We start from the raw sequence: 116,115 nt of genomic DNA on the forward strand, positions 1-116,115 counted from the left end.
TTAAAACCTTGAATTACGTGCAGTCGATAACCTGGTGTAATTATTAAACAAAGTTTTAAAACCTTGTTACAGTTCGAATCCCTAATTAGTTGGATTATTTGACTTCGGGAATAAGGTTAACTTGACGAGCATTTTATAATTATGACTGATGGACGATTATGGACAAAACCAGATAGGTATCAAATAAATCCAGGACAAAGGACAATTAACCCAGATAAATAAATTAAGATCAAAACGTCAAACATCATGGTTACGAAAGTTTAAATAAGCATAATTGTTTTATTTCATATTTCATCGTACTTTTATTTACTGTCATTTTATTTACTGCAATTTACTTTATCGCAATTTATTTATTTTTACGCTTTATTTGCATTTTTGTACGCACTTTAATTATTGTCATTTATTTTTACGCTTAAAATATAAAATCGACAAACCGGTCATTAAACGGTAAAAACCCCCTTTTATAATAATGTTACTATATATAATTATATATATTTTATATAAATATAGTTGTTAAAAATATAGCGTTAAACTTGGCTAGCTCCCTGTGGAACGAACCGGACTTACTAAAAACTACACTACTCTACGATTAGGTACACTGCCTATAAGTGTTGTAGCAAGGTTTAAGTATAGCCCATCTATATAAATAAATAAAACTTGTGAAAATTGTATCGTATTTCGTAATAAAAATAATAGTATTTCGTATACACCTCTACGCACATCAAGTTTTTGGCACCGCTGCCGGGGACTTCATCAACGCCGAAAGCGAAACGCTATTAATATATATATATATATATATATATATATATATATATATATATATATATATATATATATATATATATATATATATATATATATATATATATATATATATATATATATATATATATATATATATATATATATATATATATATATATATATATATATTAGTTTTTAAGCTATTTTTGTAAAAATATAATTTTATATAAGTTTTAAAATACAAAAATTTAAAAGAAAAATATATTTCTATTTAAATTAAAAAGTTTATATTTTTGTTTTTCTTTTGTTAAAAATTAAAACTAATAAGTATTTTTTTAAAAATATAAGTTTTTATTTATTTTATATACATACTTTATATAATATAAAACAGAAAAATAAATTAAAAGTGTAATTGGGTCGAAACCGTCGAAGCCCAACATTCTGGCCTGGTTTTTGGATCCATGCGATCGCATGGATAGAAGCACTACAACTCATGCGGTCGCATGAGCTGCTCTGACAGGCCAAACCCTAGCATTAATTACGGAATTAGGGTAATTTATTTAATTATTATTAAATCAATTAGGTTTAGATTTAATTATTATTATTATTATTATTAGTTTTAATTAGTTTATTCTTTTAGTTTTTAAGTTTTAATTAAATTTGTTTTATAAAATAATAATATAAAAATAATATTTTTATAAAAATTGTATTTTTATAACATTAAGCTTATTTTTATTTTTATATCTTTTTATTAGTTTAATTTGTAATTTGTATTTATCGTTTGTAATTAGTTTTAAGTCTAGTTTTTGCCGTAGTTATTTTTATTTCTAGATTTTTAGGCTTTGTCGTAAAATCCCTTAAGTGCTTTTTCTTTAGATTAAGACTTAGGCGCTTTAGAATTTTACGACATCGCTTATTGCTTTAGTATTTAAAATTTTAGTACCTTTTTAAGTTATTACCGTTTTGGATATAGAATTCCTTTTAAGTTTTAATACCTTTAGACGTAAGTTTTAATATTTAGTTTTTAGACTTTTAAGTTTCGACACTTTACTTTCTTTTTATTATTTTTCGACGCTTATTTTTCGACCTTTTATTTTTCGACATTTTTCGACGCGCTCTTTTTTCTTTCTTATTTCTCGACGCTCTAGTTTTTAGGACATAGAATTTTCTATTTCTTCTCTAAAATTTCTTTAAACTTCGACGAAAAATTATTTTAAGTGGTTAAATTGATAGACATCCAAAATTTTCTGGTTCGTAGTAATAGTTGGATTTGTTAGTGGTGAGTTGTGGGCTTTCGATTTAAAGGGTCCTGGCTACCTGCTACATCTATTGGCTATTCGAAACGTGGGCAAAATCAGAAAAGTCTATTAATTTGATAACTTATATAATTTTTTTATTTTTATAACTAATAGGATATTCTGTGAATACACCGAGCAAAACGTTCACCACCTTTCATACGTTCACCACCTGTAACTCGATCAAGACATCTAGCCAATATTGTCGCCGTTGATTTTTCTTTAGAATCATCATCTAGTCGACCGAGTACTCCAACTCAAAATCCCGATAATCTATTTTTTGAACCCGACTTCAAAATTGAAAACCCGGAGGATATTCAAGGACAATTCCAAGATCCTTAACCACTAATCATTCCTCCTGAACCACAAACAGTTAAATTAGAATCCTCCAGTGATTCGTATTCAAAAAATTCAATTATGGAAGTAACTGAACCACTAAGTATGGAAGAACGAATGAGAGCCACACGCACGGGCCAAGGTCACGCCATTATTAAGCCAGATATTAATGCGCCAGATTATGAAATCAAAGGACAAATCCTACACATGGTAACTAATCAATGCCAATATAGTGGTACGCCAAAAGAAGATCCAAACGAACATCTTCGAACCTTTAATAGGATCTGTACTCTATTCAAAATTAGAGAAGTTGAGGATGAACAGATCTATCTCATGTTATTTCCCTGGACTTTAAAGGGAGAAGCCAAAGATTGGTTAGAATAGTTACCTGAAGGGGCGATTAACACATGGGATGTCTTAGTTGAAAATTTTCTTAAACAATTCTTTCCGGCATCTAAAGCCGTAAGACTTCAAGGAGAAATTGTTACGTTCACACAAAAGTCAAATGAAACTCTATATGAAGCGTGGACAAGATTTGGAAAGTTGTTGAGAGGATGTCCTCAGCACGGTTTAGATACTTATCAAATAGTACAAATATTCTACCAAGGTATCAATATTGCTACACGAAAAGATATCGACATAGCAGCTGGTGGTTCCATTATGAAGAAAACCTCAACTGAAGCTCACAAAATTATTGATAACACAGCCTCCCACTCGCATGAGTGGCACCAGGAAAAAGATATCTTTCATTCATCTAAAGCGGCTAGAGCCGATTCTAGCCATGACTATGATTCCGTTTCTGCAGAAATAGATGCTTTCGAGAGACGAATGGAAAAGATGAATAAAGATATTCACGCAATACGAATCAGTTGTGAGCAATGCGGTGGACCACACTTAACGAAAGATTGTCACATCGAGCAAACTATGGAACAACGTGAGAATGTTTCCTACATGAACCAAAGGCCAGGAAATAATTATCAAAATAATTATCAACCGCCAAGGCCGAACATTAATCGAAATCAAAACATTCTTTACAATCCAAATGGACCCAACAATAACTCGTATAACCAACAAGGTCTGAATAACCAACCAACTCAAAACAACACTTTCAATCAACAAAGACCTAGCTTGTATAAACCACCTCAACAAACCGAAGAGAAAAAGCCAAATCTAGAAGAAATGATGGCAAAGCTAATGGAATCTCAAACACAATTTATTACAACTCAAACCCAAACAAATGAGAGGTTTGATCAGTCATTAAGAACTCAACAAGCTTCCATTTTGAATCTAGAAAAACACGTAGGTACTCTTACTAGCTTGATGAGTAAGAGGGAACAAGGAAAGCTACCGAGTGATACTGAAGTAAATCCTCGGAATGAGAATGTTAATATGGTTTCACCGAATTCTGAAAAACCAACATTAGATGATGGGAAGGTTTTAGATGTGAGTAACAATAAAGAAGTTACAACACCACCACCACCCGAGTATGTAAAGCCAGTGGTGGCACCATACAGACCACCCATCCCGTTTCCAAGAAAAGGAGTTGAGTATGAGCAAGTAATAGGCAATAAAGTTTGTGATACCTCTGGAAAGAAGAAGAAGAATAAGAAAGTACAAGAAATAAAAACCATAAATATAAACCCGGTGAAGACAGTTCCACCAAAACCTCTACCCAGGTTGGGTGATCCGGGTGAATTTATTGTTCCTTGTCTACTTAGTAATTGTGTCATGTATGATGCACTAGCAGATTTAGGTGCGAGTGTGCGTGTTATGCCTCTTTCATTATATAAGAGATTAGGAGTAGGTGAGTTAAGTCCAACAGAGATGAGTGTTCGACTCTTTGATCAAACCATTAAGCGCCCAGTTGGAATTGCTGACAACCTACCTGTTCAAGTGGGTAATTTAACATTTCTAGTCGAATTTAGTGTCATTGACATAGAAGAGGACTCAAACATTCCTCTAATTTTAGGTCGACCATTCTTAGCATCCATCGGGGCGTTATTTGATGTAAGAGAGGGTAGAATGACACTTAGTGATGGTGACAAATCAGTCACCTTTGTGATTCGAAAGGCTAAATCTCCACCAATCAAAACCGTTGAACCAACAAAAATGATTGGTAAGGACCATGTTATTTTACCAACTCCAACGGTAGTGCTTAGCAATAATAAAACGCCTAAGTGTGGGGAAGATGAAGTAACACCTAATGATGACCTGATAACAAAGAACCCCGTTGTTGATACAAAACTAAATGACTCCGTTATTAACAGTTCAATGAAGAAACTTATTAAACGGATTCGCGATGCTAGAACCAAGGAGAACTTTAAGTTATGTAACCGGTTGGTATCCAATATATCGCCTAAAGAAAAGGTGAAACTAGTTGAATTTTTGGATATTACACAGGAATCCGACCAATGGCTTAAAGCAAAAGTCACAGATAAGCAACCAAAGCAGAGCCCTTATAGTCCCCAATAATGTGTGGGGAGATTCAAATGTTCTAAAAAGAAAACGTTGTCTAGAGTTAGTTGTTCTATTCTCGTGTAGTTCCGAGAATGGAATCCGATTGGTCTTTTCCACTAGCAGACACTAAAGAACTAGTTTTCTCCCCCCATTCTGAATTTTTGTTTTATAGGTTTTATATGAAATTAATATGCTTTTTAAATTTAAGTTTTGTGTGAATTTAAAAACAAAATTTACTTTATTTCATTAAGTTTAAAAAATGATTTCTAAAATTCATCGTAAGTTGAAGACTATGTCATGGAACCGAAATTGCTTTACCCGAGGGCGGGGCGAAAAATTTTGTTATCATTATTTTTAATTTTATTGATCTAAAGTATACCAAAAAAAATTAAAAAAACCCAAAAATCTTTGCTTTTAAAACAATCGCTTTAAAAACGACAAATTTTAAATTTTGTCGAGGGACGGACTAGGTAAACATACCGAAACTACCTAAAGTAAAAGGAAACAAAATTTTAAAAAATTTATTCATTAAAATTGTTTTAATAAATAAAGGTTTATATATATATATATATATATATATATATATATATATATATATATATATATATATATATATATATATATATATATATATGTTTGTAGTTTATCTTATGTACAAAACAGGGTAAAATAGCGCATTTTCAAAGACTGGCATTAAGTTCAGCAAAAGCTACTAATTTTGACCACAAGACGCAAAATATCAAATGTGATATAAAATAATATGTTTGCAAAATCGGTATTTTTAATCACTTGTCAACACTAATCACCCTCGTGAATTTATAATTATAGTCTGATTTCATGCAAATGAGGGCATTGCATGATCTCAAGTGTGGGGAAGGGTTATAAATTCTCTCGGGTTTACACTTAGTTTAATTGCCAAATTTTGTGAAAATTTGAAAAATTTTCAACTAAATGAATTTAAAATCATGTTTATACATATTTATGAACGATAAAACTAGGTGTTAATGCCGAAATTATTGTTATCTCGGAGAGAACATAAATTGAGAAACAACCCAAAACGTTAGAATTCATTTAAAATGGAATAGAGGAGAATAAAAAGGCAAATAAAAGAATAAATAAAAGCTAAGTATTGGAAGAATTTACTAATTTCTTTAAAACACATATCACATATTTGGAACAGATTATTGCAGGTACTTTTGCTTTGGACTAAACTAATCAGTTTTACCCGATTTATTGTAATATATTTGAATAAAAAGATGGATCTACACGATGAATCAATTCCATCATTAAAAGGAAGTAAAGTCTTCTGAAAAAGACACGCGCTTCTTGATTTAGGTCAGGAAGTTGTCGTCCAGACCAGCTGTAGGTTGACGAAAAATCTAGAAAAGTCATCTCTAAAATCAGCAGGAAATCCACGAACCTCAGCATCAAACAGGGCCGCCAAGTGGTCAGATTTATCCTAACCATGAGAAGGATTTATCTCGTAAAATGGGGAGGGCGCCGTGCAAATTAGCTTGATAAGACTAATGAATCAGACCCCCAGAAAAGGATAATCTCCTTAAAAGATTAAAAATCAGCTTTTAAGCCTGATATTACTCAATCCTTGAGATTGACCTTAAAGATTGAGAATTCAACCTCATGGAATTCAATGATATCTAAACTCGAGCTTGAACGAGAAAATATTTTGATTAAATTAAAACCGATTTGTTTTCTGAAAACCCATTTTCAATGCGTTCATTACCATTGAACGTAAAATCCTAGGAATTCACCTGGAATTCATTAGGTCACCTGAACCAAATCGGGTGTCAACCGTAAGAACGGTGGTTGCATAGCATGGTCGAAGACAGGACCTTGTGCCAGATCAAAAAACTATAGGGTGATCTTTACTATTGCTCCTACAAAGAATAGTAATTGCATCCGACACGTTTTTAACCATAATTATATGCATGTCACGGGACATTGCCTTAACAGTTGCTTGTTCAACGCTTTCCTTTAAAATCGGACGGTAGTTTACCGAAAGGTAATATATGGAGCAAGTATACTGGACGTGTTGCTTTCCCAATACAAGGTTAGCAAGTGGGTGACACAAAACCATAAGTTTTGAGCTAACATTTTCAAATCTGAAACCCACCGAACCCACAAAAACAATTTGCAAACACCGGTGAAGGGTTATTCTGGAAAACTTATCTAAGATAAAATCTAGAATGTATTTTCAAAAGATCAAATGTTTTCATAAAGATCCAATTTCCTTAAAGGATCTAAATTTTAATAGTCATGTGGGACTGTAAACCACATCGTTACTATCATTGTTCATACCACCGTATCAAAATCACTGATGTATAAAAGTGTGAGAATAAAAAAAAGTGATTCGAGTGAAGTGTGATTTAATTTCAAGTTCTGTATTGCTTGAGCACAAGCAACGCTCAAGTGTGAGAATATTTGATAGTGCTCCAAATGAACATATATTTAGGCACAATATCCTTCCAATATGAAAAGCTTTTAGTTGTAATTGTTCTATTTTTATGTAATATTCGTTTAAATAAATAAGTGCGAAGACAAAAGAAGAAAACGACGATTTGAAGACGCAAATGACCAAAAAGCTAAAAAGTACAAAATACAATCCAAGTGGTTCGAAATATTGATGAGAAACGTCTCAAAATTACAAAAGTACAAGTCGTAAAACGCAAAGTACAAGATATTAAATTATACGAAAGGACGTTCGAAAATCCGGAACCGGGACCAGAGTCACCTCTCAACGCGCGACGCAACGGAGCTAAAATTACAAGTCAACTATGCACATAAATATAATATAATATATAAATAATTCTTAAAATTATATATATATATATATATATATATATATATATATATATATATATATATATATATATATATATATATATATATTATATATAAAACATCGGCAAACTAGAAAACAAAAACATGTAAGTTGATCCAGCGGGCCATGCGATCGCATGGCCAGGATGCCCATATTTCATGCGATCGTATGAGCCCAAATGGCTGGCCACATCTATAAATTGCAACGTTTTTCAGCGAATTATACATATCTTTTTCTCTTCTCTTCATCTGTAACATAAATATATATATTTATAATTTTAATTTTAATTTAAGTTTAATAATAAGTGAGTTATTGTAAGAAATGTTTTACGGGTTTTAAGTCGGAACTCTGTCCGGGTAACGCTACGCGATAAATAATCACTTTAAGCTATGTTCTTCCTTTTTAAATTAATGTCTCGTAACTAAGTTATTATTATACTTATTTGAGCTAAAGTAACCATGATGTTAGACTAAATATTAAGACGGGGTTATTAGATTTTGTACCATAGTTAAGGTTTGGACAAAAGTCTGACACTTGTGGACATTGGACTATTGACTATTAATAGATAGGGGGTATTGTCTAATCGAATGACAACTCATTAGAATCTGTCGAATCTATCTTCAAATTAGTTAATCTAATAATTATTAAAATGATTATGTATGTTCTATTTAGTGACGTTTATACGACATCTTTTATGATCATTAATTAATTATCCGGGTTGGGTAATTGATTATTCATTCTGATCAAGTGGGTAAATTAATATTCTTATCTCATTAAAACATGGGTGAATTACATACAAGGATAATTGGTGTAATTGTTAACAAAATATGAAAACCTTGAATTACGCGCAGTCGATAACCTGGTGTAATTATTAAACAAAGTTTTAAAACCTTGTTACAGTTCGAATCTCTAATTAGTTGGATTATTTGACTTCGGGAATAAGGTTAACTTGACGAGCATTTTATAATTATGACCGATGGACTATTATGGACAAAAACCAGATAGGTATCAAATAAATCCAGGACAAAGGACAATTAACCCAGATAAATAAATTAAGATCAAAACGTCAAACATCATGGTTACGGAAGTTTAAATCAGCATAATTGTTTTATTTCATATTTCATCGTACTTTTATTTACTGTCATTTTATTTACTGCAATTTACTTTATCGCAATTTATTTATTTTTACGCTTTATTTGTATTTTTGTACGCACTTTAATTATTGTCATTTAGTTTTACGCTTAAAATATAAAATCGACAAACCGGTCATTAAACGGTAAAAACCCCTTTTATAATAATATTACTATATATAATTATATATATTTTATATAAATATAGTTGTTAAAAATATAGCGTTAAACTTGGCTAGCTCCCTGTGGAACGAACCGGACTTACTAAAAACTACACTACTCTACGATTAGGTACACTGCCTATAAGTGTTGTAGCAAGGTTTAAGTATATCTCATCTATATAAATAAATAAAACTTGTGTAAATTGTATCGTATTTCGTAATAAAAATAATAGTATTTCGTATACACCTCTACGCACATCACCGAGCTTTTGCGATTTCGTCGCTCGAACTGCGGGGGAGTGTTAGAAGATAATAAAGCCCGAGCCAGTATGTGGGCTTAGGGTCCATTATAGTAATTAGGGTTTTAGAGTATTCAATGTAATCTATAAATACATGACAAATAATCATAATACACACAGGGGTTTCATTGTGTAACATTCCCGGCTCCACTCCAGTAAGCAGACCAGAAGGTTATTTATACACACCCGGGAAGACATGTCCCGGACAAAGGCTGACCAAGACGTCACATAAAGCTCATCCTACACGGACAAGTGTGCAGGCTACCGGCACCACTTATCCGGGTACAAAACATTGGGAAACTTTGAACCATATTACCACATAAAGGCCAACTAAACCAAGTACGTCAGGCACCCAACAATCTCCACACAATCACTTAGAAACCAGTTGCAATCTTACCCGGTCAAGAGAATACCATGAAGAAGCACTTGAAACAAACATCAGGTAAAATCCTTTTACCTAAACAAGAGCAAGGCATTCATCCGTCACACTATCAACTGATTCATCACACTTTCTCGAAGTAACCGTGTCTCTCCAAAATAAGTGCCAAGTCTCGGAACAAGCATACAGTCCCGGAACAGGCACATGATCCCGATACAAACAAAAGGGTTGCACGCCACGTGAGCCCACGAATCTTGGAAAGTTTGTTAGGATCTATTCGTTATTCCAATAAAAGAGACAAGTGCCACGTTAACCCTTTAAATTAGTGAAGTTTGTTATAACCATGAAAGGGACATATGTCACGCCTTCATTCCCTCATAACACCTATAAATACATACACAAAATCATTCATCACACGACACTGGATGCATTAATGTTACTCTACCCAAATTCCTTACTATAAATTTCTCCAGCTGAAAGTACAACTTCGATTGAGATCTCAATCGATATCGGAGTTAATCTTCATTCTTAGATATTAACTTATTCGACCCTAATCGAATAAGGTTAATTTCATCGATTATTTTACGCCCTATATTCCAAATCTAGATTTGCACAGTTATTGGAGATAAAACATTTGATCCACACTTTTCCACTAATCGAGCACTCAAATCCAAAATCTATCTCATCAATCACGATTTTTGGTTTATTTAAATGGCACCACTTAAAGGTATGAACAATCAAATAAACCAGGCAGCGAAACGGCAAATAAAAAAGGAACGTCTGACGTCGTTCCACAAACTTTGAACAAAGAAAATTCACCAGTAGTGGAACCACCCTAATCCCAGAAGCAATCAATCGCTCACATCCACTCCGGTGAAACTTCAGATGATGAGATTAACGTTTCTGACGGTGGCGAGGGTACACGAGAGAAACCCCCAACTTGTGGCAAAAGATTGAACCTCGGCATCTCCGGTCCCAAAACCAGTGGTTCAAACGGAACCGGATCATCCCATGATAACACCTAAATGATCACTAAGATGATCTCAGCTGACGTCAAAAAGCAAGTGATCGAGAAGATTAAAGCCATGTTGGGTGACAGTTCCAATTTGGCAGGTAGACAACATCTGCAGAGCTCCGACATCTTGAAGAGTAGTTCCTTACCAAACATCGGTGCAGGGAGCGATGGTGTTGCAAAGGATAATGCCAAAAAATACATGCTGGAGTGCCAAAAAATTCCAGGGCTCCCGGAGACACAGCAGATCTCGGGGTTCATCCCATGCCTGGATAAAGAAGCACACCCATCACTCGTTGCCGAACTTCGGTGGAACATCCCAAATACTTTCGCGGACGTCGTGACGGTAACAAGGTAATATCAGCATTCTGGATGAGAAAGGCAAGCCGGATATCACCAGGAATAGAAAAAATGAGATGATGAAAGGTGGAGCGAAAGCAGCGACAGCCATCACAAAAGCCATAACAACTACGGCAAAAGCCATGACAGTCATAAGCATGACAAAGGCAGCCGAAGGCCATATGATAAGGGATCTTTAATCGATAGTCTGACCAAAACACCAAGAGGGATACTACTAACGGAGCCGGTTAAAGCAAAACTCACCCCTCCGGCACCAATGGAAAAAGAGATGGCCAAAAGTTAGACAAATATCTTGAATTCCACGAAGACAACGACCATGACACTGACGAATGCAAAGCGTTAATGGGTGAGATCATTGCAAAAATCAAAACAGGTGAGCTCAATCATTTGCTACAGGGTCAAAAATTCGAAAAAGCTGATCTAAATAAAACGTTTAGCTCTCAAAAAGAAGACAGGAGGAAGCGCGAAAAGGCAAAGGAAAAGGTGGTAATCAACATGATCAGCGTTGAGGAAAACGAGTACTTCGCACGAAGTCCCTGGAAAGATGTTGCAATCACTTTCCCAAAGCTACCGGCACGAGACTCTTGGGAAGAACTGGTAGTGATAGACGGACTAATAGACATTTTCGCGTCACAGACATGTACACCGACACAGGGAGTGAATTCGATGTTCTGCATGCTCATTGCCTTTCCCAACTCCCAAAAAGTCATGGAAGAAAAATGAGGCAATCCAACGCTATCATCTTTGGTTTCACGGGGTCTACCAAGCAACCCATGGGTAAGCTCAAGGCAACAGTCACGGTAGGAACTCAGCCTTACCTACGCAGTGAGGTCATCGACTTTTACGTCGTTAAATCCATCACCGCCACGAACGTGATTTTGGGAAGAAATATTTTTAGGAAGTTCAGCGCAATAGCCTCTACCGCTCACGGTCTGATTAAATTTCCAACCTGACAGGGTGTGGCGACAGTCAAATCTACCTGACAACTCTTCTCAGAAGCAGAGAATACACAAGCAAGGCAGTACACCGAAACAAAGGGCAAATCACACATCCTGGAAGAAGAACGTGTGTCAGTTCTTAAAAGACTAACTTACTTCTCACCTCCGACACACTCAACCAGAAAAAATTATGTCATCACCAATGAAATCGGGTAGGGAAGTGTCGATCAGTCTTACCGGCCAGAATGGGAAGAACAATTTGTCACTACGCACGAAATGAACGAACCTTTGAGCCCGGCACTCAAGTGTTCCAGGACAGAAAGTTGTGAAAGCTCTAACCGAGATGGGATGTCGGCTGAGGGAAACAAAAGTGGCGAGATGTCACGCTGAAGTTTAGATGGATACCCTGGTTGAAACCGATCACTTCGACCAAGGTTATCATGATGTTTATGTTTTTCTTTTCAAATAAGAAACTCTATATGTTTTCTATTTTAAAATGAATAAAATGTCTCTCCATTTACAATAACTTAGTTATGTTATTTACAACGTTGTTCATATATAAGTAACCGCCTAGCGGCAGACGGATTCACACATCCAAGTAAGTCCCATGCGAGTTAATTTTACCCCCTTAAGGGGTGATTTTTTAGCCCTCGTCAGTACAAGTTTATACTGATAAATGACCAAAGAATAGATGGCATACACACATGTGACTGCACAGTGTACACGCCAAAACTAATACAAATGTAGTCTATACCTACATACGAAGACACGAACTACTTCTACTAAAAGACAACCATAACACAACAAAATAAATTGAAATCGAAACTTCATTAATCACGTAAGTTTTCATTACAGAATATATCATTGATTACAAAAATGTGTGCAACACTTGCTGAACGGTTGTGCCCTCGGAAGCACAAAGTTCCTCAAAACTAGCAATTTGGATCTCCGACAATGTCTTCTCGACGGCCTGCAACTCCTGCACAGCACCCGGGACCACCTTCCCGGCAATCCGGGTGAAGGGTAACCCCCCCCCCCCAACATGATGCCTATGCATAAACCGCACCGCCTGAAGGAAATTCGCTGCCCCAAAACTCTTCAAATATGCATCAAAAGACACCTCTACAGTGTCAGAGTTAATGGCCTTCTTCAGCACAGAAGGCATGGCAACCTGCAAACGTTTACACTCTGCCATAGCGGCATCCTTCAACAGGGAGGCGGAGGATATCTCCTTATCTTTCTCCACCAGCTTCTCCTCGGCAGCCTTCAGCCATTTCTCCAAATCCTCAGTAGCAACATCTCGTGCCTTACCCGCCTCATCCTCCCGGGCAAAGCTATCTAAAACGAAGGCATTTAAAGTCACAAATGCCCGAGCACGGGCAACCTTCGCCTCATCCTGGGATAGGGCAGTAACAGTTTGTAGCACGGTGGAGGAGGATCCCTTCTCTAGGGCATCCTTGCAACCGTCATTGTGACAACCCGGAAATTTCCAACCAAATTTAAACTTTAATCTTTATATATTTCCGACACGATAAGCAATATTTGTTAAGTTAAATTTCAAGAATTTTAAACTATGTTCATACATTCATTCAACCTCGACCAAGTTCCAACGATTCACGAACCATTAAACGAATATGATTATATATGTATATGTGTATATATATTATAACTTGAAACGTAAACAAAATATTAGATTAAATACTTTATATGATTGTATCTGTTTCAAAATGTTTATCAATGGAATTAGAAGATAAGATCAAATGATTGAATTATCAGATATATTGAATTATGATTACAAGTCTCTGTTGAAAGGCCCACGTTGATTTGAGAAATCTTTTCATTTTAACAATATTCGGAAAATGGTAAAGTGATTTATAAATATGAACAAATTGTCAATCATTGAGAACTAGACAAAGGATAGTGGAAGATTTAATCTCATAAAGACTCGATTGATCTATTTAGTTTCAAACGTACAAAAACGTTTTCAGTTTAAAAAGAACTTTATTATTAAAACGTATATAACTTTTATAAATATCTAGAATCACTTTTGACAACTCATTACTTAACTAGTATGATAAAGATAACGATATTTATATTTTATTTTATTAAATATATATAACGATTTAAATTAATATTATATATATTTATACGCGTATTATACGTACATAGTTTTATACTTTTACTATACTTAAACTTTACCTTTATTTTTACTTTACTTTAACTTTAATAATTCATACTTTAATAATTCACTTTAATAATTCATACTTTAATAATTCACTTTAATAATTCATACTTTAATAATTCACTTTAATAATTCATACTTTAATAATTCACTTTAATAATTCATACTTTAATAATTCACTTTAATAATTCAAAAATCTATTATAAATAGAATTAAATAGGTTTCATTATTTCATAGAAACGTGAAAATAGTTTTCTCTAAACTCTCTCAATCGATTTACATATATATATTTACTCCGTATTATCTCAAGATATTATTAGTATACATAAAATACTACGGCGGAGTGCTATCCGAGTGATTTCGAAGTTGTTTTTTCGAGTGGAATAGGATTAAGGAAATTATGGGTTATAGCTATGGAGGTGATTGAGTATGGTTCATGGGTATGCTCGTAAGGTCAATATAGTGTTTATCATCTCCGTTGCATTTACGTACCTTTCCTGCAATATTGAATCTCAATACTGATATATGAGTACTCATAATTTAATTTTTACATACTAATAGTGTATCCCTGACTAGTGCTCGAGTATATAGGATTATGTATGCTTGTACTTTTGATATTGCCATTAGATAGGTTATGTTGATTCCTGAATTAGTTACATATACGATTGAGATAAGGTATAAGATATGCATGTCATTGGAAAGCTAGCGAAAAATAGTTGAATTTTGGTTTAAGAATCACTTGAATCCAAGTAACAGTTAGAAAGTTATGAAATAAACAAATTGCATAATTAATTTCGTAATTAAAATTGCTGATGATAATTAGTGAACTAATTTTCTGGGTTATAAAAAGTGGTTATTTGGATTCTACTCGTCTAGTAGATGAATTTTCATATAAAGCACGTCTCGTTTCGTTGAACGGTTGTCAAGTTATGGACAAAAGAAGTTTTGCAAATTTTGATGAAATGTCGAAACGGGAACTAAAATTCTCGCTGATTTGCGTTGTTACATATATAAAAAAAAATACCACTGAATTCTTTGCTGTAAGGTCTAACAAACAACTCTGGACGTTTGTCAATTCGAGTCTCGACGATTTTTCTAAAAATCATCAAAGTTGACGGTTTGGTCACATTTTAAAATTCTAAAAAGAGCTGAAACTTTTTTTTATTTAAAAATGTCAGTTTTGTATCAGTTGTCATGGTCGGTCTGATATGTGTTTACTCTTGCTAAAAATCATGTTATATCTTTGTGGTAACGAGAATTTGCAGGCTTTGACCGTTTGTCAATACGAGTTTTGAGGAATTTTCTAAAAATCTCCAAAGTAGGCTACTCGGTCACTTTTGTAAATTTATTAAAGCTGAAAAATTAACTTTGAAATGCCGAAAACGCGTTGGCAACTACGAGTTGTCTAGGTTTAGTTTACTTCTGTAATATTTATGCTTAATCTTTTTGGTAATGTGTAACTTTTATCTTTGGCCGTTTATCAATCGGAGTTCCGATAATTTTTCTAAAAATAGCTGAAGTGGCCCGTTTAGTCATGTTTGATCGAAAATCATTTTTGTATAAGTTATTATATATTTGCATGCGACCTCATTTTTACTTTGACCTTTGACTTTTGACTTTAACCTTTGACTTTTGACTTTGAACTTTAACTTTTCCTGTTAACTTTTCAGTTAACTTTTTGTGTTGATTTTCTCTATATAAAAAAAAAATTACTATTTTATGATTATGAAACCATTTGTGTTACGTTGTTTCACACGTCACCTTTTACTAGAATCTTAATTGAGCATGGGTAATATAACATGTTACTATACTGTAGAGTCAGACTCGAGCTATAGGATAGGATTACACTATGACCTGACCTAAATTGCTATACAAATATTGACCAACATATAAATATATACAATTAATATAGGTTCGTGAATCCGAGGCCAACCTTGCACTTGTTCAATGACGTTATATGTATTTTTACTACGAAATACAGTATGGTGAGTTTCATTTGTCTTTTTACCCTTTATATTTTTGGGACTAAGAATACATGCGCTTTTATAAATGTTTGACGAAATAGACACAAGTAATTGAAACTACATTCTATGGTTGAATTATCGAAATCGAATATGCCCCTTTTTATTAAAGTCTGGTAATCTAAGAATTAGGGAACAGACACCCTAATTGACGCGAATCCTAAAGATAGATCTATTGGGCCTAACAAACCCCATCCAAAGTACCGGATGCTTTAGTACTTCGAAATTTATATCATGTCCGAAGGAGGATCCCGGAATGATAGGGGATATTCTTATATGTATCTAGTTAATGTCGGTTACCAGGTGTTCACCATATGAATGATTATTTTTGTCTCTATGCATGGGACGTATATTTATGAGAACTGGAAATGAAATTCTTGTGGTCTATTAAAATGATGGAAATAAATGATTATGATAAACTAATAAACTCACCAACCTTTTGGTTGACACTTTAAAGCATATTTATTCTCAGGTGTTAAAGAAATCTTTCGCTGTGCATTTGCTCATTTTAAAGATATTACTTGGAGTCTTTCATAGCATATTTCGAAGAACGTTGCATTCGAGTCATTGAGTTCATCAAAGATTATTATTAAATCAATTTATAGTTGGATAGTGGATATTATGAAATGGTATGCATGCCTGTCAATTTTCGATGTAAAGAAAGATTGTCTTCTAAAAACGAATGCAATGTTTGTATAATGTATCATATAGAGGTCAAATACCTCGCAATGTAATCAACTATTGTGAATCGTTTATAATGTATATGAATGGGTCCTTTCAGTTGGTATCAGAGCGGTGGTCTTAGCTAACCAGGTTGTAGTGACCCGAACTTTTCCATGTTTATATATATTAATTGAGATTGATATTTACATGATTAAATGTTTCCAACATGTTAAGCAATCAAACTTGTTAAGACTTGATTAATTGAAATAGGTTTCATATAGACAGTTGACCACCCAAGTTGACCGGTGATTCACGAACGTTAAAACTTGTAAAAAACTATATGATGACATATATATGGTTATATGTATAGTTAACATGATATTATGATAAGTAAACATATCATTAATTATATTAACAATGAACTACATATGTAAAAACAAGACTACTAACTTAATGATTTTGAAACGAGACATATATGTAACGTTTATCGTTGTAACGACATTTAATGTATATATATCATATTAAGAGATATTCGTACATCATAATATCATGATAATATAATAATTTAAAATCTCTTTTGATATTATAAACATTGGGTTAACAACATTTAACAAGATCGTTAACCTAAAGGTTTCAAAACAACACTTACATGTAACGACTAACGATGACTTAACGACTCAGTTAAAATGTATATACATGTAGTGTTTTAATATGTATTTATACACTTTTGAAAGACTTAAATACACTTATCAAAATACTTCTACTTAACAAAAATGCTTACAATTACATTCTCGTTCAGTTTCATCAACAATTCTACTCGTATGCACCCGTATTCGTACTCGTACAATACACAGCTTTTAGATGTATGTACTATTGGTATATACACTCCAATGATCAGCTCTTAGCAGCCCATGTGAGTCACCTAACACATGTGGGAACCATCATTTGGCAACTAGCATGAAATATCTCATAAGATTACAAAAATATGAGTAATCATTCATGACTTATTTACATGAAAACAAAATTACATATCCTTTATATCTAATCCATACACCAACGACCAAAAACACCTACAAACACTTTCATTCTTCAATTTTCTTCATCTAATTGAACTCTCTCAAGTTCTATCTTCAAGTTCTAAGTGTTCTTCATAAATTCCAAAAGTTCTAGTTTCATAAAATCAAGAATACTTTCAAGTTTGCTAGCTCACTTCCAATCTTGTAAGGTGATCATCCAACCTCAAGAAATCTTTGTTTCTTACAGTAGGTTATCATTCTAATACAAGGTAAAAATCATATTCAAACTTTGGTTCAATTTCTATAACTATAACAATCTTATTTCAAGTGATGATCTTACTTGAACTTGTTTTCGTGTCATGATTTTGCTTCAAGAACTTTGAGCCATCCAAGGATCCATTGAAGCTAGATCCATTTTTCTCTTTTCCAGTAGGTTCATCCAAGGAACTTAAGGTAGTAATGATGTTCATAACATCATTCGATTCATACATATAAAGCTATCTTATTCGAAGGTTTAAACTTGTAATCACTAGAACATAGTTTAGTTAATTCTAAACTTGTTCGCAAACAAAAAGTTAATCCTTCTAACTTGACTTTTAAAATCAACTAAACACATGTTCTATATCTATATGATATGCTAACTTAATGATTTAAAACCTGGAAACACGAAAAACACCGTAAAACCGGATTTACGCCGTCGTAGTAACACCGCGGGCTGTTTTGGGTTAGTTAATTAAAAACTATGATAAACTTTGATTTAAAAGTTGTTATTCTGAGAAAATGATTTTTATTATGAACATGAAACTATATCCAAAAATTATGGTTAAACTCAAAGTGGAAGTATGTTTTCTAAAATGGTCATCTAGACGTCGTTCTTTCGACTGAAATGACTACCTTTACAAAAACGACTTGTAACTTATTTTTCCGACTAGAAACCTATATTTTTTTGTTTAGATTCATAAAATAGAGTTCAATATGAAACCATAGCAATTTGATTCACTCAAAACGGATTTAAAATGAAGAAGTTATGGGTAAAACAAGATTGGATAATTTTTCTCATTTTAGCTACGTGAAAATTGGTAACAAATCTATTCCAACCATAACTTAATCAACTTGTATTATATATTATGTAATCTTGAGATACCATAGACACGTATACAATGTTTCGACCTATCATGTCGACACATCTATATATATTTCGGAACAACCATAGACACTCTATATGTGAATGTTGGAGTTAGCTATACAGGGTTGAGGTTGATTCCAAAATATATATAGTTTGAGTTGTGATCAATACTGAGATACGTATACACTGGGTCGTGGATTGATTCAAGATAATATTTATCGATTTATTTCTGTACATCTAACTGTGGACAACTAGTTGTAGGTTACTAACGAGGACAGCTGACTTAATAAACTTAAAACATCAAAATATATTAAAAGTGTTGTAAATATATTTTGAACATACTTTGATATATATGTATATATTGTTATAGGTTCGTGAATCAACCAGTGGCCAAGTCTTACTTCCCGACGAAGTAAAAATCTGTGAAAGTGAGTTATAGTCCCACTTTTAAAATCTAATATTTTTGGGATGAGAATACATGCAGGTTTTATAAATGATTTACAAAATAGACACAAGTACGTGAAACTACATTCTATGGTTGAATTATCGAAATCGAATATGCCCCTTTTTATTAAGTCTGGTAATCTAAGAATTAGGGAACAGACACCCTAATTGACGCGAATCCTAAAGATAGATCTATTGGGCCTAACAAACCCCATCCAAAGTACCGGATGCTTTAGTACTTCGAAATTTATATCATATCCGAAGGGTGTCCCGGAATGATGGGGATATTCTTATATATGCATCTTGTTATTGTCGGTTACCAGGTGTTCACCATATGAATGATTTTTATCTCTATGTATGGGATGTGTATTGAAATATGAAATCTTGTGGTCTATTGTTACGATTTGATATATATAGGTTAAACCTATAACTCACCAACATTTTTGTTGACGTTTTAAGCATGTTTATTCTCAGGTGATTATTAAGAGCTTCCGCTGTCGCATACTTAAATAAGGACAAGATTTGGAGTCCATGCTTGTATGATATTGTGTAAAAACTGCATTCAAGGAACTTATTTTGTTGTAACATATTTGTATTGTAAACCATTATGTAATGGTCGTGTGTAAACAGGATATTTTAGATTATCATTATTTGATAATCTACGTAAAGCTTTTTAAACCTTTATTGATGAAATAAAGGTTATGGTTTGTTTAAAAATGAATGCAGTCTTTGAAAAACGTCTCATATAGAGGTCAAAACCTCGCAACGAAATCAATTAATATGGAACGTTTTTAACCAATAAGAACGGGACATTTCAGTTGGTATCCGAGCGTTGGTCTTAGAGAACCAGAAAATTTGCATTAGTGTGTCTTATCGAGTTTGTTAGGATGCATTAGTGAGTCTGGACTTCGACCGTGTTTTCTTTAAAAATGATTGCTTAACATTTTTGTTGGAAACTATATATTTTTAACATATGAATATTATGTGATATATTAATCTCTTAACGTGTTTGATATTATGTGATAGATGTCTACCTCTAGAACAAGTCCCATTGACTCACCTAATAATAATGAAGAGTCAAATGTAAATTGGAATGATTTGTGGACTGATTCACAAGTTCCCGAAGAGGAACCGGAAGAAGAGTCGGAACCGGAAGAAGAATCGGAACCAGAAGAAGAATCGGAACCGGATAAAGAAATAGAACCGGTGGGGGAAATAATAAAACGGTTAAGTAAAAGTAAATCCTCAACCAACCGACCAAAGTTAATTATGGTCAATGGTGTTTCCGCCAAGGAAGCAAAATATTGGGAGGATTACCAATTCTCCGATGAATCGGATTCCGACGAGAATTCCGATGATGTTATAGAAATTACCCCAACTGAATTTAAAAAGGCAAAAGAAAATAATAAGGGAAAGGGCATAAAAATAGAGAAATCTAATTCCAACCCCGATGAACTTTATATGTATCATCAACCCCCGAAGTCCTTAAGTTGTAACAATGACCCGGGAACCTCTAAACCACCAGGTTTTTCTAAACCAATGTGGACAACGACGGCTCGTATTAGGGGAACATCATATATCCCTAGAAACTTGGCAAAACGAACCAAAACCGAAGAAGAAGAAACGAGCGAGTCGGAATAAGATAGTTGTATTCGTGTGGTGTAATATATGGAATATAGTGTTCTTATGCTTTATGATATATGTAAAAATTGCTTGTATTAATAAGTATTTTTTTATGAATCTAACTCTTGTCTATTTTACAGTTTAAAAACACAAAATGGATAGACAACCCAATATTTTAAGAGACCTACCCGGAGACATGATTGATGAAATCTTGTCTAGAGTCGGCCAGAATTCTTCGGCACAACTATTTAAGGCGAGATCAGTTTGTAAGACATTCGAAGAACGTTCCAAGAATGTCTTGGTTTATAAGAGACTTTCGTTTGAAAGATGGGGGATATCACATTGGGAAACCCATAAGTTACGATGTGTTTACTTTGACGCATATATTGCGGGGAACCCAAATGCTATTTTACGCAACGGGTTAAGAAATTATTTTGACTCAATATATCCGAATATTGGACTTCGTGATTTAGAAAAAGCGGCTAACATGCAACATAAAGAAGCATGTTATGCTTACGGATTAGTAATGTTCGCTTCTCACCAAAGTGAGAACAAGAACATCGGGCTACAACTATTAAACAAAACGTTTCCACAAGTGACGGAGTCGGTAATTGGGGTAAGAAATGAGGTTTTTAGATTATTACGGGACTGTTGGACATTACGTAACCCTCGTCCCTTTGATGACGTTACAACACGCTGTCTTATCAACGGCCATAACGGTTATGTTGCACAAGACCAAGGATGGGAAGTAGTCCTAGTAAAACCAGAATGCATGACTTGTTTCTGGACGTATGAATTACGTGTCTTTATTGCCTTTGCTGAACGACTTGTGTACTAGCTAGAATTGTCTTCACAACTATCTTGTATCAAAGTTATTGTGTGCTATATTTCATGCTTTATGTAAAATAAGCGGTATTGTAAGTTTGTAAAATATTGTATAAAAGTTTGAACGCGAGATATTATTATAATCAGTTTTTCATATAGAATTGTAGTAGTTGAATTGTATATTAGCTACTAAGTATGAACTTAACGGGTAGGTACTACCCGAATTTAAACTTATAAAACGCTAATATGAAGAAAAAGCTTTTATAAATGAGTTCATATTATGCTACGAAATACTATTAACTACTCTTAATATTCTGTATGATTAACTTGTTCCATTTAACTATTTTGAAGGAAATGGCACCGACTACTCGACACACCGTGAATATGAATGAAGAGGAATTCCGTACTTTTCTAGCTTCAAACATAGCCGCAGTACAGGCTGCGCTACATACCAACAATAACCTTGGATCTAGCAGTACAGGAAATCGTGTAGGATGCACCTACAAAGAATTCACTGCCTGCAAACCTTTGGAATTTGATGGAACCGAAGGACCGATCGGATTGAAACGGTGGACCGAGAAGGTTGAATCGGTGTTTGCCATAAGTAAGTGTACTGAAGAGGACAAAGTGAAGTACGCTACGCATACCTTCACAGGTTCTGCGTTAACATGGTGGAATACCTATCTAGAGCAAGTGGGACAAGATGATGCGTACGCACTACCGTGGTCAGCATTCAAGCACTTGATGAACGAAAAGTACCGTCCCAGAACCGAGGTCAATAAGCTCAAGACAGAACTTAGAGGGTTACGAACCCAAGGATTTGATATTACCACGTACGAAAGACGATTCACAGAATTGTGCCTATTGTGTCCGGGAGCATTCGAAGATGAGGAAGAGAAGATCGACGCGTTTGTGAAAGGATTACCGAAAAGAATCCAAGAAGATATAAGTTCACACGAGCCCGCCTCCATACAACAGGCATGTAGAATGGCTCACAAACTAGTGAACCAGATTGAAGAAAGAATTAAAGAACAGACTGCTGAAGAGGCCAATGTGAAGCAAGTCAAAAGAAAGTGGGAGGAAAACGGTGATAAGAATCACCAATACAACAACAACAGCAATTACAACAATAATCGCAACAATTATCCCAACAATCGCAACATCAATCGCAACTACAACAAACGGCCCAACAACAACAACAACAACAACAACAACAACAGCAACTACAACAATCATCCCAATAACAATAATAACCGCAACAACAACAACAATCAGAAGCAACTATGCCAAAGGTGTGAAAAGAATCACTCGGGGTTCTGCACCAAATTTTGCAACAAGTGTAAAAGAAATGGTCATAGCGCGGCGAAGTGTGAGGTCTACGGACCAGGGGTTAATAGAACGAAAGGAACAAATGGTGTCGGAACGAGTAATGGCGGAGCAAGTAGTGTCGGAGCAAGTTATGCCAATGTAGTTTGTTATAAATGTGGAAAACCAGGCCACATTATTAGAAATTGCCCGAACCAGGAGAACACGAATGGACAAGGCCGTGGAAGAGTTTTCAATATTAATGCGGTAGAGGCACAGGAAGACCCGGAGCTTGTTACGGGTACGTTTCTTATTGACAATAAATCTGCTTACGTTTTATTTGATTCGGGTGCGGATAGAAGCTATATGAGTAGAGATTTTTGTGCTAAATTAAGTTGTCCATTGACGCCTTTGGATAGTAAATTTTTACTCGAATTAGCAAATGGTAAATTAATTTCAGCAGATAATATATGTCGGAATCGAGAAATTAAACTGGTTAGCGAAACATTTAAGATTGATTTGATACCAGTAGAGTTAGGGAGTTTTGATGTGATAATCGGTATGGACTGGTTGAAAGAAGTGAAAGCGGAGATCGTTTGTTACAAAAATGCAATTCGCATTATACGAGAAAAAGGAAAACCCTTAATGGTGTACGGAGAAAAGGGCAACACGAAGCTACATCTTATTAGTAATTTGAAGGCACAAAAACTAATAAGAAAAGGTTGCTATGCTGTTCTAGCACACGTTGAGAAAGTACAAACTGAAGAAAAGAGCATCAATGATGTTCCCATTGCAAAAGAATTTCCCGATGTATTTCCGAAAGAATTACCGGGATTACCCCCACATCGATCCGTTGAATTTCAAATAGATCTTGTACCAGGAGCTGCACCAATAGCTCGTGCTCCTTACAGACTCGCACCCAGCGAGATGAAAGAACTGCAAAGCCAATTACAAGAACTTTTAGAGCGTGGTTTCATTCGACCAAGCACATCACCGTGGGGAGCTCCTGTTTTGTTTGTCAAGAAGAAAGATGGTACATTCAGGTTGTGTATCGACTACCGGGAGTTGAACAAACTTACCATCAAGAACCGCTACCCACTACCGAGAATCGACGACTTATTTGATCAACTACAAGGCTCGTCTGTTTATTCAAAGATTGACTTACGTTCCGGGTATCATCAAATACGGGTGAAAGAAGATGATATTCCAAAGACTGCTTTCAGAACACGTTACGGTCATTACGAGTTTATGGTCATGCCGTTTGGTTTAACTAATGCACCAGCTGTGTTCATGGACCTTATGAACCGAGTGTGTGGACCATACCTTGACAAGTTTGTCATTGTTTTCATTGATGACATACTTATTTACTCAAAGAATGACCAAGAACACGGTGAACATTTGAGAAAGGTGTTAGAAGTATTGAGGAAGGAAGAATTGTACGCTAAGTTTTCAAAGTGTGCATTTTGGTTGGAAGAAGTTCAATTCCTCGGTCACATAGTGAACAAAGAAGGTATTAAGGTGGATCCGGCAAAGATAGAAACTGTTGAAAAGTGGGAAACCCCGAAAACTCCGAAACACATACGCCAGTTTTTAGGACTAGCTGGTTACTACAGAAGGTTCATCCAAGACTTTTCCAGAATAGCAAAACCATTGACTGCATTAACACATAAAGGGAAGAAATTTGAATGGAATGATGAACAAGAGAAAGCGTTTCAGTTATTGAAGAAAAAGCTAACTACGGCACCTATATTGTCATTGCCTGAAGGGAATGATGATTTTGTGATTTATTGTGACGCATCAAAGCAAGGTCTCGGTTGTGTATTAATGCAACGAACGAAGGTGATTGCTTATGCGTCTAGACAATTGAAGATTCACGAACAAAATTATACGACGCATGATTTGGAATTAGGCGCGGTTGTTTTTGCATTAAAGACTTGGAGGCACTACTTATATGGGGTCAAAAGTGTTATATATACCGACCACAAAAGTCTTCAACACATATTTAATCAGAAACAACTGAATATGAGGCAGCGTAGGTGGATTGAATTATTGAATGATTACGATTTTGAGATTCGTTACCACCCGGGGAAGGCAAATGTGGTAGCCGATGCCTTGAGCAGGAAGGATAGAGAACCCATTCGAGTAAAATCTATGAATATAATGATTCATAATAACATTACTACTCAAATAAAGGAGGCGCAACAAGGAGTTTTAAAAGAGGGAAATTTAAAGGATGAAATACCCAAAGGATCGGAGAAGCATCTTAATATTCGGGAAGACAGAACCCGGTATAGGGCTGAAAGGATTTGGGTACCAAAATTTGGAGATATGAGAGAAATGGTACTTAGAGAAGCTCATAAAACCAGATACTCAATACATCCTGGAACGGGGAAGATGTACAAGGATCTCAAGAAACATTTTTGGTGGCCGGGTATGAAAGCCGATGTTGCTAAATACGTAGGAGAATGTTTGACGTGTTCTAAGGTCAAAGCTGAGCATCAGAAACCATCAGGTCTACTTCAACAACCCGAAATCCCGGAATGGAAATGGGAAAACATTACCATGGATTTCATCACTAAATTGCCAAGGACTGCAAGTGGTTTTGATACTATTTGGGTAATAGTTGATCGTCTCACCAAATCAGCACACTTCCTACCAATAAGAGAAGATGACAAGATGGAGAAGTTAGCACGACTGTATTTGAAGGAAGTCGTCTCCAGACATGGAATACCAATCTCTATTATCTCTGATAGGGATGGCAGATTTATTTCAAGATTCTGGCAGACATTACAGCAAGCATTAGGAACTCGTCTAGACATGAGTACTGCCTATCATCCACAAACTGATGGGCAGAGCGAAAGGACGATACAAACGCTTGAAGACATGCTACGAGCATGTGTTATTGATTTCGGAAACAGTTGGGATCGACATCTACCGTTAGCAGAATTTTCCTACAACAACAGCTACCATTCAAGCATTGAGATGGCGCCGTTTGAAGCACTTTATGGTAGAAAGTGCAGGTCTCCGATTTGTTGGAGTGAGGTGGGGGATAGACAGATTACGGGTCCGGAGATTATACAAGAAACTACCGAGAAGATCATCCAAATTCAACAACGGTTGAAAACCGCCCAAAGTCGACAAAAGAGCTACGCTGACATTAAAAGAAAAGATATAGAATTTGAAATTGGAGAGATGGTCATGCTTAAAGTTTCACCTTGGAAAGGCGTTGTTCGATTTGGTAAACGAGGGAAATTAAATCCAAGGTATATTGGACCATTCAAGATTATTGATCGTGTCGGACCAGTAGCTTACCGACTTGAGTTACCTCAACAACTCGCGGCTGTACATAACACTTTCCACGTCTCAAATTTGAAGAAATGTTTTACTAAAGAAGATCTCACTATTCCGTTAGATGAAATCCAAATCAACGAAAAACTCCAATTCATCGAAGAACCCGTCGAAATAATGGATCGTGAGGTTAAAAGACTTAAGCAAAACAAGATACCAATTGTTAAGGTTCGATGGAATGCTCGTAGAGGACCCGAGTTCACCTGGGAGCGTGAAGATCAGATGAAGAAGAAATACCCGCATCTATTTCCAGAAGATTCGTCAACACCTTCAACAGCTTAAAATTTCGGGACGAAATTTATTTAACGGGTAGGTACTGTAGTGACCCGAACTTTTCCATGTTTATATATATTAATTGAGATTGATATTTACATGATTAAATGTTTCCAACATGTTAAGCAATCAAACTTGTTAAGACTTGATTAATTGAAATAGGTTTCATATAGACAGTTGACCACCCAAGTTGACCGGTGATTCACGAACGTTAAAACTTGTAAAAAACTATATGATGACATATATATGGTTATATGTATAGTTAACATGATATTATGATAAGTAAACATATCATTAATTATATTAACAATGAACTACATATGTAAAAACAAGACTACTAACTTAATGATTTTGAAACGAGACATATATGTAACGTTTATCGTTGTAACGACATTTAATGTATATATATCATATTAAGAGATATTCGTACATCATAATATCATGATAATATAATAATTTAAAATCTCTTTTGATATTATAAACATTGGGTTAACAACATTTAACAAGATCGTTAACCTAAAGGTTTCAAAACAACACTTACATGTAACGACTAACGATGACTTAACGACTCAGTTAAAATGTATATACATGTAGTGTTTTAATATGTATTTATACACTTTTGAAAGACTTAAATACACTTATCAAAATACTTCTACTTAACAAAAATGCTTACAATTACATTCTCGTTCAGTTTCATCAACAATTCTACTCGTATGCACCCGTATTCGTACTCGTACAATACACAGCTTTTAGATGTATGTACTATTGGTATATACACTCCAATGATCAGCTCTTAGCAGCCCATGTGAGTCACCTAACACATGTGGGAACCATCATTTGGTAACTAGCATGAAATATCTCATAAGATTACAAAAATATGAGTAATCATTCATGACTTATTTACATGAAAACAAAATTACATATCCTTTATATCTAATCCATACACCAACGACCAAAAACACCTACAAACACTTTCATTCTTCAATTTTCTTCATCTAATTGAACTCTCTCAAGTTCTATCTTCAAGTTCTAAGTGTTCTTCATAAATTCCAAAAGTTCTAGTTTCATAAAATCAAGAATACTTTCAAGTTTGCTAGCTCACTTCCAATCTTGTAAGGTGATCATCCAACCTCAAGAAATCTTTGTTTCTTACAGTAGGTTATCATTCTAATACAAGGTAAAAATCATATTCAAACTTTGGTTCAATTTCTATAACTATAACAATCTTATTTCAAGTGATGATCTTACTTGAACTTGTTTTCGTGTCATGATTTTGCTTCAAGAACTTTGAGCCATCCAAGGATCCATTGAAGCTAGATCCATTTTTCTCTTTTCCAGTAGGTTCATCCAAGGAACTTAAGGTAGTAATGATGTTCATAACATCATTCGATTCATACATATAAAGCTATCTTATTCGAAGGTTTAAACTTGTAATCACTAGAACATAGTTTAGTTAATTCTAAACTTGTTCGCAAACAAAAAGTTAATCCTTCTAACTTGACTTTTAAAATCAACTAAACACATGTTCTATATCTATATGATATGCTAACTTAATGATTTAAAACCTGGAAACACGAAAAACACCGTAAAACCGGATTTACGCCGTCGTAGTAACACCGCGGGCTGTTTTGGGTTAGTTAATTAAAAACTATGATAAACTTTGATTTAAAATTTGTTATTCTGAGAAAATGATTTTTATTATGAACATGAAACTATATCCAAAAATTATGGTTAAACTCAAAGTGGAAGTATGTTTTCTAAAATGGTCATCTAGACGTCGTTCTTTCGACTGAAATGACTACCTTTACAAAAACGACTTGTAACTTATTTTTCCGACTAGAAACCTATATTTTTTTGTTTAGATTCATAAAATAGAGTTCAATATGAAACCATAGCAATTTGATTCACTCAAAACGGATTTAAAATGAAGAAGTTATGGGTAAAACAAGATTGGATAATTTTTCTCATTTTAGCTACGTGAAAATTGGTAACAAATCTATTCCAACCATAACTTAATCAACTTGTATTATATATTATGTAATCTTGAGATACCATAGACACGTATACAATGTTTCGACCTATCATGTCGACACATCTATATATATTTCGGAACAACCATAGACACTCTATATGTGAATGTTGGAGTTAGCTATACAGGGTTGAGGTTGATTCCAAAATATATATAGTTTGAGTTGTGATCAATACTGAGATACGTATACACTGGGTCGTGGATTGATTCAAGATAATATTTATCGATTTATTTCTGTACATCTAACTGTGGACAACTAGTTGTAGGTTACTAACGAGGACAGCTGACTTAATAAACTTAAAACATCAAAATATATTAAAAGTGTTGTAAATATATTTTGAACATACTTTGATATATATGTATATATTGTTATAGGTTCGTGAATCAACCAGTGGCCAAGTCTTACTTCCCGACGAAGTAAAAATCTGTGAAAGTGAGTTATAGTCCCACTTTTAAAATCTAATATTTTTGGGATGAGAATACATGCAGGTTTTATAAATGATTTACAAAATAGACACAAGTACGTGAAACTACATTCTATGGTTGAATTATCGAAATCGAATATGCCCCTTTTTATTAAGTCTGGTAATCTAAGAATTAGGGAACAGACACCCTAATTGACGCGAATCCTAAAGATAGATCTATTGGGCCTAACAAACCCCATCCAAAGTACCGGATGCTTTAGTACTTCGAAATTTATATCATATCCGAAGGGTGTCCCGGAATGATGGGGATATTCTTATATATGCATCTTGTTATTGTCGGTTACCAGGTGTTCACCATATGAATGATTTTTATCTCTATGTATGGGATGTGTATTGAAATATGAAATCTTGTGGTCTATTGTTACGATTTGATATATATAGGTTAAACCTATAACTCACCAACATTTTTGTTGACGTTTTAAGCATGTTTATTCTCAGGTGATTATTAAGAGCTTCCGCTGTCGCATACTTAAATAAGGACAAGATTTGGAGTCCATGCTTGTATGATATTGTGTAAAAACTGCATTCAAGGAACTTATTTTGTTGTAACATATTTGTATTGTAAACCATTATGTAATGGTCGTGTGTAAACAGGATATTTTAGATTATCATTATTTGATAATCTACGTAAAGCTTTTTAAACCTTTATTGATGAAATAAAGGTTATGGTTTGTTTAAAAATGAATGCAGTCTTTGAAAAACGTCTCATATAGAGGTCAAAACCTCGCAACGAAATCAATTAATATGGAACGTTTTTAACCAATAAGAACGGGACATTTCACAGGTCTGCATTAGTGTGTCTAACTGATAAGTCGATAGGATGCATTAGTGAGTCTGGACTTCGACCGTGTCTGCATGTCAAAAGTTTTGCTTATCATTTTGTGTAGAAAATTAACTACTTATCATCCTCAGGAAATTACCTGCTTATCATTTTTAGTCTAAGACACGTCTTGCTGCATTGATTTCATGAATAGTGTATAGATAAAAATTCATATCTTAGCATACCTGCTTAATCATATCTTATCGTATATGTTACTTTAAACTTTGCCTGACAAATCCCGCAAAGTCCTCCGTAATCTACGAAATCTTTTGATCTATATATATATATATATATATATATATATATATATATATATATATTCTATGTAATTAGAATACCATCCGTTAGCCAAAATCATTTCATATCGAAAAAAAAAAATCCTTTATCCAATCGTACGAAATGGAATTCGTCATCAGTTCAAGTCACTCAGATTCCGAAATGGAATCCCATTCAAGTTCCGAAAGCAGTGTGACCGGAATAGACCAACCAATCAGTCATCACCTATTATGGATGAATTGGGGATGGGTTCGTAGCCTCCTCAATCATTGGAGACAAGAAGAAGGTGATCCCTTCCATCCACCACATTTCCCTCTTGACGAAGAACCTGAAGCACTTATCGGTGAACCTGTCCGAAATACCATGTTCTCGCTCATTTCTAGAGTATCTCGTCACGATTATATATTACATCAAATTTTAGATTTTATTTATCCGCTCGTCCGAACCGACAATCACCCCGGTGTAATAGAAGAAGTCAACGAGCTTCGCGCTCGGGTAGTTGCTTTGGAGAATATGGTGCAGAGATTACAAACACCAGCAGCAGCATCAGCAGCATAACCAGTACCACCATCATCAACGCCAATAGTACCATTACCACCTCCAACTACAACGGCGTCGTAAACCTCAACTTCACAATCTGTCCCACGAGCATCAACGTCATACGCACCATAGATACCAAGGAGTACTAACAACAATAACTGACGAAGTATTAATTCATAACTTCATTGGAGAAACATTCTGCGGCGATTATGTAATCTCTAAAGTCTTAGAGATTATCTAATCTAGCCCTAACCATAAATCAGTTAAGCGAACCAAAATGATAGAAGGAAGAGTAGAAACCCTGACAAAAATGGTGTGTGATTAACAAGCTAAACTTGCTTTACCAACAGCATCAACAGTACCGTCAGCGTTACCAGCATCGTCAGTACAGTCAACATCCGAATCAACAACACTGATAACATCACAAACTCCATCAGTTCAAGAATCACTGTGGACATCATTACGAATCAATAACGTGTATATTGTATCAACGAGTTATGAAGAATTAACTCATTCCCTCTGAAGAAATTATATGTATATTATATATATATATATATATATATATATATATATATATATATATATATATATATATATATATATATATATATATATATATATATATATATATATATATATATATTGTATCAACGAGTTATGAAGAATTAACTCATTCCCTCTAAAGAAATTATATGTATATTATATATATATATATATATATATATATATATATATATATATATATATATATACATATATATACATATATATATATATATATATATATATATATATATATATATATATATATATATATATATATATATATATATATATATATATATATATTGAAATAAATCTTTCCGTGCTAAGCTATTGTGTGTGAATCTTAACTACTCGGTTAATTCATATTACAAATATGCAATAATGTACGTCCTTCGGTCGTAACTTAACCAGCGTTAACTACAATCTCTGTCGCAATTCAACAAATTCCAATTCATAATAAATCAAGTATATATTTGATTTTACACTTTCATCATCGATGTACCCGAAACTTTTCAGATAACATCATTCGTACTTTGCGAAATTCACAAGAATTCCACGAACCGAACATCATACATCAACAAATAACGAAGTATTGATTCATAATTTCAATGTCATTAAAGAAATACTGCGTAAAAGTTATGTACTTTTTAAACCCTTTAGGGATTATTCAATTCTAGTTTCAACCATAAATCAAATGAGTTTAATTTAACATTAACTCATTAAATCTATGTTACATCTGAAGAAAATATACATATATATATATATATTTTTATAAAGACTGTAATAAAATTCTTTTGTACAAAATATTAATTGTGAAATTTTTTTAACGGGTAGGTAATACCCGAGAGATATATAAATTCACAAATAATATGTTACATTCTTCGAATCTGATTTAGCAAATCATCCATTATACTCCCTACTTTCACAACAACATACATTCTTTTATAGAAATCAAAACAACCATACTCATTCAAAATCATCCATTATACTCCCTACTTTCACAACAATATACATCCTCCGCTGTGCATTTGCTCATTTTAAAGATATTACTTGGAGTCTTTCATAGCATATTTCGAAGAACGTTGCATTCGAGTCATTGAGTTCATCAAAGATTATTATTAAATCAATTTATAGTTGGTTAGTGGATATTATGAAATGGTATGCATGCCTGTCAATTTTCGATGTAAAGAAAGATTGTCTTCTAAAAACGAATGCAATGTTTGTATAATGTATCATATAGAGGTCAAATACCTCGCAATGTAATCAACTATTGTGAATCGTTTATAATGTATATGCACGGGTCCTTTCAGTCATAGTCAATGTCCAGCTGGGAGAAAGCTCGGATGATGTCATCCCCGATAGGGACGTCATAAGTAGCATCATCAAAGCTCTCCAGCATATACTGCCCACCCTCCTCCTCATCCTCCACAAGGATGGACTCTGTCGAGGGAGCACCACCGTCAGTAGAGGTGCCCACAAGGCCTGAAAACATTGCAAAATTATTAGTACACAATACATGTCATAATAAGATCAAGATAAATATGCCAGAATGTGTAAATTACCTTTGGCCTTCTTAGATCGTAGCTGAGGAAGCTCCTTGATCTTCCTCTTGATAACCGGCTGCTCTTCAGTGGCAGTCAGTGGAGGGAGGACCAAGTCGGTCCCATCTCCGGTATTTTTCTCTATGTCTTGGGGAGCGACATCCGGCTCACCTTCCGAATTCACAGGAACATTCTTAAACTGCAAGTCGTCGAGATCGCCAAAATCCATAACATTCCTGAACTCCATCACAGTCACAAACAAATAGACATGGTTAGCACAACAACAACAAACAAAGAGGCATAAACATTGGCTAGGATCAATCTCCACATTCTCCATCATAACGGATGACAGGCTTGACACTTACATCCGTCCACTGATGGCTCACTCCTCCAAACACAAGTATGGCCTCCGAGTACGGTCGTTGGGGAAATCTGAAACCTTGAATGGCTGAGATGCACGCTTTCTCGGCATCTTTCAGCTTGGGGCCTTATTAGCCCCCCTTCTTTACCTTGACCGCCCACTCACACAGGCCAACAAATCATTCTGGTAACTCTTAGCGACCAATAAAAAAGAATGACTCTCGCCATTCCTTCAAAGAAGTATCCATGTCACCGGTAAAGTTAAAAAATCCCTTCGCTTGATGGAAAACTAACCTACCTCAGACCTTGATACGGTAAAACAATACCGGAACATATGAACGATTGGGAGAATTTGGTAATAATTCAGATCCATCTCCCACATTACCAATTTCTGGTATGCATGAGGATGCAGTTGGGCAGGTGCTATTTTGTAGTAAGTAAAGAATTGAAACATAAATTCGGAATAGGGCAACTGGAAGTTGCCCACCATAATGGTTGCACTATACATGGTAAATATGTCTGGTGGAGGTTTATGTGCACGATGGTTGGCATCAGGAACCGCCAAGATATAATTGGCTAAAAAAGGGTACTTATCTACTAATTCATTGAGGTACTCATCGCACACTCGACTCATGATATCGTCAATATTTACAAAAGCCCTAGAAGACGATTCAGCGACGTTTACGCTAGTAGACGTGGAAGACTGATCCGCCATATAAATACACAAATACAACAATACACGCTAACACGGAAAAAGAAGAAGAAGAAAAGGAAAAAGAGTTACCTTTTTTCATAAAAAACTGTTTGTTAATAGAAGCAGAAGCGTTTGTGAAAGGACCCTTTCTAATCCGTTCATCGAAACTATTCGACATCTAAAGGAAAAGTTCTTAATTTTCCGCTAGCTTTCCAATGATATGCATATCTTATACCTTATCTCAACCGTATGTGTAACTAATTCGAGATTCAATATAACCTAACTAAGGGTAATATCAAAAGTACAAGCATGCATAATCCTAAATACTCGAGCACTAGTTAGGGATACACTATTAATATATATAAGTTAAGTTATGAGTGCTCACGTATCAATATTGAGATTCAATATTGCAGGAAAGGTACGTAGACGCGACGAAGATGATAAATACTAGATTGACCTCATGAGCATACCCATGATCCATAATAACCTCCATAGCTATAACCCATAATTTCCTTAGCTCTATCCCGCTCATAAAAACCGTTTTAGAAAACACGCGAGCAGAACCTCGTCGTAGTATTTTATGTATAACACTAAGAATAATAACCTTAATATTACTAGTTAAGATTAATAACAATCTTAATATTAATATTAATATTACTATTAATAATAATAATATAAATATAAATGTATACGGAGTAATAAGATATATGTGTGTGTAATCCGAGTGAAATGAATTGGATTTTATAGATTGGTCGTGTCCCAAATAGTCATGCGATTGCATGAGTTAGTAATACAGCTCATATGCACTTCTTTTCTCTTTTCTCCTGCCGACACTCACGTTTATATTACACATACATAACTTTTATATGTTATTTAATATTTATTATATTTAATCTTTAGAATTAATTAAATATTATATTATATTTACGATCATGGTAAAAATATAATTTTTACAAAAATGACGCGGTCGTGGTCTCATGACTCATGTACCACTTTCGGTTTTTCGAGCGCACTTTCGTACGTTTAGAAAACTAGCCTTTTAAGTTACGCGACGTGTACCTTTTACAAAAATTAGACTTAAATGTCAATGAATCATATTATAAGAAATGTAACTTATATTTTTGAGTGTTGTGGTCATTTGCTTCTATAAATCAGGGGTTCGTTGTTTATCAAAATATATTATTTTAATTCGAGATGTTTTATGACTAAGTTAAAATATATATATATATATATATATATATATATATATATATATATATATATATATATATATATATATATATATATATATATATATATATATATATATATATATATATATATTTAGAATTTTTAATATATATGTTTGAAACATTTATTTAATAATATAATATTTAGTCTTTAAAAATCAATTATATTTCAAAGTGCGTTTTAAATTTTATTTAGAAAATAAAATAGTACTTGTCGTTTATACTTTAAAACTTGTTTTGGCGTACTCCATCTATGTGCCTACGTTTATCAAACGTCCTAGATGAAATATCTAATTATCAATCAAGTGTTACTTAATTTGAATCTATATATGTATCTTCAATATTTGTAAACACGTTTTAAATACACGTTGTAAGTTATCTACAACCAATATTCCATCTTACGTTATTTAATCAAAGACATCTTAAATAATCGAATTCTATTATATCGTAAAGCACTTTGAACTAAATCAATTATTATGTAATTTAGTCTTCCACTAACTTTTGTCTAATTTTCGATAATAGACACCTTTGTTCTTACATACAAATTACTTTATCATTTTCCGAATATCATTAAAATGGAAAGATTTCTCAAATCAATGTGGGCCTCATAACAGGGACTCGTAATCATAATTCAATGTATCTGATTAATCAATCATTTGATATTATCTTTTAATCTTGTTGATAACTATAATAACTTGTATTGAAACAAAGTACGTTCATGTAAAGTATTATTCGTTTAACTATTTTGTTGACATTTTCAAGTTATAATATATATACACATATACATACTTAATCATATATGTTCATTTAATGGTTCGTGAATCATCAAGAATTGGTCGAGGTTAAATGGATGTATGAACATAGTTTAAAATTCTTAAGATTTAACTTAACAAACTTTGCTTATCGTGTCGGAAACATATAAAGATCAAAGTTTAAATTTGGTCAGAAATTTCCGGGTCGTCACAGTACCTACCCGTTAAAGAAATTTCATCCCCGAAATTTGATAGAGGTCGTCATGGTTAACAATGAGAATGTTATTATGACGATTATAAGCTGATACATAGAGTTTTATTCATGATTTAGAAATACGGATAGAATAATTTAATTTCTTGAAGCGTATGAATGAAGCTATCGTAAAAGAATGAAATGAGATAATAGAGATTTGCCTTATCTTTTGACGTCATCCCGATTGATCTTTGAATTAAAGAAAATCTTTGTAATCTACACAAGATTTGATTTTTCGGCGATTACAGAAATTAGGATCCGCTTCAATTTAATGCGATAATACATCTTGATTTCTTCGTCGGGTATGTTACCATAAATCTACCTCCTTCGTTTCCTTTTAACTTACACCTTCCATTATTTTTATCATTCCTATACTCAATTCCTAAATTCAAAAGATTATGAAAATGCTTAATCCAGTTCTAATCCTTGTCCTTATCCTTACTATCGCAACAATTGTTCTCCTTTTCCAACTTCCATCAGAGGAATCTGCTTACTTCTACTTTGCCTTTGGAGTTATAGTACTTATAATTCTCCCGTGTCTTTATGTTGCGATAAACATTGATATACACGGTTTGTAATTTATGTGTTGTTATCGGGCTTTATATTCTCCCTTATATTTCAATGTCCCTATTCCTGTCTCCTATAATCACTGTCATCCACAGTTAACACTCCCCCCTATTTGCTGCGATTTATACTCTAATTTCTGTTTCGGAACCTTGTCCCTCCGTTTCTTCTTCTTACGATTAAGTATCTCTTGTAATGGTCCAGAATTCTCAGATATAAGTTTCAGAATGAACATTTGTTAATGTTCTAAGAAGGGAATGGTAATGGCACGATCTCGATTTGTTAAATTACCAGAATACCCTGGAAAAGACCGAATCATCAAGAAAATATTTTTTTTTCTTGATATGATAGAGGTTAAATAGAATATAAGAGTCGTGTTACATGGCACCTGATGACGTTAGGATATGTGAATCATCACATTCCATTTAGAAACTCAGCATGAATTACTGTAATATAATGACGTTGATCAAGTGTCATTATATTATACTAACTCATGCATCAGCTTCCAACACTACTTCAAAAATATTCCTATTTTAAACTCGAAAGTTTCAGGATTTAGAAACTAAAATAGTTTCTTTTATAATGTAACACAGATAACGCGAAGAGATAAATGATTTCAGATAAGAATGGCTATGAAAATATCTTCAGAAATATGGAGGATATTTATAATGAAAGATATGATGATATCTTACAATATCTAAGATCAGAGGATGATGAAGAATATCATCCACAAGGGTATAGAGTCAGGGGCAAGGTATTCGATCATAACTTCAGCAAACACTGAATCATTTGGATTCTTTGAAGGTAGGTTCCGTCTTTGTGATTTGTCTACAGCCTTCTTCATACTTGGCTCAATTCGTTTTCCAGTTCCAATTCTTCTCTTTTTCTGAGCTCTACCAACACACTATTCTTTATCATCAAACTTTTTACTGTTACTATTGTCAACAGTTTCTGCTGTTTCATTCAGCTTTTCCAAAATTCGGAGATCTGATTCGTAGATTTGGGGTGTTTTTCAGAAACTTCACATTCGCAATCTGCAAGTCTTGAAGGTAGACGTTATATGTGTATATATAACTGTTGAAGTAGAACGCTGCGAGATTTCAAAATACTGATTGTTGATTCCCGGTAATTGGTGTGGCAATTCTTGTTACAAGACGTGGATGAGTATATGATAGGGTTTTAATAAATAAATATAATGACTTTTCGGAGAGACTGAAGTTAGAGGATAATGAAGTTGTTGGTACATTTGCTGATAATGTGGTGGAACATAAATGGTTCCCCGGTAACGATAACGTATATCACAAGGTTATAATAAGGTTAGTCTGACCGAAAAATTGAAGTTGACTTGTTGGAGCTGTGACAAAATTTGCTATTTTGAAAAGAAATCATAAGGTTATTTTTGCTAATAAATGCCAAAGGATATGCCGTGGGTACATGTTAAACTATGACTTTGGTTTCGAGAGTTTTTCAGGTATATAACTGTGGGTAATATGTGGTTGGATCATCATCTCAATTGCTCATTATTTGAAGTATCTTCAGGAATTTCAGAGGGTTTGAACACAGTTTGTAATCGTTGATATACATATGATGTTCTAGCACAGTTTTGAAGTCAAATTATAGCTTTGAAAGATATAGGAATCTAAGAATGATGATATCAGTTATATCTCGACTTGGATTTTGATTTGTTAAAATCAAAATATGTAATCTAATTTGGATGCGAATGGTTGCTTTGATCCTTACGAAAGAATGCATATCGTTGTGAAAATAGGGAGTATAATGGATAATTTGCTGAATCAGATTCGAAAGAATGTAACATTTTAATTGTGAATTCATATATATATCTCTCGGGTATTACCTACCCGTTAAAAAAATTTCACAATTAATATTTTGTACACAAGAATTTTATTACAATCTTTATGAAAATATTTATGTGTATATTTTCTTCAGATGTAATATAGATTTTAATGAGTTAATACTAAAATAAACTCATTCGATTTTTGGTTGAATTTAGATTTGAATAATCCCTACCAATTTAGTATTTCTTCAATGTAATTGAAATTATGAATCAATACTTTGCATGATATTGGCGTTCGTGAAATTCTTGTGAATTTCACAAGGTACGAATGATGTTATCGGAAAAATTTCAAGTACATCGATGATGAAAGTGCAAAATCAAATATATATTTGAATAATACACTTGATATATTATGAACTGGAATTCATTGAATTAAAACAGAGATTGTAACTAACGATGGTTAAGTCGTGAAGGATGCACATCATTGCATATTAGTAATATGAATTAACCGAGTAGTTAAGATTCACACACGATAGCTTAGTATGGAAAGATTTGTTTTGATTTAAAGATTTATATATATATAAGATATAAGTTATACATATAAATCCTTCAGTGGAAAGGAGTTAATTCTTCATAACTCGTTGATATAACATACTCGTTGTTGATTCATAACAATGTCCACAGTGATTCTTGAACTAGCTGAGCTTGTGATGTCATAGGTGCTGCTGATTCTGACGATGCTGATGGCACTGACTGTGCCGGTACTGTTGATGTTGTTGGTAAAGCAAATCTAGCTTGAAAATCATGCATCCTTCTTGTCAGGGTTTCTACTCTTCCTTCTATCATTTTGGTTCACTCATTTGATTTATGGTTAGGGCTAGAATGGATAATCTCTAAGACTTTAGAGATCATATAATCGCTGCAGAATGCTTTTCCAATTAAGTTATGAATCAAAACTTCGTCGTTTGTTGCTGTTGGTCTTCCTTGTTATCTATAGATCTTATGACGTTGATGCTCGTGGAACAGATTGTGAAGTTCAGGTTTATGACGCGGTTGTGGTTGGGGGTGGTAATGGTACTGTTGGTGTTGATGATGGTGGTACTGGTTATGCTGCTGATGCTGTTGCTGGTGTTTGTAACCTTTGCACCATGTTCTCTAAAGCCACTACCCGAGCGCGAAGCTCGTTGACTTCTTCTATTACACCGAGATGATTGTTGGTTCGAACGAATGGATAAATAAAATCTAAAATTTGATGTAGTATATAATCGTGACGAGATACTCTGGAAATGAGAGAGAAAATGGTGTTTCGGACTGGTTCGCCGGTAAGTGCTTCAGGTTCTTCTCCAAGAGGGCAATGTGGTGAATGGAAAGGATCGCCTTCCTCTTGTCTCCAATGATTGAGGAGGCTACGAATCCATCCCCAATTCATCCAGAATAGGTGATGACTGATTGGTTTATCCATTCCGGTCACGCTACTTTCAGAGCTTGAGTGGGATTCCATTTCGGAATCTGAGGAACTTGAACTAATGACGAATTCCATTTCGTACGATTGAATAAAGGATTTTTCGATATGAATTGATTTTCGAATATTGAATGGTATTCTAATTACATAGAATATCCATATATATAGAACAGAAGATTTCGTAAATCACGGAGGAATTTACGGAGTACTTCAGGCAAAGTATACAGTAACAGATACGCTAAGATATGAATTTTGTCTATACACTAGTCATGCAATTAATGCAGCAAGACGTGTCTAGACTAAGAATGATAAGCAGATAGTTTCCTAAGGATGGTAAGTAGATGATTTTCGACACAAAATGATAAGCAAAACATTTGACATGCAGACACGGTCGAATTCCAGACTCACTAATGCATCCTAACGACTTATCAGTTAGACACACTAATGTAGACCTGGTTCGCTAAGACCACCGCTCTGATACCAACTGAAAGGACCCTTTCTAATCCATCCGGACGAAGTCCATATCGAATACAAATGAATCGCAATAGTTGGTTACATTGCGAGGTATTTGACCTCTATATGATACATTTTACAAACATTGCATTCGTTTTTAAAATACAAACTTTCATTTCATCGAAGGTTGACAGGTGTGCATACCATTTCATAATATCCAAACTATAAATGACCTAAACTGTCATTTACTTATTAATAATCTCTAATGAACTTCAAGGACTCGAATGTAACGTCTTTTGAAATATGTCATGAAGGACTCCAAGTAATATCCTTAATATGAGTTAATGCACAATGGAAGATTTCTTTCAAACCTGAGAATAAACATGCTTAAAAGTGTCAACCAAAAGGTTGGTGAGTTCATTAGTTTATCTAAATCATTCATTTCCATCATTTTAATAGACCACAAGATTTTAAATATTATAATACAATGTACAGAAGTCCCATTCCAACTGTACAAAAATATCATTCATATGAAGAACACCTGGTGGAGATTCAAAATATAATAGTAACCATCTGTGCCGGTCTTACACCCCACGGTTGAATACATGTGCCTTCAAAATATAGAACCTCTGTGCCGGTCTTTACTCCCCCACGACTGAACACATGTATATAAAATATAGGACAACCGGTGCCAAAATATCATAAGTAATAAACCATCCATCCGGCTCGGGAGCTCATTCGCTCTAACCAAATAAACCGGTGATAATACGTGTCATAATAACCAATCCCAATCCCAGATAATTCTATCATAGAATGCAGTTTCGATTACTTGTGTCTATTTCGTAAAGCAGTTATAAAAATTGCGCATGTATTCTCAGCCCAAAAATATAAAGGGTAAAAAGGCAAATGAAACTCACCATACTGTATTTTGTAGTAAAAATACATATAACATCATTGAACAAGTGTAGGATTGGCCTTGGATTCACGAACCTATATTAATTATATATATTTATATGTTGGTTAAAATTTGTCTAACAATTTAGGTTATGTCATAGTGTACCACAATCCTAATGCTCGAGTCTAATATGCAAAAGTCACTAAAAGTCAATTTAACTCAAATGATTTCCAAAATTTATACATGATTATTATATAGTTTAAATATTGTCGTTTTATATTTTTAAATATTTTTAAAAGATTTATTAGAGTAAATAATATAATTGATTTATTAATAAATAAAATTTTATATAATAATATACTTTTATATATCTTAAATAATAAAATTTATAAAGTTCATTTAATATCATAAAAATATTATGATAGGTTTTAATAAGGTAATTATATTATACGTAATAAAATATCTTTGTGTTACATATTTATTTGGTAAAATATCATTGATAATAATATTAAGTAAAAATTGTATTTATTTTGTAATAATAATTCTTATTATTCTATTAATAAAGATATCAATATTTTTATTTACTAAACGTGATATTATGATAAAACGATAATTCTGATTATGATAACTTTAATATTTATGATACTTTTTAATATTAACTTTAAAATAATAATTTTATTTAAAAATGGTAATATTAATGATATTTTATAATAATAATGACATTTCTATTATAAATGATATTTTTAGTAAAAATATTAATAATACTTTTAATAATAATAAAATGATAAAAATAATAAGAACGCTAATTTTTATCTAAATCAATATCTTACAATATTTTAATTTCATCATGATACTTATACTCATTATTTCCTAATTAATTCGTTTAATAGTTTTTAATCGTCTTTTATATCATGTTCATATTAATGATAATAATAGTAATCATAATAATTAGGTGTTACTATTATTAGTTTTTAATTGTAATAATCCTAATGATAATAAATATTATAATAATATTAGTGATAATACTTAATTATAACTTTAACGATAATAACGTTAGTAATAATAATAAAAATAACAATTTTTTTTAATGATAATACTTTTTATTGATAATGGTACTAATAATAATAATAATAATAATAATAATAATAATAATAATAATAATAATAATAATAATAATAATAATAATAATAATAATAATAATAATAATAATAATAATAATAATCATAATAATAATCATAATAATAGTAATTTGATAAAAACAAGAACGACGATAATAACGACGATAATAATAATCATTTTTAATAATAATATCAAAAATTCAATTGGCTATAACTTCTAATCCGTTCATCGAAACTATTCGACATCTAAAGGAAAAGTTCTTAATTTTCCGCTAGCTTTCCAATGATATGCATATCTTATACCTTATCTCAACCGTAGGTGTAACTAATTCGAGATTCAATATAACCTAACTAAGGGTAATATCAAAAGTACAAGCATGCATAATCCTAAATACTCGAGCACTAGTTAGGGATACACTATTAATATATATAAGTTAAGTTATGAGTGCTCACGTATCAATATTGAGATTCAATATTGCAGGAAAGGTACGTAGACGCGACGAAGATGATAAATACTAGATTGACCTCATGAGCATACCCATGATCCATAATAACCTCAATAGCTATAACCCATAATTTCCTTAGCTCTATCCCGCTCATAAAAACCGTTTTAGAAAACACGCGAGCAGAACCTCGTCGTAGTATTTTATGTATAACACTAAGAATAATAACCTTAATATTACTAGTTAAGATTAATAACAATCTTAATATTAATATTAATATTAATAATAATAATATAAATATAAATGTATACGGAGTAATAAGATATATGTGTGTGTAATCCGAGTGAAATGAATTGGATTTTATAGATTGGTCGTGTCCCAAATAGTCATGCGATTGCATGAGTTAGTAATACAGCTCATATGCACTTCTTTTCTCTTTTCTCCTGCCGACACTCACGTTTATATTACACATACATAACTTTTATATGTTATTTAATATTTATTATATTTAATCTTTAGAATTAATTAAATATTATATTATATTTACGATCATGGTAAAAATATAATTTTTACAAAAATGACGCGGTCGTGGTCTCACGACTCATGTACCACTTTCGGTTTTTCAAGCGCACTTTCGTACGTTTAGAAAACTAGCCTTTTACGTTACGCGACGTGTACCTTTTACAAAAATTAGACTTAAATGTCAATGAATCATATTATAAGAAATGTAACTTATATTTTTGAGTGTTGTGGTCATTTGCTTCTATAAATCAGGGGTTCGTTGTTTATCAAAATATATTATTTTAATTCGAGACGTTTTATGACTAAGTTAAAATATATATATATATATATATATATATATATATATATATATATATATATATATATATATATATATATATATATATATATATATATATATATATATATATATATATATATATATATATATATATATATATAGAGAGAGAGAGAGAGAATTTTTAATATATATGTTTGAAACATTTATTTAATAATATAATATTTAGTCTTTAAAAATCAATTATATTTCAAAGTGCGTTTTAAATTTTATTTAGAAAATAAAATAATACTTGTCGTTTATACTTTAAAACTTGTTTTGGCGTACTCCATCTATGCGCCTACGTTTATCAAACGTCCTAGATGACATATCTAATTATCAATCAAGTGTTACTTAATTTGAATCTATATATGTATCTTCAATATTTGTAAACACGTTTTAAATACACGTTGTAAGTTATCTACAACCAATATTCCATCTTACGTTATTTAATCAAAGACATCTTAAATAATCGAATTCTATTATATCGTAAAGCATTTTGAACTAAATCAATTATTATGTAATTTAGTCTTCCACTAACTTTTGTCTAATTTTCGATAATAGACACCTTTGTTCTTACATACAAATTACTTTATCATTTTCCGAATATCGTTAAAATGGAAAGATTTCTCAAATCAATGTGGACCTCATAACATGGACTCGTAATCATAATTCAATGTATCTGATTAATCAATCATTTGATATTATCTTTTAATCTTGTTGATAACTATAATAACTTGTATTGAAACAAAGTACGTTCATGTAAAGTATTATTCGTTTAACTATTTTGTTGACATTTTCAAGTTATAATATATATACACATATACATACTTAATCATATATGTTCATTTAATGGTTCGTGAATCATCGAGAATTGGTCGAGGTTAAATGGATGTATGACATAGTTTAAAATTCTTAAGATTTAACTTAACAAACTTTGCTTATCGTGTCTGAAACATATAAAGATCAAAGTTTAAATTTGGTCGGAAATTTCTGGGTCGTCACAGTTTGCAGATACGAAAGTTGTAAAAATTGAGAAGAACGAGAAAGATGGCTATTTATAGGTTTAAAGGAATTCGATCCAGCGGTCAAGATTAGAGATGGATCCTTAAAACAGTAATGATTAAAATTGTAAAAAGTTGTTCCTCGAACACCGTTTTAAAAAGTTAAAAAATGGAAAAAAACACAAAAGGGGGGCGTGTCTACAGAAACTGTCTTTTCAAACTGCCAAGCATTTAATACACATCCAATCAGCAACGTGGGTTCATTTTTGAAGTTTGATAAAGGCATCCGTTCTGGTTACCATCACCAAACTAGGGGGACTTGATGATACGTATAAAGGTCCGTATCAAAAAGGCACATTATTAACAACATTCCGCCTAGAACATAACCGGCGTGAACCGTCCCGGTCAAAGAACCTCTTCCCGGCTCCACTCCAGTAAGCAGACCAGGAGGTTATTTATACACACCCAGGAAGACGGGTCCCGGACAAAGCCTGACAGTGACGTCACATAAAGCCCATCCTACTCGGACCTAAACCACTTATCCGGGTACAAAACATTGGGAAACTATGAACCATATTACCAAATAAAGGCCTACTGAACCAAGTACATTGGGCACCCGATAATCTCCACACAATCACTTATGAACCAGTGCAATCTTACATGGTCAAGAGAATACCGTGAAGAAGCACTTGAAACAAACATCAGGTAAAATCCTTTTACCTAAACAAGAGTAATATTCATCCGTCACACTATAGAAGGATTCATCACACTCTCTCGAAGTAACTGTATCTCTTCAAAATAAGTGCCAAGTCCCGGAACAAACACTTAGTCCCGGAACAAACATACAGTCCCGTAACAGCCACATGATCCTGAAACAAACAAAAGGGTTGCACGCAACGTCAGCCCACGAATCTAGGAAAGTTTGTTAGGATCTGTTCCTTATTCCAATGAAAGGGACAGGTGCCACGTTAACCCTCGAAATTAGTGAAGTTTGTTATAACCATGAAAGGGACATATGCCACGTCATCATTCCATCATAACACCTATAAATACATACAAAAGATCATTCATCACAAAATACTGGATGCATTAATGTTACTCTACCCAAATTCCTTACTGTAACATTCTCCAGCTGAAAATACAACTCCGATTGAGATTCTGATCGATATCGGAGTTAATCTTCATTCTTAGATATAAACTTATTTGACCTAAATCGAATAAGGTTAATTTCATCGATTGTTTTACGCCCTTGGAATCCATATTCCAAATCAGGGTTGGCATAGTTATTGGAGATAAAACATTCGATCCACTCTTTTCCACTAATCGAGCACTCAAATCCAAAATCTATCTCATCAATCACGATTTTGGTTTAATCATCGACCTTTTTTGTACTGGTGGACTCATCATGTGTCTTTGACATAATTATGCGAACGGTCCATGTGGGTTGTTCAAATTTTTAGTTCAGTCTCTAAATTTTCTTTCTTACTAGAACGGCCCTCGTGATTTGTAAATCATGCATGGACAATCCGAGACACTGACGATCATCAACTATTCTATTAAAATTGGTCTCATGTCTGGCACATGAGGATAAATCAATGTTTTTTTCTTTCTATTCTCTTTATATAAATAAATAAAAACTTACACTACATGTTATAGTAATGAGTGGTGGGGCTTGCACGCGTTGCTGAGAGAAATAATTTTGATCTATAATTTAAATATTTTTCAGAAGTAGAGATGACTTGCACATCGTGGTGAAAATTGTTAGTGCTAAATATACTTCATATATCGAGAATTAATACAAACCTTCTATCAAATGAAAACGAACAATATTTAAGAATATATAATCTAAAATTTTTTTTAAAAGAAATATAGGAAAGTAATGGCATATTAAGTGGTCTGAGAAATTAAAGGGTGGGCTAATCAGTCTGAAGACCATCACGTAGCATTAAACTAAGTGGAGAAAAAATTATATGGTGCCGAGAATCGAACTTTGGTTGCTCCGTAAAACAACACGATATACATGAATAAAATATTAAATAAATTATTTAACCCATACAAAATAACATGAATAATTAAAACGACAAAAATCAATGCATGTATTATTAGTATATATTACAGTGTTACATATAATTGTCAGGCTGTAGCACTTGGAATTGATCACTCCGCTCTTTTAAGCATTTGCAGTTTTTACTTTACTTATAATATCGCTTTATTTACTTGTAAGATAATTCGTATTTCTTTTATGGTTGCAATAAGTAGTCATTTGAATATGACTTATGAATTTAATTTATTTTGCAATTAAAAAATTTAATTTTTTGAATAGATGTGTTTGGTTACATTTTGACGCACAATATGATAGCAATTACGTGCATCCTGCCTCCTTAAGGGATGATCTCTAGCTCCCGCGTGGCAGAAGCCTGTTTGGTTACAAGGCTAGATTTTAGGGTGGGTAACAGACATTGGTTTGTCTAGACCAACACACTCTCGCAGACTAGAAGACTGCAAGTCATGACTATAAACAAAAAACATTGGGGTTGCTTGCCTACTAACCTAAGTGTTGGTTCATATGGAAGACTCTAAATATTTTACTTGGTAATGCAATGAAAAGCGTTGACTATGTGCACAATAGTTTGGCGTCAGTTAGCATTATTAAATTTGGAGTATAAACGAGTATACATTAGCTTGTATGCAAATAATAATTTAAGTTTTGAGAACTTAAAACGCCTATTGACGCGAACAATACAATAAGTAAAGATATTGAGTTACTTTACTTATAAACTAATTGCATAAACCAAAGATATAATGCATAATATTGACGAGATTGTACGATTAAAAAATAAGTACACATAGCACAAATATTCATTGGCACACAGGCCATTACAATAAAAGAAACTTAAACTACGAACAAGAAAATAAAGGGGTGGCTAATCGGGAACGGAGCCCTACACTAATGGTAACAATCATTCGAACACTCGCACGCATTGATCAGGCGGATTTCCCCATGTAAACATAAAAAATACTAAAAGGTGGGGAGCTTACCCTTACCGTTAAAAGTACCTCACCAAGCGCACTAATAATGAGTGCACCCCCTGGAGTAGTGAGCACAAGGGGCCAAAAGCATCTAAAGAAGCCTGCTCATGGCGCACCCAGGATCCCCACGCTTCAAGCAAAAAAACCTCACACGATGCCTCACCAAGCGCATCCCATGATCCCACACCGCGAGCAACAGCTCGCACATCTAAAGCTTCATTCCAATGAGATCCTGCACAGAAATTGCAGGATTAGAGGTTGCATCGATAAGGGATTGAATGGCGATGTTCTCCAGCACCTTGCTAGACTTGACTACTTTCCAGTGCCTTGCTAGACTCAACTACTTTTTTGAAAGCGTCATCTTCAAGTTGGTCAGTAATGATTTGAGGAACTGATGGGGGAACTTCAATATTTTTCGAGATCAAATCCCAAAATCTCACCCTTTCTAGTGCTTTGGCTCCTTAGAGAGCATAAGTGTAAAGCTCAGTAACGATAAAAGCACCAAGAACATGGGTTGTAATCGTTGGAATCGCAGTCCTGAGATCGGTATAATTCTTTCTCATGGCATCACGGCCTGCTGTAGCAGTTAACCTGTGCAGTGAGATCATTCTTCTCAAAAGTAAGCAAGTCAAGATTGGAGTTGGCAACAGTGAGCTCCTCCCTAAGTACCATGTTCTCCTCCTCATAATCAACTTGTGAAGATAACAAATCGACTTTCTCTTTCTTTAACATTTCAAGAGTGGCTTCAACTGTTTTCAGCGCTTCATTGGACACTTTCAGCTAGGTCTCCAAAAGTTGCACCCTTATCTACAATTGTTCGGTCATGTGAAGACTGGTTCGATGCGTGCACTCAGTATTCAACATGTCGCAGTCCCTGGCCCAAGTCAAGAATGATAGCTGCGTATCAAAATATAACTTCTGCTCTGGAGTCATCTTTTCTAAATCCTGCCTGATACCAGCAGGAGCGCACCCTTGCATATACAAATTTTGCTCATGTGTGGTGCGCCTCAAGGCATTTAGCATCAAAGCTAAGTTGTCCATATGAATATCAACATAAAGGTTGATGTTCAGTATTGGAGCTCGTGTTTTGCGCCCGGTTTCAACTCAGCCAGTAGAAGGGGTTAGCAGTAATGGAGCGATGACAACAAGAGGAGTTGGAGTTACAGGTTGTGCAATAACAGATGGGGGCGCAGGAATAACAGGGTGCGCAGAGGTAACAGAGGGAGTAGCAGCAGCAGAGGGATCTACATCTTCGTCAAATTGAACAACTGGCAACATGGAAATCATAATCAGGCGCACAAGACGTGTAAAGGTAAACTTTAGTGATTAAAACAAAGTGCAATAGTAATATTATACCTTCAGACGAGCGCGCGGTCTTGTTTTTCTTAATCAGAGTATTAAGGCGCACGGATGATCAGCACCTGAAAGAAGCTTCATCCACCTCCACACCACCTTGCAGAGCTTCAGAAGCATTTACACAGACATCTTGATCGACAGCTTCTTTTTTGATCGTGTAACCCTTGAAATCATCCTCAACAAGAATCCCTCAAACATTCATCTCCGCAAAAATGACACAAATAGGTTAGCATGCATTACAGTAAATCATTTATTTCAAATGATTTAAGCAATAAAAATTATACCTTTTCCCCTAAAAAGGATGACTGGGCTAATAATAGCAAATGGCCAAAAGGCTAAAATTCCAGTGAGATTCAAAACTTAATTGAGATAAACGCATAATTTGAGCTTTTGGTCGGAGCACTGGTTGAACAAATCCTATTCAGCCTGATTCATGGGAGGGGGTCTGTTTAAAGAGGTGTTCGAACCAGTATGCCATTGGAGGATATTTGCAAATTCATGAGGAATGAACTTGTTGCTGACGAAATAGAAAGTGTCTTTCCAGGAATTTTGTAAACCTTTTCTGACCGGCTGATATCGGCTAAAAAGTCATGTTTTTACCCCCCGTTATTGAGTCCCAAAAGCTTAAAGTTCAAAACTTTGTCAGAAAAATAATTGTTTTTCACTTAAATTTGTAGATAAAGTAATTACGAAGATGATGTAAAAAGAATCAAGAGAAACGGAGCTAAAACGAAGATTCTAGAGCAAAAATGGTGCAAGACAAGAAATCAAGTTACGATCCAGTAAAATCAGCTGACCAGGCAAGCCAAATGGCTTGCCAAACGGCCAGGTTAAATGGCCCCTGCAAACGGCATGGTCTGGCAAACGGCCCCTGCAAACGGTCTGCCAGCCATTTGCAGGGAAATTCTAAGTCTATTTAAAGGCTTTTTGTCATCTAATTTCAACACACCTCTCCTCATTCTCTCACTACAATACACTTTCTCTCACTAGAGCCTTCAAGGCCTTCTCACCTCCAAGCGGGAAATTAAGTACCCGGAGGCGAACACTAAAGATTGTAATAGGTGAGACGACCCGTCCTAATTCATAAGGACGAATACAATAACATATGATTACATTGCGAGGTATTTGACCTCTAAATGATACATTTTACAAACATTGCATTCGTTTTTAAAAGTCAAACTTACATTACATCGAAAGTTAACAGGCATGCATACCATTTCATATTATATTAACTATCAATGACTTAATAATAATCTTGTTGAACTCAATGACTCGAATGCAACGTCTTTTGAAATATGTCATGAATGACTCCAAGTAATATCTTTAAAATGCGCAAATGCACAGCGAACGATTTCTTTAATACCTGAGAATAAACATATTCTAAAAGTGCCAACCAAAAGGTTGGTGAGTTCATTAGTTTTTCATAATCAATCATTTTCAATAATATAATAGACCACAAGATACTCATATTTTGAAAACAATCTGTGCAGGTCTGCTCACTGCTGTAAAAATCATTCATATGAAGAACACCGAAAAATGCAAAACAATCTCACCAACGGTAGCTAATGCATCGTGCAATGCAAAAATTTCTCACCGAGGGAAATACAATACAATCACGCCAACGGTAGCTAATGCATCGTGCAATGCAAAAATTTCTCACCGAGGGAAATACAATACAATCTCACCAACGGTAGCTAATGCATCGTGCAATGCAAAAATTTCTCACAGAGGGAAATACAATACAATCTCACCAATGGTAGCTAATGCATCGTGCAATGCAAAAATTTCTCACCGAGGGAAATACAATACAATCTCACCAACGGAAGCTAATGCATCGTGCAATGCAAAAATTTCTCACCGAGGAAAATACAATACAATCTCACCAACGGTAGCTAATGCATCGTGCAATGCAAAAATTTCTCACCGGGGGTAGCTAATGCAAAACAATCTCACCAACGGTAGCTAATGCATCGTGCAAAGCAAAAATTCCAAAATATCATCATAAATATCATCGATATTTCTAAGGATATTTTCATAAATAATCTTGCCCGATATTAATTATCTCTCTGCTCTATCTGTGTTATATTATAAAAGAAACTGTTTTAGTTTCTAAAATTCTGAAAAATTCGAATTTGAATTATGAATGATTTTGAAGTAGTGTTGGAAATTGATGCATGAGTTAGTATAATATAATGATACTTGATCAACATGATTATATTACAGTAAGTCATGCTGAGTTTCTAATGGAACGTGATGATTCACAGATTATAAAGTCATCATGTGTCATGTTACACGACTCTTACATTCTATCTAATATATAAACGTATCAAGAACATAAATTCCTTATAGTCCTATCTTTTCTCCTGAAATCTGGTGACTTAACCAATCAAGATCGTGCTATTACAATCTCTCTCTTAGAACATTTGCTATGTTCATCCGAAATTACATACCTAAGAATTCTGGACCATTACTCGCTTGACTTAAAAGTCGGGAAGAGAAGACAAGAGCATGAAACTCCGATATATAAGGGATAATATATAGCCCAATGACAACACTGAAATTACAAACCGTGTATATTAATATGAATAGCAATACAAAGACACGGTAGAATTAAGAATAGTATCACCCCAAGGTAATAGTAGAAGTAAACAGATTTTTCTGGTGGGAGATTGAAAAGAAGGATGACAGAAATGATAATTAGGAAAATATCAAGGATTAGAACTGGATTAAGCTTTTTCACAATCTTTTGAATGTATGAACTAAGAAAGAAAGTATAGGAATGGTGAGAATAATGGAATGGAAGAGTTTAATTTATAATGGAAAAATCAGACAGAGTAATCGAGGCAGATCACCATATATGATTATAGAGATCTTAATTTCCTTACTCACCGAAGACTCAAATCTTTTAGATTTCGAAGATTTTCTTTAAATCCCTTGAATTCTGGAATTCAACCATGACTACGTCAAAAGTTATGACGAAACTTATTTTCCTCATTCTACTATTTTATGATAGCTTCACCCGTACTCTTCACATAAGCAAATGGTTTTATCCATATTACTCTATGGTAATAAAACTCTATCTATCAATTCATAATTGTCATGAAAACATTCTTATTGTTAGCCATGACAACCTCGATCAAATTTCGGGGACGAAATTTCTTTAACGGGTAGGTACTGTGACGACCCGGAGATTTTCGACCAAATTTAAACTTAATCTTTATATGTTTCCGACACGATAAGCAAAGTCCGTTATGTTACGTCTTAAAATTTTTGAACTGTTTCATGTAATCAATTACCCTTTGACTATTCCCGACGATTCACGAACAATTATATGCAAATAAATATGTGAATAAATATATATATGTAAATATAAATATAAGTATATATATTAATTTTAATTAATATAATACCATTTAATCATTTAAATTAAACACGTAGAGAAATATATATATGAATTCGGTATACAATTAATGTATGTTGTAATATTCATATTATATATACATAATAAATATTCAAATATGTTATTATATAATATAAGTATTGCATAATTAATGATATGTAACATTATTGTAATAAACTTAATTACAAGTTAAAATATAACTATTATTATTACTCTCATTATTATTATTAATATTGATATTAATATTATTATTTGTAGTATTAGTATTATTATAATATATTATATATTTTAGATAGATATAAAAATGGAAACATGTAACTTGATATTAATAGTATTATTATTATCCATTATCATTAAGAATCATTATTATTGTTATATATTATCCTTACTATTAATATTATAGAAATAATACAATTTATTAATATTATAATTAATAATATCATTATAAACATTATTATAATTATAATTATTAGTATTATTATTCTTATTAATATCATTATTATTTCTATTATCATTATTATTAATTGTATTATTATTTATATAATTATTATTAGTATTAATATTATTATTAATACACTTATATATATTTACAGATACATATACATATACATATACATTTACGAAATACATTTATACATATATAAATATTAATACTTAAATACTGATATATATAGATAAGAATTACGAATACAGTTTTATATATAAAAACAGATTTTTACGTGAAATATTCCTATCACTATCTGTTTTCACTTATTTTTCCTGGCTTCCTGTTCTGCTTGTGTTCTTATGTTGAGCTTTACACCACTACAGATCAATCGATCTCTATTATTTACAACATTTATATAATGATTAGTATCACTATAAATCGGATAAAAGGAAATTCAAATTGAATTGAAGAACACGGTTAGTATTTTTTTTCTCTCTTTCTTTGTACGCTTCATTTTTTTTTCTCTTAATTCAATTTCGAATCATTTAGCAAAATCTATAAATGCTATTCTATTAGGAATCTTTAGTTTAATCTATCTGCAAGTTTTCAATCGTTAATTTATCATATTGACTTCGAATTTTCGAGTCAAAGTTTTAAACTCAAAAAGTCAAACGAGTGTTCTTGGATCAAATTCGTGATACCTGTTGAAATTATGGTTCGATTGATGATTTTAAAAGTTTCTAGGAGTGTTTTAAAACATAATTCGTGTTATAACATTTGGGCATAGAGTTCGAAAAATCAAAATCACAATTTTATTTTTTTGTGTTCTTCAGCGGCTGCAGAAGCAGCAGTTATTTTTTTATATTTTTTTTACGTTTTCAAATAATGCAAAGAGCTATATAGCTTGATAACATTGTGTTAAAAAGTCTTAAACCAAATTAATATACGCTGTTATGAGTAAAAAAAATTTTAATCGATCGTTTGAATAAGATGAAGAAGAAGCAGTTTTTTTTCTTTCTTTTATTCATTTTTTTTTCTTTTCTCCTGTTAATACAAATCAATCACAAACAAGTTGGTTCTGTTTAGTTATGAAATCAAAAACCAACTCAGTAAGTTATGTTCATTCTGGGTTCTGATCGATTGAAGTTCTAAGAAGAAGGAGATCACAAAGTTATTGGTTATATAGATATTAAGTTCACACATTAACAGAAAAAGAAGACAGATCAGATGGTTGAATGTTGTGTTGGTGAGCGTGAGGTCTCGGGTTCGAGCCCGGTCTAGTGCCTTTCTTTTTACAAAAATCTTTTAAAAGGGGTATACACTCTTATCTTATTTCTATTATTGTTATTAGTATGTTTATTATTGTTATTATCATTAGTTATTATTACTATTTAGTATTATAATTATTACTAGTATTATAATTTTTATTATTATCATCATAATTATAGGTATCATAAACATTATTAGTATTATTATTGATATTATGATCACTATTAATTATTGTTATGCTAAAATTAACAATATGACTTTTATTATCATTATAGTAGTATCATAAAGTATTAATAATAATATTATTATTATTATTATGAATATGAATATGATTATTATTATTATTACAAAAATAACACAAACTATTATCACTATCATTAATATTAGTATTAGTATCAAGTTATAAATATAATTATTATTATTATTATTATTATTATTATTATTATTATTATTATTATTATTAACATAAGTATTATTATTAATATTATCATTATTATTATTAATATGATCATTACTAAAACTTTTATTAAAACTATCTTTCTATCAAAAAAAACTTAACATTTGTTTTTATGTTATTTTAGTATTTTATACTTATTAAAATTTCATTTAGGTTAGTATTATTATCATGAACATTATTTATATAAATACTTACATATAACGAACTATAGGTTTTTAAATATAATACTAAACATATAATTATATATATATATATATATATATATATATATATATATATTAATATAATTAAATAAATAAATATTAATTATTTCATATGTTTATATACAAAATAGATAAATAACATATAATTTAAAATATAATACATATAAATAAAGTATATGTATTAAATAAAATTTAGTATAGAATTTATATAACTACAAACACATATATATTATATAATTAATAAACGAAATTATGAGACTTCCATTATATGTTTTAATAGATATACAAATGATATAGGTTAGTGAATCCAAGGCCAACCCTGCATTGTTCAATGTCGACATATGTAGTTTTACTACAAAATACAGTATTGTGAGTTTCATTTGCGCTCTTTTTAAATGCTTTTGCAATATATATTTTTGGGACTGAGAATACATGCACTTTTATAAATGTTTTACGAAATAGACACAAGTAATCGAAACTACATTCTATGGTTGAATTGTTATACCGGATATCGCCCTTGTTGAACTTGGTAGCCTAAGAATTGGTGTTTATTATAATTGCCACCAATTGACGCGAATCCTAAAGATAGATCTATGGGCTTTGACACGCCCCAGTCAGAGAATTTGAATTGCTTTAGTACTTCGATGTTTATATGTTTGGGGATATTCTAGATGCATTTTGTTAATGTCGGTTACCAGGTGTTCAATCCATATGAATGAATTTTAAACACTTACGAGTGTATGATTATTGATTAAATGAAATCTTGTGGTATATTAAAATTATGGAAATGATTGATTATGATAAACTAATGAACTCACCAACCTTTTGGTTGACACTTGAAAGCATGTTTATTCTCAGGTATTAAAGAAATCTTTCGCTGTGCATTTGCTCATTTTAGAGATACTACTTGGAGTCATTCATGACATATTTCAAAATACGTTACATTCGAGTCGTTGAGTTCATCAAGATTATTATTAAATCAATTATAATTGGATATATTATGAAATGTTATGCATGCTGTCAACTTTCAATGTAATGAAAGTTTATCTTTCAAAAACGAATGCAATGTTTGTAAAATGTATCATATAGAGGTCAAGTACCTCGCGATGTAACCAAATGTAATGTATTCGTCCAGATGGATTAGGACGGGTCCTTTCAGTTGGTATCAGAGTGGTGGTCTTAGCGAACCAGGTCTTGCATTAGTGTGTCTAACTGATAGTTGTTTAGATGCATTAGTGGGTCTGGACTTCGACCGTGTCTGCATGTCAAAAGTTTTGCATATCATTTAGTGTCGAAAATTATTTGCTTATCATCCTTAAGGTCTAGACACGTCTTACTACCTCTATTGCATAGACAATGTATAGATAAATTCATATCTTAGCGTATCTGTTATTGTTACCATTACCTGACAGCTTCTGTAGAGTCCTCCGTAACTTATGGGATTTTAGTATTATATATGCATATGTAAGTTATGTATTGCAGGGTACTAATCTACATCCTATAATCTATTTCTTATCGAAAATCCTTCATCTGATTGTACGAGATGAATCCTTCAACCAGTTCGAGTCCCTCAGATTTCGATAGCTATTCCGACATGGATGTTCACCTAAGCTCCGGAGGCAGTGTTACCAGAATGAATCAACCAATCAACCATCATCAATTCATCTGATGGGTTCGTATTTGACTTAATCAATGGATACAAAAAGAAGGTGATCCTTTCCATCAACCGAAATCACCTCTTGGCGAAAAACCTGATGCACTTACCGGCAAACCAGTCCGAAACACCATTTTCACCTCATTTCCTGAATATCTCGCCATGATTATATAATTTCACAAATTCTAAACCTTATTCATCTGCTCGTTCCGACCGACAATCATCCTGGAGTAATGGAAGAAGTCAACAAGCTTCATGCTCGAGTAATCAATTTGGAAAACATGGTGCAAAATTTACCAGCTTCAGCAACACTGGAACCAACAGTACCATCAGTAACAGCACCAGTACCATCAACAATCCATACCTCAACATCTCATTCTGTACCTCGATTATAATCATCATACTACTTATCGTTCTACATCAATTATATTCATTAGACATGGCAATTATGTAATCTCTAATGTTTTAGAGATTATATATTCTTGTTCTAACGGTAAATCAAATGAGTTTAATATCATATTGACTCATTAAATCCATGATTACATCTGAAGAAAATATATATGTATATATATTTTTCATAAAGACTGTAATTAAAAATTCTTTTGTACAAACTGTTAATGGTGAAAATATTTTAACGGGTAGGTAATACCCGAGGAATAATTAGATTTCACATTAATAAATTACACTGTACATTATTCGAAGCTGATTCAACAGTCATTCACTATCCTATTTACAACCACCGATATACGTATCCATTCACCGCAGAATAACTCTTTTCATTCAATTTCATATTTGGATTTTGATCTATCAGAATCCAACAAGTGGCATAATGAAGAAAACATTGGACAAAAATAAAATTTGTTAGAAACAAACAAATTAACCATGAGAACATTTTGTTAAGAATCCACGCTAACAAAATCCTAGCTAACTGTTCCTAGCTAACTGTTAATTCCTTATTACATTTTATTATCGCAACTTATTTATCGCAGTTTATTTATCGCAATTTATATTCTCCTAATTTTATTTATCGTCATTTAATTTCTGTTATTTATTTTAAGCACTTTATTTATCGTCATTTAAATACTGTTATTTACGCATTTAAATATCAGGACACGTATACAAGGTTTTGACATATCATATCGACGCATCTATATATATTATTTGGAATAACCATAGACACTCTATATACAGTAATGCTGGAGTTAGCTATACAGGGTTAAGGTTGATTCTACAATAATATATATACTTTGAGTTGTGATCGAGTCTGAGATATATACACGGGTCACGACACGTATTAATTAATTTGAATATTATATATTAAACTATATATGAATTATTGGACTGTTAACTGTGGACTATCGACTGTGGACTAATAACATTGGACAATTAAAAGAATTAAAATATTGATTATAACATATGAAACTAAACATTTTTTCAAGTTTGCCACTTGATTTCATCTTAAACCTCAATTGTATCTTGACGATTACAATCTGCGTTCAAACCTTTCATGATTCATGAAAACACCTCAATCGAGAGGATGAACCAACCGCACTTCATCTACGGGAGAAAAGAGTGATGCATATAGCTATGCACCTAAAAACACTCGAAACCTGAGTAAACGTTTAACACGTATTTGTGCTAGCTCCTTTGGCGTTGTTATTACCGAAATTAACTTTGCAGTTTCTTTTTCAAATTAGCCAATTATGTCACAGCTCCAGCAGGTCAACTTCGAATTTTCATTCAGATTATCCTTATTATAACCTTGCAATATAAGTATTCGTCATCGTTACCAGGGAACTTTTTATATACCACCATATTACCATTTGCGTTTAATCATCTAAAAACACAATTCTCTTAAAACCACCTCGGATTGATGATCGATGATTCATATATGGTAGCATTAAATGCAGAGGAAACAACAAAATTGTAGATGGTCTAAACGACCAAAAGTTTGATAATAAAGAATGGAATGTTGGGAACGCTCGATAGAAAATTTGGTACTGAAAAACGGATTGAGCTAACTCTGAAGGAGACCAAGGATAAATACAAGGACCATACCCTATATTCAAAGAATCCAGGTAATTCTGGATTCGTTGAGATCTTTAGAGAATATCTTGCTCCGAAGTCATGTTAAAATCTTGCGAAAAATTTTTCTTCATCAACCTTCGAACTTGGAAATTCCAAAATATCATCATAAATATCATCGATATTTCTAAGGATATTTTCATAAATAATCTTGTCCGATATTAATTATCTCTCTGCTCTATCTGTGTTATATCATAAAAGAAACTGATTTAGTTTCTAAAATTCTGAAAAATTTGAATTTGAATTATGAATGATTTTGAAGTAGTGTTGGAAATTGATGCATGAGTTAGTATAATATAATGACACTTGATCAACGTGATTATATTACAGTAAGTCATGCTGAGTTTCTAATGGAATGTGATGATTCACAGATTATAAAGTCATCATGTGTCATGTTACACGGTTCTTACATTCTATCTAATATATAAACATATCAAGAACATAAATTCCTGATAGTCCTATCTTTTCTCCTAAAATCTGGTGACTTAACCAATCAAGATCGTGCTATTACAATCTCTCTCTTAGAACATTTTTTATGTTCATCCGAAATTACATACCTAAGAATTCTGGACCATTACTCGCTTGACTTAAAAGTCGGGAAGAGAAGACTAGAGCATGAAACTCCGATATATAAGGGAAAATATAAAGCCCAATGACAACACCGAAATTACAAACCGTGTATATTAATATGAATAGCAATACAAAGACACGGTAGAATTAAGAATAGTATCACCCCAAGGTAATAGTAGAAGTAAACAGATTTTTCTGGTGGGAGATTGAAAAGAAGGATGACAGAAATGATAATTAGGAAAATATCAAGGATTAGAACGAGATTAAGCTTTTTCACAATCTTTTGGATGTATGAACTAAGAAATAAAGTATAGGAATGGTGAGAATAACCGAACAGTTTGATTTATAATGGAAATATCAGACAGAGTAATAGAAGCAGATCACCGTATTTGATTATTGAGATCTTAATTTCCTTACTCGTCGAAGAATCAAATCTTTTAGATTTCGAAGATTTTCTTTAAATCCCTTGAATTCAGGAATTCAACCATGACTACATCAAAAGTTATGACGAAACTTATTTTCCTCATTCCACTATTTTATGATAGCTTCACCCGTACTCTTCACATAAGCGAATGGTTTTATCCATATTACTCTATGGTAATAAAACTCTATCTATCAATTCATAATTGTCATGAAAACATTCTTATTGTTAGCCATGACAACCTCGATCAAATTTCGGGGACGAAATTTCTTTAACGGGTAGGTACTGTGATGACCCGGAGATTTTCGACCAAATTTAAACGTAATCTTTATATGTTTCCGACACGATAAGCAAAGTCCATTATGTTACGTCTTAAAATTTTTGAACTGTTTCATGTAATCAATTACCCTTTGACTATTTTCGACGATTCACGAACAATTGTGTGCAAATAAATATGTGAATAAATATATATATATATGTAAATATAAATATAAGTATATATATTAATTTGAATTAATATAATACCATTTAATCATTTAAATTAAACACGTAGAGAAATATATATATATGAATTCGGTATACAATTAATGTATGTTGTAATATTCATAATATATATACATAATAAATATTCAAATATGTTATTATATAATATAAGTATTGCATAATTAATGATACGTAACATTATTGTAATAAACTTAATTACAAGTTAAAATATAACTATTATTATTACTCTTATTATTATTATTATTATTATTGATATTAATATTATTATTTGTAGTATTAGTATTATTATAATATATTATATATTTTAGATAGATATAAAAATGGAAACATGTAACTTGATATTACTAGTATTATTATTATGCATTATCATTAAGAATCATTATTATTGTTATATATTATCCTTACTATTAATATTATAGAAATAATACAATTTATTAATATTATCATTAATAATATCATTATAAATATTATTATAATTATAATTATTAGTATTATTATTCTTATTAATATCATTATTATTTCTATTATCATTATTATTAATTGTATTATTATTTATATAACTATTATTAGTATTAATATTATTATTAATACACTTATATATATTTACAGATACATATACATATACATTTACGAAATACATTTATACATATATAAATATTAATACTTAAATACTGATATATATAGATAAGAATTACGGATACAGTTTTATATATAAAAACAGATTTTTAAATGAAATATTCCTATCACTATCTGTTTTCTCTTATTTTTCCTGGCTTCCTGTTCTGCTTGTGTTCTTATGTCGAGCTTTACACCACTATAGATCAATCGATCTCTATTATTTACAACATTTATATAATGATTAGTATCACTGCAAATCGGATAAAAGGAAATTCAAATTGAATTGAAGAACACAGTTAGTATTTTTTTTTTCTCTTTCTTTGTACGCTTCATTTTTTTTTTCTCTTAATTCAATTTCGAATCATTTAGCAAAATCTATAAATGCTCTTCTGTTAGGAATCTTTAGCTTAATCTATCTGCAGGTTTTCAATCGTTAATTTGTCATATTGACTTCGAATTTTCGAGTCAAAGTTTTAAACTCAAAAAGTCAAACGAGTGTTCTTGGATCAAATTCGTGATACCTGTTGAAATTATGGTTCGATTGATGATTTTAAAAGTTTATAGGAGTGTTTTGAAACATAATTCGTGTTATAACATTTGGGCATAGAGTTCGAAAAATCAAAATCACAATTTTATTTTTTTGTGTTCTTCAGCGGCTGCAGAAGCAGCAGTTATTTTTTTTATATTTTTTTACGTTTTCAAATAATGCAAAGAGCTATATAGCTTGATAACATTGTGTTAAAAAGTCTTAAACCAAATTAATATACGCTGTTATGAGTAAAAAAAAATTTAATCGATCGTTTGAATAAGATGTAGAAGAAGCAGTTTTTTTTTCTTTTATTCATTTTTTTCTTTTCTCCTGTTAATACAAATCAATCACAAACAAGTTGGTTCTGTTTAGTTATGAAATCAAAAACCAACTCAGTAAGTTATGTTCATTCTGGGTTCTGATCGATTGAAGTTCTAAGAAGAAGGGGATCACAAAGTTATTGGTTATATAGATATTAAGTTCACATATTAACAGAAAAAGAAGACAGATCAGATGGTTGAATGTTGTATTGGTGAGCGTGAGGTCATTGTGACGACCCAGAAATTTCTGACTAAATTTAAACTTAATCTTATATGGTTTTGACACGATAAGCAAAGTATGTAAAGTTGAATCTCAAAATTTTTGAACTGTTTTGTATATTCAATTAACCTTTGACTATCTCCGATGATTCACGAACCACTAATTATAAATAAATGTGTATACATATAAATACAAATATAAATATAAATATATGTATATATATATATATATATAATAATAATAATAATATACGATTTAATTGTTAGAACTGAAAATATAAAATAATATACGATATAACTAAAGTGTTATTAAAATAAATCTATATATATAGAGAGAAAGAGTATATCAAATATAATTATTTAATAATTGTAATACTTGTTGGACGTCTCGATTATTATTTAGAGAAGTTTAATTTGAACTTATATGATTTTAAAATAAACGGTGATCCGAAAAAGATTTCTATAAATTTTAGGCTTACTAAAAATATATTTAGGATTTAGTTATTAAATTTTAGTACTTTTTATATTTTACCCATAAATGAGAGGGACAGTTGATATAATTTTTATTTAACAAATTAACGATCGAATTTTATACCATAATGACCAAAATAAAAAAATATAGTTAATCTAAAAATTTGAGATTTTTCTGAAAGACTTTTATCCGCCACTAATTATCAACGGGATACGAAATAGTAGTCCGTGAAAACTGTCGGCAGAATAGGAGGTAGATATTTCTCTCCACGTTCTCTTGATTGGAATGCAATTATGTGTATTATTTAATTATTCATATTATATTATTATTTGTAACTGCATTTGTAAGTTCATGTATGTTATTATTGATGGAATTCAACATTATAACATGTTCTTGATGTAAACATAATCACAAACCAATTTTTGAAAGTTAATGAAAGCGGAAGCATGATTATCAAGAAAATAAGTTTATGTGCATAACCATTTTTAATTGAATTCCATGTAATATCAAGTCTTGAAAATAGGCTTACATATAATTAGCAAGGAAGTAAGAATATATTACCTCCTCAAGTAAATTGAGGGCTGAATATGATGAGCAAAGTGATGAAAAAGAGTGTAAAACCCCAAGCTTTTGATGCACCAACACCACCCTTAAATTAGTTAGGATTAAGACACCCAAACACTAGTAAGACCAAGCTTTAAACCTCTTTTATATGCTGGAAAATTTTGGACAGCAGCAACTCAAGAGATGATGATGAATGTGAGCTCCAAAACTATGAAACCTCAAGGGATAATACCCCAAGCCAACCTCCAACACCTAGTACTTTAGTTAGGATTTAATTAGAACACTTAATCACTTAATTTAGCAAGCAAAATACTCACTATTTTGCCTAAAATAAATCGGCCAGCAGCACTCTTTTCAGCAGAAATATTTCACACACTTTTTATGAGTATTTTGCTAGTATTTGTCTTAATGTTGAGTCAAGGAAATCCTTGGTCAAAGAGAAAACCATGCACCTAAGAAAGAGTGTCCTTGAAAGTAACAAAGCATGGGTGTGGTCTTGTGGGAGACCCAAAAACCGTCCACCACCTAGGGTGGTTGTATTTGTTTTATAAACTTTGTAATAAATAAAACTTTGTTATATAATTCCATGCTCTTACTAAGTTACTTGCATTTTATAAACTAGTTTATAAAATATAACTCAACATAATTATTTAAACCTATAAATAATTAAATATAAATTATCCAAATAATTTATCTCAAGTGATAATATTTTAGAAAACCGATTTTCTAAATTTTAAGTGTTGCGTATTTATTTAACGATCCAACCGTTAAGATTAAATACTTGTAAAGTGTCGGTAAGCTTGTTATTGGGTATGACCCGACTTGGATCATAACATATTAGCCACATTAATTAAATATGTCTCTCGGGCATACGAAAAACCTTCAATCTCCCACTTGCACGAGAAACATAAGAAATTAATGCAAGTGATGGATACCACCTAACGACTGTCCATCACCCCCAATATGTTATGACTTTGTGCCATTCAATAACATCATTCCTTTCGAGTTCCCATCTCGAAAATGAATAGGTGAATCTTTTCATTATATCCTTTCATCCTAGATGTCATGTTAAATCCAAGAGACACGGAGTGATCACTCTCTTCTAGATTTAACTTTATCAGGCCTTAAACATCTGACTCTCAACGAATAAGAGGGACAAATTCCATCTTGACTACATATGTCCTAAATACATACCTTGCATTATACCTGAGCTCTTCCTTATGAACTACCATATTTCAGAATAGCAAAGGAAAGAATCAAGGCATAATACCTGGTAAATATCCGAACCCAATACGTATCTCAGGTCAGAGGATACAATGATATTCGCCTTTACTCAAGATTACATGTGATCAACCACAAAGGCTCCATTTAGTAAATCTTGAGAGCGGGTCTTCCAATATTTGTATCCTACAAATATCTATGAACCTTGGTTGCAACCTTGCCCCACATTCATCCCGTGAATGTATACCAATCCAAGTTCATAATAGTTTAAACCTCACATTTGCTCCCACAAATGTGATCGACTACGGAATTTAGAATAATTACTTATTCATGGATAAAATATGCAAAATAGGAACATAACTCAAAATAAATTAATACCATAATTATATTAATGAGTTTGAACAATTTTGTTCCGTTACAATACTTAAAACAGATCATGACCAATCACTAGAATATCGAAGCCCTAATGCACAAACATGTCCTGCATGTTTTGATCCATGTAAGAGCTTCGTGAGAGGATCCGCTATATTAAGGTCTGTGTGAACTTTGCGAATACATATCTTTCCCTTTTCAACTTCATCCCTTATGTAGTTGAATCTCCGCTCAATGTGACGGGTCTTTTGGTGAGCACGAGGTTCTTTGATTTGAGCGATCGCACCCTCGTTGTCACAAAAGATCTCAAGAGGGTCCTGAATGGAAGGGACTACTCCTAAGTCGTCGATGAATTTCTTCATCCATGCAGCTTCCTGAGCTGCCAATGATGCGGCGATGTACTCCGACTCTGTAGTGGATAAAGCAACAACATCCTGTTTTGAACTCTTCCAAGAGACTGCACCTCCATTTAACGTGAAGACATAACCGGATTGTGATCGAGAATCATCTCGATCAGTTTGGAAACTCGCATCCACGTAACCTTTTACAGCGAGTTCCTCCTCACCAGACCCGTATATAAGAAACATATCCTTAGTCCTCCTAAGGTATTTCAATATACTTTTAACAGCAATCCAATGACTGTTTCCTGGGTTATTCTGGTATCTACTTGTCAGGCTAAGAGCGCATGACACATCCGGTCTAGTGCATATCATTGCATACATGATTGACCCAATAGCAGATGCATAAGGGACCTTTTTCATTCTCTCCTGTTCATCTTTCGTGGTGGGGCACTGAGATGAACTAAGGAGCGTTCCTCTTTGAATAGGTACCAAACCTTTCTTAGAGTTCTCCATCTTGAACCTTTTCAAGACCTTTTCAATGTATGCACTTTGATTCAAACCTATCAGTTTCTTGGATCTATCCCTGTAGATCCCAATCCCCAAAACGTATTGTGCTTCTCCAAGATCCTTAATGGAGAAGCATTTACTTAGCCAAGTTTTAACACCTTGCATTGCCGGAATATCATTTCCAAATAACAATATATCATCCACATATAGTACAAGGAACATGATAGTACTCCCACTAGCTTTCTTGTATACACAAGCTTCATCACCATTTTTAATGAAGCCAAATTTCTTGGCCTCCTCATTAAATCGATGATTCCACATTCTAGATGCTTGTTTCAATTCATAGATTGACTTCTTTAACTTGCATACCTTTTTAGGATATTTCGGATCAACAAAACCTTCAGGCTGAACCATATAGACATCTTCCTCAAAATGTCCATTTAGGAAAGCGGTCTTGACATCCATTTGCCATATTTCATAATCATAATGAGCAGCAATGGCAAGTAATATCCTAATAGACTTTAGCATTGCCACAGGCGAAAAAGTTTCATCATAGTCAACCCCTTGAGTTTGAGTGAAACCTTTTGCTACAAATCTAGCTTTATATGTATCCAAGTTTCCATGTATGTCGGTTTTCATTTTGAAAAGCCATTTACAATCAACTAGCCTTGAGCCAGTAGGTTGTACAACCAGTTCTCAAACTTGGTTGTCATACATGGATTGCATCTCAGCGTTCATGGCTTCCTGCCATTTATCCTTATCAGTCCTCGACAAAGCATCTTGGTAGTTTGTTGGTTCATCCAAATCAACCACATAGCAACCATCCATGAGAAACCCATATCTCTCAGGAGGATTACTAATCCTACTAGATTTGCGAACGTCTTGTGTATTTTGATCATCCATCTGATCACTCTCAACATTTTCATGTTGAGTGCTAGTGTCAGCCAATTGTGTATCATCTACTTGATCTTGAACCTCTTCAAGATCTATCTTCCTTTCACTATTTCCTTCCATTAGGAACTTAGTTTCAATGAATTCAGCCTTTCGAGCAACAAATACATTTTGCTCGGTTGGATCATAGAAATAGTATCCCATATCATCCTTGGGATATCCTATGAAGATACACTTCGTGGATCGAGCATTCAAATTATTAGGGACGTAACGCTTAGGATAAGCTTCACATCCCCATACCTTTAAGTATGATAGAGATGGAGGTTTTCCAAACCACATCTCATGAGGTGTTCGTTCCACTTTCTTGGTTGGGGCCATATTTAAAATACGAGCCGCGGAGCATAGACAATAACCCCAAAATGATAGAGGTAACGAGCTTCTAGCCATCATAGATCGAACCATATCCATTAGGGTTCGGTTCCTCCTTTCGGAAACTCCGTTAAGTTGTGGTGTCCCGGGTGGAGTAAGTTGCGAGATAATCCCACAACTTCTAAGATGATATTGGAAAGCATCACTTAGGTATTCACCTCCTCTATCGGTACGAAGTACCTTGATTGTCTTATTGAGTTGATTTTGTACTTCGTTTTGATATTCCTTGAATGCCTCAAAAGTTTCGTCCTTATGTCTTAATAAGCAGACATATTCGAAACGACTGAAGTCATCAATGAAAGTAACGAAGTATCTTTCACCATTCCTAGTTATGGGCTTAAAGGGTCCACATACATCCGAGTGTATTAATCCCAATAAGTCCTTAGCCCTTTCATAGGTCCCTTTGAAAGGTGCTTTAGTCATTTTGCCTTGTAAGCAAGACTCACATACATCAAACGAGTCTAGTTCATTTGATTTCAAAAGTCCATTCTTTTGAAGTGTATGCATTCGGTTCTTGTTTATGTGACCAAGGCGACAATGCCATAAGTAGGAATCACTCAAATCCCTTTTGAGTTTCTTGGTGTTCGTATGGAACATTGAGCTACTGCTTGAAGTGTCATTATGAACCAATTCATAAATACCATTCGAAGGCGAAGCCTTAAAATAGAACACATTATCTAAAGAAACATGGATATCATCATTAATGAAATTAAGATTAAAACCACATTGTTTCAAACGGGATACAGAAATAATGTTTCGAGATAAATCGGGTGCATACAAAACATTTTTCAAAATAAGCTCCAAACCACTTGGTAGCTTTAAAACAAAGTCCCCTTGAGGTTTCACTTGCACCCTTGCTCCATTTCCCATGAAGAGACTTGTCGTTCCCGCTTCTCGATCACTTCTTTTGAACCCCTGCAAAGAATTGCAAATATGAGTTCCACATCCTGTGTCTAATACCCATGTATTAGAAGAAGTAATACTAAGCTCAATGTATACCATATATACATTACCTGAGGTTTGCCCTGCATCCCTCTTTTCCTTCAACTCCTTAAGGTAGACCGGGCAGTTTCGTTTCCAGTGACCCATTTCACCGCAACCGAAGCACGGATCTTCCTTGGGGTTAGCTTTACCGGCAACCTTTTACTTCTTGTTGTTGGTTGGGGTAACCATCTTCCCCTTTCCCTTGCCCTTGCCTTGGTAGGCGGGTCCTTTCCTCTTAGCCGCCTTTGGCTTAGAAGTGTTATGGTTTTTGGACCCGCCTTCATTGATCGTAAACACGGGTGAAGCCCTTTTTCCCATGCTTGCTTCTGCCGTCTTAAGCATGGCATGTAATTCGCCAATGCTTTTATCCCAACCATTCATGTTATAGTTTAACACGAATGTGTCAAACCTCTTTGATAATGAGTTAAGGATAAGGTTCGTGGCTAATTCATTAGACACGTTGCAATTTAGATGGTTTGCTCGATCAATGAGGCTTTTCATCTTAAGGACATAAGATGAAACGGATTGGGTGTCGTCCATCCGACATGCATGAAGCGCTCGGACCGTTTCAAAGCGCTCGACACGAGCTTGTTGAAGAAACATCTCCTTCAATTGTGTGATCATGTCATATGCACTATGATGCTCGAAATCCTTTTGGAGTTCGGGTATCATAGTCCCAAGCATGAGGCAAGAAACTTGCAATGAATCGGTGCAATATTTCTCCCAATAAGCCATGGCTTCCGTATCATCCTCGTCCGGTTGATCAGGAATGGGGTCTTCCAACACATACGCCCTGTCCTCAAGTTTGAGGACTATTCTTAGATTGCGGAACCATTCCATGAAGTTTGTATGGTTGAGTTTTTCCTTTTCGAGGATTGACCTCAACGATAGGTTGTTAAAGTTGATAGGTGCGTTTGGAATGTTGTTGTTGTTATTGGCGGCCATCTACAAAATTTAACAAAGTTGTTTAAGTATTAATTTTAATTTAACAATCAATACCCTTTAAATCCAATTGATATTTATTAAATTTTAGAATCCAACGGTAAACCAAATTTTGGTTAGGTGACCTTTATCCCATCATTTGATTTAGCTAGGTAGTCATTATATGACAATTGCAATCCTTTTGCAACTTCTAAGTTATGGGATCATGCAATCCTTTTGCATGGCATATTATCCCATCAACGCCTATTTGTTCATCATGCTTCGGTGACCCTAAGTTCATGATTCCCAAATCAAGTCATCCTACTTGTGCTAACGTGTAAATTCAACATACTAGTGGTTAGGTGACCTTTATCCCAAAAGTGTGCGAAATTCACCTCAATCATATTAGTTTGCTCATAACGGTTATGTGGCCTTTATCCCATTAAGAGTTCCCTAATATTTTTAAGTGTTTGCACAAAAGGATGGCATTTAACTTGTTTGTCTTGTTGTTAAAAGGGATTTTAAGTTTTCGTTATTTCTAGTTTGAGAAAACATTTATGCCATACACCAACATGCATTTAGTGTATGGTACTTATGAAAATCCATTTTCATGTCATGTAATAATGCCAATTTTATTACTATGATATAAACCATTTTATATGTGCAATCCATTTCTAGTTCTTAATAACCATTTATTAACGTCTTTTGCCATTTCAATTTAACCAATTAAATTGTAGTTTTGTTCATTGCATATAGTTAATAATTTAACCAATTAAACTGTAGTTTTGCTTGTTGATAACTTGTGTGATAACTTGTTGTAGTAACATACACAATCCACAATCATACAAGAAAATAAAACAACCACACATGCAAAATAATTTTGTTCACAATCAAGCCTTTTGGTAAGCATTTTGTTTAGCCGAAAACAAAATGCCACCGGGTAATGGGTCGTAACACAAAGTAGAAGGTTTTAACCTCCCACTTAAACTTGCATCCAAATGCATCTTCATGTGTCCATCAAGTCTTCATCATCTTCATCATTTTACAAAATATATCCTAATACATTTTGTCTAAAATGAAATACAACCTAATCTATTTTACATACCAAATATAAAATAAATTACATAACCAAAATTAATAATATTACAAACCAAATTGAATAAATATTATTACAAACCAAATGAATGAATAATCAACCAAACAAACATGCAACCATACACAAGGTCAAGGCTATGATTGTGAACATCAATATATCAACAAATATAAACCAAATGGCAAACCCAAAACCACTTTTGGAGCCCTCCCAAATTCGGCCTAAATCATATGCCCAAACACTAGTAAGACCAAGCTTTAAACCTCTTTTATATGCTGGAAAATTTTGGACAGTAGCAACTCAAGAGATGATGATGAATGTGAGCTCCAAAACTATGAAACCTCAAGGGATAATACCCCAAGCCAACCTCCAACACCTAGTACTTTAGTTAGGATTTAATTAGAACACTTAATCACTTAATTTAGCAAGCAAAATACTCACTATTTTGCCTAAAATAAATCGGCCAGCAGCACTCTTTTCAGCAGAAATATTTCACACACTTTTTATGAGTATTTTGCTAGTATTTGTCTTAGTGTTGAGTCAAGGAAATCCTTGGTCAAAGAGAAAACCATGCACCTAAGAAAGAGTGTCCTTGAAAGTAACAAAGCATGGGTGTGGTCTTGTGGGAGACCCAAAAACCGTCCACCACCTAGGGTGGTTGTATTTGTTTTATAAACTTTGTAATAAATAAAACTTTGTTATATAATTCCATGCTCTTACTAAGTTACTTGCATTTTATAAACTAGTTTATAAAATATAACTCAACATAATTATTTAAACCTATAAATAATTAAATATAAATTATCCAAATAATTTATCTCAAGTGATAATATTTTAGAAAACCGATTTTCTAAATTTTAAGTGTTGCGTATTTATTTAACGATCCAACCGTTAAGATTAAATACTTGTAAAGTGTCGGTAAGCTTGTTATTGGGTATGACCCGACTTGGATCATAACATATTAGCCACATTAATTAAATATGTCTCTCGGCATACGAAAAACCTTCAATTATATGCATGGATAGTATCAATCACAAAACTAGCACCCACTTGTGTTCATATCCGTCAATTTAGGGATTGACACATTTTATGATTATTCCATTCTCACTAACTATATCTATCTATCTATCTAAAATTATAGATATACAATACACATATACTGATAGAAGAGAAATCCATCATCATTTTCTCTCTTCTTGTTCCTTACATGAACCACCAACATCAACAACTTTTAACTCGATCTTTCTTTCTGTTGCAACTACTTAATAGAACACCATCAAAACCTTTCTGTCTTCGACAACCTTCACGACACCACACCATATTGAAACCCATTTGTTTTGCTTTATTTACGACCACAAACTGCTAAACTTCTATTAATCACCAATCACCATATACTACAACTTATATGTTTCTAATTACAATCAATATCAGGAACTACCATGATCAACTCCCATCATCGATCACTTACATGTTTCTGCTACTGTCCCGTTTGAATAATCGTGAAAACCATCATCATTCAACACCCACTTATAAGACCGCCACCATCTTTGTTTTACTATCATCACCATCGAGCTCTGATGTGTGCAGCGGTGTATACGAAAGAGTTATATTTTTATTACGAAATACTATTAAATATGATACAATTTGACACAAGTTATTTATTTATTTATAGAATGGATATACCTAAACCTTGCTACAACACTTATAGGCAGTGTAACTAATCATAGAGTAGTGTAGTTTTTAGTAAGTCCGGTTCGTTCCACAGGGAGCTAGCAAAGTTTAACGCTATATTTTTAACAACTATATTTATATAAAATATATATAATTATATATAGTAATATTATTATAAAAGGGGGTTTTTTATCGTTTAATGACCGGTTTGTCGATTTTATATTTTAAACGTAAAGATAAATGACGATAATATAAATGACAGAATTTAAATTGCGATAAAGTAAATTGCAGTAATTAAAATGACAGTAAATAAAGGAACGATGAAATATGAAATAAAAGTATTATGCTTATTTAAACTTCCGTAATCATGATGTTCGACGTGTTGATTTTAATTTATTACCCGGGTTAATTGTCCTTTGTCCTGGTTTATTTGATACCTATCTGGTTTTTGTCCATAATAGTCCATCGATCATAATTATAAAATGCTCGTCAAATTAACTTTATTCCCGAAGTCAAATATTCCAACTAATTAGGGATTCAAACTGTAACAAGTTTTAATACTTTGTTAATAATTACACCAGGTTATCGACTGCGTATAATCCAAGGTTTTAATACTTTGTTAACAATTACACCAATTATCCTTGTATGCAATCCACCCCTGTTTTAATGAGATATGAATATTAATTTATCCACTTGATCAGAATGAATAACCAATTACCCAACCTGAATAATTAATTAAATGATCGTAAAAGATCTCATATAAACGTCACTAAATAGAACATACATAATCATTTTAATAATTATTATATTAACTAATTTGAAGATAGGTTCGATAGATTCCAATAAGTTGTCGCTCAATTAGACAATACCCCCTATCTATTAATAGTCAATAGTCCAATGTCCACAAGTTTAGGTCTTTTGTCCAAACCTTAATTATGGTACAAAATCTAATAACCCAATCTTAATGTTTAGTCTAACATCACGATCACTTTGGCTCAAATAAGCATAATAATAACTTAGTTACGAGACATTAATTTAAAAAGGAAGAACATAGCTTACAGTGGTGATTAATCGCGTAGCGTTGCACGGACAGAATTTCGACTTAAAACCCGTAAAACATTTCTTACAATAACCCAACTAAACTATAATTTATTATTAATCTTAAATTAAAATTATAATTATAATATAAATATATTACATAGAGAAGAGAGATTGATTTTTGTGTACATAACTCGTCCAAAAAACTGACTTTTTATAGAATGTGGCCTGCTACAGTAACTCATACGATCGCATGGGGTTTTAGTGCAAATCTCATGCACTCGCATGGGCTCATGAACTCGCATGGGTTTTATGCCTATTTCTCATGCGATCGTATGGTCGTCAGATCCAGCTCACATATTTTTTGTTTTCTAGCTTGTCGACATATTTATTAAATATATATATATAATATATATAATTTATATTAATTATATATATATAATATTATATTCTTGTGCATAGTTGACTCGTAATTTTAGGTCCGTTGCGTCGCGCGTTGATAGTTGGTTCATGTCTCGGTTCCGGATTTTTGAACGTCCTTGCGTACTATTTAATATCTTGTACTTTGTGTTTTGCAGCTTGTACTCTTATCATTTTTGGACGTTTCTCATCAATAAATTGAACCACTTGAATTATATCTTGTACATTTGAGCTTTTTGATCATTTGCGTCTTCAAATCGTCGTTTTCTTCTTTTGTATTCGCACTTATTTATTTAAACGAATATTACATAAAAATAGAACAATTACAACTAAAAGCTTTACATATTGGAAGGATATTGTGCCTAAATATATGTTCATTTGGATCACTATCAAGCTCCACGACATAACCACCTCTTCCTCTCTTCATTCTTGAACTATTGTTGTTGATAACTTTGAACGAAAACCATTAAACGTCACCAAATTTTTTTTCTTATAGTACAACGATTTTTTTTTTGTTCGATTCATTTCACCTCCACTAATCACTATCTCATCATCTCCTCCGTTTCTTTCCTTGCTACTGTTTCTACACCATCATCAAACCCTTCCATGCAAAGCACCATCTTTGAACCCTCACATGTTATTATTATTATTTTTTTTTTTAAACCGACAAGTACACAAGTGATACATTTTATATTGTTCCTCTCTTGTGACCAACTTTTGTAAAGTGGATAACCCCACATTAATCCCACTAGCTAGCTTTAAAAAAAAAAAAGAAACCGAAGCTTTATGTTGTTGTACAGCTGGTCGAGTATTGATTAAATGGGACCAAAATTTTGGAATCAAAATAAAAGGTGTTTGCATTTATGGTCGGTACATTCAACTTAGACAATTTTTATGATGATGTAAGTGTTATTTGGGTTTTGAGTTTGAAAGAAGAAAAGGAAAAAGACACAAAATGGGTTAAATGGATTCAGATAGCAAATTAAAACAGAAATACGTGATAGCTCGATGGTTTAGGAGGTGGGATGATGAGCGAGAGGTCCTAGGATCGAACCTAGTATGTTGCACATATTTTTTTATTCTAAATAGAAGCTGTTGGGATTGTGTTTTCTGTTGGTCCGAGAGCAATATAAACTCTGTTGGGCTTCGTTTACCTCTTGGGCCTGACTTGTAGTTGGACTATATAAATTGGGCTCAACATTACAAACAGAAACAAGGGTTAAAAATAATTGTTACGGATATTATTACAGAAAAATGAGATGGAGCAGAGGGTTTAAGGGTGGTGTCGGGTAGCGAAAGGTTGTGGGTTCGAGTCCTTAATGGAGAATTCTTTTTTTTGCCTTTATCATTAAAAGGTAGTTTTAAATTTTTAACTAATCTTATTATTATTAGTATTATTATTATTATTATTATTATTATTATTATTATTATTATTATTATTATTATTATTATTGTTATTATTTATTAATGTTATTATCACTAATCATAATTATTATTATAATTATCATTATTAATACCATGATTAAAAGTAATATAACCATTATTATAGTTATTATCATTATTAATGTAATTATTATAAATTTTGCCATTTATGTATTAGTTATCATTATTATTATTATGATATTAGTTAACTAAGAATATTGTTACAATTATTATTAATATATTTATTACCAACATATATATGTATTATTATTATTATTATTATTATTATTATTATTATTATTATTATGTAAACATAAATACTATGATTATTATTATTATTATTATCATTTTGCTATTAAGTAACATCATTAAATATTATTAATGTTAGTATTAGTATCATATAAACTTATCATTATTATTATTAACAAAAGTAGTATTATTAAGATTACCATTATTAAAAAGATTGTTATAATTAAGTACTAAGTATTATTATCATTATTTTAGTATTATTATAATTAGTATTTTTACAAACGAAAGATATCTATATAAAAATATATTTAACACATATATCATAAGTATACGAATATTACATAATATTATGTTTTTAATATATTGACTAATATAATATTATAGATATAACATTAATCAAATTATATATCATATAAGTATTATAACAAATTATAAGTATTAATATAATTATATATAAAGATATTAACCTTATTACATTATAAAATATATATAAACTAAATTGATTTCATAAATATGTATTAATATATATACCTGATATAGGTTCGTGAATTCGATGCCAACCCTACATTGTTCAGTATAGTCATATGTATTTTTACTACAAAATACATTAGGTGAGTTTCATTACTCCCTTTTTAAATGCTTTTGCAATATATATTTTTGGGACTGAGAATACATGCGCTTTTATAAATGTTTTACGAAATAGACACAAGTAATCGAAACTATATTATATGGTTGAATGATCGAAGCCGAATATGCCCCTTTTGCTTGGTAGCCTAAGAACTAGTAAACCAGTCTACTAATTGACGCGAATCCTAAAGATAGATCTATTGGGCCTAACGAACCCCATCCGTTGGAGCGGATGCTTTAGTACTTCGATGTTGTTTTATCATGTCCGAATGATTTCCCGGAATGAAAGGGGATATTCTTATATGCATCTTGTTAATGTCGGTTACCAGGTGTTCAATCCATATGAATGATTTTTATCTTTATGCATGGGACGTATTTTTATGAGAAATGGAAATGAAATCTTGTGGTCTATTAAAATGATGGAAATGAATGTTTATGATAAACTAATGAACTCACCGACCTTTTGGTTGACACTTGAAAGCATGTTTATTCTCAGGTATGAAAGAAATCTTCCGCGGTGCATTTGCTCATTTTAGAGATATTACTTGGAGTCATTCATGACATATTTCAAAAGACGTTGCATTCAAGTCGTTGTGTTCATCAAGATTATTATTAAGTCAATTATAGTTGGGACATATTATGAAATGGTATGCATGTCGTCAACTTTCAATGTAAAGAAAGTTGTCTTTTAAGAACGAATGCAATGTTTGTAAAATGTATCATATAGAGGTCAAGTACCTCGCGATGTAACCAAATGTAATGTATTCATCCAGATGGATTAGGACGGGTCACTTCAGTTGGTATCAGAGCGGTGGTCTTAGCGAATCAGGTCTTGCATTAGTGTGTCTAACTAATAGCTATTTAGATGCATTAGTGAGTCTAGACTTCGACCGTGTCTGCATGTCAAAAGTTTTGCTTATCATTTCTAGTCGGAAATTATCTGTTTATTATCCTTAGGAAATTACCTGCTTATCATTTTTAGTCTAGACACATCATACTGCAATGATTGCATGAATAGTGTATAGACAAAATTCATATCTTAGCGTATTTGTTACTGCTACCTTTGCCTGACAGCTTTCAAAATTTTCTCCGTAATCTATGAAATCTTTTGCTATATATATATATATATATATATATATATATATATATATATATATATATATATATATATATATATATATATATATATATATATATATATATTCTATGTAATTAGAATACCATCCAATAGCCGAAAATTATTTTCTATCGAAAAATCCTTTACTCAATCGTACGAAATGGAACTCGCCACTAGTTCAAGTTCTTCAGAATCCGACAGCTATTCCGACATGGATGTTCACCTAAGCTCTGAAGGCAGCATTACCAGAATGAATCAACCAATTAGCCATCCCCAATTCATCTGGTGGGTTCGTAGCCTACTTAATCATTGGAGACAAGAAGAAGGCGATCCCTTTTATCCACCACAGTTCCCTCTTGGTGAAGAATCTGAAGTACTTACCGGCGAACCTATCCGAAACACCATTTTCAGTCTCATTCTAGAGTAGCTCGACATGATTATATTCTATCCACAATTCTAAACCTTATTCATCCGCTCGTTCCGACCGACAATCCTCCCGGAATAATAGAAGAAGTCAAAGAACTTCGCGCTCGAGTAATCAATCTGGAGAATATGGTGCAAAATTTACCAGCTTCAACAACATCATCAGCACCAACAGTACCATCAGTAATAGCACCAGAACCATCAACAATCCATGCCTCAACATCTCATTCTATACCTCGAGTATAATCATCGCTCTACGTATCGTTCTACATCAATTATTTTCGTTCTTCATGACGATTATGTAATCTCTAATGTTTTAGAGATTATGTATTCTAGTTTTGACGATAAATCAAATGAGATTAATATCATATTAACTCATTAAATCCATGAATACATCTGAAGAAAATATATATGTAACTATATTTTCATAAAGATTGTAATTAAAAATTCTTTTATACAAACTGTTAATGGTGAAAATATTTTAACGGGTAGGTAATACCCGAGGAATATTTAGATTTCACATTAATAAGTTACACTGTACATTCTTCGAATCTGATTCGACAGTCATTTACTATCATACTCTCATCTACAGATATACGAATCTGTTCACCACAGAATAACCATTTTCATTCAATTTCATATTTGGATTTTGACCTATCAGAATCCAACAAGTGGCATAATGAAGAAAACATTGGACAAAATAAAATTTGTTAGAAACAAACAATTTAACTATGAGAAATTTTGTTAAGAATCCACGCTAACTGTTCCTAGCTAACTGTTCATAGCTAACTGATTACATTTTATTTATCGCAATTTAATTATCGCAATTTATATTCTCGCGATTTTATTTATCATCATTTAATTTCTGTTATTTATTTTACGCACTTTAAATATCTGGACACGTATACAAGGTTTTGACATATCATATCGACACATCTATATATATTATTTGGAATAACCATAGACACTCTATATGCAGTAATGATCGAGTTAGCTATACAGGGTTGAGGTTTATTCTATAATAATATATATACTTTGAGTTGTGATCGAGTCTGAGACAGGTACACGGGTCACGATACGTATTAATTAATTAGAATATTATATATTAAACTATATATGAATGATTGGACTGCTAACTGTGGACTATCAACTAAGGACTACCAACATTGGACAAATTAAAATGAATTAAAATATTGATTATAACATATGAAACTAAACAATCCTTCAAGTTTGCCACTTGATTTCATCTTAAACCTCATTTGTATCTTGATGATTACAATCTGCGTTCAAACCTTTCATGATTCTTGAAAACACTTCAATCTAGAGGATGAACCAACCGCACTTCATCTGTGGAAGAAAAGATTGATGCATATAGTTATGCACCTGAAAACACTCGGAACCTGAGTAAACATTTAACACGTATCTGTGCTAATTCCTTTAGTGTTATTATTACCGAAAATAACTTGGTGATTCCTTTCAAAGTAGCAAATTTTGTCACAGCTCCAGCAAGTCAACTTCGAATTTTCGTCCGAAACAACCTTATTATAGCCTTGATAAATATGCATGCTCTTTTATTATTACCGGAGAACCATTTATATCCCACCACATTAGCAGTAAACTTACCAGCAACTTCATTGATCTTTGACTTTCTGAAAGATCACTATATTCATTGAAAGCCTATCATATATTCATCCGCATTTTGTAACAAGAATTGCCATATCAATTATTGGAAGTCAGCAATCAGTATTTTGAATCTCGCGACATTTCTACATCAACAGTTATATGTATACATATAACATTTATCTCTTATAATTATGATCTTTTATTATGAAATTCTAAAAAGCAACCAGTCTGTGGATCAATACTCTGAATGTTGAAAAAAGCTGAATGAAGCAGCAGAAATCATAGACAACCGTAAACGACCTTAATAATCGGAAGTTTGATGATAAAGAATAGTATGTTGGAAAAGCTCAGAAAAGTTGGAACTGAAAAACGGATTGAGCTAACCACAAAGGAGACCAAGGACAAATACAAGGACCATACCCTATATTCAAAGAATCCAGGTAATTCTGGATCCGTTGAAATCTTTAGAGAATATCTTGCTCCTATGTCATGTTAAAATCTTGCGGAAAAAATTTTTGTTCATCAACCTTCGAAGTTGGAAATTCCAAAATATCATCATAAATATCTTCGATATTTCTGAGGATATTTTCATAAATATTCTCGTCCGAAATTATATACCTCTTCGTGCTTCCTGTGTTTCATTATATTGGAAACTTCTGTAAAATCTAAGTTTAATTTATGAATGAATTCTGAAGAAATGTAAAGAAATTGATGCATGAGTTAGTATAATATAATGACACTTGATCAACGTGATTATATTACAATAAGACATGCTGAGTTTCTAATGGAACATGATGATTCACAGATTATAACGTCATCATGTGCCATATTATATAACTCTTTCATTCTGCTTAACTTCTGAACACATCACGATAGTATATTCTTGATAGTTCTATTCTCAGTGATTCTGGTAATTTGATAAATCAAATCGTGCCATTACGTTCTTTCTTGTTTATAACATTAAGTTCATTCAAAGTTCCATACTTACGAATTCTGGATCATTACTCGCTTTACTAGAGGTCGAAAAGAGAATAAAAAGGCAAAGAGCTACAAAATATAAGAGAAAATATAAAGCCCAATAATAACACGGAGGTTACAAACTGTGGATATTAATACGAATAGTAACATAAAGACACGATAGAATTAAGAATAGTATCACCCCAAGGTAATAGTAGGAGTAAACAGATTTTTCTGGTGGAAGATTGAAAAGAAGGATGACAGAAATGTTAATTAGGAAAATATCAAGGATTAGAACGGGATTAAGCATTTTCACAATCTTTTGGATGTATGAACTAAGAAAGAAAGTATAGGAATGGTGAAAGTTATGGAACGGAAAAAGTTTAATGGAAATATCAGACATAGTAATCGAGGCAGATCATCGTATTTAATTATAGAGATCTTAATTTCCTTATTCGCCAAAGAATCAAACCTTTTAGATTTCGAAGATTTTCTTTAAAATTCCTTGAATTCCGGGATTTAATAGTGACTCTGTCAAAAGTTAAGACGAATCTTTACTTTTCCTATTTCAATCTTTTGCGATAGCTTCACTCATATGCTTCAAGTAACCGAATCATTTAATCTATATTACCCGGTAATGATAAAACTCTATTTATCACTCATATTCGCCAGGAAAACATTTTTATTGTTAGCCATGACGACCTCACTCAAATTTCGGGATGAAATTTCTTTAACGGGTAGGTACTGTGACGACCCGGAAATTTCTAACTAAATTTAAACTTAATCTTATATGGTTTCGACACGATAAGCAAAGTCTGTAAAGTTGAAACTCAAAATTTTTGAACTGTTTCGTATATTCAATTAACCTTTGACTATCTCCGACGATTCACGAACCACTAATATGAAATAAATGTGTATACATATAAATACAAATATAAATATAAATATATGTATATATATATATATATAATATACGATTTAATTGTTAGAACTGAAAATATAAAATAATATACGATATAACTAAAGTGTTATTAAAATAAATCTATATATATATATAGAGAAAGAGTATATCAAATATAATTATTTAATAATTGTAATACTTATTGGACTTCTCGATTATTATTTAGAGAAGTTTAATTTGAACTTATATGATTTTAAAATAAACGGTGAACTTATATGATTTTAAAATAAACGGTGATCCGAAAAAGAGTTCTATAAATTTTAGGCTTACTAAAAATATATTTAGGATTTAGTTATTAAATTTTAGCACTTTTTATATTTTACCCATAAATGAGAGGGACAGTTGATGTAATCTTTATTTAACAAATTAAGGATCGAATTTTATACCATAATGACCAAAATAAAAAAATATAGTTAATCTAATGTAGCGACCCGACCAAATCATCATTGACGGCGCCGTCTACTTAGGTCCCGTTACGTGGTCATAAGTCTTTAAAACAACGTTTGACCAAAAGATATGTCGCATTCATTTCAAATGTAAAGGTTGTTCAAGTTTACAAGAATAGTTCCACCACAAGTTACGATACGAAGTTTTAAGTACAAATGAAACTTATGCGACACAATTTAAAAGTATTCAAAAGACGCTCCATGTATGCATATATACTCGACATCCAATGCAAGTATCAAAATAATGAGCGGAAGCATGTATCATGTATCGTTCAAGGACCTGAGAAAAACATAGAAATCTGTCAACGAAAACGTTGGTGAAATCATAGGTTTAAGTAAGTAAGTACAAGTGAACCACAAGATTTGCATCAATGAAATAATAGTAATACATTCCAAAAGTTTGTTTCACGAGCACCCAATTATCAATGCTTAACGTTTCCTTCCATTGAACCCCATCACTTAGTGTTAGAACATACACTGTTTCTCGAAAATATATTTCATTCGTAAACGGTAGCGAACCGTTTGAATGAGGGTTTGTCAAACCCATATGGATCCATACAACATAAGTTCTCGCTTACACCCGGCAAGTGTAACTAATGATAATCGAATTGAGGATTTTGTTCTAAACTCGTATGTAGAATGTTTGTTTTCCTGTACTTGTGTTCACTTAGTAAAGAAATGTTTATGTTTTCTCATCCCAAATGTAAGTTCAAAAAGAGTAAAAGTGGGACTATGATCTCACCTTGAGTGCACGAGTAGTAAAGTACTTCGACAAGTAAACGTGTGCAAAGAACAATGCTAGTCTTGACCTAAACAATAGGTTGTATCAATAACGGTAAGCACGAAAGGTCAAAGATGTTCAATTAGTCCTATGGCTCGTTACGACTCAATAATGTAGCATGTGAATCAAGTTGTCATGTTTCATGCAAGGTACAAGTATAAAAACATGTTAGAACGATTGCACAATTATTTAGTTAAGTTTGATTAAAAGTCAACTTGGTCGGGTCAAAGTCAACAGAAAAGTCAACGGGGTCGGGTTGGGTATCCGACAATTTTTCTAAGTTATATAATCATATATGAGCATGTTGGCAAAGTTTCATGTTAATCGGAGGTCCGTAGCATAGCAAACATTTTTATGTCAAATGACCAAAGTAACAGCCAGTTTTAGGCAAACGGGACGGCGTCCCAATTGGCTAGACGGCGTCCCGGTTTTAAGGTTGGGACGGCGTCCCGAGAAGCTAGACGGCGTCCCGGTTCAAAAGGTGGGACGGCGTCCCAAGTATCTGGACGGCGTCCTGATCTTTTCCCAGGCCCTGTTTGCTGTATTCCTCAAATGGACGAACCAAAACATAAACAATCACATTTTATGATCCGCAAACAATTAGAACATGTATTTTTATATCATCGGAAAGCTCTTTCGACAAGGAACGTAACTAAGCACTTTTCATCAAGCAAAAACATCATATACTATAACCGAAATCCCGTCAAGTGATCAATAGAGGTTTATTTTCAAGTTTCAAGTTTATCAATTGCAATTTAAGTTTCGGGAATCCAATTTATACATATGATATGCCGTTTTGAAGGTAATGAAACATGTAATACAACTAAACACTTATCAATAACATTAACAAGCATTCAACGCATCAAAAGTTCGTTTCAAGAGTTGTCAACCCTAACCAAAAGTTCACAAAATCAATAATCGCGTTTATGAAGTTTCTTTAATCAATCTATACATCAAAATGAAGCTAATGATACTAGTAACACTTTTAAAACATGCACATTAACAATCTAATAACATATGATCATCCAAAATTCAAGAACAACACACCAAAATTCAAGTTCATGCTAGTTATACTAAAACAACGAGATCGAGCATACAAATTACATACACGACATCACAATGAGCCATAGACACTAACTAACACCATTTCAAGTCAAAAACACGAATTTAGAGAAATCTAGAGTTTTAGAAATGTTACCCAAACGAGATGAAGTTGGTACCAAAATGAAGAGGATGAAGAGAGGATCACGAATATGTAATTTATTTTGTTGTACGCCTCCTAGATTGAATTTAGATGATGATTGAATGAATTTGGTTTTGAGTGTGTGTTCTTGCTAGAGAGAAAGAGAGAGATGGAGATGAAAGTGAATGGGTGAAAGGGGTTTGACCCTTTGACCTAGTCAAGGGTTTGATCCCTTGTCAAGTTTAGTCCCTCAACTTTCGTTCGGGTGCGTGAATTACCTAAACGAGATAATTTAAAACGCTTATCAACGGGAGATGTTATAAACATATAACGGACTTTATATTAGTATAACGGAAAAGTAAATGGAAAAAGGCGGGATGTTACATCTAAAAATTTGGGATTTTTCTGAAAGACTTTTATCCGCCACTAATTGTCAACAGGATACGAAATAGTAGTCCGTGAAAACTGTCGCCAGAATAGGAGGTAGATATTTCTCTCCACGTTCTCTTGATTGGAATGCAATTATGTGTATTATTTAATTATTCATATTATATTATTATTTGTAACTGCATTTGTAAGTTCATGTATGTGATTATATGCATGGATAGTATCAATCACAAAACTAGCACCCATTTGTGTTCATATCCGTCAATTTAGGGATTGACAAAGTTTATGGTTATTCCATTCTCACTAACTATATCTATCTATCTATCTAAGATTATAGATATACAATACACATATACTGATAGAAGAGAAATCCATCATCATTTTCTCTCTTCTTGTTCCTTACATGAACCACCAACATCAACAACTTTTAACTCGATCTTTCATTCTATTGCAACTACTTAATAGAACACCATCAAAACCTTTCTGTCTTCGACAACCTTCACGACACCACACCATATTGAAACCCATTTGTTTTGCTTTATTTACAACCACAAACTGCTAAACTTCTATTAATCACCAATCACCACATACTACAACTTATATGTTTCTAATTACAATCAATATCACGAACCATCATGATCAACTCCCATCATCGATCACTTACATGTTTCTGCTACTGTCCCGTTTGAATAATCTTGAAAACCATCATCATTCAACACCCACTTATATGACCACCACCATCTTTGTTTTACTATCATCACCATCGAGCTCCATGACATAACCACCTCTTCCTCTCTTCATTCTTGAACTATTGTTGTTGATAACTTTGAACGAAAACCATTAAACGCCACCAATTTTTTTTTTGTTATAGTACAATGAATTTTTTTTCCGATTCATTTCACCTCCACTAATCACTATCTCATCATCTCCTCCGTTTCTTCCCTTGCTACTGTTTCTACATCATCATCAAACCCTTCCATGCAAAGCACCATCTTTGAACCCTCACATGTTATTATTTTTTTTTTTTATAAACCGACAAGTACACAAGTGATACATTTTATATTGTTCCTCTCTTGTGACCAACTTTTGTAAAGTGGATAACCCCACATTAATTCCACTAGCTAGCTTTAAAAAAAATGAAGCTTTATGTTGTTGTACAGCTGGTCGAGTATTGATTAAATGGAACCGAAATTTTGGAATCAAAATAAAAGGTGTTTGCATTTTTGGTCGGTACATTCAACTTAGACAATGTTTATGATGATGTAAGTGTTATTTAGGTTTTGAGTTTGAAAGAAGAAAAGGAAAAAGACACAAAACGGGTTAAATGGATTCAGATAGCAAATTAAAATAGAAATACGTGATAGCTCGATGGTTTAGGAGGTGGGATGATGAGCGAGAGGTCCTAGGATCGAACCTAGCAGGTTGCACATATTTTTTTTATTCTAAATAGAAGTTGTTGGGATTGTGTTTTCTGTTGGGCCGAGAGCAATATAAACTCTGTTGGGCTTCATTTACCTCTTGGGCCTGACTTGTAGTTGGACTATATAAATTGGGCTCAACATTACAAACAGAAATACGGGTTAAATATAATTGTTACGGATATTATTACAGAAAAATGGGATGGAGTAGAGGGTTTAAGGGTGGTGTCGGGTAGCGAAAGGTCGTGGGTTCGAGTCCTTGATGGAGAATTCTTTTTTTTTTTTTGCCTTTATCATTAAAAGGTAGTTTTAAATTTTTAACTAATCTTATTATTATTAGTATTGTTATTATTATTATTGTTATTATTTATTAATGTTATTATCACTAATCATAATTATTATTGTAATTATCATTATTAATACCATGATTAAAAGTAATATAACCATTATTATAGTTATTATCATTATTAATGTAATTATTATAAATTTTGCCATTTATGTATTAGTTATCATTATTATTATTATTATGATATTAGTTAACTAAGAATATTATTACAATTATTATTAATATATTTATTAACAACTAATATATGTATTATTATTATTATTATTATTATTATTATTATTATTATTATTATTATTATGTAAACATAAATACTATGATTATTATTATTATTATCATTTTGCTATTAAGTAACATCATTAAATATTATTAATGTTAGTATTAGTATCATATAAACGTATCATTATTATTATTAACAAAAGTATTATTATTAAGATTACCATTAGTAATAAGATTGTTATAATTAAGTACTAAGTATTATTATCATTATTTTAGTATTATTATAATTAGTATTTTTACAAACGAAAGATATCTATATAAAAATATATTTAACACATATATCATAAGTATACGAATATTACATAATATTATGTTTTTAATATATTAACTAATATAATATTATAGATATATCATTAATCAAATTATATATCATATAAGTATTATAACAAATTATAAGTATTAATATAATTATATATAAAGATATTAACCTTATTACATTATAAAAAATATATAAACTAAATTGATTTCATAAATATGTATTAATATATATACCTGATATAGGTTCGTGAATCCGAGGCCAACCCTGCATTGTTCAATATAGTCATATGTATTTTTACTACAAAATATATTAGGTGAGTTTCATTACTCCCTTTTTAAATGCTTTTGCAATATATATTTTTGGGACTGAGAATACATGCACTTTTATAAATGTTTTACGAAATAGACACAAGTAATTGAAACTACATTATATGGTTGAATGATCGAAGCTGAATATGCCCCTTTACTAATTGACGCGAATCCTAAAGATAGATCTATTGGGCCTAATGAACCCCATCCGTTGGAGCGGATGCTTTAGTACTTCGATGTTGTTTTATCATGTCCGAAGGATTTCCCGGAATGAAAGGGGATATTCTTATATGCATCTTGTTAATGTCGGTTACCAGGTATTCAATCCATATGAATGATTTTTGTCTCTATGCATGGGACGTATTTTTATGAGAAATGGAAATGAAATCTTGTGGTCTATTAAAATGATGGAAATGAATGTTTATGATAAACTAATGAACTCACCAACCTTTTGGTTGAAACTTGAAAGCATGTTTATTCTCAGGTATGAAAGAAATCTTTCGCTGTGCATTTGCTCATTTTAGAGATATTACTTGGAGTCATTCATGACATATTTCAAAAGACATTGCATTCAAGTCGTTGTGTTCATCAAGATTATTATTAAGTCAATTATAGTTGGGACATATTATGAAATGGTATGCATGTCGTCAACTTTCAATGTAAAGAAAGTTTGTCTTTTAAGAACGAATGCAATGTTTGTAAAATGTATCATATAGAGGTCAAGTACCTCACGATGTAACCAAATGTAATGTATTCGTCCAGATAGATTAGGACGGGTCGCTTCAGTCTCGGGTTCGAGCCCGGTCTAGTGCCTTTCTTTTTACAAAAATCTTTTAAAAGGGGTATACACTCTTATCTTATTTCTATTATTGTTATTAGTATGTTTATTATTGTTATTATCATTAGTTATTATTACTATTTAGTATTATAATTATTACTAGTAATATAATTTTTATTATTATCATCATAATTATAGGTATCATAAACATTATTAGTATTATTATTGATATTATGATCACTATTAATTATTGTTATGCTAATATTAACAATATGACTTTTATTATCATTTTAGTAGTATCATAAAGTATTAATAATATTATTATTATTATTATTATTATGAATATGATTATTATTATAATTATTACGAAAATAACACAAACTATTATCACTATCATTAATACTAGTATTAGTATCAAGTTATAATTATAATTATAATAATAATAATAATAATTATTATTATTATTATTATTATTATTATTATTATTATTATTATTATTATTATTATTATTATTATTATTATTATTATTATTAACATAAGTATTACTATTAATATTATCATTATTATTAATATGATCATTACTAAAACTTTTATTAAAACTATATTTCTATCAAAAAAAAATTAACATTTGTTTTTATGTTATTTTAGTATTTTATACTTATTAAAATTTCATTTAGGTTAGTATTATTATCATGAACATTATTTATATAAATACTTACATATAACGAACTATAGGTTTTTAAATATAATACTAAACATATAATTATATATAGATATATTAATATAATTAAATAAATAAATATTAATTATTTCATATGTTTATATACAAAATAGATAAATAACATATAATTTAAAATATAATACATATAAATAAAGTATATGTATTAAATAAAATTTAGTATAGAATTTATATAACTACAAACACATATATATTATATAATTAATAAACGAAATTATGAGACTTCCATTATATGTTTTAATAGATATACAAATGATATAGGTTCGTGAATCCAAGGCCAACCCTGCATTGTTCAATGTCGACATATGTATTTTTACTACAAAATACAGTATTGTGAGTTTCATTTGCTCCCTTTTTAAATGCTTTTGCAATATATATTTTTGGGACTGAGAATACATGCACTTTTATAAATGTTTTACGAAATAGACACAAGTAATCGAAACTACATTCTATGGTTGAATTGTTATACCGGATATCGCCCTTGTTGAACTTGGTAGCCTAAGAATTGGTGTTTATTATAATTGCCACCAATTGACGCGAATCCTAAAGATAGATCTATGGGCTTTGACACGCCCCAGTCAGAGAATTTGAACTGCTTTAGTACTTCGATGTTTATATGTTTGGGGATATTCTAGATGCATTTTGTTAATGTCAGTTACCAGGTGTTCAATCCATATGAATGAATTTTAAACACTTACGAGTGTATGATTATTGATTAAATGAAATCTTGTGGTCTATTAAAATTATGGAAATGATTGATTATGATAAACTAATGAACTCACCAACCTTTTGGTTGACACTTGAAAGCATGTTTATTCTCAGGTATTAAAGAAATTTTTCGCTGTGCATTTGCTCATTTTAGAGATACTACTTGGAGTCATTCATGACATATTTCAAAAGACGTTGCATTCGAGTCATTGAGTTCATTAAGATTATTATTAAATCAATTATAATTGGATATATTATGAAATGTTATGCATGCTGTCAACTTTCAATGTAATGAAAGTTTGTCTTTCAAAAACGAAGTCAATGTTTGTAAAATGTATCATATAGAGGTCAAGTACCTCGCGATGTAACCAAATGTAATGTATTCGTCCAGATGGATTAGGACGGGTCCTTTCAATATAGAGGTCAAATACCTCGCAATATAATCATATGTTATTGTATTCGTCCTTATGGAATAGGACGGGTCGTCTCAGTGGTCGACCACTATTGATGAATAATAGCCGACCAATAGGAAGGTACCATTCCACTTTGATCATTAGTATATATAGTAATATTGCTTAAAAGTATTATAGGGCTAATTTTGTCGTGTTCTCTCGACTTTATGTTTTTCTGGTATTGATTGTAGATGTTTGCTCTCTTCTTGCTTGGTCAATTTTTCTTTCTTAGGTTCACTTTATTTTTGTTCCATGAATACTTTTTTGTCTAATTTTTTCTACGTAGATAGTTTATTTCTTCGATTGTTGTGTTTTGTTTTAGTGTTCGTTTTAGTATGGTTCTTTTAAATTTCATTTTTAGATAAAGTCTCTCTAGTTATTTTGCTGAAAAAAATATACTTTGTTTCAATTAAATACTTTGAACCTATCGAAATAAACTTTAATAAATTGAGAAAATAAATTTATTGGTAACAAATAAACACAACAACAACAACAACAACAATACCCAATCCCGCGCCTGCGAGGTATGGGGGAGGTAAGGTGTAGACAATCCTTCCTCTACCCTAAACTAGAAGAGAAGTCGTTTCTGTTACCACGAGTCGAGAGAATTCTCCACCCACGGTAAAGGAAATTCATCCCCCTCTCTACTCCAGGGTAGAGAGATTGCTTCCGTGAGGACCTCCGGCTAAAAAAAAGACTCTTTTTTTTTTTTTAAACTAGAAAATAGAAATTAAAAAATAAATTAAAACATACAAAGATAAATAAAAAATAATAATAAAAATAATAATAATAATAATAATAATAATAATAATAATAATAATAATAATAATAATAATAATAATAATAATAATAAAATATAGGGGGGACGCCATGAAAATGGTAGAATCAGATTTTCATGGGGTTTAAAGCATGCCTAAGAATCAATTTAGGCTCTGAGCGGCAGTCAAGACGCCACTAAAACGACGCTTGTCGTTTCCTCAATAAATAGAGCCAAAAGACCTTATGGACAGCAACTCGAGGGCATGCCGGGTGGAAGTTGTTGTGCAAGCAAAGAGCCAACCACCCTTAGCAAACCAAAAACCACTCATGCACCTTTACGGTAGACACCCCCGAAACCACCCAACTAAGAGGAACCAACCAAGTTCTAGAGCAAGGGAAGTCGTCCTCAGCCATAATGGTCCCAAGATGCACCGAGCGATGCGAATCACTTGATCATACATACATGCATACATACGTACATACATACACACATACCTAAACCTACGTACACACCAGACATACCTACGTAAATACATGAGACATACCTACGTACAAGTATGAAACATACCTACGTACATACATACATGCATAAAGCCACACATACAACCATACATACATAGCATAAACACCCAGTCCTACATAAACCTATTAGCAAAACATACATACATGAGTGAATATACCACACCTGCAGACAAGTAAAAAACAAGCATACATACATACCTACCTACAAATATACATACATAAAAAACAAACTCACATATAAAAACGTGTGTAACTGCATCACACCTTCATTACAAAACCTACATGCATGCATACGTACATACAAACATACAAGAACCTACGTGCATACGTACAAACAACCAAGCAAGCATGCATACATCCAAAACCAAAGATACCAAAAACATACTCATTTAATACTATTAGTAACAATACATAAAACTAATAAAAACGATAGTAATAGTAATACAAATAATAGTAATAATAATAGTTCATATAAATATTAATAGTAATAAATATTTGTAATACAAATACTAATACACTAATAATTAATAATAGTGATACAAAAAATAATAATAATAACAATAACAATACTAATAATTATAATAGTAAGAATAATAACAGTAATAGCAGTAATAGCAGTAATAACAGTAATAACAGTAATAACAATAACAATAACAATAACAATAACAATAATAATAATAAAAGTAGCCCTACTCAACTATTCTTATTCTAGCCCTCCACGCATCCCTATCAGAAGTCATGTCCTCGGTCAACGAAAGCTCCCTCATGTCGAGTCTTAGTCTATCCATCCACCTACGAATAGGTCTACCCCTTCTCCTTACACCATCTACCGTGAGTGCCTCAACTCTCCTAACCGGGGCAATACGTGGTCGTCTCATCACATGCCCAAACCAACGAAGTCGTTCTTCTCTTAGCTTGTCGATGATGCTACTGACTCCAAGTTTTTCCCTAAACACACCATTTGGTATCATATCTAGCATGGTTTTACCACACGTCCACCTAAGCATCCTCATTTCTGCCACCTCCATCCTTCTCTCTTGGGCCTTCGTCATTGGCCAACATTCTGATCCGTACAACATGGCAGGTCTGATTGCCACCTTGAGGAATTTTCCTTTCAATTTGAGTGGTATCTTCTTGTCGCACAAAACCCCTTTCGCTGCTCTCCACTTCAACCAACCTACCTTAATACGATGAGTCACGTCCTCATCTATCCTCCCTGATTTGTGGAGGACCGAGCCTAGATATCTAAACGACTCTTGTGGGTGCAAGATCTGGTCCCCAATGCTGATGTTCCCTCCAACATTAAGTTCATCATCAGTCCTACCGAATTCGCAACTAAGATATTCCGTCTTTTGTCTACTGATCCGTAGCCCATTTTGTTCTAGGGCTTCCCTCCATTGTTCTAGCCTTCTATTAAGCTCATCCTTTGTTTCCGATACAAGCACGATATCATCGGCAAAAATCAGACACCAAGGGATGTTCTCTTGTATTCCTCGATACAGCTCGTCGAGGATCAAAGCAAAAAGGAAAGGACTAAGGGCCGATCCCTGGTGCAACCCTACTTCTATCGAGAAATACTCTGTGTTTCCCACAGGCGTCTGAACGCAGGCCTTCGCCGCATCGTACATATCCATAATAGCTCTAATATATCTACTTGGGATACCCCTAACGTTAAGGGTCTTCCAAATCAACTTTCGCGGTACCCAATCATAGGCCTTTTCCAAGTCTAAGAAGACCATCTCTAGACCCTTTTGTTTCTCCCTATACTTCTCCATAACGCTTCTTAAAATATGAATTGCCTCCATCGAAGAGCGCCCTGGCATGAAACCAAATTGGTTTTCGGAAACCGTAGTTTCGCGTCGGAGTCTAGTCTCAATCACTCTCTCCCAAAGCTTCATAGTATGACTAAGTAATTTTATGCCTCTATAATTACCACAGATTTGGGCATCCCCTTTATTTTTGTAAATGGGGATAATCTCGCTGAGTCTCCATTCCGTAGGCATTTTATAACTTCTAAGCGTCTTATTGTAAAGACACGTCAACCACCTGACACCATCCTCGCCTAGGCACCGCCACGCCTCTATTGGGATCTGGTCTGGTCCAACAGCTTTGTTTCTACCCATCTTTCGTAGTGCCGATCTTACTTCTTCCTGACTGATTCTCCTACAGAAATTGTTGTTCTGGAAATGTCCTATTCCCAAGTCCTGCGGGTCCTCTTGGCGCCCGGGTCCTTCACCCACGAATAGAGATTGGAAATACCCTTCCCATCTTTTCCTAATTTTGTCTTCCTTTACTATGGTTTGACCGGCTTCATCCTTGATGAACTTGATGTTATCTATATCCCTCCTCCTACGCTCCCTAGCTTTAGCAATCCTGTAAATATCATTTGCTCCTTCTTTGGAGTCTAGTTTCCTATACAAAACTTCATACGCTTTATCTTTTGCACGGGCAACGGCCTTCTTAGCTTCTCTTTTAGCTTCTTTATACCTTTCTTCTGCCCTAGTTCTGTCATCACGTGTCCCGTCCCGACATGTAACGAGCTCCCTAAACCTCAGTTGCTTAAGTGCGACTTTGGTTTGAACCTCATCACTAATCCACCATGATTCTCTACAAGACTTGTGTCCTCTCGATGTCCCTACTGCCACACCTAAGGTTTCCTTGGCGACATCTCTAATAGTTGATGCGAAACTATTCCACATCTGATCTGCATCCCCATGAGTAACAGTATCCATTACTGCCTCTACTCTTTCCAAAACAGATGCTTTGAAAGTTTCGGCTTTCTCTTCATTCAGATTCTTCCAAAGGATCCTAGGTTGGGTGGGTCTCCCTCTCCTAGTAACCCGTCTCTGCGAAACCAAGTCCATGACCAAAAGTCTGTGTTGAGTGGAACAGGTCCAGGGAGTCAGGGCTTTACAGTCTCTGCAGGTCCTAAGGTCCCCTTTGCGAAGCAGCAAATAATCAATCTGAGTACTATGACCTCCACTGTGGAAGGTTGTTAGCTGAGCTTCCGTCTTCCTAAAGAAAGAGTTTGCAACAACCAAATCGTGGGCAACAGCGAATTCGAGAATGGAGCGTCCTTCTTCATTTCGAACTCCGTACCCAAAGCCCCCATGGACACCCGCATATCCGTCTGAAATCGTTCCTATATGTCCATTAAGGTCTCCCCCAATAAGTAATCGATGATCAGCGGGGCAACTCCTCACAACTTCATCTAACGATTCCCAAAAGCGACTTTTTTCTTCTTCGCCTAAACCAGCATGAGGTGCGTAAGCGCAAATAACCATGTAAGACTCCTCCTGGATAACTAACCTAACCGACATAATCCTATCGCTACACCTACCCACACCCACAATATTATCCTTATGACGGGGCCCTATAAAGATCCCTACCCCGTTTCTAGCTACTCTGGAACCCGAAAACCACAACTTGTAGTCACCAATGTCAACCGCCTCTTCACCCTTCCATCTGGTCTCTTGAACACATAATATGTCCACTTTACTCTTAAGTAACGTCTCTACAAGTTCACGGGATTTGCTCGTCAAACTTCCTACATTCCAACTACCTACTCTAATCCTAACACGAAAATCTCTACCCCTTCTAGACCTAGCCGCCCCTAAGCTCGAAGGACATGACCTCACGTGACCATCACTACGACTAGAGTCTATCTTACCCTATATAATAGACAAAAGGGAAAAGGCAGAAGTGGCAATATAATATAAAAATAAAAATATAATATAATAATAACAATAACAATAATAATAATAATAATAATAATAATAATAATAATAATAATAATAATAATAATAATAATAATAATCACTAATATAATAGTATAATAATAATAGTCAAGGATATAATTAATAAACACAACTTTGAAAACCTCAAGGATATGAATACGCAAATACAGCGAAAAAGTAAAGCAGAAATATCACAGAGTATGGACTTAAGGAAAAGGGATCAGAGAGCCAAACACAGCCTTGTAAAGACAAGGAGTTTCCGGAAGGAGAGATTTCCGGCAGCAGTGATTTTCGGCAGCTCCAAGGCAGCAGACGGCGAAAATGGCGAGGTTTCTCATTTACTACAAACCCTCGCTAGTAGATCCGTTATGTTACCTTCAGATCTGAGAATTTTGTGCCCTAATTGAAAAGGTATTGACAAGTAATTGATCGGATCCAAATTGATAAGTGGTGAAATTGTGGGTGCGTACATCAGACGTTATGATAAATGAATAATGTGCTCCAAAAAAGGAAAGTGACAGAATATTTAAGTAACTGAGTAAAGCAAATTTGTTGTCAGCTTCCACCGGATTTGCAACAACAGTTGATTCGTCTTCCAGTTGTGGCTAATAAGGGCAGATTTATACCAATTTCTTACTTGTATAAAGATAAACTTGAGAAGACAGCTTTTCAATGTAAGCTTGCTGTGGCTAATAATGAAATTGAGGTGAGTATATATTGATCGAATATCTAATTAATATAATATATTTGATTTAAAATTAATAATTAATTTTAGTATAACAGTTAGAGAATTTAATATCAGGGAAGCAAGTGCAGCACTAATATTGATAGCAAAGTGAGCATACCACAAAAATTAATGGCAATAAGTAATAATATGAACGTAGTGTAGATAATTAATCTGTGAATTAGAAAGAGGTAAAAAGGGAGTAGAAATAACCCAGTCGAGAAAACAAGTTTTCAGATGTTCTGAGAGTCAGAAACGTCCAACCAACTAGGTGTGGAGACGGCAACAACAATAACTCCGGCAAGGTGTCAGTGGCGATGTTACACTGACCGGGAAAACAAGATTCCGACAGGGTGGCGCGTGGCGCGTGAGAGTGCTGCTGCCATTGAGATTTGCCGGGTTTTGATCGTAAAAGAATTTCCTGTTAATCGGTGGTGGTGGTGTACTCAAAGAGACCAAGATCAGAGAGTAAATTACAGTAAGAAATTATGTTGTAACTTGGAGATGTGATGGAGCCGTTGGAGAGAGAGAGAGTGTGTTTTTATTATTTAAATGTTAATATGATATTTGAGGCCAAATACTTTAAAGGAGTAGTAAATATTGTATCGCACATCCTACATTGGTAACAAATAAAGTTAATGTAATATTCTAAATTTCTTTACTCAATAAAAGTAGACACTATGATTGAAAAAAATGAATAAATAATGAATTATAATAAATAAATAAATATGCAAATCTATATATTTATATAAACCTCTAAAATAATGATGTCATCATTCACTATTATTTTTTACTTTTTCTTAATCATGATGTCATTATTGATTAATTAAAATTAATTAAGCAATATAGTTAATTCTAAATAAAACACTCCATAACCATATATACAAACTTTAAAACAAATTGTACATTCTTTTACAAAACATTCTATAAACACATTACGAACTTTGAATCATATTATACAACCTTCATATAATAATTGTATTTTAATTTTTTTTTTAAATTTTAAGAGGCATTTGTTATTAGTAATTACTAATAATTATTATTAAAATTATAAATACTTAATTTTATGCAAACTTTATTATTATTGTTATTTATTATTATAATTAATTATATTATTATTATTATTCAAATATAAGTTCTCTTTACGGGATTAATTACGTTACATATGTATGCGAAATACATGTCTCAATAAAAGATTATAATGTAGACTTTTTATGAAAAGGAAAATAATAACTGTGATGAAAATCGAAAAAGGGTGGTGTGAGAAAGGGGTTGTGTGAGAATAAATGTAGTTCATTTATTCAAACCAAGTTAAGTACATCAATATGTTTTAAATATAACAACAAATTTCTTAGTTTGAATCCATAGTTACACGAGGCATTAAACTAAATGACTTTTGCATTTACAATCACTTAATACATAAACATATTATTAAACTGTTTCGTTTAAATAAACTAGTGATTCCACGGGTTATTTCACTCAGGTATAAATATAATCACTTATAATTATAATTATAATATAAATAATTAAATAAATAAATTATTAATTATTAATTATTAATTAATGACTATCATAATCATAATCATAATCATCACAATAAATGGCAAGTGGGGTTTCTTTAAAAAATAAAGGACTCCACATATAGGTTCAAACAACCAATACAAAAATAGTTTCCTTTACACCTTTTTATTTTATAAATGAAAAAAAAAAAAAACACACAAACACATACATTTCTTCTCTCCTTCCTTAACACTTCTCCGACCAAACGCGGATTCGTTGGTTTTATTCATCTTCTCGCCGTCCAATATTTCTCTCTCTAAAAACTTTCTTAATTAAATCTTGATATTTCACACACAAACACTAACTAAAAGGTGTAAGCTTTCTTAATTTTTCATCAATGGCTATTTCAAAGATTGTTAATAGTAACAAAAAACATCCCCAACATCATCAGTATCAAATCTCTGTATCATCTGAGATAATTAGTAGATTATCATCTACAAATTTACAATCTTTAGTTGATACACCTAAAAAGACAGCTGCTGTTTCAAAAATTGGGATATTATACAATAAAGCAAGGGTCTTTAAGAACCCCAAGATTTGGTTTTTATTGTTTTTTCTTTGTGGGGTTTTTGTTATGTTGAAAAAGATTTGTAATTTTGACTCTTTTTTGTCATACCCATGTGGGAATAGTGAAAAAGATGATAGCTTGAAGGTACATGGAAATGGGGTTTTGAGTTCTGTGGTCAAACTTGAAGAAAAATTTAAAGAAAAGAGTGATTTTTGGGAACAACCAGATGGGTTAGGGTACAGGGGTTGTTTGGATTTTAGTGAAGAATATAAGAAATCAAGTGTTGAGATATTGAAAGATAGAACAAAGTATTTGGTGGTGGTTGTTTCTGGTGGTATGAATCAACAAAGGAATCAGATTGTTGATGCTGTTGTGATTGCTAGGATTCTTGGTGCTACTCTTGTTGTGCCAATTTTACAAGTTAATGTTATTTGGGGTGATGAAAGGTATTATTTTTTTAATCCTTCTTGATATTTCATATATTGTATGAACAATATTGTATTGAATTTTGAGCATTGAGAACTTGCTTGAATTAGGATCTTTTATGATTATTGTGCTTTGAGCCCCAACTTGATCATATTGTTTTATTTCATATATTGGTATTGATTCAATTGCGATGAAATATATTTGTATTGATTGGATTTGTAATTTGTTGGTGCAGTGAATTCTCTGATATATTTGATGTTGAGCACTTCAAGAAAACTTTAGCTGATGACGTTAGAATAATTTCGTCGTTGCCATCGAATCATTTGATGTCAAGACCAGTGGAGGAAAAACATACTCCACTTCATGTTTCGCCTCAATGGATTCGATCTCGTTACCTCAAAAGGGTATGCAAAATATCTTTCCTTACTATTGAACTCATTTCGCCACTAGTTATTCGAAGAACACGTTTAGCTTCCATTAGGCTAACTATGTTGTTTACTTTGTGAAGATACCAAAAGTTTATAGAGTGATAATTCATATTCCTAAGTTTGATTTAAAACTAAAAGGCATCATTATTTCTAAATTTCACCGCTTATAAGTTGAAGTTCTTGGTTTGCTTAGTTAATCAACAATAGGGTAGGTTCCATTAGTCAAACTATGTTGATTACTTGGTCAAGATACCAAAGTTTTACACAGTCATAATTCCTAAGTATGATTTAAACAAATAGGCATCATTATTTCTACATTTAGCCGCTTGTAAGTTATCGTTCTTGCTTTGCTTAGTTAATTAACGTCGATTTTTTTATTTACTGCAGATGAGAAGAGAAGGTGTTCTGCTACTAAGAGGTTTAGATTCAAGGCTCTCTAAGGATCTTCCTTCTGATCTCCAAAAGCTTCGATGCAAGGTACAACTACAGTGAAATTGATTGTTACAAAGTTTAAAGTAATTTAAACGATTATAGTTTTGAATGTGAATATATAAATTTTGTAACTTTTGTAGGTCGCTTTTCATGCATTGAGATTTGCCCCACCGATTGTTGAACTAGGAAACAAGTTTACAGAGAGGATGAAAAGCAAAGGGCCTTATCTTGCTCTTCATCTTAGAATGGAGAAAGACGTTTGGGTCCGAACCGGATGCCTACCTGGGTTGACTTCAAAATATGATCAAGTTATTTACAATGAGAGAAAGCTTCGACCTGAGCTTTTAACTTCGAGATCAAACATGACTTACCATGACCGAAAACTTGCTGGTTTATGTCCCTTGAACGCCCTGGAGGTCACACGGTAAGCGTTTTAAAGCCATCTTTTTCAACTAAGTTTCAGTTTTCATTGTTATTGCGTTCTGAAAATAGTTATATAACACTGGTTAGAGTAAATAAAAAAGGGGAGGCAGAAGATAGTGTTTGGATACTCAGATGTTAACAAAAATGACTATAAAAAACATTTTTTGAAAAAGAACAAAGGTTTTTTGAGATGAGATTGAAAAGTGTTTGTTTTTTAAGATGTTTTTGCCTAAAGATATGTGGACCATATCTGTAAAGAAATGTGGCTTAAAGGTTGGTATGCTGAATAGTAAAAACGATGTCTGCAGCACTTAGAAACATATTTGTAAGTCTGTGGCGTTTGCAGACAAAATAAGACATTTTTTATCTTATGCCTTTAGAAACACAAACAGTCTGCAGTAAAAACGTCTGCGGGTGCGCAGACGTAAGACAAAATATTTACAGACTGAAAAACAAAACGACGGAAGTTTGCTAAAATTGGGACCTTTTAGGGAGTACTTGGTGGTTGATCAAGTTTGACTTTGACCGATATTTACCGTGTTTTGACCAATTTTGACTGATTTTCTGAGTAATCCCGAGTTTTTGCCGAGTTATGACCGCTTTTCAGAGTAATCATGAATTTTGGCCGAGTTTGACCGAGTATACGCCAAGTAATTCCGAGTTCTACAACACTTATTTAGGTTAAAATGATGGCTAATTAGGAGGTACATTTAATTAAACATGACCTGAAGTCAAAAATATCGTATAACTGCTTCCAAAATGTAAATTCAAACACCACTTGTATCAGAACTTGAGTTGACCTACTTTATTTTATGTTCCAGGCTGTTGAAAGCTCTACGAGCTCCAAAGAACGCGAGGATCTTTTGGGCAGGAGGGGACCCGTTAGGCGGTAAAGAAGCATTGCAACCATTAATAAAAGCATTCCCTAATTTCTACAACAAACAAGACATTGCTAAACCAGGAGAGCTAAAACCATTTGCAAACAAAGCTTCAATTATGGCTGCCCTTGATTACATTGTTTCAGAAAACAGTGACGTTTTCATGCCTTCGCATGGAGGAAACATGGGTCATGCGATTCAAGGACACAGAGCGTACGCAGGGCATAAAAAGACGATTACGCCCAATAAAAGACAAATGTTATCTTATTTCTTGAACCCTAAACTTCCCGAAAAGAAATTCAACAAGATAATTTATGATCTGCATCGTGATTCTATGGGTCAGCCGATGATTAGAACTAATAAAGTGGGACGTGATGTTACTAAGTATCCAATACCTGAATGTATGTGCAATGATACAATGAGTCATTGAGAAGGGGTATATTCGTCTTTTTAGTCCAGAGAACAGAAATCAACTGTTTTTGAACTGGGATGATAGTTGAGGTCGGTTGGTACAAACTGCAAACTGTTGTAATTGAGAAGAAACGAAAGAAGGCATATATGATTCGATAGTTGTTTTCGATTGATTTATTCTTTTTTATTACACGAGTGTATCCGAGATTGGTATATAATGTACATAAAAAGTTACAGATATACAATCATTTACACAAATCTTTATTCAGTTGATTCCTTCTTTCTGAGTACAAGGACTATCAGTATGTTGATGTTTTTACACTTTCAAGCACAAGAATGAGAGTTTAATACAAACGATGAACAATTGTATCTTTCGATTATGCTGCTCAATGAAACATATTTTTCGAAAGATGATTCAAATGGCAGTAAAAAATCAAATTACTTGGCTCTAAACGACTAAACGATCAAACAAGTTTGAGTAAAATCAAGACAAATAAACAGTAGATGTATCAAGTTAACATGACAGGTAGGTATATCATAATTAAAACATTACCAATTTCATTATGAAATATCATAACATTTTGCAAAGAATCAAACCTTTCATCTATGAAATTTAAGTAATCAAACACAACTAGTAAATAAAGCATTGCAAAGAACTATGAACCTTAAAATCATTTACCAAAACCCGAAAGATCTTACACTCTACAAACTTATCTACGCTGCTCCTAAAAACTCAAAAAGATGATAATAACTAAATCGAAAAAACAGCAGAATTTGCTGAGAGTTTTGGAGCAAATCTAGTTTGAAAAGTGAAGCTTTGAAAGCTTAGGTGTCACCTTCAGAGTGACATCACCATACGGTTCATCTTGCTTTACATCAACAAGGTCACAAGTCTTCAAAACCTATATCATACACGAGTAGTAATCGTTAATATTAACTTGAAATAAAAGTTTTAGCTTATGTGAATTTTGGAAAACATTTGGTTTTGTAATTTTGAAGCAAATAGAGTTTATAAACCTGTATACCGATTGTGAATCAAATAAAGTTTGGTGAGTGTTTGCTGACTTCAAAAGTAGAATGTATACCACATCGAAAGAGTTAATAGGATAGTAACAGTTTTAACATCAATTTTTACATCTGAACCAAGTATATAGGAGGGTCGTTTTAACCCATGTTCTTGGCTTATCATTAAAAAATTCAACATCCATTTTCAAAATAGCCTTATAATGCTGGCTACATATTTGCAAACCAATGAAGATTTTAAACATCTAAAAGATAAAAATAAATGTGGTAACGGTAAAAACTTACCAGAGTCTCAAAAAAGAATCGAGAGCAAACTTTTCTTGTTTTTCCTTGTAGAATGCTTTTCATACTAACAGATCCTACGTTTTCAGAATTAGGAGTAGCCGTTGATTTTTCCTTTATGTATTGTGCTACAGCCCTGCACATTGATCGAATATACATCAATTAAAAGCCACAATATTATTATTAAAAAATATATATATATATATATAGGACAGAATCATAAGCAATACCTAGTTCTCGGTAACAGCGAGCCAGAATCTGGTGGTGATCTACGTTGCCCAGACGAATTGGGGGTATCCCTCAAACCTATATATTCATATATTCAAAAATGAGACATTAAATATGTGCACAATTACAATTGAAGTCAAATAAGTCAATTTCAAGGTAGAATTTGAAATGTTTGGTCAATGTTCAGGCAAAAACACACATATGACATCGTTCATCAAAATGAATGGAAACAGTATATATTGTAAAAAATGAACTTCTAAATACAAACAAAATCAAGTGGATTTAGATTCAAAGAAACAACTCTTTTGATCAAGGAAGTCAAATGTACTTATTTTTAATAGGATTTTGCTAACGATGGCCCTAAGAGCTGTCGTTAATGCACTTCAGGTTGTTGTACATTTTAGTAACTGCCAATATAAAGTCAATGTTTAACTTCCGTGTACAACCATTTCCTGGACACTAACGACAGCCCTTAGTCGTTTACTTAATCCAAATGTTTATACTCTAGTCCACTGTGTGTGTAAATATATATATATACACTAACCAACTTCTCAAACAAATAACAAAAGAATAATACAGATGTATTCAAAACAGCACAATTAGCAATTAAAAAAATATAAACTCTACGACACTAATAACTCAGCTTACCTGGTGTAGCCTCATCATCTTCCAAACACGCCAGCTCCTGAAATACCAACACAATAATGAGTTTTGAATATCCAACATAAAACTATATACTTCCAAAAAAATAAAAATAAAAATATTCTACAATAATATTAAGCACAATAAAACATACCCCAGCATCATCCACCTCAGGAATATCAGATAGACCACCACTATTATTAAAACCTTGATGACTTTCAGAAAACGGAAACGGTGTTTCCGTTTCAGACACAAAAGATCCCATAGATGACGTGGGGTCCGGTGTGGACCCGATACCAGTCCCTACAGTAGTCTGAGCCTGATACATCTTTGACCCAATGTCACTACTTATTGCAGGGGTATTTTCAGCTTCTGTACGTGGAGAATTAAACGATCTGTTATCTGGAGACATATTTGGTAACATATTGTCATTGGGGTCCACAAAAGCAGCAGAACGTCCAATTTCCATAGCATCAGGAGTAGGTTCTTCAGTGGGGTCCCCAAAACCAGCTGAACGATTAACTTCTGCAGCATCAGGATTAGGTTCTTCGGTGTTAATCAGATTAGGCTTTGAAGACACATAGCCGTCCTCAAACATTTGACAATGATTATCACACAACCCTGTTTGTTGATTTCAAAATGTAAGGTTTTTTTTACAATATTTGAATAGTTAATGTGGTTTTATGTTATATGTAATGTAATGAATGCAAAAAACACTAACCAGTAATTAATGGGTCAAAAAGGACTTTTTCCTTTTTGTAAGCGTTGTTTCGCTTCCAAACACCCAAAAAAGATGACACTCCTTTTCTTTTCCGTTTCAAATCGCTAGGATCGTCTATAGATTTTTTCATGAACCTATAATAACAAGAAAACGTAACAATGAACCACAGACAAATAGACATATTAAACTTTTTTAATGAATAAAAATCTTACTCGTTAGTCAAAACTGTAGCTTTATCGTACTTAATTCTTCTACGTTTTACCCGCGGCTGCTCAGGTGCCACAACTGGTTCAACTGGTGGAGGAGATGGTGCTAGCCCTGAAAACCATATGAACAATAATGATTCAGGCCAACTTAATAATGGTCGTATAAATTGGAGGTGGCAATTTGTACCCATTTGCTTTTGAATTGCTTGATCTTTACAGGGTTCAACAGGATAATAAACAGATAAAGTGCACATATTAATGCCCTAAAATTCATAGTACACAACAAACTACTCGAGGTTATAATGTATGCAAATGAGCTTCCAAATTATTGCTATTTTACGTATTTTGTTGACATGGCATCCTATATTGCTGACATGAAGGTAAAGTTACCATAAAATACAACAATAACTGGTTCTATGGGTCAAACTGGATTGCCATCAGTGTACTTTAAAATCATAAAACATCTTAATCTTAAATCAATTCAACAAGAAAAAACAGATTTTTACGGAAATAATAAAACTAGCAACATCTAATGACATCCTATTAATGATTAAAAGTTTGGACAACAATGTTGAAGATCATCCACAACTTTTCAATCCAGATACACACCTAACAATTTTAGCCAACCTAACCAAAAACTGACCACCCAATTTACCCACTTTTAGTATTTATATTATATATATCATTGAAAAAGACTAACTCACCGTACGAGACATGAGGGTCTGACATGTCTTGGAAAACTTCTGGTTCAGGCTCAGAATGAGCTGATTTTTGTGGTTGGGTTTGAATAGGAGGTGGAGAAGGCGGTCCACCATGATCCAAAATCTCATCGAGATTCGATGAACCGATACCCTTTTCTTTTGTGAGCTGCAACTCCAATTCTAAGTCTGGTTCAACCGTCTCAGGAAGAATTAATTTAAATGGAGTAGTCATATACGAATTACCACCATTATCAGCTTCACGTTGATATTCAGGTGAGGGTAAGTTATCTTCATTACGGAACGTGTCATTAGATTCCATTTGATCATCAATAACATGATCTCGGGCATCTTCCATTGTTGGTGGTGGAGTATGAAGACTACATTAAATAAAACGTATTGACATCTCAAAACATCACACTTGAACAGTTACAAATAAATAAAGATAAACACAAGCATTTATTTTATTTAAGAAAAAGACATATATGATTAGCTTTTTTTATTAACATTTGAAAATAAGTCTAGATTGCTCATCATAAAGACGATATATTTTAAACATTTTCTCAAGAACAGTATTGGTTTTCAATTAAAATTAAAGCTGACATCCCCAAGTTTATCTTAAATATTTTAAGGCTAACAAATATTTGTGAATTTAACAAGTGATTGCCTTCAAAAATAGATAGTTAAAATAGATTATAGAAAAACCATATTTTGACACCTTTTTCCTTGTTCTTTAAAAATCTTTTAAATATGTAAATTTGACTATAAAAACATTAATTATGTAACAAGTTCAATAAGATGATCTTTATAGTTGTGCTGCCAAACAAATACATAGAAGGGTAATATCTATAGTTGCATACTTTTCTTCCACAGCAATCAGCCTCGGTCCTGAAACATCTCCAGAGGGAGATGGAGTATTGGGTGCATCCTATCAAAAAAAAAAAAAGAATCAAAAGTTAGTATTAAACTTACACAAAAACACATACATTAATCGCTTTTATATAAATAATTGGCATTAAATAATTACCTCACCAACAGCAATCCTAATATATCCTGAAGGAGTTTGATCTACCTTTTTTGAAATTCTAACTGGACTGTCATCTGAAAAAACAATAAACTTAGATATCTTACTTTCAAAAGAAAATAAATAAATACACAACTATTAATCAAAGCCTATTAAAACACCATACCTGCAAATGAAATATCTTCGTTGCGTCTAAGATGGCTGTCAGGAGAACTGTGAATTACATACCGTTATTATATTATGTTCTACATCATTAAAGTAATAAATCTACGGTTTATTAATTAATTTATAATGGAAAACTTGTCATACCGATTGGGGTCATATTCGTCGATATCCATCAAATCGAGAGCAAAATTATCAGGCAAAGTGATGGATTCAAATTTTGCTTGATTGGCATCTTGTGGAAGATTAATATCTGCATATGCATATGCTTTGCTGAGGTCTATACTTAGAGCATTATAGTCATGCTGCAGATACTCCACTTTCTTTGAATATATCCGAACAACACCAAGAAGAAGATGACCCGACATTCTCAATGCAATCGGTACTTGGGGATACATTATTTGCTCTACGACATTATATATATGCATAGTCAGTTTATCACCATAATAATCTCGAATGTTACTAAGTAACAAATACATTTAATGAACCATAAAATCATTAAAAGCAATATCGTACAAAATACAATCAATCACAAAACAGAAAGGGGGGTTTTTTAACCCAGCAAGTAAACAGCTTTTTCACCAATGGTGATTGATTAGAACCACTCTCATATGTCTTACCATCTACATTAGTAATTTTAGCCTTCTGTGTATACTTACATACACATTCATATGTGAAAGGGAAAAAACACATTAACTTTGTATAGTAAGTATTTAAAGCAAGATCTAATCTTTATGCCTTCATTACCCTCCTCAAGAAATAAAAAATAGACTTCTTAAAGACCAAAAACAATCATGTTAATATGCAAATATACAACTTGTTATCAAAATACCAACTAATTTTAATACTTTCACTATCTAAACAGATAGATGCAGAAATCGTGTAACAATGTAAAACCAACATTAAAATATAATTATAGAAACAGTAAATTATACATTCAGGCCTTCTTTAAAAATTAAACAAATCAAAGATTTCAGATTAACAACAGGCAGTAGAAAAATGTAAACTTTTCATTCGTGCGTTCAAAGAAAAACGAGTAGAAAAAAAACAAGAATGCACCACATACAAAAATCAAGAAACACATACAGCAATGACCCAAAAAGATACAAAAAGAAGATAACTTTATACCATAAAAGTGTAAAAGATCACAAATTTTTAATAAAAAAAATCAGTTGAGATCAAAAATTGAACTAACCAACAGTTGATGGGATGTTAATGGTGATATAATTCGATTTCTTGAGCCTATTTTGAAGATGAGCGGCACACCAGACTGTACCCAGTGGACCTTTTTTTGCAAGCAGATTATGTGAGTAAAACATTTTTCTAACTTTTCAGAAACGGAAAATAATCAGATGATCGAGTTTCTTGAAAAAATTGGGTGAGTTAGAGTTAGGGTTAGGGTTAAATAATTTTGGGGAAATATACGGACGCGGGAAGGAAATGGCGCTATTTTAGGAAAATATATTCGGGTATGTTTTCAAATAACGTTGTGGGCTGGGATGCAAAAGAAATGGGTTTTTATTGGTATGGGCCGGATAATTCTCTAACGTGACATTATCTATCTTCTAATTGTGAGTCTATTTTGTGACTTTCTATCGGTCAAAAACACACTACTCACGTTTTGTGTTCTCTTGCCATTATTTTATCTTTATTTTTTAAATGCTTTATAAATAATAGGTTTTACATTTTTTTTTTTAAATATTTTTTGCCTTTGTGGGTTGCTTTCAAAAAAATGCTATTTTACTCAATTGTGCTTACATGATGGTCGGCCCATATACTGTAACGGTGTTATCCCCAAATGACCATCTTTTTTTCTCTTTTCTTTACTAAAAAAAAATGAAACTATCGTCTCCCGTTTCAGCCATGTCTTCTCCCTCACCTCCTCCCATACCTTATCCCTTACCTTCTTGCCCTAATATCATCTTTCTCCATCTACCTCCATCATAATATTTGCGTGAACAATTCTTCGATTGGAGAGAAATACACATACTAACTTCACACTGAGGTCAAGCCGGAATTCAAGTCGGTAATTCATGTTGGGAACTATATTGCCTCGAACACGGCATTCAGCCCGATGGCATGATGCCTAGGTTTAATTGTTATTCCTTTTTTCAGTAATTTTAATTGTGTATGCGTTTATATGTGTTGTGGATTCAATTGATTTAGGTTTTTTTGAGTTTATATAGTTTTATTTTAACGCAATTGGAGTTTTTATTAATGTTTATGCGAAATCACTGATATAATTTGTTTATTGGATGAAATTACAACACAACATCAAATTTATAATTTGATTGATTTAGGTATAAGCCAGTTGAAGCCCTAAAAACTGCTGTTGAAGGATCACCTCCCAAAACCAGAGATGAACGTTGCAAGGTGCTTAAACTGTACCTATCTATATATTTTGAACATATGTTTGTTAAGTAATTACTAATCATGATTCTGATTAGGTTGAATTTTTTTCAATGTTGCGATCTAATTGTTACTATAATTGTCATAATAATCTGATTCATTACCAAATGATTCAGTTATAGTGTGTAACTTAATGTTAAGAAATGTGGACTGTTTATATTACATTTGAGCTGCTTGACGGTGTATTTGGTTGTTTTTTTGACTTTTTGGCTTAAGATTTCACCTTTCTCCTTCTTTCTCAATTGTTAATTAGTTACATCCAGATTTAAAGTTTAAAGCTAGGGTTCCAAACCTTTTCACGCTTCCGAGTTTCAAACCCTCTTGTCCTGTAATTATGGCGAAGAACATGAACAAGAGTAAGAAAACTTCTTCAACGGCTATGAACACCAATGAGACCAACGTTGTATCACCTCAAGGTATATATTTATTTATATCTAGACATGGTCGCGTTACTACCCATAGCGGTAGAGAGTTAATCAATGACGGACTTGATCTAGATAGCTCTGTAAATTCAAGGTCACCTCAATTTAGTTTCTGTGTTTTTCTAGCTTTTAAACTTTTGAGTAATTTGAGGTTTTTGTATTGGTAGGCCACTGTGGCTGATTTGTGGTTGATTTGCAGGAGGCTATTCATAAGCAAAGTAAGTTGTTACTGAAATCTAATTGTTGTTTAAGTTTAGGTTACAACTCTACACTTTTGATCTTTAAATTAGCTGTGATTTAACAGCTTGAAGTTGATACAGACTTATAAGTGTTAGCTAGCTGTAATTGTATTTTTTTTACTCTTAGGTTCAATGTATTAAATTCAGATTTGATCCTAACAATTGTTCTGTATTTTTAGTAATTTTTTATGTTATTATTTTTTTGTTTTTATTTAGTTCATAATATCAGAATTGTTCTCTGTTATCTTCATTCTACTTCTGTTTATTATTTATGGCTTAAACATTATATTACTTAACTGTAATATTTTGACTCATGGGTGTTTTTATGAGTTTTGCAGCATGTTTTTTTTGGTTTTTGCATCAAGTTTTTTATGGTCTTTGTAGCAAAGATACAGGTTATGTTAAAACTAACATCCATGATTCACAAAATATGAAAGATGATGTAAGTTTCAAGTTGCTGTTTGAGCTAAATCATCCTGCTTTGTGTGCTGGTAACTTGGTCTCAACTATGTAAAATGAATTAGAGGTTGGTTATGGGTTAAAGTATATAAAAAAAAATAATAAGAACTTAACTGGAGCAGCCGAGGTATTCTTTTATAATTATTATGCTTTTTTCATGTTATGTTAATCGTAGGTACATAGTCGCTTATTGAACATGTTGAATGATGCATGTGTTTTGTGCTGAAATTGTTGACTGTTACATGTGTTTTGACTACAAATTAGGTTGTTGATTACTAATATTGTTGATTATTACAAGCTTCTATTTTAGGTTTTCTAGATTCTATCATATCAAAGAAGATTGCGCTACTTTGTTATAGCTTTATCAACAGGTTTGGTTGTTGCTGTTTTAGTGAAGCAATTTTAAAAATCTGTCTTTTATAGTTATATATGTGTGTGTGTGTGTGTGTGTACGAGTTATGTATATGGTAATTGTGAATTTCTTAAGAGTTTTGAGCTGTGTGATTTTTTAAATGAAGGTATTTTTTTATATGAAAAATGAGTGCTGGTATTTGATAATAAATAAATACCAGTAAATATAAAGGTTGGGCAAATATGAGAATAGATGCATTTGTTAAATAATTTAATTGAATAAATTGAAAGTTTTAGTAAACATAAAAAGTCAGAGGGCATGGCAACTTTCTATATGAGGGAGTGTTAGGTTTCTTGGTTTACATGGTGCACACCCGATGTAGTTGGAAAACCATGGTTATATAATGATTTAGTGATTATTATATGTGCTGCAGTTTATATTATGAAACAATGTGGATATCGATGGGTGGGATTGTGTTTGCAGGTGGAGATAATGACGGACCATGGTTTCTGCAAGCATATTGGTAAATGTCTGAAGATCCTGGTATGTATCTGTGACGGTGCTATTGGTGTCACTCGAGAAGTCCTTCTGGTATGTTGTTTTCGACTTTCTTCTACATATACCTATCTTTTTGGTAGCGAAAGTATATGCACAACTACTGATGTATAGTTAGGAGAGTATATGAATACAAGGAAGAAAATATTTAAATTAGTATGTCAATTACTCTTCATGTTGGTTGTAGCTGTAGCTGCTTCGACGAGGCTTCAGGTGCTATATGTACACTTTATTGAAAGAGCATCACTGATACATGCAAAAAAAGAAGCAACGTTGCAAGATTGTTGTATAATTACTTAATAGTAGTTGGATACTTTATGATGTAAACTATGGTAAATTTTCAACAACTTAGTAGTTACGGATGTATGTTTATGTGACGCTCCGTACAAAATCAACGTGTACGGATCATCAACAATAGGTCCATTACACGGTACAATACTACATGCTGTTTCAAAACAAGTTTTGCATTCATGAAAAGGTAACGTTTTTACCAACGTCAAATGTTTTACAAAAGATGACGTCTTTACCAACGTCAAATATTTTACAAGGATAACGTGCTTCTACGAATAGAAAGTATTAACATAAGTACGTGACACAAAGGTCATTACAAAACCATTGTTCAAATGTAACATAAGTTGTGAATGCAAAGTAAAAGTTCCATGATTGAGACATCTCTAAACAATGCAGCGGAAGTCTAACACAGCGGGTCTGTAACAGCAAGTCTATGACACCAAGACTATAACAGCAAGTCTAACAGCGGAAGCAACAACGTCTAAGCACCTGAAAAATACATGCTTAAAAAGTCAACACGAATGTTGGTGAGGTATAGTTTGATTGTAAACAACAATGTAATGTAGACCACGAGATTTCGTATTCAAAACAGCATCTCAAATTTGTATGATAAAGTATATGTTTATCCGTGGGCACCCGGTAACTAACTTAACAAGTAATATTACCCCCTAAAAGTACACTTGGCGAGTGCGTCTGTTTACAAAGTATTAAACACCCGTTGAATGCTAGCGCGACTAGCTCGAGTGGGGATGTCAAACCCTATGGATCCATATCTAAGATTCGCGTTCACCGGTTCATAAACCAATGACTAAACATTACCGGGCTAATGGGAATCTTTGTGCCTTTATGTCACCCACACATATATAAAGTTTAAGTACTCGTGTCTAGTATGTAAAACATAAAAAGCGCATGTATTCTCAGTCCCAAAAATAGTAAAAGTAGAAAGGGAGCTATAACTCACAGTGATTGTGCGGTAAAATCGATATGACAATGTAAGCAAGTAGTAAGTCGGTCCAAACAAGTAAGTTGGTCGATCCCAAAGGTCCTCAACCTAAGTCAAAGGTTATTAGGTCAGTAAATTGTCCTCAAAAGTTTTAATAGTGAATAAATTAAGTTTAAGTATCATCATCATCATCATTCGTAAAAGATAAAGTAAGTTTTCAACAAGAATAGAGATCGAAAAAAAAGGCTGAATTCGGACAGCTGTTACGACCTCTATACAAACCGAAAAGATGCTTGGTCAGTGGCCAAGGTTCCGTATGTGAGTCCTCTAACCGCTGTCCAATTTTCAGATCCTATCTCGATGTCGTTTGACCGCAGTGACGGTTCAAGCACGAGTTGGTCAGAATTTTCAGCACGTCGTTACAAAGGCGTAGTGATTTTCGGAAGACTATAAATCCTAAAACGTATATCGGATTTAGGCGAGTCCTAAATGAAAAGTCATCTACTAGAACAGAAATATCTGAAAATAAATTTTCCAGAAGTCCTAGGAGTCTGATCAGACCCCATAAAACAGCAAACAAGTGCTCCGGTGGGTTTCTTGGTGCTTGATGCTCATCACGGTTCTCATCCTTGATGCGTGTAAGCTTCAAGTGTACAACTCTTTGATGTTTTAGCATCACTTTGATCAAGTTTCAACCATAAACACACAACTAAGAGTAAAAGCTAACATTCTACAAGTTTTGAACATCAAGGTTGTCTCTTTATTGCATAAACACAATAAAGCTTTAACCTTTGTCCTTTTGACACAAGTTTATACATCTTCATCATATGAGATGATGAAGACTTGATTTTTATCACCATAAAAATCAAAAAAAGGTTCCAAGTAAGTGAGATCTACAATAATAACTTAGATCTCAAGTGTTAAGAAACCCTAAGCTAGAAAGCTTAGATCTTTACAAGATTAATGAGACCATAAACTAAAAAGCTAAGATCTAGTAAAAGTAATGAGACCATAAGCTAAAAAGCTAAGATCTAAACAAAATAATAAAACCCTAAGCTAGAAAGCTTGGATCTTTAATGTTCTTGAAGATTCTTAAAGCAAAAGGCTAGATCTTCAAATTTCATGAAGATCATAAACACAAGTTTTGATCTGTTTAACAAAGTAAAGAGATCATAAGCTAGAAAACTTAGATCCAATAAAGTAATGAAGATTCAAAGCTAGAAATCTTGAATCTTTCATGTTCTTGAAGGATTCAAATCAAAGTTTGAATCTTCAAGATATAACAAGATCAAGAAGCTAAAAAGCTTGATCCTTTAATGATGATGATGATGTCGTGTAGAAGAAGAGAAGAAGAAGAAGAAGAAAATTTAAACTTACAATTTTTTGTGTGAGAAAGACTAGAGAGAAAATTAGAGAGTGAGTGTGTGTAAAATGAGAATGAGATCAAGTGTGAAATGGGTAAATGAGGCTTGATATTTATAGTGGTTGAGGTGGTGCTTGGTGTGTCAAAACCGTAGGGACATGGAGGGGACAAGGGGATAACTTTTTGCTTTTTGTACGGTGGTGGTCTAAAGGTGGTGCTTATTGTTGAGATCTCATGCAGCATGTGTGATAATGGTTAACAAAAATGCTAGTATATTGGCTCATATTAATGGATTTTTGTCCTACTTCTTAATGGGTCATAATCTATTTAAAATTAGGCTAACTTAAAAGTCTAATAACTAGAGTAGGGTGGGCTTATGTCCAATAAGGTAGAAAGTCCAACAAGACTAACTAGTTTGCTATTTTACTCAATTGTGCTTACATGATGGTCGGCCCATATACTGTAACGGTGTTATCCCCAAATGACCATCTTTTTTTCTCTTTTCTTTACTAAAAAAAAATGAAACTATCGTCTCCCGTTTCAGCCATGTCTTCTCCCTCACCTCCTCCCATACCTTATCCCTTACCTTCTTGCCCTAATATCATCTTTCTCCATCTACCTCCATCATAATATTTGCGTGAACAATTCTTCGATTGGAGAGAAATACACATACTAACTTCACACTGAGGTCAAGCCGGAATTCAAGTCGGTAATTCATGTTGGGAACTATATTGCCTCGAACACGGCATTCAGCCCGATGGCATGATGCCTAGGTTTAATTGTTATTCCTTTTTTCAGTAATTTTAATTGTGTATGCGTTTATATGTGTTGTGGATTCAATTGATTTAGGTTTTTTTGAGTTTATATAGTTTTATTTTAACGCAATTGGAGTTTTTATTAATGTTTATGCGAAATCACTGATATAATTTGTTTATTGGATGAAATTACAACACAACATCAAATTTATAATTTGATTGATTTAGGTATAAGCCAGTTGAAGCCCTAAAAACTGCTGTTGAAGGATCACCTCCCAAAACCAGAGATGAACGTTGCAAGGTGCTTAAACTGTACCTATCTATATATTTTGAACATATGTTTGTTAAGTAATTACTAATCATGATTCTGATTAGGTTGAATTTTTTTCAATGTTGCGATCTAATTGTTACTATAATTGTCATAATAATCTGATTCATTACCAAATGATTCAGTTATAGTGTGTAACTTAATGTTAAGAAATGTGGACTGTTTATATTACATTTGAGCTGCTTGACGGTGTATTTGGTTGTTTTTTTGACTTTTTGGCTTAAGATTTCACCTTTCTCCTTCTTTCTCAATTGTTAATTAGTTACATCCAGATTTAAAGTTTAAAGCTAGGGTTCCAAACCTTTTCACGCTTCCGAGTTTCAAACCCTCTTGTCCTGTAATTATGGCGAAGAACATGAACAAGAGTAAGAAAACTTCTTCAACGGCTATGAACACCAATGAGACCAACGTTGTATCACCTCAAGGTATATATTTATTTATATCTAGACATGGTCGCGTTACTACCCATAGCGGTAGAGAGTTAATCAATGACGGACTTGATCTAGATAGCTCTGTAAATTCAAGGTCACCTCAATTTAGTTTCTGTGTTTTTCTAGCTTTTAAACTTTTGAGTAATTTGAGGTTTTTGTATTGGTAGGCCACTGTGGCTGATTTGTGGTTGATTTGCAGGAGGCTATTCATAAGCAAAGTAAGTTGTTACTGAAATCTAATTGTTGTTTAAGTTTAGGTTACAACTCTACACTTTTGATCTTTAAATTAGCTGTGATTTAACAGCTTGAAGTTGATACAGACTTATAAGTGTTAGCTAGCTGTAATTGTATTTTTTTTACTCTTAGGTTCAATGTATTAAATTCAGATTTGATCCTAACAATTGTTCTGTATTTTTAGTAATTTTTTATGTTATTATTTTTTTGTTTTTATTTAGTTCATAATATCAGAATTGTTCTCTGTTATCTTCATTCTACTTCTGTTTATTATTTATGGCTTAAACATTATATTACTTAACTGTAATATTTTGACTCATGGGTGTTTTTATGAGTTTTGCAGCATGTTTTTTTTGGTTTTTGCATCAAGTTTTTTATGGTCTTTGTAGCAAAGATACAGGTTATGTTAAAACTAACATCCATGATTCACAAAATATGAAAGATGATGTAAGTTTCAAGTTGCTGTTTGAGCTAAATCATCCTGCTTTGTGTGCTGGTAACTTGGTCTCAACTATGTAAAATGAATTAGAGGTTGGTTATGGGTTAAAGTATATAAAAAAAAATAATAAGAACTTAACTGGAGCAGCCGAGGTATTCTTTTATAATTATTATGCTTTTTTCATGTTATGTTAATCGTAGGTACATAGTCGCTTATTGAACATGTTGAATGATGCATGTGTTTTGTGCTGAAATTGTTGACTGTTACATGTGTTTTGACTACAAATTAGGTTGTTGATTACTAATATTGTTGATTATTACAAGCTTCTATTTTAGGTTTTCTAGATTCTATCATATCAAAGAAGATTGCGCTACTTTGTTATAGCTTTATCAACAGGTTTGGTTGTTGCTGTTTTAGTGAAGCAATTTTAAAAATCTGTCTTTTATAGTTATATATGTGTGTGTGTGTGTGTGTGTACGAGTTATGTATATGGTAATTGTGAATTTCTTAAGAGTTTTGAGCTGTGTGATTTTTTAAATGAAGGTATTTTTTTATATGAAAAATGAGTGCTGGTATTTGATAATAAATAAATACCAGTAAATATAAAGGTTGGGCAAATATGAGAATAGATGCATTTGTTAAATAATTTAATTGAATAAATTGAAAGTTTTAGTAAACATAAAAAGTCAGAGGGCATGGCAACTTTCTATATGAGGGAGTGTTAGGTTTCTTGGTTTACATGGTGCACACCCGATGTAGTTGGAAAACCATGGTTATATAATGATTTAGTGATTATTATATGTGCTGCAGTTTATATTATGAAACAATGTGGATATCGATGGGTGGGATTGTGTTTGCAGGTGGAGATAATGACGGACCATGGTTTCTGCAAGCATATTGGTAAATGTCTGAAGATCCTGGTATGTATCTGTGACGGTGCTATTGGTGTCACTCGAGAAGTCCTTCTGGTATGTTGTTTTCGACTTTCTTCTACATATACCTATCTTTTTGGTAGCGAAAGTATATGCACAACTACTGATGTATAGTTAGGAGAGTATATGAATACAAGGAAGAAAATATTTAAATTAGTATGTCAATTACTCTTCATGTTGGTTGTAGCTGTAGCTGCTTCGACGAGGCTTCAGGTGCTATATGTACACTTTATTGAAAGAGCATCACAGATACATGCAAAAAAAGAAGCAACGTTGCAAGATTGTTGTATAATTACTTAATAGTAGTTGGATACTTTATGATGTAAACTATGGTAAATTTTCAACAACTTAGTAGTTACGGATGTATGTTTATGTGACGCTCCGTACAAAATCAACGTGTACGGATCATCAACAATAGGTCCATTACACGGTACAATACTACATGCTGTTTCAAAACAAGTTTTGCATTCATGAAAAGGTAACGTTTTTACCAACGTCAAATGTTTTACAAAAGATGACGTCTTTACCAACGTCAAATATTTTACAAGGATAACGTGCTTCTACGAATAGAAAGTATTAACATAAGTACGTGACACAAAGGTCATTACAAAACCATTGTTCAAATGTAACATAAGTTGTGAATGCAAAGTAAAAGTTCCATGATTGAGACATCTCTAAACAATGCAGCGGAAGTCTAACACAGCGGGTCTGTAACAGCAAGTCTATGACACCAAGACTATAACAGCAAGTCTAACAGCGGAAGCAACAACGTCTAAGCACCTGAAAAATACATGCTTAAAAAGTCAACACGAATGTTGGTGAGGTATAGTTTGATTGTAAACAACAATGTAATGTAGACCACGAGATTTCGTATTCAAAACAGCATCTCAAATTTGTATGATAAAGTATATGTTTATCCGTGGGCACCCGGTAACTAACTTAACAAGTAATATTACCCCCTAAAAGTACACTTGGCGAGTGCGTCTGTTTACAAAGTATTAAACACCCGTTGAATGCTAGCGCGACTAGCTCGAGTGGGGATGTCAAACCCTATGGATCCATATCTAAGATTCGCGTTCACCGGTTCATAAACCAATGACTAAACATTACCGGGCTAATGGGAATCTTTGTGCCTTTATGTCACCCACACATATATAAAGTTTAAGTACTCGTGTCTAGTATGTAAAACATAAAAAGCGCATGTATTCTCAGTCCCAAAAATAGTAAAAGTAGAAAGGGAGCTATAACTCACAGTGATTGTGCGGTAAAATCGATATGACAATGTAAGCAAGTAGTAAGTCGGTCCAAACAAGTAAGTTGGTCGATCCCAAAGGTCCTCAACCTAAGTCAAAGGTTATTAGGTCAGTAAATTGTCCTCAAAAGTTTTAATAGTGAATAAATTAAGTTTAAGTATCATCATCATCATCATTCGTAAAAGATAAAGTAAGTTTTCAACAAGAATAGAGATCGAAAAAAAAGGCTGAATTCGGACAGCTGTTACGACCTCTATACAAACCGAAAAGATGCTTGGTCAGTGGCCAAGGTTCCGTATGTGAGTCCTCTAACCGCTGTCCAATTTTCAGATCCTATCTCGATGTCGTTTGACCGCAGTGACGGTTCAAGCACGAGTTGGTCAGAATTTTCAGCACGTCGTTACAAAGGCGTAGTGATTTTCGGAAGACTATAAATCCTAAAACGTATATCGGATTTAGGCGAGTCCTAAATGAAAAGTCATCTACTAGAACCGAAATATCTGAAAATAAATTTTCCAGAAGTCCTAGGTGTGATGACCCGGGAATTTTTGACCAAATTTAAACTTAATCTTTAAATGATTTCGACACGATAAGCAA

At 32.9% G+C, this 116,115-nt stretch overlaps 3 protein-coding genes across 3 annotated transcripts; 1 reads left to right on the plus strand and 2 right to left on the minus strand.

Annotated features, from left to right (window-relative positions):
- Positions 1–49,007: 49,007 nt before the first annotated feature.
- LOC139841779 (uncharacterized) lies at positions 49,008–93,809 on the minus strand. The gene is made up of 5 exons (XM_071831981.1): positions 93,687–93,809; positions 91,663–93,271; positions 49,544–49,594; positions 49,345–49,448; positions 49,008–49,220 (listed from the first exon to the last, which is right to left on the minus strand). Exons 1-5 carry the CDS (start codon positions 93,807–93,809, stop codon positions 49,008–49,010), a joined length of 2,100 nt encoding a protein of 699 aa, XP_071688082.1.
- A 1,979-nt stretch (positions 93,810–95,788) lies between these two features.
- Positions 95,789–99,391, plus strand: LOC139843771 (O-fucosyltransferase 20-like). Its single transcript, XM_071833921.1, has 5 exons — positions 95,789–96,575; positions 96,791–96,959; positions 97,371–97,460; positions 97,556–97,839; positions 98,660–99,391. The coding sequence occupies exons 1-5, from the start codon at positions 95,959–95,961 to the stop codon at positions 99,144–99,146; spliced, it is 1,647 nt and encodes a 548-aa protein (XP_071690022.1). The 5' UTR covers positions 95,789–95,958; the 3' UTR covers positions 99,147–99,391.
- A 426-nt stretch (positions 99,392–99,817) lies between these two features.
- On the minus strand, positions 99,818–105,432 carry LOC139841781 (sister chromatid cohesion 1 protein 3). Its single transcript, XM_071831983.1, has 13 exons — positions 105,309–105,432; positions 104,261–104,519; positions 104,118–104,164; positions 103,955–104,028; positions 103,788–103,855; positions 102,934–103,307; positions 102,236–102,341; positions 102,024–102,157; positions 101,457–101,923; positions 101,300–101,345; positions 100,663–100,738; positions 100,436–100,568; positions 99,818–100,029 (listed from the first exon to the last, which is right to left on the minus strand). Exons 1-13 carry the CDS (start codon positions 105,430–105,432, stop codon positions 99,925–99,927), a joined length of 2,013 nt encoding a protein of 670 aa, XP_071688084.1. The 3' UTR covers positions 99,818–99,924.
- Positions 105,433–116,115: the final 10,683 nt, after the last annotated feature.

Source organism: Rutidosis leptorrhynchoides, chromosome 4 (assembly GCF_046630445.1).
Source record: "Rutidosis leptorrhynchoides isolate AG116_Rl617_1_P2 chromosome 4, CSIRO_AGI_Rlap_v1, whole genome shotgun sequence".
In the NCBI taxonomy this organism is placed as follows: domain Eukaryota; kingdom Viridiplantae; phylum Streptophyta; class Magnoliopsida; order Asterales; family Asteraceae; genus Rutidosis; species Rutidosis leptorrhynchoides.

Bases quoted from the DNA above. Each gene is read 5' to 3' on its own strand.
- LOC139841779 (XM_071831981.1), bottom strand. From the start codon at position 93,809: ATGTACGCACCCACAATTTCACCACTTATCAATTTGGATCCGATCAAT. The intron at 49,595-91,662 runs GCGAGGATGGTG...CTGGAATTTTAG, and splicing joins AGAGGCGTGGCGGTGCCTAG to CCTTTTGGCCATTTGCTATT. The intron at 49,449-49,543 runs GTATAATTTTTA...TGAATGTTTGAG, and splicing joins CATCCTTTTTAGGGGAAAAG to GGATTCTTGTTGAGGATGAT.
- LOC139843771 (XM_071833921.1), top strand. From the start codon at position 95,959: ATGGCTATTTCAAAGATTGTTAATAGTAACAAAAAACATCCCCAACAT. The intron at 96,576-96,790 runs GTATTATTTTTT...TTGTTGGTGCAG, and splicing joins GTTATTTGGGGTGATGAAAG to TGAATTCTCTGATATATTTG. The intron at 96,960-97,370 runs GTATGCAAAATA...TATTTACTGCAG, and splicing joins GATCTCGTTACCTCAAAAGG to ATGAGAAGAGAAGGTGTTCT.
- LOC139841781 (XM_071831983.1), bottom strand. From the start codon at position 105,432: ATGTTTTACTCACATAATCTGCTTGCAAAAAAAGGTCCACTGGGTACA. The intron at 104,029-104,117 runs GTATGGTGTTTT...TTGTTTTTTCAG, and splicing joins CGAAGATATTTCATTTGCAG to ATGACAGTCCAGTTAGAATT. The intron at 103,856-103,954 runs GTAATTATTTAA...TTTTTTTGATAG, and splicing joins TTAGGATTGCTGTTGGTGAG to GATGCACCCAATACTCCATC.